The sequence below is a fragment of the Diceros bicornis genome, chromosome 25 (genome assembly GCF_020826845.1).
Source record: "Diceros bicornis minor isolate mBicDic1 chromosome 25, mDicBic1.mat.cur, whole genome shotgun sequence".
Lineage (NCBI taxonomy): Eukaryota > Metazoa > Chordata > Mammalia > Perissodactyla > Rhinocerotidae > Diceros > Diceros bicornis.
Window position 1 is genome coordinate 8214217 of NC_080764.1, and position 143800 is coordinate 8358016.

The following is a 143800-nucleotide window of genomic DNA, read 5'->3' on the forward strand; positions in this document are numbered from 1 at the left end:
CTAGCAGCTTACTGTTGGTGGTGGTGAAGCCACAGGCTGGACAGGGAGCTGGGTGAAGAGGAGGAGTCAGGTTTGAGAGGCCTCCTGGGGGAGGGCGTCTGTGCAGGGCCTGGGAGACAGCTTGAATTTTCCAATCAAAGGTCAGAGAGGGAAAAGGCCTGGAGGGGTTTGGACTTGGCAGTGGGTTTGGGATCCAGTGGGACAGAGCTTAAGTTGTGTGAGCCTGAGTTCCTTGTGAGAAAATTTGGAGGAATGGTCTTGAGATTGGGGGAGAGGAGTCTGGTCATGAGCCCCATTTATATCAGGAAATGGAGGTTGAGAGGGGACAGTGACCAGGTTCAAGTCTTTGCTGTTGTGACACCTTGGGCCTCACTGCTCACCTCTATGAACCTCAGTTTCTTCACCTATAAAATGGAATTGCAACTTAACCTACTGACAATGTTGGTGACTTCTGCAAAGTCATAGCTGTGTGCTCTGATCCACATGAGGTCCTCAACTATAGAGGATGTGACCCCCGGCGTCATGAGGCTAGACAGAGTCCTTGACCCCGTATTCCTGGGGGCCTGTGTGTCCCCTATGGTTAGCGCCATGAGACCTGTCAGCAGCCTGGCGGGGACTGGGCTTGACAATAGCACTCCACTCTGGGTGTGCAGCTGCGGTGCCACTTTAGGGACGTGTTCAGCATGCAGCTGCCCTGGACGCCTGTGGTCATACTCACTGGGCTGTCGGCCATGCGCGAGGCGCTGGTGTACTGCAGCGAGGACACCTCCGACCACCCACCTGCTCCCATCTTGGAGCACCTGGGCTTTGGGCCCTGCCCAGGGCAAGCAGAAGAGGGGCACACTGCATCCAGGCTGGGACTGGGGTGCACAGTGACCCTAACCTGGCCAAGCCTAACTTGCACAGGTCTCAAACATGGGGTAGAGGGAAAGGCTAGCGAATGGTGGGCCCAGGGCATGGAGGAAGGAGCCTGTACTAGGGCTGGGGCAGGAGGAGTGTGGGCCAGTCAGAGACCAGGTCCTGTAACAAAGGGGGCGGGACTCTGTAAGAAATCACAGGGAGCAGGGCTGGGACCTGTCCTCAGTTGGAAGAGTGGTCACAGTGGGTGCGATTGGGGTGGAGGAGGAAAAGGCATGGGGGAGTTGGCAGAGGTGGGCCTGACCCAAAGAGGCAGGACTGTCTGAGCAGGTGCAGAGGGTGGGAACTGTGTCAAAGGGGATGGCACTGCGTGAATGGGGGCCGGAGGTGGGGCCGGGACCCACATCCACACATCATCATCACCCAGAGTCCACAGTTTACATCAAGGTTCACTCTTGCTGTTGTACATTCTATGGGTTTGGACAAATTTATACTGACATATATGCACCATTTCAAGATCATACAGAGAAGTCACTGTCCTAAAAATCCTCTGTGCTCTACCTATTCCCTCCCAGACCCTGACAAAATTTTGCCTTTTCCAGAATGTCATATAGGTGGAATCATACAGTATGTACCCTTTTCAGATTGCCTTCTTTCACTAGGTGATAGGGATTTAAGGTTCATCCATGGCTTTTCATGGCTTAATGGCTCCTTTCTTTTGAGTGCTGAAGAAAACTGCATTGTCAGGATGTACCACAGTTTATCCATTCATCTACTGAAAGGCATCTTGGTTGTTTCCGAGGTTTGGCAATTATGAACAAAGCTGCTGTGAACATCCCTGTGCAGGCTATTGTGTGGACATAAGTTCTCAACTCCTTTGAGTCAATATCAAGGAGCGTGATTGCTGGATCACATGGTAAGAATGTTGAGTTTTGTAAGGAACCCCCAAACTGCCTTCCACAGTGGCTGTGCCATTGTGCATTCTCGCCAGCAATGTATGAGACCGCCTGTTGCTCCACGTCCTTCCAGCATTCCGTGTGCTCAATGTTCTGGATTTGACTACTCTAATAGGTGTGGCGTGGAGATGTATTATTTTTAGTAATTTTTAAATGGAGGTTAAAAAAATGCATTTGTAATCTCAACGAGTAAGGGTACAGTTCAGCAGTGTGAAGTATGTTCACACTGTTGTACAACAGGTCTCCAGAACTTCAAGCCCGAGCCCTGTACCCAGAAACCATCTCAGAGAGACGGGCCCTGCCCAGCTCCCCTCCTGCCCCTGTTACCTCCTTGGCCACGTCCTCTGATGCCCCCCAGGCACCCGCCTGCGGAACTGCAGCCGTGGCCGCCCTGCCGGGGCCTCCTCCTGGATCCCAGCGCTGTGCTGGGCGGGTCTGCACTGCGAGTCAGGTGAGGCGGCCAGGCCCGCGGCCCCACAAGCTACACGCAGCTTCCACTCTTCCTTTCTGTCCCCAGGGAGGAGCGGGAATTGGGGGCTTTCCTCCCCAGGTGCTCCATGCTGCAGGGGGAGGGGCAAGGGGAGCCAAATGCCACCAACTTTCCTAGCTCCCTGGCTGGGGCCGCAGCTCTCTATCTGCTTTCTAGGGCTCTCTCCCAGCGTTTGCTCCGCATCCAGTAGGGGACCCAGGGCTGCTTCTTGGTGCTTGGGGGACCAGGGCCGGGGCACTTCCTGCTCTGCCATCGTGCTGACGTCGCCCCTAGACTTTTAAGTCCCAGATCCCAGTGTTCAGAGGACCCTTCTTTGTGCGGGTGAACACCTGTACTGTAACATGCGTGGTCTCTGGAGGTGCTCACCCCTCCACCCCAGCAGCTTCACCAGAGCAGAAGAGCCGCTAGGGCGGGCTGAGTGTATTTCTAAAATAAGAAATCTCAGTAACTTACACGTAGAGCAGCAGCTCAGAGCATGCATTTTGAGATGGACTCAAATGCTGCTCTGTGAATTTGACCTCCTGACATGTCCCCTGAGACTCAGTCTCCGCCATGCCTTGGGGACCATGAAGCCACCTGCCTTACAGGGCTGTGCAGAGGACACGTGGAGTGAGCAGCAGAGCCTGGCACGGGATTCCCTGATCAATGGAAGCTGCAATTGCACAATGATAGCAAATGCCACCAGCCTCACGATTGTACTGTGTGCTCGTTGTACCCATGAGGTTTCCTCAAGGCTGCTCTGTCCTGGAAAACTGGCCCCTAGTATCAGGGGCTCTGCCTGAATTACAGGCGTGTCTGTCCCTGCCCTTCATAACTTCATTAGGGTGACTGATGGGAGGGCGTGACACATCCAAAACAAAGGGTTGATAAACACAGTTTATCCAGGGTCACTGTGCAACCAACACTTGGTCCATCCTGCCTCCCGCTGACACCACTTGATTCTCTGAGAGTCCTGGGTAGAAAGTTGCTGCCCACAGGACAGGACATTCAACTGAGGCCAATGAGAGAACACAGGCTGGATCTGGGAAATCTCCAGGTGCCTATGGGTCTTATTCTCTTGGTCTGTTGAGTGGCCTCAAAGCTGGTCTCCTAGTCTCCCTGAGGCAGAGGGATCCAGTTCCCCACAGTCCAGTCCTCGGCCAGATTGGTGAAGCTGCTTCCCTCCTGCTGCCCCTCACCCCGCTGCACAGGACTTTGCAGTGGCCCTTTGGTCCTGCTGACAGGTCACCTCGGCTTGCAGTGCCAGCCAGTCAAAGTCCTCCAGGAACTCTTCCCAGAAAGTCCTGCTCCAGCCTGGGACAGTGTTCCCACCCACCTCAAAGCTGTCCCCACACTGCTGGCCTGGGCTGTCAGCTCTCTGCCTTCACACTCCTCCTCTTGGTCATGAGCACTGAAGAACAAGGGCCCACCATCGTCTTCCCCCGAGACTGTGAGTGCCCAGCCCAGCACCCAGCACATGATGATCTGACCAATGGGGGTGGAACAGAATCCAAGGCCTGACCAAGGCAAGATGCATGGAAGGCCAGGTAAATTGAGGAAGGCCTAGCTGGACCCCAGCAAGATACACCCTCTGGTCCTAGGAGGAGAGAGGGGATGTGGGAATTCAGAACAGAAGGAGCAGATTTCACAAGCCAAGCAGGAATTGCAAATGTTGAAAGCCAATACCAAGAGGCCACAGCCCCGGGGAGTCATCTCTGGGTGGTCATCTCTGAGTGGGGGATGTCCAGAGGCACCCTGGGAAGAAGCTGGTCCTCTTACTGTTGGGGAGTGAGTGAGGGAGAGAACTGCGGGGACACGGGGTTGTGGAGTGCCTCCTGCAGGCCCTGCTTCAGCTGGGGGAGAGAATTCTCCAGCTGTTTCCAGAATGAGAGCTTGCCTCACATACCAGGTGAGGAGTCCCTGCCAGGAAATGCCCCTTCCCCACCCTCTGGGCTCCTGAGCCTTCCCATTTGAGTGGATTTTGGTCTCAGAGTTCCCATCAGCTTCACTGATTTAAAAACTTAGCCTCAAATCCCACCCCTTTTCTTCCTGAAGAAGGAGGGTGCTGAGGCCGGTGGGCAGTGGCCCTGCCCTGGCATGGTGTGGTGTCTCCCCTGCTTGGAGGGGGCAAGAGGCTGAGCAAGAGGGAGGGCCTGGGAGCCACAATTCCAGCCGGGAGGCACTACACTGGCACAGGATAGTGCTGAGGTTTGCATCTTTCCTTGAGGGACCACAGAGTCAGGGGTGGAAGGGATGGGGCTCCAGCAGGGGGGACCTGGACCAGGGAGAGGGAGGAGGCCGGCAAAGGGGGAGGCCCGAGAATCCATTCCTTGTGATCCTCAGCAGGCCTGTGAGGGTGTAAATACATCACATCGTCCCCACTTGCTTTCCTTCCCCTTGTCTTCCAGTAAGAGCTTGAGCAGCTGATGTTCAAGGACAAATGATAATGAGGAGGAGGAAGCAGGCCCCCTCCTCTGGGGACAGAGTCACATCCTATGCTAAGCCACTCTAGTACCCTGAGCTTCCTGGCAGCTCAGTCAACAAGGGCGAGTGCCCACCTCACAATTCTCTGAGTCAAGAAAGTGGACTCAGGCACAAGGAGATTCATCACCTGGGTGGCCTCCAGAGCTAGGAGGTCAAGGACCAACTTGCAACAAACTTAAGAGAATGTCTCCTGGCCTCCAAACTGGCTGGTTGGGTGACTGGGGAGCTCTGAAACAGCCCTGCTGCATCAACCGCATCCCTGCCCCCCTCTCGCCAACCGCCTTCCCCGATTCAAAGGTCAATGGCCATGACAAAGCACAAACAGAGGAAGCTGAGCCAGCAGCCAGCCTGGGAAGGGTCCTCAGCATCACTGCCAGCAGCCTCCAGGTCGCAAGAACAGGGGTTTCCGTCCTGGCAACCCATGAGAACTGGGTGCCCTGGTGCAGGGTCTGCTTGTGTGTGTGTAAGTGGTGCATGTATTAATGTGTGTCTATATGAGGTTTTGTGGGTGTGTAGATGTGTGTGTATGCATGTGCTGTGTGTCAGTCCATGAGCATGTGGGTAGTGTCTGAATGTGTGAGTCACTTGTGAGTGTGTGATCTGTGTCTGTGTGTGCTGAGTGTACTAGTGTGAAGTGAGGGACACGGAGAACTTCATCCCACCACCATCCCCCCTGTGGTGCCTCTGGTCGTTGTGACCTCCCTACAGCAAGTGCCCATAACAAACCTGGGAGGTGAAGGTCAGCAGGAGGAGGCAGGTGAGATATGGGAAGGCAAGAATGTGTTCCAAGGACAAGGCTGTGACATTAGGGAATGCGAGGCTAATGTGACAGCTGGGTGGCAGGATCAAGTCCAAAGACCCTGCTTCTTCCTCGGAGCCTGTACAATGCTGCAGAGTCAGGATGGGGGTGGGGACTTCCCTTTTCTCCCTCCCCCACCCAGGATATGCACCTGGAGAGGACGGCAGGGACAGGACTTCTGTGGCCACCCCTGCACTGACCTTCCCTGGCCCCTCCCTGCATTCTATGGCAATACAGCCATCCCAACAGGTAGGTTCAGTGTAAAGGGCAAAGACCAATCTCAGCTCCCTTTATAAAGAGGGCCCAGGTTGGTCGAGCCCGCAGGGTTGGTGAGAGTGACCTGCCTGGCCTGGTCCTAGGTCCTGGTGTGGTGAGGGGTGCCTGTGTGTCCAGAGGAGCCCAGTGCCCACTGAGGCAGCCATGGGGCTGCTGACCGGGGAGACATTGGGGCCCCTGGCCGTGGCCGTGGCTGTCTTCCTGCTCCTGGTGGACCTGTTGCACCGGCGACAACGCTGGGCCCCACGCTACCCACCAGGCCCCATGCCCCTGCCTGGGCTGGGCAACCTGCTGCAGGTGGACTCCCTGGACAGGCGTTGCTCCTTTACTCAGGTGAAGAAGGTGGGGGGTGGGCACAGAAGCCCTGGGGACCCACCTAGCAGCAGACAGTGGGTGGTGGTGAAGCCACAGGCTGAACAGGGAGCTGGGGGGAAAGGAGGAGGCAGGTTTGAGAGGCCTCCTGGGGGAGGGCATCTGTGCAGGGCCTGGAGGACAGTATGAATTTTCCAATCAAAGGTCAGAGAGGACAAAGGCCTGGAGGGGGTGGGACTTGGCAGAGGGTTTGGGATCCACTTGGACAGAGCTTAAGTTATGTGAGCCTGAGTCCCTTCTGAGGACATCAGGAGAAAAGGTCTTGAGATTGGGGGAGGAGAGTCTGGTCATGAGCCCCATTTAATCAGGAAATGGAGGTTGAGAGGTGGCAATGACCAGGTTCAAACTTTTGCTGCTGTGAGACCTTGGGCCTCACTGCTCACCTTTGTGAACCTCAGTTTCTTCACCTGTAAAATGGGATGCTAACTTGGCCTACTAATTTTGGTGACCTTTGCAAAGTCATAGCTGGGTGGTCTGATACAACACAGGGTCCTCGACCATACCAGTTGTGACCGCAGCATCATACGGCAGGATAGATTCTTTGCACCCACAGGTTACTGGTGGTCCAGGGGTCTCTTGGGTCTAGAGCCAGGAGACTGGGCCCTGTTACCTGGGGTGGGGCAGGACTTGTCGAATCCCCTTGACCCTCGGCCTGCAGCTTCGGCACCGCTTCGGGGATGTGTTCAGCCTGCAGCTGGCCTGGACGCCAGTGGTCGTGCTCAATGGGCTGGTGGCCATTCGAGAGGCGCTGGTGTACCGCAGCGAGGACACCTCCGACCGCCCACCTGTGCCCATGTTCCAGCACCTGGGCTTTGGACCGCAGGCGGAAGGCAAGCGGAGGAGGGGCAGAGCGCTGCCCCGCGGGGACTGGGCCCTCAGTGACGAGACCCCACAGGGCCTGGCGGAGGCAGGCTGGTGCACCTGCGGTGGAGGGAAGAGTCAGCGAATTTGTAAGGGGCCTCAGGTGGAGGAAAGAGCCTGTGCCAAGGGTGGGGAGGGGGATGCGGGCGGGCCCCAGGCCACTGCAAGCAGGAAGGGGACGTCTGGGTGGTGGGAATGAGGAAGACGGAGTCAGTGTGGACGGGGCAGGGGCGGGCCGAGACCTTCCCTGACTGGAAGATGAAGCGGGGGGCAGAGCTAAGAGTGGGGCCAAAACCTGCCCGCAGTGGGAGGAGGGGGTGAGCAATGTGGGCGGACGGACAGTGGGACCTGTCCCCAGCCAGAAGGAAGTCTAAATTGGGCGGGATTTGGTGGGCAGGAGAACGACATTAGAGTGGATGGAACAGCGCGGGACCTGTGTGAGTAGGGGCGGGGCCTTCACCGAAGAGGGCAGGACTCAGTGATCAAGGGCAGAGGGCGTGGCCTTTATCAATGGGGGCGTGACTCTGAGAGTACCGCGCTGGGCGAGGCCGGGACCTGTCCAGTAGGTGGGGGAGGGCAGGCGAGCTGGCGAGCAAGTTGTTCCCAGAGAGGAAGGGCCAGGGGACACCAGAGCCACTCCCACGTGCCCTCCCCGCCCCTAGGAGTGATCCTGGCCCGCTATGGGCGCGCGTGGCGGGATCAGCGACGCTTCTCCGTGTCCACCCTGCGCAACTTCGGCCTGGGCAAGAAGTCACTGGAGGAGTGGGTGACCGAGGAGGCCTCGTGCCTCTGCGCCGCCTTCGCAGACCAGGCCGGTGAGTGCTGGGCTGAGGGACAGGAGACAGGGATGGAGGCTGGGGAAGAGGACATGGAGGCGACCCCCTGACCTGCACCGTCCCCTCCCAGGACGCCCCTTTAGCCCCAACGCCCTCCTGAATAAAGCAGTGAGCAATGTGATCGCCTCCCTCACCTTCGGGCGCCGCTTCGAGTACAACGACCCGCGCTATCTCAAGATATTGGACGTAATGGAGGAAGTAGAGAAGGAAAACTCCGGCTTCTTGACCCAGGTGCGGGGTAGAGGATGATAAGGAGCCCGGCAGGCGAGCTTCATGGAGGAGGCCTGCGCCTTACAATGGGCCTCCGTGGAGGAGGATTTGTCTAGAGGGGTGTTGGGTCCCCAGACCCCAGGAGAGGGCTAAGGAACCTGTACCTGCTTCATTGGAAGCCACCAGAACTCAAGAGATGTAGATTTTAAGTTTATCCTTCTGGGGCCCAGGCCATGAGAGAGGGTCACGGTCAGAACTTAGGGAGGAACCAGATCCATGGAGTCCACCTGGAAGCAGCTGGGACCTGACTGGCCAAGGTGAACACCTGAGCACAGGGAGGACCCAGGACCCCACATTTGTGGCCCAAACAGGTGCTGAATGCGATCCCTGTGCTCCTGCACATCCCGGGGGTGGTCGCCAAAGTTTTTCCGGGGCATAGGGCCTTCATGGCCCTGTTGGATGAGCTGGTTGCTGAGCACAGGATGACCCGGGACCCAGCCCAGCCTCCTCGAGACCTGACTGACGCCTTCCTGGATGAGGTGGAGAAGGTGAGCTGCCAGGGACAAGGACAGAGGTTGTGGGTTGAGGGCCCTTGAGAGGAGCCTGGGCTAGGTGAGGCCAATGTATCACCCAGTGATCAGTCACCCAGGATGATGGGTGCAGTGGGACACCATTTGGGGCTTTCCTCCCTCTGCCCCTGAGCGCACCCTCTCTGCATGGCCCAGGCCAAGGGGAACCCCGAGAGCAGCTTCAATGATGAGAACCTGCGCCTGGTGGTGTCTGACCTGTTCACCGCTGGGATGGTGACCACCTCGACCACGCTGGCCTGGGCCCTCCTGCTCATGATCCTGCACCCGGATGTGCAGCGTGAGCCCAGCCTGGGGGCCTGGTGGGATGGGCCAGGGAGGAAGAGGGACAGGCTGGGGCCCTGAGCTTGCATTGGCCACCAGGAGCTCTGAGCAGAGGCTGGGCCCTGGCTCAGGGGTCAGAGTGACCTCCTCCTCCACATGGGCACAGCCCCTGCACAGGAGTCAGGAGGAGGTCGGGGTCCAGCCCCCTGGGTTCTGACCACTGTGGGGACGCTTGTCTGTCCAGGCCGTGTCCAACAGGAGATCGATGAGGTGATTGGCCAGGCGCGGCGACCAGAGATGGGGGACCAGGCCCACATGCCCTTCACCATGGCCGTGGTCCATGAGGTGCAGCGCTTTGGGGACATCATCCCATTGGGTGCACCCCACATGACATCCCGCGACACTGAAGTGCAGGGCTTCCTGATCCCCAAGGTAGGCCTGCACTCCTCCTCACCCCAGCTCAGCTCCATCTGCCCCCTGGTGGCCCCTGCATGGCCATTGCCAGGTGTGACCAGGACTGGAACCCAGGCCACCTAATCGTCATTTCCACAAGCACCCACTTTCTAGCCTGGTGGGTTGTAGGGATGAAGTAGAGGCAGGGCTGGCCCTGTCCTAGTCCGCGGGGCAGTAACAAAAACTAAATTGTGCCCCAGTGTGTTGGAGGAGCCCTGCATACAGGGACAGGTGTCAGTGAGGTTGCCCATGGGAGACACATCACTTGGCCCTGCCATGGGGACAAGGAACATGCCGAGAAGCTTCTTGGACTGAGATTGACTTGAAAGAGTCCAGGCGTGTGCCAGGCAGAGTGTGTGGCCCATGCATGTTTGGTGGCAGGGGTCTAGGCTACCCCTAGCCCAGACCCACCCATGCCAGGCATCTCCTGCCAGGGGACGACACTCATCACCAACTTGTCATCAGTGCTGAAGGATGAGACCGTCTGGAAAAACCCCTTCTGCTTCTACCCCGAGCACTTTCTGGACGCCCAGGGCCACTTTGTCAAGCAGGAGGCCTTCATGCCCTTCTCAGCAGGTGCCTGTGGGGAGCCTGGCTAGTTGTCCTCTTCTGAGGGAGCCTTGTAGGCATGGAGCCCAGGTCCCCAGGCTCACTGACCCCCCATACCCACCCACAGGCCGCCGCTCATGCCTCGGGGAGCCCCTGGCCCGCATGGAGCTCTTCCTCTTCTTCACCTGCCTCCTGCAGCGCTTCAGCTTCTCGGTGCCCGCTGGGCAGCCCCGCCCCAGCGACCATGGTGTCTTTGGACCCATAGTGAACCCATCCCCCTACCAGCTCTGTGCTACGCCACGCTAGAGGGGGACACTAACTGCCCAACCTGCTCCTCAACGGGGGCCCTGATGTCCAATAAACCAGTCTGATGGCTCCAACCTGGCTTGAGTCCCACCTGATTCCCCTGATCAGCTCCTGGCAGGGATGAAGCATTAGTTGCCTCCCCAGAGCCAGCTCCTACCCTTACCTGATCCAGCCTCATCTGACATTTGACCCCATTTGAGAGACAGGTATACTGAGGCTCAGAAGGTGACAGCTTACTCTCTAGTCCCCCAAGCAGACCCAACACTGGCTTCCCTGGTTGGTGACTAAGTCCATGTAGAAGTCTTGACTCCTGGGTGTCAGGGAGCAAGAGGAGTGTGAATGGGCTTCTGATAGGAATCAGCCCAATCCCTGGCCGGGTGAGCACCCTCAGCTTCAGGGATTCACTACAAGGACCCACAGGAATCAGAAAAGCTGTTACACTCATGGTTATGGTCTTTCCAGAGAAAGGATCCAGATAGAATCAGCAGTGGTCAAAGGCACATAGGTGGAGTTCAGGAAGAGCGGGCACAAGCTTCCAGCTGTCTCTCCAGAGGATTCGTGCAGACAGTGCTCAGTTCTCCCAGCAATGATGTGTGACACAGCAGAGAGTATTGCTCACCAGGGAAGCTCACCTGAGACTGAGTGTCCAGGGATTTGGTTGGGGTCAGTCACTTAGACTCAGAGAGCCACAAGGCTGACCTCAGTTACTCAGTCTCCTGCCCCTCTCAAGGTCAAACAGTGTGGCCCAAAGCCCCCACCATAAATCACATTGTTGGCATAAACTGTGTGATTAGACCCCAGGCTCAAGGTACAGAGACCCTGTTCAGGCAGGACATCCCAAGGGTGTGGGGGATGTTTCCCAGGAGCTTGTCAAGGGTCAAGCATGTTTTTTGGAATGTGCAGGTATGGAAAATCCCAGAGCTACTAAGTAAGCTTTTTTTTTTTTTTTTTGTGAGCAAGATCAGCCCTGAGCTAACATCCAGGCCAATCCTCCTCTTTTTGCTGAGGAAGACTGGCCCTGGGCTAACATCCATGCCCATCTTCCTCCACCTTACAGCGGATGCTGCCACAGCATGGGCTGACAAGGGGTGCATTGGTGCGCCCCAGGATCCGAACCCAGGTCGCCAGCAGCTGAGCACATGCACTTAACTGCTATGCCACAGGCCTGGCCCCTGGAGTAACCTTTTAATGCACAGGCCAACTCCTTGGTTTTTGGTTCCTACATATAATGATCATATTTGTTTGAGTGTGTACATTTTGTGTGTGTTGTGGGGGCAGAATATACACAACATGAAATTTGCCATCTTAATCATTTTTGAGTGTACAGTTCAATGCTATTAAGTTCTCATATTGTGGAATCATCACCACCATCCATCGCCAGAACTCTTTTCATCTTGCAAAACAGAAACCCTGTCCCCATTAGATAATAACTCCCCATGCCCCCTCCCTGTAGCCCCTGGCAACCACCGTTCTACTCTCTGCCTCTATGAATTTGACTGCTCTAGGGACCTCACATAAGTGGAATTATACAATATTTGTCTTTTTGTGACTGACTTAAATTCACTTGGCATGATGTCTTCAACGTTCATCTATGTTTTGACATGTGTCAGCATTTCCTCCATTTTTTAGGCTGAATAATATTCCATTGTATGTATAGACCACATTTTGCTTATCCCTTCATCTGTCGATGGACACTTGAGTTGCCTCTACCTCTCAGCTGTTGTGAACACTGCTGCTGTGAACATGGGGTACAAATATCTCTTTGAGACTCTGCTTTCAATTGTGGATATATAAGCACTGGACTGTTTTCCACAGCAGCTGCGCCATTTTACATTCCCACCAGCAGTGCACAAGGGTTCTGATTCTCCACATCTCTGCCAATACTTGTATTGTCTGTTTTGATGACAGGAGGCGTCCTATGTGTGTGAGGTGGGATCTCATTGTGCTCTTGATTTGCATTTCCCCACTGATGAGTGATGTGGAGCATCTTTTCATGTGCTTATTGTCCATTTGTAGATCTTCTTTGTAGAAGTGTCTATTCAAGTACTTTGCCCATTTTAAAATCGAGTTGTGTGTTTTGCTGTTGTTGTTTTTGAGTTTTAGGAGTTCTCTCTATATTCTAGATATTAATCCCTTATCAGATACAGTCATGTGCTGCATAACAACGTGTAGGTATGACGATCACATGTATGACAGTGGTCCCATAGTATTAGTACCACAGAGCCTATGTGTGTGGTAGGCTATTCCATATAGGTTTGTGTAAGTACACTCTATTTTTTTCAGACAATGAAGAAATCACCTAATGATGCATTTCTTATAACTTGTCCCCATCATTAAGCGATGCATGACTTTACATGATTTGAAAATATTTTCTCACATTCTGCAAGTTAGCTTTTTACTCTGATAATATCTATTTATTTGTTTATTTGTTTATTTGTTTATTTGTTTATTTATTTATTTAGTGAGGAAGATTGGCCATGAGCTAACATCTGTACCAGTCTTCCTCCCTCTTGCATATGGGATTCTGACACAGCATGGCTTGATGAGCAGGGTGTAGGTCTGCGCCCCAGATCCAAACTCATGAACCCCGGGCCGCCAAAGCGGAGCACGCAAACCCAACCACTACACCATGGGGCCGGCCCCTTCACAGTATCTTTTTTTTTTCCTGATATTTATTTATTTATTTATTTATTTATTTTTAATTTTTTGTTTATTGCAGTAACATTGGTTTATAACATTGTAAAAATTTCAGGTGTACATCATTGTACTTCTATTTCTGCATAGATTACATCATGTTCACCACCAAAATACTAATTACAACCCATCACCACATACATGTACCGAATTATCCCTTTCACCCTCCTCCCTCCCCCCTTCCCCTCTGGTAACCACCAATCCAATCTCTGTCCCTATGTGTTTGTCTATTGTTGTTATTATCTACTACTTAGTGAAGGAAATCATACGGTATTTGACCTTCTCCCTCTGACTTATTTCACTTTGCATTATACCCTCAATGTCCATCCATGTTGTCACAATACTACTCAGCCATAAGAAACGACAGTATCTTTTGATGTGCAATATTTTTTAATTTTTATGAAGTCCACCTTGTCTAATTTTTTGTTGTTGTTGCCTATGCCCTTGGTGTCATATCCAAGAAATTACTGCCAAATCCAATGTTGAGAACTTTTTGTCTTTCTTCTAAGAATTTTCTTCTAAGAATTTTCTAGTTTTAGCTCTTACATTTAGGTCTTTGATCCATTTTGAATTAATTTTTGTATATGGTGCTAGGTGAAAGTCCAACTTCATTCTTTTCCATTAAGATATCCAGATTTCCCAGCACCATTAGTTGAAAAGACTGTCCTTTCCCCATTGAACGGTCTTGGAACCAATGTCAAAATCATTTGACTATATATGTGGGTTGTTTCTGGGCCTTCTATTCTATTCCATTGGTCTGTATCTCCGTCTTTATGCCAGTACCACAGCATGTTGATTACTGTAGCTTTGTAGGAAGTTTTGAAATTAGAAGTATGAGTTTTATTCTTTTTCAAGATTGTTTTGGCTGTTTGGGGTCTCTTGAGATTCCATATGAATTTTAGGATGGATTTTTCTATTTCTGCAAAAATGTCATTGGGATTTAGATAGGGATTGCATTAAATCTGGAGATCACATTGAGTAGTCTTGTTGTCTTTACCATATTAAATATTTCAATCCATGAACATAGGATGTCTTTCCATTTACTTGTGTCTTGAATTTCTTTCAGCAATGTTTTGCAGTTTTCATGGTACAAGTCTTTCACTTCTTTAGTTACGTTAATTCCCAAGTATTTTATTCTTTTTGATGCTATTGTAAATCAAAATGTTTTCTTAATTTCATTTTTGGATTGTTCATTGTTAGTGTATAGAAAGACAGCTGATTTTTTTGGATTGATTTTGTAACCTGCTACTTCGCTGAATTTGTAAGTTCTAACGTGGTTCTTTTTTGAATCTTTAGTTTTTTCTACATACAATCTCATATCTTCTGCGAACAAAGATAGTTTTACTTCCTATTTTCCAATTTTTATGCCTTTTATTTCCTTTCCTTTTATAGTTGCCCTGGCTAGAACTGTCAGTGCTCTGAAATGGAAGTGGAAAAGTGATCATCCTTTCTTTATTCCTGATGTTAAAGGAAAAGTTTTTAGTTTTTTACAATTCAATATCATGTTTGCTGTGGATTTTTCATATATGGCTTTTGTTATGTTAAGGTAGTTTCCTTCTATTCCTTGTTTGTTGAGTGTTTTTAACGTGAAAGAGTGTTGAATTTTGTCAAATGCTTTTTCTGCATCAATTGAGATGATCATGTAGTTTTTGTCCTTCATTCTGTTAATGTGGTGTATAACACTGATCAGTTTCCATGTGTTGAATCATCCTTGAATTCCGTTAATAAACCCCACTCAGTTATAATCCTTTCCAACTTGTATAATCCTTTTAATATGCTGCTTCATTTGGTTTGCTGGTATTTTCTTGTGTATTTTTTCATCAATGTTCATAAGGGATATTGGTCTGTCATTTTCTTTTCTTGTAGTGTCTTTATCTGGCTTTGAAATCAGGGTAATCCTGGCCTCCTAGAATGAGTTAGGAAGTGTTCCCTCATCTTCCATTTTGTGGAAATAAGTAGGATTGGTGTTAGTTCTTTTTTAAATGTTTAGTAGGATTGAAGAGTGAAGCCATCAGGTCGAGAGCATTTCTTTGTCAGGAAATTTTTGGTTACTTATTCAATCTCCTTATTAATTAAAGGTCTATTCAGATTTTCTGTTTCTTTATGATTCAGTCTTGGTAGCTTTTGTGTTTCTAAGAATTTGTCCATTTCATCAATATGTTATTCAATTTGTTGACATACAGTTGTTCACAGTTCTCTCTTATAATGCTTTTTATTTCTGTAGAATCAGTACTAATGTCCCCACTTTCATTTCTGATAGTAATTTGAGTCGTCTCTCTTTTTCTCTTAGTCCATCTAGCTAAAGTTTTGTCAGCTTTGATCTTTTTCAAGAACCACTTTTGGTTTAATTGATTTTCTCTGTTATTTATCTAGTTTCCATTTCATTTATCTCTGCTGTATAATATTTCCTTCATTCTGCTAGCTTTGGGTTTAGTTTGCTCTTCTTTTTCTACTTCTTTCAGGTGTAGAGTTAGGAAATTGATTTTCTATCTGTATTAATGTAGGCATTTACAGTTATAGACTTCCCTCTGAACGTGACTTTTGCTGGATTCCATAACTTTTGGTATATGGTGCTGTCGTTTTCATTCATCTCAAGCTATTCTACTTTCTCTTATGATTTCTTCTTTGACCCATTGGTTGTTTATGAATGTGTTGTTTAATTTCCACATATTTGTGAATCTTCCAGTTTTTCTTCTGTTATTATTTCTAGGTTGTGGTGGACGAATATCTATATCTGTATCAAGCCAATCCAGCATGGCTTGCATGTACAGGCTATATATCAGCCACTTCATCTGGAAAGTTCCACATGGTATTTAAAGGAGGAGAGGAAACCCCTTCTCAGGTTAAAGGGAACTTTTCATTAGTTTCCTGATCTTGCCCTACCCCCACTTGGGCTATGTTCTTGGAGATCAGAGATCATAGAGGTGCTTTCTGTTGTCCCAGCATAATTTTTCCCTTTGGGAGCGTCCCTGACACAAGTAGCCATAACTCAGAGGAGATGAAGCAGGGTCAGCTTCTAGCCCCAGCCTCTCCTTTATTTTCATTTTAGCTAATTGCAGAGAGCAATAACCATGGGATTGTATATTAGCCTCTTTTAGGGGTTGCTTTTGTTTTGTTTTGTTTTGTTTTTTGCATTTTCTTACATATCTAGTGAGCCACTTCTTAGAGATTAGCTCTATCATTTCCCAATTCCATAGGTGACTTCTACCTCCAGTAACTGACCACAGTGCAGCTGCTGTGTCACACCATGAGCGATGCAGTAACCATTCGGCCGAAGGTTCATCAACCACCCCCACTCTTCTTTTCCCCAAACTATGCCTTCACCATTTTACATTGAATCAGGGTTATTCTAGTGAATGCCACTGTTGAAGCCAACTGCGTCAGGTGTTCCCAAGACGATCCTAGATTCAATCATTTGCTGAAGGACACACAGACTTCAGAAATGCTGTTATATTCAAGGTTATTGTCTTTGTCTGTTTGGAATGCTGGAACAAAATACCATAGAATGAGTGGCTTATAAAAAACAAACATTTAGGGGCCGGCCCAGTGGCGCAAGCGGTTAAGTGTGCGCACTCCGCTGCGGCAGCCCGGGGTTCGCTGGTTCGGATCCCAGGCGCGCACCGACGCACTGCTTGGTAAGCCATGCTGTGGCGGCGTCCCATATAAAGTGGAGGAAGATAGGCACCGATGTTAGCCCAGGGCCGTCTTCCTCAGCAAAAAAAGAGGAGGATTGGCGGATGTTAGCTCAGGGCTGATCTCCTCACAAAAAAAAAAAAAAAAACATTTGTTCCTCACAGTTCTGGAGTCTGGGGGGTCCAAAATCAAGACTCTGGCAGATTTGATGTCTGGTTATCGCCAAATTTCTGGTTCATACACAGTCACCTTTTCACTGTGTCCTTGCCTGGCAGAAGAATCAAGGAGTCTCTGTGGGTTCTCTTTTATAAGGGCAGCAATCCCATTCATGAGCACTCATGACCTAAGCAGCTTCTAAAGCCCCACTAACAAATACCATCACACTCTGAATTATGTTTCAACATATGAATGGAACACAAACATTCCATTTATAACAGATATGGTTTATTACAGTGAAAGGATACAGATTAAAATCAGCAAAGGTAAAAGACACATAGGACAGATAAACAGAGACACAGGAGACCACAGCACAGCTTTCCATTTGTCCTCTTCCAGGGGTTCATGGGGACAGTGCTTAATACCCCAGCAATGAAGTATGGACACACACAGATTATTGTCAGAGAAGCACAACTGAGCCTCGGTGTCCAGGGATTGTATTGGGGTTGGTGTCACAGGCATGGAGCACCTGTGTGGCTAATAGGAGTGACTAAGTCTCCAGCCCCTCCAGAGGCCAGACTGGTACAGGGAGATGCAGGGTCCCCATACATTGTTAGCATGAATGATCTGGCATGGCCTGAGGCTCCAGGAAAACAAAGACATGGTTATCTGGCAGAATATTCCCAGAGCATAAAGGTCATCTCCCAGGCCTCGTCAGGGGCCAGTCACTGCTTTACAAGGCTCAGGATTTGAACCCTCCAAACCCACTGACTTTACCCTTTACTGCAAGGGACTCAATCAGCCCGGATGCCCATACCCCAGGCCCAACTCCACTCACCTCAAAATTGACCAGGAGCTCAGCCAGCACCATGAAATCTGCTGCCCCACTTCATCTATGACACCCCAATAGGTGGGGATCTCAGGGATGGCCAGGAAGGGATGTGCCAGGTTAACACCAGGCTCAGTCCTTCAGGTGCCAGAGCACTCCCTGGGAAGCCTGATCACAGTGCAGGAGTGAGTAGCTCCCTGAGCCTCTAAGTTGCCCCAAGATCAGAGGGCCTCCCTTTTCCAGCCCCTCAGGGATGGTAATAGGTACTTGCCCAGTAGTAGTGGACACACTGGAGCTGGAGGAGGACACTGGTCTGGGCTACAACCCATAGCACTGTCCTCTGAGTGGTCCGTGAAGGCTGGGCTCTCAGCAGGCTTGGGCAGGGGCAGGAAATAAGCCCTGTGGGCCACAGGCATGCGCTAGGGACAGGGGTCAACCTTGGATCCATGTGACAGTGGGATGGCCAGAGGAGAAGGAGGCCATGTGGGGACCTTGGAGGATGACACGCTGGCTCTCATCCTTCCTCTGCCAGGACACTCTGTGACCCTGGGCTACTCACATCCTGCCCTGGGTTTCTGTTTTCCCTTCAGCCAATGAGACGGTTGTACCAGAGGGCCGCTGGGGCCTGTCTTCTGGATCCAACTCTGGGACCATGGCCTTGTTAGCCTGGAGACCCAGCTGAGGGCAGGAAGTGCAGTACTCCACTTGTCCTTGCTCCCAAAATTGACTGGTTTTGGACCGAGCACATAGGGAGTGCCCAAGGTTTTCTAATGACTGACGGCTTACCCCAGTCAGGGAAGACCTCCTGGTGCATTTAGGTAGCAGCTTCAGGTACCACAGACACTCAGGGCAGAAGCAGCCCATTGAGACATCTCTTGCCAGAGAAGCCCCACCCAACAGCATCACTGACTGGGCTCCACCACTGTCTTCCAGGTGCCCTCAAGACAGGGAGCTCCCCAGCTCTCAGCGCTCATGGAACTTGGTCTGTCCCTTGGGACTGAGTCAGAAAGCCAGCCAGGGCCCCCTTCAGCCTCTCCAGAGTATCCACTGTTGTATCAGGGCTTGGTGGCGGGAGGTGGGGTTCCTGCAGCTCTTCAGGATGGGGGTGTGGATGGGGCCACACTGGGTTTGTGAAAATGTGAGGCCCTTGAGAGGAAGCAGGTGGGCCTGCCTAAGCAGCAACTCTGTGGATTTATTGATACTTTTTCATTTGTGGTTCTGAGTCTAGGGATGTCGGAGGCTGGGAACAAGCCCTGCCAGAGCTTCCTCAGGAGGTGGGGACCCAGCCCCCAGGCCTTTCTTCCTTGCTCTCCACCTCAGAGATCTCTAAAAAGCACAAACAGGCATGCCCTGTGGGTCCCCTGCTGGGAGGACCGTTCCTAGGGCCAGGGGACCCCTCATGGCAGGGAATCAGGTCAGCATTGATAAAAGGCTAGGTTTTCTCCAGCCCAAAGGAGTAGCCTTGAGTTCCTGCCAACCAGGAAGGAAGCAGGAGGCAGGGGAGGCTAACTCAGGAAGGTCACGGCACCAGACTATCTGGGCTTCATCTCAACTCTGAGGAGTGTTTGATATTTGACTTCTGACAGATTTTAAGCATCACTTCGCTTTCTTCCCTTGTCCCCAAATCTGGACGAGCTGATAATAACTCCCTGGTGCTATCTCCTTTAGTCCCCATTAGAGTTTGAAACCACCAAGCTTCTACCCACACAAGTGAGTCCTCACCCCAGCCCATCACCAAACCACAGTAAATATCTAGCCAAGTCACCTTTCCTGGCTCTCTCAAGCCATTGTGGGCCTGCTTGAGAGGCCAGTCCTGCTCTGCTCAGAGACATCAATGATGCAAATAGTAAAGCCTTTCATACCTTCTTTGTGTCATGAATCCACATCCAAATAAAATTTTGTGTGACTAGTTACTCCTGGTTTTGTAGGATGACCATAAAAGAGATTAAAGACTTGCAGAGTTAGAAAGAAGGCTCAGTTTTAGAAATTCAAGTAGCATCAGACTCTGAACACCAACCCTCGAGGTAGAAGACAATGAGAAATGTCTTTACAATTCCACAGGAATGTTATTTCCAACTAGAATTCCATACCCAGCTGAACTATCATTCAAGTATGAATGAAGAATTTTAAGACATCTAAGGTCTCATAAACACCCTCAGAAGAGCACTGATATCAGCAAAAATGGCAGACCTCTGAAAATTGGCCACTCCAGAAGAGCAATGAAGAAACTGGCAAAACGATCAGATACTTTTTCAGAAGTCTTGGAATTAACCAAAATGTCATGGCTATTCAGGACCATTTTTGTCAAGACTCATGGCTGAATCTCAGAATGAACAGCAAACTCTGTGGCATTTCCAGTTGTCTGGTCCTCTCCTCCACTGTGTACCTCAACAGGTGCCTTGAAATAACCACCCGCACTCCCAGGGAAGCCTCTTGTGGGAGCACAGGACATGCAACATTTTCAAGGCCTCATTCCCAAAGAATTGTCATTGTTTCCCTGACTGGGGGTTCCCTGGAAGATCCCATGAGCAGGGCTGTCTGTGTGTGACCTGAGAGCCCCCTTAGTGCAAACAGCCTTTTCTCAGGAGAGTTCATTGAAGGTAATCAGAGACCACTGTTGAAAATCAAAGCTGCCTGAGGCAATGGATAACAGTTGGGGCAAATGACACACTAACCACACAGCTTACAAAGAGAAACTGAGGCATGAGGTGTCCACAGGTGCTTTGAAGAGCCCTGACATATTCTTTGGAATCTAAGAAGCAATGCACATGTATAGGGCTGTATGCAGCTGTGTGCATTCTCTGGAAAGACCTGGGGGGGAGGCCCTAAGTTCTCACCTCTGACTAACCCTGAGGTTCTGTGCAAACAGGAAGTGAAGGCAGAGGGAAAGTTGTAAACTCTAAATCCTGTACCTGGCTGAGTGTTGAAAGTATGTCCCAACACACAGAGTGCACCTCTGAGCAGCAAATGCAGGGAGAGTTATCGGTTCCAGACAGCTAAGGAAATCTCTAACAAATTATTAGCTGACCACCAAGCTAAGTGAGTAGAGACTTCAGTGACCACACACAACAAGGAATAGAGACTTTATAGAATTAGTTCAGAAAAGTGAGTACGCAAAGAAATAAATACAACAATGATCAACCACAACAAATCCGGGGGAGCACAGAGTTCTGATTCCCAGAGTTGCCGTATTATCTTATTCAAAACATCAAGTTTTAAACAAGAAATTAAAAGACATATAAAGGAACATGAAAGTATGACCAATACACAGCAAAAAAATGAATCAATGGAAACTGTCCTTGACGGTGGAGTTGCTAGAGAGAGACTGCCTATAAGCTGATTCAATATCTTCACAGAACAAAGAGATAACATGTCTAAAGAACTAAAGGAAAGTGGCAGAATGATGTGTAACCAACTTAAGAATATCTGTAATGAGATATAAATTATAAAAAGGAACCAAACGGAAATTCTGGAGTTGAACAGTATGATAACTGAAATGAAAGTTCAGTACAGAAACTCAAGTTCAGATTTGAACAAGCAGAAGAAAAATCAGTGAACATGAGGACAGTCAGCTGAGCTGATCCAGGCTGAGGAACAGAAACAAGAATGAAGAACATGAGCAGAGATTCAGGAACATGTGGGGCACCATGAGGCATACCACACACACGTAATGGGAGTCCTAACAGAAGAAGAGAGAGATAAAGGACTAGAAGGAATATTGAAGAAATGTTGAAAACTGAATATTCCCCTAATTTGATGAAAAACATTAATTTATACATCCAATAAGCTGAGTGAACTCCAAGTAGGATAAAATCAGAGACCTACACCTACACACATCGTAATCAAACCATCAAAAGACAAAGAGAGAATTTTGAAAGTAGCAAGAAAGATGCGAGATGCACCTGATTATGTACAAAGGATCCGTCCTCAATAACATTGCTGTCAGATTTGTAATCAGAAACCATAGAGGACAGAAAGCAGTGGGATGACAATATCCCTCAGGAAGTGACTAGAGGATGTCACAAGCTTGAGAAAGGGCCTCCAGGCTCCACCAATTGTCCAGTCAAGGTAAATGGGGAGCTGACAGAACAACCCTGTTGGCCCCGACAGCCAGATTGACTTTCCACGGCTACACCAGAGCCTAGGAATCTGGGCTGGGCTGTGCCGCAAGCCGGGTGAGGACCCTGAGCCAAGCAGGGAGCAGCCTCCCAGAAGGTATCCAGGGGCCTCGCTGAGAACCAGGGCACTTGGCGCTGGGTCTGCATGTGTGTGCGAATCTGTGCACATTGAGTGGAAGTGTGAGTTTGTGTGTTCACATGAGTGTTGTCATGTGTGGGTGGCCTTGTGGGTGTGTAGATATGTGTGTGGTGTTTCTTTGTGTGTGCGCATGTGTGAGGACGAAGGTAAGAGTCTGGGAATGGATGTGTGGTTTGTGTGTGATTAGGTGTGTCTGCGTCTGTGCATGTCAAGTGTGCAGTGTGAGGTGAAGGAGACAAATGGAGACCCTCAGCCCCTTCTGTCTTCCTGCCATCCCCTGCAGGTGTGGTTCCTCTCATCATTAGGCAAGTGCCAATCACCTCCTAGGTGAAGGGATCTCAGGAAGATGTAGGTGAGACACGGGAAGTCAAGCACATGTTCTGGGGACAAGATTGTGACTACATACAGAGTATGAGCTTATGTGATAGTTGGGTGGGAGGATCAAGTCTAAAGACCCCTGGTTCTTTCTCGGAGCCTGTACCGTGCTGGGGAGTTCATCTGAGGTGAAAACTTGTCTTTTCTCCCACCCCACCTGGGAACAGCAGCAGGAGATGTGGGAGGGACAGGGCTTCTGTGGCCACCCCTGCCCTGACCTTCCCTGGGTCCTCCTGCACCATCTGGCAGCACAGCCACCCAAAAATGTAGGCTCAGGACAGAGAGCCAAGGCCAGTCTCAGCTCCCTTCATAAAGAGGGCCCAGGCTGGTTGAGCCCTGAGGGTTGGTGAGAGATCCCTGCCTGGCCTGGTCCTAGGTGACTGGTGCGGTGAGGAGTGCCAATGTGTCCAGAGAAGCCCAGTGCCCACTGAGGCAGCAATGCAGCTGCTGACTGAGGAGACACTGGGGCCCCTGGCCATGGCTGTGGCCATCTTCCTGCTCCTGGTGGACCTGATGCACTAGCATCAACGCTGGGCCCCACGCTACCCACCAGGCCCCATGCCGCTGCCTTGCCTGGCACTCTGCTGCAGATGGACTTCCAGGACTTATGTTGCTGCTATATTTGGGTGAGGAAGGTGGGGGTGGGCACAAAGGTCTTGGGGACACCACTGAGCAGCAGACAGTGGGTGGTGGGTGAAGCAACAGGCTGGACAAGGAGCTGGGTGGAAAGGAGGAGGCAGGTTTGAGAGGCTTCCTGGGGGAGGGTGTCTGTGCAGGGCCTGGAGGACAGTTTGAATTTTCCAACCAAAGGTCGGAGAGGGCAAAGGCCTGGAGGGGGTGGGACTTGGCAGTGGGTTTGGGATGCAGAGGGACAGAGCTTAAGTTATTTGAGCCTGAGTGCCTTCTGAGGACATCAGGAGGAAAGGTCTTGAGATAGGGGAGGGGAGTCTGGTCATGAACCCCATTTACATCAGGAAATCGAGGTTGAGAAAGGACAGTGACCAGGTTCAGAGGGTTTGCTGCTGTGAGACTTTAGAACTTACTGCTCACCTCTGTTAACCTCTGCTTCTTCACCTGTAAAATGGGATGCTAACTTGGCCTTTTGAGAATTTTAGTGACTTCTGTAAAGTCACAGCTGTGTGGTCTGATCCAATGTGAGGTTCTTGACCATAGAGGGTGTGATTCCCAGCATCACGAGGCCAGATCAAGTCCTGCACCTGCACTGGTGGGCGCCCAGGTGTCCCCCAAGGCCAGTGCCAGGAGATGAGGGCTTGGTGCTGCCTTGAGGCCCATGATCATGCTCAACAGGCTGGCAGCTGTGCTCATGCACTGGTATACCATAGCAAGGGCTTGCCCACTGCGCTTTTGATCTCACACTTGGTCTGGGACGTCGCCCAAGGCAATCAGAGGAAGGGCTGACCTCATCCCGGCGGGGACTGGGCCCCCAGTGACCGGAGACAAGACAGGGCCTAACCCATGGGGGTCTCAAACAAGGGGCAGAGAGAATGGCTAGGGAATGCTGGGCCCAGGGCCCGGAGGAAGGAGCCTATATCAGGGCTGGAGCAGGAGGAGTGTGGGCCTGTCAAAGGACCCGGCTTATGGTAAAGGGAAAGGGGTGGGGGAGGGGGATTGTGTTAGCAAAGACAGGGAGCAGGGCCAGGACCTGGCACTGTTAGAAGGTGAGTCAAAGTGGGCAGGCTGGGGGCAGCAGAGGACGAGGTATGGGGAATGTGGGGGGTTGGCAGGGGGTGGGCCTGACCCAGAGATGTGGGACTGTCTGAGCAGGTGCAGAGGACCGGACTGCCAAAGGGGGCGGGTCTGTGAGACCAGAGTAGGAGGCAGGGCCGGGACCCATATTTACACATTATTATCACCCAGAGTCCACAGTTTACATTAAGGTTCACTCTTGGTGTTGTACATTCTATGGATTTGGACCAATGTATACTGACATATATCCACCATTATAGGATCATACAGAGAAGTCACTGCCCTAAAAATCTGTGCTCCACCTATTCCCTCCTGGCCCCTGGCAACCACTGATCTTTTTCTGTCTCCATAGTGTTGCCTTTTCCAGACTGTCATATAGGTGGAATCTTACAGTATGTAGCCTTTTCAGATTGGCTTCTTTAACTTGGTAATAGGCATTTACGGTTCATCTATGCCTTTTCGTGGCTTGATAGCACCTTTCTTTTGAGTGCTGAAGAATAGTCCATTGTCAGGATGTACTACAGTTTATCCATTTTCCTCTTGAAAAACATCTTGGTTGCTTATGAGGTTTGGCAATTATGAGCAAAGCTGCTGTGAACATCCCTGTGCAGGCTATTGTGTGGACATAAGTTCTCAACTCCTTTGAGTCAACATCAAGGAGCGTGATTGCTAGATCATATGGTAAGAATGTTGAGTTTTGTAAGGAACCCCCAAACTGCATTCCAAAGTGACTGTGCCATTTTGCATTCCTAACCAGCAATGTATGAGACCTCATGTTGCTCCACATCTTCTCAGCATTTGGTGTTCTCAGTGTTCTGGATTTGACCATTCTAATAGATGTGCAGTGGAGATGTACATTGTTTTAAGAATTTCTAAATCGTGGTTAAAATAAAACAACAAAATTTGCCATGTCAACCAGTGAGTATACAGTTCAGTAGTGTTAAGTACATTCACATTGTTTTTCAAAGGATCTCCAGAACTTTTTCACTTGCCAAGACCAAAGCCCTCTACCCATAAACCATCTCCGAAGAGCGGGCCCTGACAGGCTCCCCGTCCCACTTCGTGGCAGCGGCCTCCTGCGCCCCCCGGCGCCCGCCTGCGGAACTGCAGCCGCGGCCGCCCTGCCGGGACCTCCACCTGGATCCCAGCGCTGCGCTGGGCGGGTCGGCACTGCGAGTCAGGCGAGGCGGCCAGGCCCGCGGCCCCACAAGCTGCACGCAGCTTCCACTCTTCCTTTCTGTCCCCAGGGAGGAGCGGGAATTGGGGGGTTTCCTCCGCGGGCGCTCCATGCCGCGGGGGGAGGAGCAAGGCGAACCAAATGCCACCAACTTTCCCAGCGCCCTGGCTGGGGCTGCAGCTCCCTACCTGCTTTCTAGGGCGCTCTCCCAGGGTTCGCTCCGCATCGCGTCGGGTCCCAGGGCCTGGGGCTTCGTGCTCCGCCATCCTATTGACGTCACCCCTGGACTATAAGCCTCATGTCCCATTGTCCAGAGTGCCCTTCCCTGCGCAGGTGAACACCTGTGACATGCGTGGTCTCTGGGGGTGCTCACCCCTCTACCCCAGCAGCTTCACCAGAGGAGAAGCCCAGCGAGGGTGGGCTGAGTGTGTTTCTAAAACATTGAATCTCAGTAAGGTACATGTAAAGCAGTAGCTCAGAGCCTGCCTTTTTTCTTTTAGTATTTTTTTAAATTATTTTATTGAGGTCATATTGGCTTATAACATTGTGTGTCAGGTGTACATTATTCTATTTCAGTTTTTGTATAGACTACACGGTATTCACCACCAATAGCCTAGTTTTTATTCCTCACCATACATATGTGCCACCTTACCCCTTTCGCCCTCCCTCCTTCCCTCTGATAACCACCAATCTGTTCTCCTTATCTATGTGTTTATCTCCCACATATGAATGAAATCATAGGGTATTTGTCTTCTTCTGTCTGACATATTTTGCTCAGCATAATACCCTCAAAGTCCACCCATGTTGTCCCAAATGGCAAGATTTTGTCTTTTTTATGGCTGACTAGTATTCCATTGTGTATATATATACATGACACCTTCTTTATCCATCCAACCATTGATGGGCACTTTGGTTGCTTCCATGTCTTGGCTATTGTGAATAATGCTGCGATGAACATAGGGGTGCATAGATCTTGTTGACTTGTTGATTTCATGTTCTTTGGATAAATACCCAATAGTGGGATAGCTGGATCATATGCTATTTCATTTTTAATTTTTTGAGAAACCTCCATACTGTTTTCCATAGAGGCTGCACCAGTTTGCATTCCCACCAGCGGTGTATGAGGGTTTCCTTTTCTCCACATCATCTGCAGCACTTGTTATTTCTTGTCTTGTTAATTATACCCATTCTGATGGATGTGAGGTGATATCTCATTGTAGTTTTGATTAGCATTTCCCTAATAATTAGTGATGTTGAACATCTTTTCATGTTTCTGCGGCCATCTGTACATCTTCTTTGGAAAAATGTCAGTTCATATCCTCTGCCCATTTTTTGATGGGGTTGTTCATTTTTGGTTGTTGATTGTATGAGTTCTTTGTATATTTTCAAAATTAACCTCTTGTCGGATATGTGATTTGCAAACATTTTCTCTTAGTTGGTGGGTTGTCTTTTTGTTTTGTTGATGGTTTCCTTTGCCCTACAGAAGCTTTTTAGTCTGAGGTAGTCCCATTTGTTAGTTTTTGTGGGGTCGTTGTTTTTTGTTTTTTTGTGTTTTTTTGCTGAGGAAGATTCACCCTGAGCTAACATCTGTTGCCCATCTTCCTCCTTTTGCTTGAGGAAGATTCACCTTGAGCTAACATCTCTGCCAACCTTCCTCTATTTTGTATGTGGGTTGCCATCACAACATGGCCACAGACGAGTGGTGTAGGTCCAAGACTGGGAACTGAACCCGGGACACCAAAGCAGAGTGCACTGAACTTAACCATTAGACCACAGGGCCGGCCCTCTGTTAACTTTTTCTTTAGTTTCCCTTGCGTGAGTAGACATGGCATTCCAAAAGATACTGCTAAGACTGATGTCAAAGACCATACTCCTTATATTTTCTTCTAGGAGTTTTATGGTTTCAGGCCTTACCTTCAAGTCTTTAATCCATTTTGGATTTATTTTTATGTATGGTGTAAGGTAATGGTGTGCTTTCATTCTTCTGCATGTGGCTGTCCAGTTTTCCCAACACCATTTCTTGAGGAGACTTTCGTTTCTCCATTGTATGTTCTTGGATCTTTCGTTGAAGATTAGCTGTCCATAGATGTGTGGTTTTATTTCTGGGCTCTCAATTCTGTTCCATTCATCTGTGTGTCTGTTTTTGTGCCAGTACCATGCTGTTTTGATTACTATAGCTTTGTAGTATATTTTGAATTCAGGGAGTGTGATACCTCCAACTTTGTTCTTTCTTCTCAGGATTGCTTTGGCTATTCAGTGTCTCTTGTTGTTCCATATAAATTTTAACATTCTTTGTTCTCTTTCCATGAAGATTGTCAGTGGGATTCTTATTGAGATTGCACTGAAGCTGTAGAATGCTTCAGTTAATAAGGAGATTTCAAGTATGTTTATTCTTTCAATCCATGAGCATGGAATATCTTTCCATCTCTTCATGTCCTTCAATTTCTTTCAATAGTGTCTTCTAGTTTTCAGTGTATAGTTCTTTCACCTCCTTGCTTAAATTTGTTCTTAGGTATTTTATTCTTTTTGTTGCAATTATAAATGGGATTGTATTCTTGATTTCCGTTTCTGCTAGTTCATTATTAGTGTATAGAAATGCAACTCATTTTTGTATGTTGATTTTGTACTCTGGAACTTTACTGTATTCACTGATTATTTCCAATAGTTCTGGTGAATTTTTTAGGGTTTTCTTTATATAGAATCATGCCATCCACAAATAGTGACAGTTTTAGATCTTCCTTTCCAATTTTGATCCATTTTATTTCTTTTTCTTGTCTAATTGCTCTGGCTAAAACCTCCAGGACTATGTTGAATAAGAGTGGAGAGAGTGGGCCTCCTTGTCTTGTTCCCGTTTTCAAAGGACTAGCTTTCAGTTTTTCACTATTAAGTCTGCTATTGGCTGTGGATTTGACATATGTGGCCTTTTATGTTGAGGTGGAGCATGCATTTTGAGATGGACCTAAATGCTGCTCTGTGACTTTGACCTCCTGACCTGACCCCTGTGACTCAGTCTCCTCCATGCCTTGAGGACCATAAAGCCACCTGCCTTATAGGGCTGTGGGGCGGACACGTGGAGTGAGCAGCAGAGTCTGGTATGTGAATCTCTGATCAATGGAAGCTGCAATTGCACAATGATTGCAACAGGCCATCAGCCTCACGATGGTACTGCGTGCTCAATGTACTCACAAGGTTTCCTCAAGGCAGCCCCGTCCTGGACAACAGACCCCTAGTATAGGGGGGATCTGCCTGAACTACAGGCATGTCTGTCCCTGCCCTTCATATCCACATTAGGGTGACTGCTTTGGAGGGCGTTAACACATCCAAAACAACGAGTGGATAAAGACAGTTTATCCAGGGCCACTACGTGACCAACACTCAGATGACCGGCCTCCCGCAGCCCCTAATACCACCTGACTGTCTGACAGTCCTGGGAAGAAAGTTTCTGCCCACAGAACAGGACATTCAACTGAGGCCAATGAGAGGCCACAACTTGATCCGGAAGTCCCCAAGGTACCCATTGGACCTGCCCTCCTAGTCTGTTGAGTAGCCTAGAAACTGCTCTCTCAGCCTCCCGGAGGGCCAGGGACCCAGTTCTCCATAGTCCAGTCCTCAGCCAGACTTGCAGAGCTGCCTCCCTCCCTCTGCTCCTCACACCTGTGCATAGTTCTTTGAAGTGATACTTTGGTCCCACTGCCACATCACCTTGGCTTGCAGTGCCAAGCCAGCCATAGTCCTCCAGGAAGTCTTCCCAGAAAGTCCTCCTCCAGCCTGGGGCAGTGTCCCCCACAACCCTCAAAGCAATCCCCCTACTGGTAGCCCGCCATGTCAGCTCTCTGCCTTCCCACTCCCTTTATTGGTCATGAGCACCTTGGAGCAGGAGCCCACCACTGGCTTCCCGCCAGGCAGCAAGTGCCCAGCCCAGTACCCAGCCTGTGGTCCGTCCAGCAGAGGTGGAACAGAATCCAAGGTCTGCACAAGGCAAGATGCAGGGAAGGCCAGGTAAACTGAGGAAGACCCTTCTGGGCCCCTGCAAGTGAGACCCTCTGGCCGCAGGCCTGGCAGGAGAGTGGGGATGTGGGCATTCAGAGGGGAGGAGCAGCTTTCGCAAGTCACGCAGGAACTACAAACATTGGAAGCCAATACCAGGAGGCCACAGCCCCAGGTAGCAGTCTCTCTATGGCCATCTCTGAATTGGGGATGTCTAGAGGCACCCTGGGAAGAAGCTGGTCCTCTTACTGTTGGGGAGTGAGTGAGGGAGACAACTGGGGGGACACAGTGGGGAGTGCCTCCTGCAGGCCCTGCTCCAGCTGGGGGAAAGAATTCTCCAGCTGTTTCCAGAATGAGAGCTTGCCTCCCAACGCCTGGGATGGGTGAGGGGGCCTGACCCCTACCCAGGAAATGCCCCCTCCCCACCCTCTGGGCTCCTGCCTCTTCCCATTTGAGTGGGTTTTGGCCTCAGAGTTCCCATCAGCTTCAGTGATTTAAAAACTCAGCCTCAAATCCCACCCCTTTTCTTGTTGAAGAAGGAGGGTGCTGAGGCCGGCTGGCAGCGGCCCTGCCCTGGCATGGTGTGGTCACCCCCCTGCTTGGAGGGGGCCAGAGGCTGAGCAAGAGGAAGGGCCTGGGAGCCCCAATTCCAGCCAGGAAGTGGCACACACTGGCACAGGGTGATGCTGAGGTTTGCATCTTTCCTTGAGGGACCACAGAGTCAGGGTTGGAAGGGATGGGGCTGGAGCAGGAGGGACCTGGCCCAGGGAGAGCGAGGAGGCTGGCAAAGGCGGAGGCCAGAGAATCTATTCCTTGTGGTCCTCAGCAGGCCTGTGAGGGTGTAAAGAAACTACATCATCTCCATTTGCTTTCCATTCCCTTGTCTTCCAGAAAGAGTTTGAGCAGCTGATGTTCAAGGACAAATGATAATGAGGAGGAGGAAGCAGGCCCCCTCCTCTGGGGACAGAGTCACATCCTATGCTAAGCCACCCTAGTACCCTGAGCTTCCTGGCAGCTCAGTCAACAAAGGCAAGTGCCCACCCCACATTTCTCTGAGTCAGGAAAGTGGACACAGGCACGAGGACACTCATCACCTGGGTGGCCTCCAGAGCCAGGAGGTCCTAGAACCAGTTGGATTGAACTTAGGAAGGGTCTCCTGGCCTCCAAACTGGCTGTTGTGTGCATAGGGAGCTCTGAAAACAACCCTGCTACTTCCCCATCTGGAGATTCGATCTTGCCATGGCCAGGACCATGGAGAAATGGAGGAAGCTGAGCCAGCAGCCTCCAGGTGGGGAGAGGTGGGGGTCGGGTACACAGAACCAATGAGAACAGGTGCCCTCATGCTGGGTTTGTGTGTGTGTGTGGTTGGTGCATGTATTAATATGTGTGTCTGTATGTGGGTTTGTGGGTGTGTAAATGTGTGTGTGTTCTTGTGTGCCAGTTTGTGATCATGTGGGTAGTGTCTGAATGTGTGAGTGATTTGTGAGTGTGTGATCTGTGTCTGTGTGTATTGAGTGTACTAGTGTGAAGTGAGGGACACGGAGAACTTGAATAACCCCTCCTCCCACCCCACCAAAACCTGGGGTCCTTCTGATCATTGTCACCTCCCAACAGCAAGTACCATTACAAACCTGGGAGGTGAAGGTCACTCAGGAGGAGGTGGGTCACTCAGGGAAAGTAAGAATGTGTTCTTGGGATGAGGCTGTGAGGACATTAGGGAGTGTGAGCCTAATGTGACAGGTGGATGGCAGGATCAAGTCGAAAGACCCCTGGTTCTTTCTCGGAGCCTGTACAATGCTGGGGAATCTGGCTCAAGGCCTAGAATTCCCTTTCTCTACCCCCAACCAGGATAGGCATCTGGATAGGACAGCAGGGACAGGACCACTGTGCCAGCCCTACACTGACCTTCCCTGGCCACTCCCTGTACCCTCTGGCAGCTCAGTCATGCCAACCTGCTGACTCAGGGCAGAGGGCAAAGGCCAGTCTCAGCTCCCTTTATAGAGAGGGCCCAGGCTGGTCAAACCCTCAGGGTTGGTGAGAGTGCCCTGCCTGGCCTGGTCCTAGGTGCCTGGTGTGGTGAGGGGTGCCAGTGTGTCCAGAGAACCGAGTACCCACTGAGGAAGCCATGGGGCTGCTGACCGGGGAGACACTGGGGTCCCTGGCTGTGGCTGTGGCCATCTTCCTGCTCCTGGTGGACCTGATGCACCGGCGCCAACGCTGGGCCCCACGCTACCCACCAGGCCCCATGCCCCTGCCTGGGCTGGGCAACCTGCTGCAGGTAGACCTCCAGGACTCACTTTCCTGCTTTACTCGGGTGAGGAAGGTGCGGGGTGGTGGGCACAGAGGTCTTAGGAACACCACTGAGCAGCAGAAAGTGGGTGGTGGTAATCCGCAGGCTGGACAGGGAGCTGGGGGGAAAGGGGGAGGCAGGTTTGAGAGGCCTCCTGGGGGAGGGCATCTGTGCAGGGCCTAAGGACAGTTTGAATTTTCCAATCAAAGGTCACAGAGGGCAAAGTCCTGGAGCGGGGTGGCACTTGGCAGTGGGTTTGGGATCCAGTTGGACAGAGCATAAGTTCTGTGAGCTGAGTCCCTTCTGAGGTCATCAGGAGGAAAGGTCTTGAGATAGGGGAGGGAGTCTGGTCATGAGCCCCATTTACCTCAGGAAATGCAGATTGAGAGGGACAGTGACCAGGTTCAACCCTTTTGCTGCTGTGAGACTGTGGGCCTCACCCTCACTTCTCTGAATCTCGGTTTCTTCACCTGTAAAATGGGATGCTAACTTAGCCTACCTGACAATGTTGGTGACCTCTGTAGAGTTGTAGCTGGGTGGTCTGATACATCGTGTAGTCCTGGACCATAGAGGTTGTGACCCCTAGTGTCACAAGGCCTGATAGATTCCTCGCACCTCCTCGCTGCTGGCGGCCTAGGGATTCCCCAAGACTAGAGACATGAGACTGGGTAACACGACTTGGTGTGGGGCGGGACTTCTCCAACGCTCTTCATCCTCGGCCTACAGCTGCGGCGTCGCTTCGGGGACGTGTTCAGGCTGCAGCTGGCCTGGACGCCCGCTGCAGTCAATGGACTGGCGGCCATGCGCGAGGCGCTGGTGGACCGCAGCGAGGACAGCGCCGACCGCCCCCCTGTGCCCATCTTCCAGCACCTGGGCTTCGGGCCGGGCGCAGAAGGCAAGCGGAGGTGGGGAGGACCGCGGCCCGACGGGGACGGGGCCTGCAGTGACCCGAGACCCGGAAGGGTGAAGTGGACGCAGGGTCGTGGACCTGCAGTGCAGGGAAGAGTCTACGAATTTGTAGAGGAGGCAGGCGGAGGAAGGAGTCTCTGCCAATGGTGGGGAAGGGGCTGTAGGCGGGACGGAGGGCGGCGCCTTACAGGGACTGGGCGGGCCCCGGCAACTGGGAGTAGGAGGGGGATGTCCGGGTGGCGGGAATGAGGCGACGGAGTCAGTGTTGGCGGGGCAGGGGGCGGGCCAAGACGTTCCCTGAAAGGGAAGGCAGTTGCGGTGGGCAAAGCCAAGAGCAGGGCCAAGACATGCACCAGTGAGGAGAGCGGGCGAGCAATGTGGGCGGGCAGAGGGTGGGACCTGTCTCCAGCCAGAAGGGGATGTAAAGTGGGTGGGATTTGGTGGTAAGGAGAAGGAGGTTAGAGTGGGCGGAACAGGGAGCAGAGAGTATTTGTGGGACGCTCACCAAACGGGGCGGGAGAGTAGAGCAGGGGCCGGGGCCGAGATCTGTCCTGTAGCAGGGGGATGGCCGACCCCCGTGAGCAAGGTGTGCGTGCAGAGGCGGGGCCAGGGCACAGCTGAGCCACGCCCACGTCCGCCCCGCCCCCAGGAGTGGTCTTTGCCGGCAATGGACAGGGGTGGCGGGAGCAGCGGCGCTTCTCCGTGTCCACCCTGCGCAACTTCGGCCTGGGCAAGAAGTCCCTGGAGCAGTGGGTGACCGAGGAGGCCTCGTGCCTCTGCGCCGCCTTCGCAGACCAGGCCGGTGAGTGCGGGGCTGAGGGACAGGAGACAGGGATGGAGGCTGGGGAAGAGGAGATGGAGGCGACCCCCTGACCTGCACCGTCCCCTCCCAGCACGCCCCTTTAGCCCCAACGCCCTGCTGAATAAAGCGGTGACCAACGTGATCTCCTCCCTCACCTATGGGCACCGCTACGAGTACAACGACGTGCGTTTCCTCAGGATATTGGACCTAATGGAGGGCCTTCTGAAGGAGGAGTCTGGATTCTTACCCCAGGTGCGGGGTATAGGGGCACAAGGACTCCATGGAGGAGGCCTCTACCTGCAATGTGCCTCCGCGGAGGAGGATTTGGATAGAGGGGTGTTGGGTCAGCAGGCCCCAGGAGAGGGCTAAGGAGCCTGTACCCCCTTCATTGGAAGCCACCAGAACCCACGAGACATAGATTTTAGGTTTATCCTTCTGGGGCCGAGGCAGGAGAGAGGGTAGAGGTCCGAAGTTAAGGAGAAATAACGTCAATCGTGGGGACACCCTGGGAGCGACAGGGACCTGACTGGTGGAGGTGGACATCTGAGCGCCTGGAGGACTCAGGACCCCACATCTGTGGCCCTCACAGGTGCTGAACGCCATTCCCGTGCTCCTACACATCCCAGGGCTGGTCGCCAAGGTTTTTCCACAGCAGAAGGCCTTCATGGCCCTGCTGGATGAGCTGGTTGCTGAGCACAGGATTACTCGAGACCCAGCCCAGCACCCTGGAGACATGACAGACGCCTTCCTGGACGAGGTGGAGAAAGTGAGCCACCAGGGACAGTGGTCGTTGGTTGAGGGCACATGAGATGATCCCAGGCAAGGGGGGTCCTAATTATCACCAAGTGATCAGGTACCTGGGCTGATGGGTGTAGAGTGGGAGGCCACTTCCTTCCTCTGCCGTTGAGCCCACCCTCTCTGCATCGCCCAGGCCAAGGGGAACCCCCAGAGCAGCTTCAATAATGAGAACCTGCGCATGGTGGTGTCTGACCTGTTCTCTGCTGGGATGGTGACCACCTCGACCACGCTGACCTGGGCCCTCCTGCTCATGATCCTGCACCCGGACGTGCAGCGTGAGCCCAGGCTGTCGGCCTGAAGGGATGGACCAAGGAGGAGATGGACAGGCTGGGGACCTTGAGCTTATGTTGGCCACCAGGAGCTCTGAGCAGAGGCTGGGCCCTGGCTCAGAGGTCAGAGTGACCTCCTCCCCAACGTGGGCACAGCCCCTGCACAGGAGTCAGGAGGAGGTTGGTGTCCAGCCCCCTGGGTTCTGACCACTGTGGGGACGCTTGTCTGTCCAGGCCGTGTCCAACAGGAGATCTATGAGGTGATAGGGCAGGCGCGGCAACCAGAGATGGGGGACCAGGCCCACATGCCCTTCACCATGGCCGTGGTCCATGAGGTGCAGCGCTTTGGGGACATTGTCCCACTGGGCTTGCCCCACATGACATTTCGTGACATTGAAGTGCAGGGCTTCCTCATCCCCAAGGTAGGCCTGCGGCCCTGCTCACCCTAGCTCAGCTCCACCTGCCCCAGGTGGCCCCAGCATGGCCACTGCCAGGTGTGACCAGGACTGGAACCCAAGCCACTAATCCTCATTTCCACAGGCACCAACTCTCCAGCCTGGGTGGGTATGGGGATCAAGCAGAGGCAGGGCCGGCCCTGTCCATTTAGAGCCCAAGTTCTGGGGTGGAGACAAACTAAAACGAACCCCAGTGTGCTGGAGGAGCCTGTGCATGCAGGGACAGGTTGCAGTGAGGGCGCCCATGGACGGGAGGTCACTTGGCCCTGCCATGGGGACAGGGAGGGTACCATGATCTTCTTGGTTTCCTATTGACTTGAAAGACAGGTGCGTACCAGCCAGAGAGTGTGGCCTCTGAGTCTTTGGTGGCAGGGGTCAGGGAGTCCCCCAGCCCAGACCCCGCTCATGCCAGGCATCTCCTGCCAGGGGACAATGCTCATCACCAACCTGTCATCGGTGCTGAAGGATGAGACCATCTGGAAGAAGCCCTTCCGCTTCCACCCCGAGCACTTCCTGGACACCCAGGGCCGCTTCGTCAAGCAGGAGGCCTTCATGCCCTTCTCAGCAGGTGCCTGTAGGGAGCCTGGCTCGCTGCCCCCTGCTGAGGGAGTCTTGGTGCCCACGCCCCCAGCCTCACTGACCCCCCATACCCACCCACAGGCCGCCGCTCGTGCCTCGGGGAGCCCCTGGCCCGCATGGAGCTCTTCCTCTTCTTCACCTGCCTCCTGCAGCGCTTCAGCTTCTCGGTGCCCACTGGGCAGCCCCGCCCCAGTGACCACGGTGTCTTTGGCTCTCTGGTGACCCCGACACCCTAACAGCTCTGTGCTGTGCCCTGCTAGAGGGGGCACCAAGCCCCCAAGCTGCTCCTTCACGGGGTCCCTGCTGTCCAATAAACCTGTGTGATGGCTTCTACCTGGCTTGAGTCCCACCCGGACTACCTGGTCAACCCTTGGCAATGATTTGGCCTCAGCAGCCTCCCCAAGGCCAGCTCCTACCCCTGCCTGATCCATTGTCACCTGACATCTGACCCCATTTGAGATACAGGTATACTGAGGCTCAGAAGGTGACAGTTTACCCTGTAGTCACCCATGGAGACCCAGCACTGGCTGCCCTGGTTGGTGACTAAATACATGCAAAAGTCTTGACTCCTGGGTGTCAGGGAGCAGGAAGAGTGTGAATGGGCTTCTGAGAGGAATCAGCCCGATCCCTGGCTGGGTGAGCACCCTCAGGTTCAGGGATTCACTACAAGGCCTCACAGGAGTCAGAAAAGCTGTTACACTCACGGTTATGGTCTTTCCAGAGAAAGATCCAGATAGAATCAGCAGTGGTCAAAGGCACATAGGTAGAATTCAGGAAGAGCGGGCCCAAGCTTCCAACTGTCTCTCCCAGAGGATTCATGCAGACAGTGCTCAGTTCTCCCAGCAATGATGTGCGACACAGCAGAGAGTATTGCTCACCAGGGAAGCTCACCTGAGTCTGGGTGTCCAGGGATTTGTTAGGCGTCAGCTACTTAGACTGGGAGAGGCACATGTTTGACCTCAGTTACTCAGTCACCTGCGACTACCAAGGTCAAACATTGTGGCCCAAGGCCTCTGCCATCAATCACACTGTTGGCGTAAACCATCTGGTGTGACCCCAGGCCCCAGGTAAAGAGACACTCTCATCAGGCAGGTCATCCCAAGAGCGTTGGGGATGTTTCCCAGGAGCTTGTCAAAAATCAGTCATTTTTTTTTGGAATATGCAAGGATCGAAAACACTAGACCTACTGAGTAAACTTTTTACTGCATAGGCCACCCCCCTGGTTTTTGACTCCTACAGCAAAATGGTCATATTTGTTTGAGTAGCTACATTTTCTGTGTGTTTGTGTGGTAAAATACATACAACATAAAATGTACCATCTCAATCATTTTGAGTCTACAGTTCAGTGCTATTAAGTTCTCATCTTGTTGTGCAACCCTCACACCATCCATCTCCAGAACTCTTTCATCTTGCAAAACTGAAACTCTGTCCCCGTTAGACAATATCTCCCCATAGCCCCTGGCAACCACCATTCTGCTCTGTCTCTATGAATTTAACTGCTCTAGGGATCTCACATAAGTAGAATCATACAGTATTTGTCTTTTGTGACCGACTTATTTCACTTAGCTTGATGTCCCCAAAGTTCATCGATGTTATAGCATGTGTTAGAATTTCCTTCCATTTTTAGGCTGAGTAATATTCCATTGTATATATAGACCACATTTTGCTTATCCCTTCATCCATCAGTGGACACTTGGGTTGCTTCTACCTTGCAGTTATTGTGAACAATGCTGCTGTGAGCATGGGGTACAAATATCTGTGAGACTCTGCTTTCAATTTGTGGATACATAAGCAGCAGACTGTATTCCACAGCAGCTACACCATATTACATTCCTAACAGAAGTGCACAAGGGTTCCAATTCTCCACAAACTCACCAACACTATTTTCTATTTTGATAATAGTAGCCATTCTAATGGATGTGAGGTGGTATCTCATTTTGGTTCTGATTTACATTTTCTGAAAGGTGAGTGATGTGGAGCATCTTTTAATGTACTTGTCCATTTGTATATCTTCTTTGTAGAAATGTCTATTCAAGTCCTTTGCCCATTTTAATATCGGACTGTGTGTTTTTTTTGTTTGTTTGTTATTGTTGTTGTTTTGAGTTTTAGGAGTTCTCTGTATATTCTAGATATTAGTCCCTCATCAGATACAGTCATGCGCCCCATAACGATGTTTTGGTCAAGGACACACTGCATGTATGACGGTGGTCCCATAAGATTAGTACAACAGAGCCTAGGTGTGTAGTAAATTACACCATCTAGGTTTGTATAAGTGCACTCTGTGATGTTCTCACAATGGCAAAATCGCCTACTGACATATTTCTCAGAATGTGTCCCCATCCTTTAGCAAAGCATGATTACACATGACTTATACATCTTTTCTCCCATTCGGTAGCTTGCCTGTGTACTCTAATGATTATATCTTTTTTGTGTGTGTATATGAGGAAGATCAGCCCTGAGCTAACATCCATGCCAATCCTCCTCTTTTTTTTTTTTTGCTGAGGAAGACTGGCCCTGAGCTAATATCCGTGCCCATCTTCCTCCACTTTATTTGGGATGCCACCACAACATGGCCTGACAAGCAGTGCGTCAGTGCACACCTGGGATCCGAACCCCGGGCTGCCAGCAACGGAACGTGCACACTTAACCGCTATGCCACGGGGCCGGCCCCTGATTATATCTTTTGATGCATAACATTTTTTAATCTTCATGAAGTCCACTTTGTCTATTTTTCTTTTGTTTCCTATGCATTTGGTGTCATATCCAAGAAATCACTACCAAATCCAATGTTGAGAACCCTTTCTCCTGTGTTTTCTTGTAAGAATTTTCTAGTTTTAGCTCTTACATTTAGGTCTTTGATCCATTTTGAATTAATTTTTGTATATGGTACTAGGTGAAGGTCTAACTTCATTCTTTTGCATTAAAATATCCAGATTTCCCAACACCATTTGTTGAAAACACTGTCCTGTCTCACTTGAATGATCTTGGCACACATGTCAAAATAATTTGACTATATATGAGGGTTTGTTTATGGGCCTTCTATTCTCTTTGTTGGTCTATATCTCTGTCTTTATGCTGCTACCACACTGTGTTGATTACTGTAGATTTGTAGTAAGTTTGAAATCAAGAAGTATGAGTTTTATTCTTCTTTTTTCAAGATTGGTTTTGGCTATTTGCGGTCGCTTGAGATTCCATATGAATTTTGGGATTGATTTTTCTGTCTCTGCAAAAGTCATTCAGATTTTGATAGGGATTGCATTAAATATGTAGATCACTTTGAGTAGTCTTGACCTCTTTACCATATTGTCTTCCAATCCATGAGCCTAGGATGTCTTTCCATTTACCTGTGTCTTCTTTAATTTCCTTCAGCAATTTTTTGTACTTTTTCTGGACAAGTCTTTCACCTCTTTGGTTAAGTTAATTCCTATGTATTTTATTCTTTTTGATGCTATTATAAATCAAATTGTTTTCTTAATTTCACTCTCGGGGTGTTCATTGTTAATATATAGAAATACAGCTGATTTTTGTGCATTGATTTTGAATCCTAACACTTTGCTGAATTTATTCATAAGTTCTAATGTAGTGTTTTGTGGCATCTTTAGGTTTTTCTACAGACAGATCATATCAATTGCAATTAGCGATTTCCAATTTGGATGCCTTTTATTTCTTTTTCTTTCCCAATTCCTCAGGTGAGAGCTTCCAATACTATGACGAGTGCAAGTGGCAAAAGTAAGCATCCTTTCTATACTCCTGATGTTAAAAGAAAAGCTTTCAGTTTTTCATCATTGAGTAGTATGCTTGCAGTGGGTTTTTCACATATGGCTTTTGTTATGTTGAGGTAGTTTCCCTCTAATCCTAGTTTGTTAAGTGTTTGTAACATTAAAGAGTGTTAAATTTTGTGAAATGCTTTTTCTGCATCAATTGAGATGATGACGGAGTTTTTCCCTTCATTCTGTTAATGTGATGTATAACATTGACCAATTTTTTCTCTTTTTTTTTTTAATTTTTTGTTTATTGCAGTTTTCATGTGTGGAATGATTCTTGAAATCCATTAATCAACCCCACCTGGTCATAATCCTTTCCTACTTGTATAAGCCTTTTAATACATTGCTCAATTTGGTTTGCTAGTATTTTCTTGAGGACTTTTGCATTAATGTTCATAAGGGATATTGGTCTGTAGTTTTCTTTTCTTCTAATGTCTTTCCTGGCTTTAACATCAGGGTAATGCTGGTCTCGTAGAATGAGTTAGGAAGTGTTTCTTTGTCTTCAATTTTGTGAAAGTTTGAGTAGGATTGGTGTTAGTTCTTCTTTAAATGTTTGGTAGAATTCAAGCAAGAAGCCGTCAGATCCAGAGCATTGCTTTCCCTGCAGTTTTTTGATTACTTATTCAATCCCCTTATTAATTAAAGATCTATCTAGATTTTCTATTTCTTTATGATTCAGTCTTGTTAGCTTTTCTGTTTCTAGAAATTTGTCCATTTCATCAATAGGATTACTCAATTTGTTGGCATGCAATTGTTCACAGTACTCTCTTATAACCCTTTTTATATCTGTAGAATCAGTGGTAATGTCCCCACTTTCATTTCTGATGTTAGTAATTTGAGTCTTCTCTCTTTTTTTCTTAGTCCCTCGAGCTAAAGGTCTGTCAGCTTTTTTGATACTTTTGAAAAACCAACTTTTGGTTTAATTGATTTTCTCTATTATTTATCTGATCTGCATTTCATTTATCTCTCCTGTATATTATTTCTTTCTAACTTTGGGTTTCATTGGCTCTTCTTTTTCTACTTCTTTAAGGTGTAGAGTTAGGTAATTGGTTTGAGATCTGTTTTAATGGAGGCATTTACAGTTACAGCCTTCCCTCTGAACACGACGTTTGCTGGATTCCCTTAGTTTTGTTATATTCTACTGTTATTTTCATTCATCTCAACCTATTTTCCACCTTCTATTCTGATTTATTCTTTGACCCATTGCTTGCATATGTGTGTTGTTTAATTTCCACATACTTGTAGATTTTCTAGTTTTTGTTCTGTTATTGATTTCTAGGTTGTAGTGGCCAAATATCCTGATCACTATCAAGCCAATCCAGCATGGCTTGCATGCACAGGCAGTATATCAGCCACTTCATCTGGGAAGTTCCCCATGGCATTTAAGGATGAGAAGAAAATCCCCCTTCTCAGGATAAAGGAAACTTTTCAGGAGTTTCTTCATTTTGCCTTACCCCAACTAGGACTATGTTCTTGGTGATCAGACGTCATTTCTGATCAGACGTGCTTTCTGTTGTCTCAGCATAATTATTCCCTTTGGGAGCATCCCTGACACAAGTGGCCATAACTCAGACCATGCGAAATCCCAGCTTGGTGCAGTTTCAGCATCTCTCCCCACCCTCTCCTTTATTTTCATCGTAGCTGATTATGTATAGCAATAACCACTGGATTGTATATTAGCCTGGTTCTTGTTTTTCTTTTTTTTTAATTTCCTAACATTTCAAGTGAGCCAACCCCTCAGACGTTAGCTCTACCATTTCCCAGTTCCGTAGATAACTTCTACCTCCCGTAACTGAGAACAGTGCAGCTGATGCGTCACAGCACGAGCAATACAATAACCATTCAGGAATGAAGGTTCGTCGACCACCATCCCCCATTCTGCCTTTTCTCAAACTATGTCTTTACCACATTCCAGTGAGTCAGGGTTCTTCTAGTGAATACCACAGTTGAAGCCAACTGTTTTGGGGGTCCCCAAGACCATCCTAGCTTCAGTGGCTTGCTGGAGGACTCACAGACTTCAGAAATGCTGTTATATTCATGGTTACTTTCTTAGCCTATTTGGAATGCTAGAACAAAATATTGAATGAGTGGCTTATCAACGGCAAATATTTATTTCTCACAGTTCTGGAGTCTGGGAAGTCCAAGATCAAGGCTCTGGCAGACTTGATATCTGGTGAGGGCCTGCTTTCTGATTCATAGACAGTCACCTTTTCACTGTGTCTTCACCTAGTGGAAGGGTCAAGGGATCTCTCTGGGTTCTCTTTTATAAGGTCATAAATCCCATTCATGAGGACTCCATCCTCATGACCTAATCACCTCCCAAAGGCCCCACTAACAAATACCATCACACTGGGGATTAGGTTTCAACATATGAATTCGGGGGGACACAGACATTCCATCTATAGCAGCTATGGTTTATTAGAGTCCAAGGATACAGATTAAAATCAGCAAAGGTAAAAGACAAATAAGACAGACAGACAGACAGACAGACATAGGAGATCACAGCACAGTTTTCCATTTGTCCTCTTCCAAGGGAGTCATAGAATAGTGCTTAATACCCCAGCAAAGATAAGTGACACGCCCTCAGAATATCACCAGTCAGGGAAGCACAACCAAACATTGGTGTCCAGGGGTTTTATTGGGGTTGTTATTGTAGACACGGAGCACCTGTGTGGCTGACAGGAGTGACTAAGTCTCCAGCCCCTCCAGAGGCCAGACTGATACAGGGAGATCCGAGGGTTCTGCCACATGTTGCATTGGTAGCATGAATGCTCTGGCATGGCCTGAGGCTCCAGGAAAACAAAGACATTGTTATCCAGCAGAATATTCCCAGAACCTAAAGGTCATCTCTCAGGAGCTGGTCGGGGGCCAGTGACTGCTTTACAAGGTGTTGGGTTTGAACCCTCCAAGACTGCTGATTCTCCCTTTACTGCACAGGACGCACTCAGCCTGGATGCCCACGTCCCAGGCCTGACTCCAACCACCCCACCATGTGCCAGCAGCCCAGCCAGCACCATCAAGTCTGCTGCCACACTTCATGTATAACACTCTGATAGGTGGGGAAGTCAGGGACAGCCAGGAAGGGATGTGCCAGGCTAACACCAGTCTCAGTCCTCAGGTGTCAGCACCCTCCGTGGGAAGCCTGATGGCAGTCCAGGGTTGAGCACCTCCCTGAGCCTCTCAGTCACCCCAAGATAGGATGGTCCCACTTTCCCAGCCCCTCAAGGATGGTCCTGTCCCGGTGACTGCCCAGGAGGAGTTGCTCACAGCCAGGCTGGAGCTGGAGGAGGACACTTGTCTGGGCTTCAGCCCAGGGCACTGTCCTTTGAGTGGCCAGGTGAGGCCAGGCTCTCAGGAGGCTTGGCCAGGGGTAGGGAATGAGCCCTGTGGCTGTAGGGATGCCCTAGGGGCAGGGGTCAACCTTGGACTCCTGTAACAGTGGGATGGCCAGAGGAGAAGGATGATACGTGTGGACCTTGTAGGAGGACATTTTGACTCCCATCCTTGCTCTGCCACAAGATTCTGTGAACCTGGGCCAGTCCCTCCCTGCCTTGGGCTTCTGTTTCCCCTTCATCCAATGAGATGATATAGCAGTAGGCTGCTGTGTCATGTCTTCCCACTCTGACTCTGGGGCCATGACTTTGTTAACCTGGCACTCCAGCTGAGGACAGGGATTGCTATCCACCACCTGTCCACACCACCACAATCGACTGCCTCTGGACTGAGCATATAGGCAGCGCCCAAGGATTTCTAATGACTGTTGCTTACCAGAGTCTTGGGCAGACTCCCAGCTGCATTTAGGTAACAGCTTGGGGACCACAGACACTCAGGGCAGAAGTAGCCCCTCTAGGCCTCTCTTGGCAGAAGACCCCCACCCAACAGCATCCCTGACAGGGGTTCCACCACCATATTCCAGGTGCCTTCATGACAGGGACCTCCCAGTTCTCAGCACTCAGGGAAATTGGTCTGTCCCTGGGCACTGAGTAGGAAAGCCAGCCAGGGCCCCCTTTAGCCTGTCCAGAGTATCCACTGCCATGTCAGGGCTTGTTGGCAGGAGGGGGTGTTCCTGTCACTTGTCGGGATGGGGAGTGTGGACGGGCCAGACGGGGTTTCTGAAGACGTGAGGCCTCTGAGAGGAGGCAGGTGGGCCTGCAGAAGCAGCAACTCTGTGGATTTATTGATACTTTGTCATTTGTGGTTCTGAGTCTGGGGATGTCAGAGGCTGGTAACCAGCCCAGCCACAGCTTCCTCAGGAGGTGGGGACCCATCCCTGAGGCCTTTCCTCCTTTCTCTTCAACACTGAGGCCTCTGAAAAGTGCAAGGAGGCATGTCGCTGGGTCCCTTGTGGAACAGAACTTTCCACAGGTCCAGGGTTCCCCCTGATGCCAGGGGAGCAGGTCAGCATTGATAAAAGGCTGGGTATGCCTCCAGCCCAAAGGGAGTGGTCTCGAGGTCCTGCCAAGCAGGCAGGAAGCAGGAGGCAAAGGACACTCATTCAGGAAGGTCAGGACATCTGGCCATCTGGCCTTCAACCTCGCTCTGAGGGGGTGACTCCATTTTTTGATGTTTGACTTCTGACAGCTTTTAAGCATCACCTCTTCCTCTTCCTTCGTCCCTCACATCTGGACCAGCTGACAATAAATACCTAGTGCTCTCCCTTTTAGTCCCTGCTAGAGTTTCAAACCACCAAGCCAGTCCCTTGCAAGTGACACGTCTCCCCAGCCCATCACGAAACCATGATAAATATCCAGGCCAGTCTCCTTTCCTGTCTCTCAAGCCGTTTTGGACCTGCTTGAGGTGCCAGGCCTGCTCTGTCCAGAGACCTCAATGATGCAAATAGTAAAGCCTTTCATAATTTCTTGGTGAGGGAATGGTGTCATCAGTCCACATCCAAATCAAATTATGAGTGAGGGTGTCTCTCCTGGTTTTTCATGGTGACCATAACAAGAAATTAAAGACTTGCAGACTTATAAAGAAGAAATAGGTCTCAGTTTTAGGACTTCAAGTAGTATCAGACTTGTCAACACCAACCCTTGAGGTAGAAGATAATGAGAAAGGTCTTTAAAATTCTGCGGGAAAGTTATTTCCAATCTACACTTCCATACCCAGCTGAACTATTAGTCAAGTGTGAGTGAAGATATTTTAAAACATCTAAGGTCTCATAAACACCCCTCAGGAGAGCACTGATATCAGCAAAAATGGCAGGGCTCTGAAAACTGCCCACTCCAGGAGCGCAATGAAAAAAAAGTGATAAAATGATCAGACAACTTTTTCAGAAGTCTGGGAATTAACCAAAGGTCACAGCTACTCAGGAGAATTTTTAAAGATAAATGGCTGAATCTCAGCATGAACAGCAAGGTCTGTAGCATTTCCACTTCCCTGGTCCTATCCTCCACTCTCCAGCTCAGCTGGAGCCTTGAAAAGAACTGCCAGAACTCCCAGGGAAGCCTCCTGAGGGAGCACAGGACATGTAGATTTTCAAAGCCTCATTCCCAAAGAATTGTCACGATTTCCCTGGCTAGCGGTTCCTGGAAGACCCCATGTGCAGGGCCTGAGAGGTCCCCTCGTGCAAACAGTCTTTTCTCAGGAGAGTTTGTTGAAGGTAATCGGAGGCCACTGTTGAAGATCAAAGCTGCCTGAGTAGTGGATAACAGTTGGGGGAAATGATTCACTAACCACACATCTTAAAAGTAGAAGCTGGGGCATGAGGTGTCCACAGGTGCTTTGAAAACCTCTGACACATTCCTTGGAATTTAAGAGGCCATGTACGTGTGTAGGGCTGTGTGCCCCTGTGTACATCCTCAGGAAAGACCTTGGGGGGCCCTAAGCTCTCCCCTCTGGCTGACCTTGTTTTTCTGTGCAAACAGGAAGTGAAAGCTGAGAGAAAGTTGTAAACTCTAAAGCCAGTGCCTGGCTGAGTATTCTAAGTATGTCCCAACACACACAGGGAGCACGCCTGTGCAGCAAAGACTGGGCGAGGTATTGGATCCAGGCATTTAAGGAAATCGCTAACTAATCATTAGCTGACCACCAAGCTAACTGAGTAGAGACTTCAGTGGCCACACACAACAAGGAATAGAGACTTTATGGAATTAGTTTAGAAATATCACTAAGCAAAGAAACAACTACAATGATAAACAACCACAAGAGCAAACCGTGGGGAACAAGGAGAATCTGCTTTCCAGAGTTGCCACATTATCTTATTTGAAATGTCCAGTTTTCAACCAAAAATTGCAAGACATGCAAAGGAAAAGGAAAGGATGTCCCATTGTTATGAGAGGTTTGGGGGATTCAATCGGAGACGTAAAAGAAACTTTCCACTCCAAACAAATGGACTGAAGGTATATTTTATTATATAGAGGAGAGTAAAGGCGATAGTCTGCAAACAGATCCGAATAGGTCAAATAATAAGAGGGAAAAACATCAGCTCGACTGGAAAGGGAAAACATCCACATTGACTGAGATAGCAGCAGATTCGAATAGATCATATAATGAGAGGGAAAAACATCAGATCGACTGGAAAGGGAAAACATCCACATCGACTGAAGGGAAATGACACAAATCAACCAGAAAAAGAAACACCAGGTTGACTGAAAAAACAACACATCAGATCGGTTACTCACAACATCCACGCCCCACTGCCAGGAGAGTCCCTTCAATTGACACGGCTGGGGAGGAATCACATGTCCTGGGCAAGGCCTCCCTTCCACAGGTGAGACTCTCGCCAGGCCTTGGTTTCCAGCAGTTTATATAAGCAATTACAGAGTTTACAGAGCAAGCATTCAGTGTTCCCATGCACATTGTTATCAGTGGCATACATGCACTGAACTTTCTGGCTATCGTCCCAGCCAGGCAGTTGTGTACATGTATTGTTTTCCCTAGTTATCATCCCAGCCCAGCACAGATGGCCACTCTGCCCCAGGCCGTGATGCCCAAAGGACCTTGAAATTCTTACAAATTGCAACTACCTCCATGGGAGAAAGGCCAGTTCCCTGGAAAAAGGCCAGTTCCCACCACACAGAAAGCAGCTTTATATTTCTTTGTGTGCTGGTGGCTGTAGGTTAATGGAACGGCCAAACATGGCTGCACTCATGTCAAGACACCCATACACGGGAAAAAGGAAATCATGCAAACCGTCCCTGATGGTGGAGTTGCTGGACACAGACTGCAAATCAGCTAATTCAATATGTTCACAGGACTAAAAGAAACCATGTCTAATGAACTCAAGGAAAGTGGCAGAATGATGTCTCATCAATTAAAGAATATAAATAATGAGACAGAACTATAAAAAAGACCCACATAGAAATTCTGGAGTTGAAAAACGATAACTGATATGAATGCTCACTACAGGAACTCAAGAGCAGAATTGAACAGGCCGATAAAAAATCAGTGAACATGAGGCCAGTCAGCTGAGCTGATCCAGGCTGAGGAACAGAAACAAGAATGAGGAACAAGGAGCAGAGATTCAGAAACCTGTGGGGCGCCATCAAGTATACCACACACACATAATGGGAGTCCTAGCAGAAGAAGAGAGAGATAAAGGACTAGAAAGAATATTGAAGAAATATTGAAAACTGAATACTCCCCAAATTTGACAAAAAACATTAATCTGCACATCCAAGAAGCTCACTGAACTCCAAATAGGATAAAATCAGAGATCTACACCTACACACATCACAAAAAAAAAACCATCAAAAGACACAGAGAGAGAATTTTGAAAGCATGAAGAAAGATGTGAGATGTGTCTCATCATGAACAAAGGTTTCGTCCTCAATAAGATTGGCGTCAGATTTCTAACCAGAAAGCAGTCGGATGACAAAATCCCTCAGGAAGTCACGTGAGGATGCAACAAGCTTAGGAATGGGCCTCCAGGTTCCACCAATTGTCCAGTCAGGGCAAAAGGGGAGCCCAGAGAAGAACCCTGTGGGCTCCGACACCCAGATTTAGACTTACCACAACTACACCCAGGATCTACACTGGGGATCCTGGCTGTGCCGTAAGCAGAGTGAGGACCCTAAACCTTGCAGGGAGCAGCCTCCACCAGAAGAGGTCCTGTCTAAGCATTCATGGCCCTCGCTGAGAACCAGGGCACTTGGTGCTGGGTCTGTGTGTGTATGTGTGTTTGTGTGAAAATCTGTGCACCTGAATGCAAGTGTGAGCTTGTGTGTTAACGCGAGTGTTGTTGAGTGTGGGTGGCTTTGTGGGTGTATAGATTTCTGTGTGGTGTTTCTGTGTGTGGGTGTGTGCATGTGTGAGCATTTGGGTAATAGTCTGGGAATGGATGAGTGGTTTGTGTGTGATTAAGTGTGTCTGGGTCTGTGCGTGTCAAGTGTGCAATGTGAGGTGAAGGAGACATATGGAGACTCTCAGCCCCCTCTGTCTCCCTGCCACCCCCTACAGGCGTGGTCTCTCTCATCATCAGGCAAGTGCCAATGATCTCCCAGGTGAAGGTCTCTCAGGAGGAGGCAGGTGAGAAATGGGAAGGCAAGGATGTCTTATGGAGATGAGGTTGTGACCACACTAGGGTGTGTGAGTCTAATGTGACCAGTGGGTGGCAGGATCAAGTCCAAAGACCCCTGATTTTTCCTCGGAGCCTGTACCACGCTGGGGGTAGGAACTTCCTTTTTATGCCCCCCCCCACACACACAAGATAAGCACAAGGAGAAGGGGAAGGGACAGGACTTCTGTGGCCAATGCTGCACTGACCTTCCCTGGCCCCTCCCTGCACCCTCTGGTGGAACACTCATGCCAGCAGGCTCAGGGCAAAGGGACAGGGCCAGTCTTAGCTCCCGTTATAAGGAGGTCCAAGGCTGGTCGAGCCCTCAGTGTTGGTGAGAGTGCCCTGCCTGGCCTGGTCCCAGGTCCTGGTGTGGTGAGGGGTGCCAGTGTTTCCAGAGGAGCCCAGTGCCCACGGAGGCAGCCACGGGGCTTCTGACCAGGGAAACACTGGGGCCCCTGGCCGTGGCCACAGCCATCTTCCTGCTCCTGGTGGACATGATTCACAGTCACCAATTCTGGGCCCCACACTACCCACCAGGCCCCATGCAACTGCCTAGGCTGGGCAGCCTCCTGCAGGTAGACTTCCTAGACACACTTTGCAGCTTTACTCGAGTGAGGAAGGTGGGGGGGTGGATACAGAGGTCCTGGGGACCCCACCTAGTGGCAGAGTGTGGGTGGTGGGGAAGCCACAGGCTGGACAGGGAGCTGTGGGAAAAGGAGGAGGCAGGTTTGAGAGGCCTCCTGGGGGAGGGCATCTGTGCAGGGCCTGGGAGACAGTTTGAATTTTCCAATCAAAGGTCAAAGAGGGCAAAGGCCTGGAGGGGGTGGGACTTGGCAATGGGTTTGGGATCCAGTGGGACAGAGCTTAAGTTATGTGAGCTGAGTCTCTTCGGAGGATATCAGGAGGAATGGTCTTGAGATTGGGGGAGAGGAATCTGGTCATGATCCCCATTTATATCAGGAAATTGAGGTTTAGACGGCACAGTGGGAAGGGTTCAAATCTTTTCCCATTGTAAGACCTTGGGCCTCACTGCTCACCTCTTGAACCTCAGTTTCTTCTCCTGTAAAGTGGGATGCTAACTTGACCTACTGGCGATTTTGGTGACCTTTGCAAAGCCATAGCTGGGTGGTTTGATCCAACATGAGATCCTCGACCATAGAGGATGTGTTCCCCAGCACCACTGGAACCAGATAAAGTCCTTGCACCTGCACTTCCGGGGGCCCAGGGGTTCCCCCCGGGCTAGCGCCATGAGATTGGGGCCTTCAGCCTGACGGGGATCAGGATTCATGAACGCACTCAACTTTTGGTCTTCAGCTGGGGCCATGCTTCAGGGTCAAGTTCAGCCTGCAGCTGGCCTGGATGCCCATGGTCATGCTCAACAGGCTGGTGACCCTGGGCAAGCCGCCAGTGTACTGTGGTGAGGACTTGCCCACTGCTCTTTGATTCCCACTCTTGTGCTGGGGGCTGTGCCCAAGGCACGCAGACGAGGGGCAGACCAAGTCCCAGCAGGGACTGGGCCCACAGTGACCTGAGACAAGGCCAAGCCTAACCCACGTGGGTCTCAAATGTGGGGCAGAGAAAATGGCTAGCTAATGGTGTGCCCAGGACGTGGAGGAAGGAGCCTGTATCAGAGTTGGGGCAGGAGGAGTGTGGGCCCATCAGAGGACCAGGCATACAGGGAAAGGGGGCGGGTCTGTGTGAGCAATTACTGGCGGTGGGGCTGGACCAGTTGGGAGCTGGAAGGGGGTCAAAGTGGGGGTGGGATTGGGGGCAGGTGAGATCAAGGCATTCGGGGATGGTAGGGGATGGGGCCTGTACCCAAAGAGGTAGGACTGTGTGAGGAGGCAGGCGGCAGGCTGGGACGTACAGGACACATCATTAGCACCCGCAGTCCGTAATTCACAGCAGGGTCACTCTTGGTGTTGTACATTCTATGGGTTTGGACAAATGTATACTGACATGTATCCACCATTATAGGATCACACAGAGACATTTCACTGCCCTAAAAATTCTCTGTGCTCTGCATATTCATCCCTCCCTCTCCCCAGCCCCTGGCAACCACTGATCTTTTTTCTGTCTCTATAGTTTTGCCTTTTCCAGAATGTCATGTAGGTGGAATCATACAGTTTGTAGCCTTTTCAGATTGCCTTCTTTCACTTGGTAATAGGCACTTAAGGTTCACCCACGGCTTTTCATGGCTTGATAGCTCATTTCTTTTGAGTCTTGAAGAATATTCCTTTGTCGGGATGTACCACAGTTTATCCATCCACCTGCTGAAAGACATCTTGGTTGCTTCCGAGTTTGGGCCATTATGAATAAAGCTGCTGTAAACATCCCTGTGCAGGTTTTCTGTGGACATAAGTTCTCATCTCTTTTAAGTCAGTATCGAGGAGCATACTTGCTGGATCATATCATAAGAATGCTGAGTTTTAAGGAACCACCATACTGACTTCCAAAGTGGCTGTGCCATTTTGCATTCTCACCAGCAATGTATGAGACTTCCTGTTGCTCCACATCCTCACCAGCATCGGTGTTCTCAGTGTTCTGGATTTGGACCATTCTAATAAGTGTGTAGTGGAAATATATATTTCTAAAATAATTTTTAAGTTGTGGGGAAAAAAAACACAACAAATTTGCCATCTCAACCAGTAAGTATACAGTTCAGTAGTGTTAAGTGTATTCACATTGCTGTGCAGCAGATCTCCAGGTCTTTTTCCTCTTGCCAAGCCAAAGCCCTGTACCCATAAACCATCTCCGGGAGGCAGGCCCTCCTGCCGGTGATGGCTCCTCAGCTGCTGCCTCCGTCGCCCCCTGGTACCCGCCTACGGAACGGCAGACACGACCGCCCTGCCACGGCCTCCATCTGGATCCTAACACTGCACTGGGCGGGTCCACACTGCGAGTCAGGTGAGGCGACCAGGCCAGTGGCCCTACAAGCTGCATGCAGCTTCCACTCTTCCTTTCTGTCCCCAGGGAGGAGCAGGAATTGGGGAGTTCGTTTTCTCTTCAGATGCTCCATGCTGTGGGGGAAGAGGCAAGGCAAGCACAATGCCATTAACTGAACTCAGTGTATTTGTCTTTTGGCGAATGGGAAGCCGAAAAGCACAACCAAGGCAGAAGTAGGTGAAGAAAGGTTTATTGCTTGCAGGAGCAATAGAGAACACTGGGGGATATCTCCCAAAAGCAGTGTCTACTCGAGCTCAGTGCTGGTAGAAACTTTATACACAAGAGAGCAGAGGATAACAGGTTTATTTGTAATAACTGTGTAACATCTGTGCTCACTCAGGATCCAAGTGTCGTAGGTAAACATGCTACTACACACATGTATAATCCGAAAATAGCTGCTTGGACCCTCCAAGAGGTGGAGAATTTAAGATGCTAATGAGTTTGAGGTAACCTAGTGCTCTCGGAACTGGAACTTTTTGCAGGGGTCTTGCTGCAAATGTGTGAGTTTCTCTGCAAGAGAGCAACATCTGAAAATGGGGACATCAATTTCTTTCTTTTTTTATTTTTTTCTGAGGAAGATCAGCCCTGAGCTAACATCCATGCTAACCCTCCTCATTTTTTGCTGAGGAAGACCAGCTCTAAGCTAACATCTATTGCCAATCCTCCTCCTTTTTTCCCCCCCAAAACCCCAGTAGATAGTTGTACGTCATAGTTGCACATCCTTCTAGTTGCTGTATGTGGGACACGGCCTCAGCATGGCCAGAGAAGCGGTGCATTGGTGCGCACCCGGGATCTGAACCCGGGCCGCCAGTAGCGGAGCACATGCACTTAACCGCTAAACCACGGGACCGGCCCTGGGACATCAATTTCTGAAAGACAGAACACATAGTTTCCTCTTATCTGAAAAACATTTGACAGACTAAGTTAGTCATTGATCAGATCCTCACTAACCCTTTCTTTGCCTGGTTCTCTGGCCACATCACCAACTTTCCCAGTGCCCTGGCTGGGGCTGCAGCTCCCTACCTGCCTTCTAGTGCTCTCACCCAAGGGTTTCCTCCTCATCGTGTTGAGGGCCCAGGTCCACATCTTGGTGCTTGAGGGACCAGGGCCAGGCACTTCCTGCTCCCCCAACATGCTTATGTCACCCCTGGATTCTAAGTGTCGCAGTTGTCCACTGGACCCTTCCCTGCACGGGTGATCACTTGTGACATGCGTGATCCCTGGCGGGGGGGAGGCACTCACCCCTCTACCCCAGCAGCTTCACCAGAGCAGAGGCCCAGTGAGGGCAGGCTGAGTTTGTTCCTCAAATAAGAAATCTCAGTGACTTACATGTGGAGCGGTAGCTCAGAGCCTGCGTTTTGAGATGGAGCTGAATGCTGCTCTGTGACTTTGACCTCCTGAAGTGACCCCTGAGACTCAGTCTGCTCCATGCCTTGGGGACCACAAATCCACCTTCCTTAACAGGGCTGTGGGGAGGACACGTGGAGTGAGCAGCAGTGCCTGGCACGTGAGTGCCTGATCACTGGAAGCTGCAATTGCACAATGGTTGCAAATTCCATCAGCCTCACGATTGTACTGCGTGCTCATTGTACTCACGAGGTTTCCTCAAGGCCGTCCCATCCTGGACAACACACTCCTACTATCGGAGGCTGCCTGAATTACAGACATGTCTGTCTCTGCCCTTCATATCCAGGTTAGGGTGACTGCTTGGGAGGGCATGACACATCCAAAACAAAGGGTGGATAAAGACAGTTTATCCAGGGCCACTATGTGACCAAAACTCAGACCAACCTGCCCGCCCGCTAACACCACCTGCTTCTCTGACTGTCCCGAGGAGAAAGTTGCTGCTCACAGGACAGGACATTCAACTGAGGCCAGTGAGAGGCCACAGGCTGGATCCAGGAAGTCCCCAGGGTGCCTGTGGGTTTTACCCTCCTGGTCTGTTGAGTGACCTCAAAACTGGTCTCCCTGTCTCTTGAAGTGAGTTCATTCACCTGTTGCACAGCACACAAATATCTGACCACAATCGGTCATTTTAGCTTCTCAATGTGCCTGCGCAATGTTTAGTCAGGCGGGGAGTGGGGGGAGCAAGCTGCTCTCTTATCAGCAGTCTTCCTGTTGTTCTACAAAACAAGCTCAGAAATTTTAGTTACTTTGTCCTAATCCAGGGAAATTTTAACTCTTTCATCCTTGGTTTCAATCCCCACTGTCTTATGATCATACCTCAAACTTGGGGAATTGAGGAAAGACCTCTATAGGTACTTCCTGCTGTGAAGGGTGATGATCTTGGTCAGAGGGATGAAACTGTTCTACCTTTATTTTAAAATATTTTTGGGTACCAGGTGTGGAGAGTGAAGTATGCTTTTCAAGACTAATATTTTAGTACTCTGATCAATGCGTTTGAAATAACACTTAAGTCCACATTTTATAATTACATAAATGACCACATATATTAGCAAAATAGCCCAAATTTTAGTACCCACTCTATAATGGACCTCAGTCCTTGGGGAATCCAGGAGAAGAGGCTTGTAAACCAATCAAGGAAACTCAAGTGAAATCTGATGTAGACAAGTAGCCTGCTGTCTAAAAGTCTAATAAGTAAGGTACAAACTTGGGAGTCATTTATTACTTATCTTCAGGAGACTGTCTTCTGAACAGCAGCTTGCAGTCTGTCAGGGGTTCACTTGTCCATTCAGAGAAGTCAGTGCCTAGAGTATGAAGCCAGCCAAGGTTTCAGTGATTCTGGTTGTGATGTTCTCCTATTGCACAGTCCCCATTTCCTGTGGCATTTCTCGTATGGCCCCTCCAGTGGGGATGAAGTTTATTTTCTGGGTGCTTGTGTTTCCAGGATTTTAATAGGACCCAGTTTCCATGACAAAGATGGTGTAGAGGGATATCTGACAGTGTCTAGTTCCTTAATTCAAGTTCCTTCTGGGTCTTTTGGATCATCTTTAGAACACAGCAAGGGTCTTCCAAAGTTACGCCTATGTTGTGTAAGCAAGTAACTAGGTATTTAATGAGAAGTATTTATAGAGAAACAAGCAAACAAACAAACAAAAAAAACACAACGTTAATGGTTGGAGCAAATTATAAACCAATTTATGAGCCCAGGGGATGGCCCAGGAAAGCCAAGCCAAGGACTTGTCACCAGACTCCATCTGAAATACTTACAGATTTGGATGAATTCCTCTTTTCAAGGTCCCAAAATATCCTGAGGTTCCTTGCACCTGCCAGGGAAGTGACCTTCTTTACTTATGTGCTAAGATTGCTGGGAACCCTGTAAGCCAGCAACCAGGCCAATATTTCCAAGTGGCTTTATTTGTTCCATAAGGTCAATCCTTGTTCCTCAAAACTGTTTGGTTGTATCTGAGTCTATGAATGTTTCTCTCAAATATGACATTCCAGTCAAAGCCTTGGCAATATAACCAGTGTTTCCAATTGTTTCCTGCTTTAAGGAGAACAGATCCTTATTGAACTTATGCAAACAACTATGTTGCCATGACAATAAGAACACTCATTTATCAAGAGTTTCCAAATTCTGAAGGGATCAGGTAGGAAGAAAAAGACAAATGCTTCATTTCTGCTTACAAATTGCTATAAGTCATTGTTAGCTTAAGAGAAAAGAGAAAAAGGTTTCTTGAAATCTGGAAAAACAACACATCAAAATGTCAGTAATATTGTGAATGAAAAGTCATAAAAATTATAATCATCTCATCATTTCACTTAGTCCCATGTAATCTATTCTTCATCTTGGTCTTCTGTTAGCAGTTTTATGAGGCCATCGGTTTCTCTGTTAGAGTTCTGTCATTTCTTACTCAGTTCAGTTTCATAATCTGAAAGTTTATCAGAAACCTGCATTTTAGAACAAGTGTCAGAGTCCTTTCCATGAATCTCTCTGAAGATGAAACATATTTGCAAAAACATCAGAGTAAAACAACTATCTGCCAAAAAAAACTCAAAAATGGCAATTGACAAAGACATTTGGCTATTTCTGTGATATATAACATTTTAAGATAATAACCAGAATTATGATTGATAACCAGGGCAGATCAGAACTTTAGGAATGTTATATAATTTTTTAAAAACTTATATTAATAACTTTTATCCACACAATATAACCTAAGAAGCTTTATCATCATTTATTTGACAATGCTTCCCACGTAATTTAACATACCAAATAAGTCTAATTATTTTAATATCTCCCTCTTTATAGAAAGAAAGAAAAAATTCTTTGAGAAGTCCTAGGACCCATTGGAAATTCTCAAAGTTCCTTTCTAAGTCAAAAGAAAGACTTTACCCAGGATTCAAACCTTGGGGGAAGTTTGTCAAAAATATCAAAAGAGTTTAAAACAATTCATCAATTAGGAAGCAATGCTTAGTATCCCTTCAATCAAGGTGACAACAGAAGATGTCAAAGGCAAACAGAGTGAGTTAAATGGTTTTTAAAAAGCCCCAGTAGAGGGGCTGGCCTGGTGGCATAATGGTTAAGTTCACGTACTCCACTTTGGCAGCCCAGGGTTTGTGGGTTTGTATCCTGGGCACGGACCCATGTACCGCTTATCAAGCCATGCTTTGGTAGGCGTCCCACATATAAAGTAGAGGAAGATGGGCACAGATGTTAGCCCAGCACCAATATTCCTTAGCAAAAAGAGGAGTATTGGCAGCAGATGTTAGCTCAGAGCTAGTCTTCCTCAGCAAAAAAAGAAAAAAAAAACAATAGAGAGACCTCAGCTTCTTTGAACTTTGGAAATTATTTTAACAAATCATAGAATTTCTGTCCCCTAGCTAGACTTATTCAAAGGCAAAGAAAAACCCTCTATAACCTCTTTATCAAGAGCAGACCATAAGCTGGCCCAGTGGCATAGTGGTTAGGTTTGTGCACTCTACTTTGGCTGCCCAGGGTTCGCAGGTTCGAATCCTGGTCATGGACCTACCCACCGCTCATCAAGCCATGCTGTGGTGGCATCCCACGTACAAAATAGAGGAAGATGGGGCAGAGATGTTAGCTCAGAGCCAATCTTCCTCACAAAAAAAAAAAAAAAAGAACAGACCAAAAGTTCAAGAAGATCATCCTTTCAAGAGAGAGGAAGCCAAATTCTAATTTTGCACCAACTTACCTTTGATATTGTAACTCATTTATTTAATTGAATTCATTTTAATCTTAGCCAACTTGACCATGCACAAAACTCTTTCCTCAGGGTTTTACTTCCACAAACCTTCCATCACTTCCTTTTTACATTCAGAATTTGTCCCATGCCTCCTTTCCTTTTTACTTTCCTAGTACTTTAGAACAAATTTATCTTTCTTAACAAAACAAACAAAAATATTTCCATTCTTTATACCTTCTTTACTGAAAACATACACCTTACCCTTTTTTTAATATACAGACTGTACAGAAACATGTACTTTCTCATAGAAAGTTCCCCAGTGTGGCACAGCAGATGTTCATCAATAAACCCAAGCATCTTCCACTTTCTATGAAATAAGAAGCCAAAGGCAGACAAATCTATGCCTAGTAATTAATTTTTAACATTTCATCTTATGTAAAAATGACCTAGATATTCAATAAATTTTTTAATTTAACTTAATTTAGCAAAACTGTAAGGTTTCACGTTACCAAAATGTTTTGAAGGTATTTTGAATACATACACCATAACACATAATTATTGTTAAAATGTTCACCCCAAAATCTTTTATCCTTTTCACATCTACTTAGTTTACTTGTTCTCAATAATTGTATTTATATTGCCTACAAAAAACCCATGAGACATTAGACAAAATCAGCTATTATTTTAAGTTGTCATTATTTTTTACTGACAAATTTTGTAACAGAGATAACATGTCTATATCATATCCAATGCTGATAACTCTGAAAACATGTTTATTTCAATCAAACCAACAAACTTAAACAAGCTCTCATTTATCAAAGATCATTTTATATCATGTTAACTTGAAGGACATCTGGGCTAGTTTCTATTATATTTAGAAATAATTTATATGTGTTACTTTAAGCCAATTAAATGGAGCTCATTTGGAAATTCTGCCATCTGGAGGCAGACAAATATAGAGAGAGACTTACATACACAAATATACAGATAAACATAAACAGGGATCTTCAAAATTTTAGCCATATCTGAGGTACAAAACTGAAAAGAATAGCTGGATCCAAATTGTCTTTTTGGCAGATGGACCTGCTCATGGCCAAATATTTTTACTGAAGAATCTTTACTTTTTGCTAGGGATCCTTTTTAGAGGATTAATACATGTTATATTAATATTAATCATATAATTAATATTAATATTAATATATTTATATATAATATATTTCTATATTATAACAATTAATATATATTAATATATATTATATATTAATCAAAGAATGCATTCCATTGTCTATGAAAGATTTTGAATCCTCTCCTTTAAGGCCAACTGTAAAGTGGACTTATCTGAAACAGAGGTTTCCCAGATTGGCCACTATAATTCCAAATTATCTCAAAGCCTTACCCATTTCCACTTGCTTAGTTTTAGATCAGGCATTTTGGGCAAGTTGAAGTAGGGGAGCTCAGTGAGAGAGGAGCAGCAGATTTTGTTTTGTTTCACTAGTATGGTCGCTGGTGTAGCTATCATTCTCCAATCTGGCATGTCTCTTATTTAATTATTTTCTTTTAAAGAGGTAGTAAGGGATTTCTGATTTTGTTTAGAAGCCTCAAAAAAAATTAAAATAGGCTTCCCCTTGGTTGTTTAATTTTATAGCCAGCTTTTTCCAATTGCATCTGCAAATACACTAGTTTGGGTAAACTGAAATTTCCGCATTTTGGCCATTTTAAAGTAAATCTCCTTTAACATGTTTAACTAACATTGCCTGAAGGTGGATTTATATGCTCTTACAATATCAGGAAGGGGAAACGTTCTGCAGTGAGGCACAATGTTTATCCCCACAATATAATCTATAACACAATCAGGCAAAAGAGATGCAATCATTTCACATACAGCCCATTTAAATATACAATTTTCTTAGAAAATTTTATCAACTCTTATACCTCTAATCATAGCTTCCATTAGGATTCCATTAACAAGTCTTGGTCTTATAATGCTGTGTAAGGGACGCATTCCCAGCTAGCCATAACATACGTTAAAAAAAAAAAAACACTCAGGCAAAGTTGACATAATATCTTCATATAATACTACTTCAAATATTTTGATCTCTATAATTTTATCAAACCTAGGGACCTAATTGCTGCCCCAGGTGATTTAGTCAAGTTTCTCATTGTGATTTCTGCCTTCTGGCTTTTAAAATTTTTCCAAACTGGGGTGAATAGAACAGGCTTGTCTGAGGTCCTTTAATGTTGGGGGGCCAGTAGGTGAGTCCCTTTGGCCCACCCAACCTTAGACAGTGTTCTAACCCCATTAGTGTCAACTCTAGTCATCCCCCCTTTCAATATTTGTCTTATTTACCCCACTGTCTTATTTACCTTATTTTCTCAAAACCTCTTTAAAATTTTTCCACCTTGTTGAGAAGAGTCTCTTTATTTTTCCTCAGCTTCTTTTTATTCTTTTGTTAATGTTTTCATTAGCATCTGCAAGACCATGAGAGGAAGCTGAGATGCCAAATTTGATGAAGTTCTTGAGACTAGCTATTGTATTTCCATTTTAATTTGGTCTTTTCATAGGTACCAATAAAACAGCTGTTTATGATCAGAGCTCTCTAAAGATTTTTCCAATTTACAAGTTTTTCAAATTTAAAGATCCAGTGTCTGGCAATTTTCTCTCTCTGTAGTCTAAAGAATATTGTGACCATGTGTTATTACAAAAGATTATCATCTTTTTCTTTTTCATAGGTTTATAACTGAAAATATTCCATTTTTGTGATATACAACCTAGAGGGCTACCACTGGGAATTGAATGGGAATTGAGTTTCCCATTATGCCACCATCCAAACACACACACTGTATACATTCACACATACACACACACAAGTATCAAAACAAATGGGGTCGAAGAGCTCCTCTGTGACTGAAAAGTCCCTAGTCCTTTTTAAAAAATTGCCCCCCCCAAGAAACTCCAGGAACCTGGAACAACACCCCTGAAACAGAGGCAAACAAATGAAAGGAAAAATAAGACTTTAGTCAATTATAATGAGGAAACTCACCAAAAAGATGTCCATTGCAAACAAAAAAAAAATGGAGCCCAGAGGGCTAAAAGGTGGAATAGAGCTCTTATTACCCATTATTTCCGCCAGTCCCATTGGAAAAGGTTAGCGCAAAGACAAAAACAAAAACTACCCGCTACTTACTGGAGATGTCTTCCAAGTCCCAAGCCTAGTTTCTTCCACCACCGAAAGCAAAAATGCCATGGGCCAATGACGTCTGGTTGGCAGCCAATCACTTGGGGCTGTCCCTGAGACAAAGGGCTCAGATGGCTGCAGGACACCTTCCAAGAGAGACTCTAGGCCAGAAGCCAGTGTGCCAAGGGCGAGAGGTCCACTTGGGACTGGGACCCTTCACGGTCGTGGAAATTCACTATTGAACTTGAAGTGGGTTCACTCACCTGTTGCGCAGCAAGCCAATCTCTGACACCAGGTATAGTGGAAGAAAGTAGGAATTTTATTGAAAAGCACTGAGCAAGGAGAACAGGCAGCTAACACTGTAATCCTGAACTCCCTGAAAAGCTACCATCAAGAGTTTTTATTTGGGGTTTTAGGCAGGGGAGGGGGGATCATGTGGCCTTAGGGGGCTGAAGTTTTAAGAGTCCTCTGCCCAGGTACAGCTATCTTTCTTATTTCTTGATGGGTTGCGTGTGCAAAGTCGAGCAGGTTCTATGTGTTGTACTGGGTGGGTTTTTAGTCTGTGATGTCTAAAGTTTACAATCAGTCATTTTAGCCTCTCAATGCACCTGCTCAATGTTTACTCAGGCTGTGGGTGGGGCTGTCAGCAAGCTACTCCTAACAGCAGTCTTCTGTTGTTTGGCAAAACAACCTAGAAACTTTGGTTACTTTGCTTCCCACATCAACCTTGTGTGTACAGGCACAGTTTCACCCTAATCCAGGGAAATTTTAACTCCTTTGTCAGGAGGTTCAAGTAATTTACAAGTAGAACAGTAGCTCAGAGAACCCACTTTGAGATGGCCCCTAATGACTCTGTGACTTTGACCTCCTGACATGACCCCTGAGACTCAGTCTCCTCCATGCCCTGGGGACCATAAAGCCACCTGCCTTACAGGGCTGTGGGGAGGACACACAGAGTGAGCAGCAGTGACCGGCATGTGAGTGCCTGATCAATGGAAGCTGCAATTGCACAATGATCACAAAAGGCCATTGGCCTCAGGATTATAATGTGTGCTCATTGTACCCATGAGGTTTCCTCAAGGTCCCCCGTCCTGGACAACAGACCCCTAGTATCAGGGGCTCTGCCTGAATTACAGGCATGTCTGTCCCTGCCCTTCATATCCACGTTAGGTTGACTGCTTGGGTGGGCGTGACACATCCAAAACAAAGGGTAGATAAAGACAGTTTAGGCTTTTCTACATACAACACCATATCATCTGCAAACAGCGATAATGTTACTTCTTATTTTCAAATTTTGGTGCCTTTAATTTCTTTTACTTTTCTAACTGTTCTGGCTAGAACTTCCAGTACTCTGCCAAAAGGAAGTGACAAAAGTGGGCATCCTTTCTATGTTAAAAGAAAAGCTTTCCGTTTTTCACCACTGAGTATCGTGTTTGCAGTCAGTTTTTCATACATGGCTTTTCTTATGTTGAGATGGTTTCCTTCTATTCCTAGTTTGTTGAGTGTTTTTAACATGAAAGAGTGTTCAATTTTGTCAAATTTTGTCAAATGCTTTTTCTGCATCCATTGAGAAGATCATGTAGTTTTTGTCTTCATTCTGTTAACATGGTGTATTACATTGACCAATTTTCATACGTTGAATCATTCTTCAATTCCATTAATCAATCCCACCTGGTCATAATCCTTTCCCACTTGTAGAATCCTTTTAATATGCTGCTCAATTTAGCCTTCTAGTATTTTCTTGAGGATTTTTTCATTAATGTTCATAAGGGCATTGGTCTGTAGTTTTCTTTTCTCATTGTGTCTTTGCCTGGCTTTGATATCAGGGTCATCTCAGCCTCCTAGAATGAGTTAGGAAGTGTTCCCTCCTCTTCAATTTTGTGGAAAAGTTTGAGTACAGTTGGTGTTACTTCTTCTGTAAATGTTTGGTAGAATTCAACAGTGAACCATCAAGTCCAGAGCAATTCTTTGTTAGGAAATTTTTGATTATTTATTCAATCTCCTCATTAATTAAAGGTCTATTCAGATTTTCTATCTTGATGATGCATTCTTGGTAGCTTTTGTGTTTCCAGGACTTTGTCCATTTCATCAACAGGTTATTCAATTTGTTGGCATATGGTTGTTCACAATACTCCCTTATAATGCTTTTTATTTCTCTAGAATCAGTAGTAATGTCTCCACTTGCATTTCTGATGTTAGTAATTTGAGTCTTCTCTCTTTTTCTCTTAGTCTATCTATCTAAAAGTTTGTCAGCTTTGTTGATCTTTTTGAAGAACCAACTTTTGGTTTAATTGATTTTCTCTATCATTAATATATTGTCTCTATTTCATTTATCCCTGATCTATATTATTTCCATCTTTCTACTAGCTTTGGGTTTAGTTTCTCTTCTTTTTCTAATTCTTTAAGGTGTAGCCTTAGATAATGCATTTGCCGTCTGCTTTAATGTAGGCATTTATGGTTATAGACTGCCCCCTGAACATGACTTTGGCTGGAATCCATAAGTTTTGGTATATTGTTCTGGTGTTTTCATTCATCTCAAGGTATTTCCTACTTTCTCTTATGCTTTCTTCCTCAACCCACTGGTTGTTTAAGTGTGTTGTTTAATTTCCACATATTTGTGAATTTTCCAGTTTTCCTTCTGTTAATGATTTCTAGGACGTGGTGGACAGATATCCTGATCTCTATCAAGCCAATCCAGCATGGCTTGCATGCACAGGTAGCATATCAGTCACTTCATCTGGAAAGTTCCACATGGCATTTAAAGGAGAGGTAGAATAATCCCCCTTCTCAGGTTAAAAGAAACTTTTCAGTAGTTTCCAGATTTGCCCTACACCAAGTTGGACTACATCCATAGTGGCTAGAGGTCATAGAGGTGCTTTCTGTTGTCCCAGCATAATTTTTCCCTTTGGGAGCATCCTTGATTCAAGTGGCTGTATCTCGGGCCAGATGAAATCTGAGCTCGCTGCAGTGTTAGCACCTAGCCCCACACTCTCCTCTATTTTCATTTTAACTAATTACATATATAAATTACCTCCAGATTGCACATTAGTCTGCTTCTTAGAGTTGGGGTTTATTTATGCATTTCTTTACATACCCAGTGAACCAACCCCTCAGAGGTTAGCTCTATCATTTCTAAATTCCATAGGTGACTTTTACCTCCAGTAAGTGACTGCAGTGCACCTGCTGCGTCACTTCATGAGCGATGTGGAAACCATTCAGGAAAGAATGTTGGTCAACCACCACCCCTCATTCTTCCTTTTCCAAAACTGTGCCTTCACCACGTTCCAGGGAGTCAGGGTTCTTCTAGTGAATGCCACTTTTGAAGCCAACTCTGTCAGGGGTCCCCAAGACCATCCTAGAATCAATGATTTGGTGGAGGACTCACAAACTTCATTAATGCTGTTATATTCATGGTTACTGTCTTTGTCTGTTTGGGATGCTGGAACAAAATACTGTAGAATGAGTGGGTTATAAACAACAAACGTTTATTTCTCACAGTTCTGGAGTCTGAGAAGTCCAAAATCAAGGATCTGGCAGATTTGATGTCTGGTGAGGGCCTGCTTTCTGGTTCACAGAAGGTCACCTTTTCACTGTGTCCTCACCTGTTGGAAGGAACAAGGGGTCTCTCTGGGTTGTCTTTTATAAGGGCTCCAATCTCACTCATGAGGATGGTCCATCGTTATGACCCAGTCAGCTCCCCAAAACCCCACTAACAAATATTATCACACTGGGGCTTAGCTTTCAACATATGAATTTTGGGGGACACAAACATTCTATCAATGGCAGCTGTAGTTTATTACAGTGAAAGGATATAGATCAAATCAGCAAACGTAAAAGGTACATAATACAGACAGACAAACACATAACAAAGCACAGTTCAGGTTTCTATTTGTTCTCTTCCAAGGCAGTCATACAGACAGTGCCTAACTCCCCAGCAACAAGGAGTGACACACACACAGAATAATGCCAGTCAGGGAAGAACAATCAAGCATTGGCATCCAGGGATTTTATTGGGATTGGTGGTGTAGGCACAGAGCACCTGTGTGGATGACAGGAGTGACTAAGTCTCCAGCTCCTCTAGAGGCAAGACTGATACAGGGAGATGCAAGGTCCCTACCACATGTCACATTGTTAGCATGAAGGATCCAGTATTGCCTGAGGCTCCAGGAAAACAAAGATATGGTTATCTGGCAGAATATTCCCAGGGCATAAAGGTCATCTCCCAGGAGCTGGCCAGAGGCCAGTCATTGCTTTACAACTTGCTGGAGTTGAACCCTCCAAACCTGCAGGCTTTCGCTTTACTGCAAAGGACTCACTCAGCCTGGATGACCACACCACAAGCATAATTCTACCCCCTGTACCATGGGCCAGAGCTCAGTCAGCACCATCAAGTCTGCTGCTCCACTTCACAGATGACACCCCAACTGGTGGGGATCTCAGGGATGGCCTGGAAGTTATGTGCCACGTTCAGTCCTCAGGCGCCAGAGCCCTCCCTGGGAAGCCTGATGGCAGTCTAGGAGTGAGCACCTCCCTGAGCATCTCAGTCACCCCAGGATAGGGTGGTATCCCTTTCCCAGCCCCTCAGGGACATTCATATCCAGGAGCCTCCCCAGGAGGAGTTGCTCATGGCCAGGCTGAAGCAGAAGGAGGACAATTGTCTGGGCTCCAACCCACATCACTGTCTTCAGAGTGGCTGGGTCAGGCTGGGCTCTCAGGTGGCTTGGCCAGGGGCAGGGACTGAGCCCTGTGGGTGGGAGGCATGCCATGGGGACGGCTGTCAACCTTGTACCCATGTGACAGTGGGATGGTCAGAGGAGAAAGAGGCCACATCGCAACGTTGGAGGAGGACACCCTAGCTCTCATCTTTGCTCTGCCAGGACAGTCCATGACCCCTGCCTGTCCCTCCCTGCCCTGGGCTTCTGTTTCCCATTCAGCCAATGAGATCATATGCCAGATGGCCGCTAGGTCCTGTCTTCCTGCTCTGACTATGAGGCTGTAACCTCATTAGCCTAGAGCTCCAGTCCAGGGCAGCGACTGCCATTGTCTCCATCTGTCTCCACCCCCACAATACGCTGCCTCTGGACTGAGCACACAGGCAGTGCCCAAGGTTTCTAATGACTGTCTGCTTACCCGAGTTTTGGGTAGACCCCCTGGTGCTCATAGGTAACAGCTTGGGGGCCACAGACACTCAGGGTAGAAACAGCCTCTCCAGGCCTGTTTTTCCAGAGGACACCCACCCAACAGAATCCCTGAGAAGGGATGCACCAGCACCTTCCAGGCGCCCTCATGACAGGGAACTCCCAGCTCTCAGCACTCAGGGAATTTGGTCTGCTCCTTAGCACTGAATCAGAAAGCCAGCCAGGGACCCCTTCAGCCTCTCCAGGGTATCCACTGTCGTGTCAGGGCTTGGTGGCAGGAGGGGGGTGTTCCTGTGGCTTGTCGGGACAGGGAGTGTGGACAGGACCACACTCGGTTTGTGAAGATGTGAGGCCCCTGAGAAGAGAAGGTAGGCCTATAGAAGCAGGAACTCTGTGGATTTATTGATACTCTGGCTATCTGGGCTTTTTCCCCATTCTGAGTGGTGTGACTCCATTTTTTGATGTTTTACTTCTGATAGTCGTTAAGCATGTCCTCTGTCTCTTCCTTTGACCCCCACATCTGGACAAGCTGATAATAAATCCTGGTGCTCTCTCTTTTGGTCATACTAGAGTTTCAAACCATCAGGCCTCCATCCTTACACATGAGTCCTCATGCCAGCCCATCACCTAACCACAGTAAATGTCCAGGCAAGTCTCCTTTCCTGGCTCTCTCAAGCCATTTTGGTCCTGTTTGAGAGGCCTGTCCTGCTCTGCCAAGAGACCTCAATGATGCAAGTAATAAAGCTTTTCATACCCACTTGTTGTGGGAATGGTGTCATCAGTCAACATCCAAATCAAATTTTGTGTTGGGGCATCTCTCATGCTTTTGCAGAGTGACCATAACAAGAAGCTAAAGACTTGCAGAGTTACATAGAAGAAAGACGTCTCAGTTTTAGGAACTGAACTATCATCAAACTTCTGAACACCAATACTTGAGGCAGAAGACAATGAGAAAGGTCTTTAAAATGCTACAAGAAAGTTATTTCCGATCTAGAATTCTATACACAGCTGAACTATTAGTCAAGTGTGAATGAAAACATTTTGAGACATCTATGGTCTCATAAACACCCCTCAGGAGAGCAGTGATATGAGCAAATGTGGCAGATCTCTGAAAATTGGCCATTCCAGAAAAGCAATAAGAAAATTGATGTAATGATAGACAACTTTTTCAGAAGTCTGAGAATTAACCAAAATCTCATGGCTACTCAGGAGTGTTTTTCAAGGAAAATGGCTGAATCTCAGTATGAAGAACTAGCTTCACGGGGGCATTGCCACTTCCCTGGTCCTATCCTCTGATCTCCAACTGAGAGGTAGCCTTGAAAAGAATCACCCACATTCCCAGGGAAGCCTCCTGAAGGAGTACACGGTACTGCAGCAATTTTCAAAATCTCATTCCCAAGGACTTGTCACTATTTTTCCTGGCTGGGCCTTCACTAGAAGACCCCGTGTGAAGGGCTGTCTGTGTGTGACCTGAGAGCTCCCCTAGTGCAAACAGCCTTTTCCTCAAGAGAGTTTGTTGAAAGTAATCAGAGACCACTGTTGAAAATCAAATCTGCATGAGACAATGGATAACAGTTGGGGCAAACTATACACTAACCCCAAAACTTAAAAGGAGATGCTGGAGCATGAGATGTCCACAGGGGCTTTGAGAAGCTCTGACACATTCCTGGGAATCTAAGAGGCCATGCACTTGTGTTTGGCTGTGTGCAGCTGTGTGCATGCTCAGGAAAGATCTCAGGGGACCCTAAGCTCTCCCCTCTTACGGCATGGCAGCCAACATTCAACTCTGAGAGGAGAAGGGGGGAAAAGTAGCCCTCCACAGGAGTGCTTTCACTCTCAGAGCTGCCTCCCAGGCCATGGGAATGCTCCACACCGAGGTGGCTAAGAAACCGCAGGGACGCCCTCACTAAGCCAAGCATCCCAGGTGGACAGCCAGTGAGTGCAGAGTGGGAGCACAGGTGGGAAAGAGGCTGCCCCCCAATCTGGCCTGGTGCATCAACTTGGCCAGTCATCCAGGGCAGGGGATCCCCACCAGTGCTCCTGCACATACACGTGTAAAGCAACAGGGGCCATACACAGACAGCCTTCTTACCATGGATGGGCACAACTGCCGGGGGTTGCAGCAGGCTCAGAAAACACAGCTCTTGCCCCCTCTCAGTGGTGGCAAGTGGAATATGTGACCAGATACTACCACTATGCAGTGGCAAAAGTCCACCCCATCAAACAGCATGAATACATACATTAACACTCCAGACCAGAAGGAAAATAACAGATACCCAGAAACCAATCCTGAAGACACAGAAATGTAAAATCTAAATGACAGAGAATTCAAAATAGTTATCATAAAGAAACTCAACGAGTTACAAGAAAACTCAGAAAGATAGTTCAATGAACTCAGGAATAAAATTAATGAGCGGAGAGAATTCTTCACAAAAGAGACTAAAACTCTAAAAATAAATCAGAAATTTTTGACATGAGGAACACAATGAATGAGATTTTTAAAAATCTGGAATCCATAAAAAACGGAGCTGATATTATGGAGGACACAATTAGTAATTTAGAGGACAGAAATATAGAAATGCTTCAGGTGGAGAAGGAGACAGAACTAAGGCTAAAAAGAAATGAAGAAATTCTCCAAGAAATATCTGACTCAATTAGGAAATGCAACATAAGGATTATAGATATTGAGGGAGAAGAGAGAAAGAAAGGAGCAGAGAGCTTGTTCAAAGAAATAATAGCTGAGAACTTCCCAAACCTGGGGAAGGAACTGGAATTACATGTAAATAAAGCTAATAGAAATCCTAATTACATCAATGTAAAAAGACCTTCTCCAAGTCATATATTAGTAAAACTGGCAAAAGTCTAACAACAAAGAAAAAATATGAAGAGCAGCAAGGCAAAAGAAAATAACCTTGAAAGGAACCCCTATCAGGCTTTCAGCATATTTATCAGCAGAAACCTTATAGGCTAGGAGAGAGTGGAATGATCTATTCAAAATACCAAAAGACAAAAACTTTCAGCCAAGAATACTCTATCCAGTGAAACTATCCTTCAGACACAATGGAGAAATAAAAACTTTCCTGGATAAATAAAAGCTGAGGGAGTTTATTACCAAAGACTCCCTCTACAAGAAATGATCAAGAAGGCCCTCATGTCTGAAAAAAAAAAGAAAGGGTTTACAAAGCCTTGAGCAAGAAGATAAATAGACAGACAAAATCAGAAAATTGCAGCTGCCTATCAGAACAGGTGAGCAAACACTTAAGTATAACAGTAAAGATAAAGGGAAGGAAAGCATAAAAAATAACTATAATCACTTCATTTTAATCACAAACTCACAACACAAAATGGAATAAGTTGTGACAACAATACCTTAGGAAGAGGAAAGGGATGGAATCTGCTTAGACTAAGGAGATACGAGGCTATCAGAAAATGGACTATCTCACCTATGAGATCTTTTATACAAACCTCACGGTAACACCAAAGAAAGAATCAGAACAGAGAAACAAATGATAAATAAAGAGAAAACTGAGAAAAATCATCATAGAGAGTCACCAAACTGAATTGGCTGTTGGAAATACACGGGACAAGAAACAAGGGAAATACAGAACAACTGGAAAACCATGATAAAATGGCAGTATTAAGCCCTCATATATCAATAATCACTCTAAATGTAAATTAATTGAATTCTCCAATCAAAAGACACAGAGTGGCTGGGTGGATTAAAAAACAAAACCCAACAATATGCTGCCTCCAGGAAACACATCTCAGCTCTAAAGACAAACACAGGCTCAGAGTGAGGGGATGGAAGATGACACTCCAAGCTAGTGGCAAACAAAAGAAAGCAGAGGATGCCATGATTACATCAGACAAAGTAGAGTTCAAGATAAAATAGGCAATGAGAGACAAAGAGGGGCAATGTATAATGATAAAAGGGATTCTCCACCCAGAGGACATAACACTTATAAATACATATGCACCTAACACAGGAGCACCAAAGTGCGTGAAGGAACTATTAACAGACCTAAAAGGAGAAATTAACAGCAACACAGTAATAGTAGGAGACTTCAATACCCCACTTACATCAATGGATAGACCATCCAGACAGAAAGTCAACAAGGAAATAGTAGAATTAAATGAAAAACTAGACTAGATGGACTTAATAGATATATGTAGAACACTCCAACCAAAAACAGAAGAATACACATTCTTCTCAAATGCACATGGAACATTCTCAAAGATAGGCCATATGTTGGGAAACAAGGCAAGACTCAATAAATTTAAGAAGATTGAAATCATATCAAACATCTTTTCCTACTATAATGTTATGAAACTAGAAATCAACTACAAAAAGAAAGCTGGGAATGTGACAAACATGTGGAGACTAAACAACATGCTACTGAACAACAAATGGCTCAATTAACAAATTAAAGATTTTATTTATTTTTCCCCCCAAAGCCCCAGTAGATAGTTGTATGTCATAGCTGCACATCCTTTTAGTTGCTGTATGTGGGACTCGGCCTCAGGATGGACGGAGAAGTGGTGCCTCGGTGCGCGCCCAGGATCCGAACCCGGGCTGCCAGCATCGGAGCGCGCGCACTTAACCACCAAGCCACGGGGCTGGCCCTCAATTAACAAATTAAAGGAGAAATCAAAAAATATCTGGAGACAAATGAAAATACATCATACCAACTCATATAGAATGCAGCAAAAGCAGTTCTAAGAGGGAAATTCATAGCCATACAGGGCCACCTTAACAAACAAGAAAAATCTCAAATAGTAATCTTAAACTACAACTAATAGAACTAGAAAAAGAAGAACAAACAAAGCCCAAAGTCAGCAGAAAGAGGGAAATAATAAAAAATTACAGCAGAAACAAATGAAATTGAAACCAAAAAAAAAATAGAAAGGAAATTAAGAGCTGGTTCAATGAAATTAAGAGCTGGTTCTTTGAGAAGATAAACAAAATTGACAAACTCTTAGTCAGACTCACTAAGGAAAAAAAGAGAGAAGTCTCAAATAAAATAAAAATGAAAGAGGAGAAATTACAATGAACACCACAGAAATACAAAGAGTATAAGAGAATACTATGAAAAACTGTATAGAAAAAATTGGACAATCTAGAAGAAATGGATAAACTCTCATACTCATACAACCTCCCAAAACTGAATCAAGAAGAAATAGAGACTCTGAATAGACCAACCATAAGCAAAGAGACTGAAACAGGAATCAAAAACCTCCCAAAAAATAAAAGTCCAGGACCAGATGGCTTCTCTGGAGAATTTTACCAAACATTCAAAGAAGATTTAATACCTGTCCTTCTCAAACTATACCAAAAAATTGAAGAAGATGGAACACTTCCTAACTCATTCTATGAGGTCAACATTACCTTGATACCAAAACCAGACAAGGACAACACAAAGAGTGAAAATTACAGGCCAATATCGCTGATGAACATAGATGTAAAAGTCCTCAACAAAATGTTGGCAAACCAAATACAGCAATACATTAAAAGGATCATACATCATGATCAAGTGGGATTTATACCAGGGATGCAGGGATGGTTTAACATCCACAAATCAATGAATGTGATACACCACATTAACAAAATGAGGAATAAAAACCACATGATCATCTCAATAGATGCAGAGAAAGCATTTGACAAGATCCAACATCCATGTGTGATACAAATTCTCAATACAATGGGTATAGAAGGAAAGTACCTCAACAAAATAAAGGCCATATATGACAAACCTGCAGCCAATATCACTCTCAACAGGGAAAAACTGAAAGCCATCCCTCTGAGAAAAGGAACAAGACAAAGGTGCCCACTCTCACCACTCTTATTTAACATAGTACTCGAGGTTTTGGCCAGAGCAATTAGGCAAGAAAAAGAAATGAAAGGTATCCAAATAGGCAATGAGGAAGTGAAACTCTCACTTTTTTCAAATGACATGATCCTATGTATAGAAAATACTAAAGAATCCATTGGAAAACTATTAGAAATAATCAACAACGACAGCAAAGTTGCAGGGTACAAAATCAACTTACAAAAATCAGTTGCATTGCTATACTCTAATAACAAACTAACAGAAAGAGAACTCAAGAATAAAATCCCATTTACAGTCACAACAAAAAGAATAAAATATCTAGGAATAAACTTAACCAAGGAGGTGAAAGACCTATACAATGAAAACTATAAGACGTTATTGAATGAAATCGATGATGACACGAAGAAATGGAAAGATATTCCATGCACATGGATTGGAAGAATAAACATAATTAAAATGTCCATATTACCTAAAGCAATCTACAGATTCAATGCAGTCACATTCAGAATCCCAATGACATTCTTCACAGAACAAAGAATCCTAAAATTCATATGGGGTAACAAAAGACTCTGAATAGCTAAAGCAATCCTGAGAGATAAGAACAAAGCTGGAGGTCTCACAATCCCTGACTTTGATATATACTACAAAGCGATAGTAATCAAAACAGCATGGTACTGGTACAAAAACAGACACACCGATCAATGGAACAGAATTGAAAACCCAGAAATAAAACCACACGTCTACAGACAGCTAATCTTCAACAAAGGAGCCAAGAACATACAATGGAGAAAGGAAAGACTCTTCAATCAATGGTGTTAGGAAAACTGGACAGCCACATGCAAAAGAATGAAAGTAGACCCATTATCTTACGCCATACACAAAAATTAACTCAAAATGGATTAAAGACTTGAAGGTAAGAAGTGAAACCATAAAACTCCTAGAAGAAAATATAGGCAGTACACTCTGACATCAGTCTTAGAAGCATCTCTTCGAATACCATGTCTACTTAGGCAAGGGGAACAAAAGAAAAAATAAACAAATGGGACTACATCAGACTAAAAAGCTTCTGCAAGGCAAAGAAAACCAGGAAAAAACAAAAAGGCAACCCAGCAACTGAGAGAAAATATTTGCAAATCATATATCTGACAAGGGGTTAATCTCCAAAATACATAAAGAACTCATACAACTCAACAACAACAAAACAAAAAAATTGATCAAAAAATGGGCAGAGGATATGAAAAGACATTTTTCCAAAGCAGATATACAGATGGCCAACAGGCACACGAAAAGATGTTCAACATCACTAATCATTAGGGAAATGCAAATCAAAACCACAATGAGATACTACCTTATACCTGTTAAAAACGCTATAATTACCAAGACACAAAATAACAAATGTTGGAAAGAATGTGGAGAAAAGGGAACGCTCATACACTGCTGGTAGGAATGCAAACTGGTGCAGCCACTGTGGAAAACAGTATGGAGGTTTCTCAAAAAATTAAAAATAGAAATACCATACAACCCAGCTATCCCACCACTGGGTATTTATTTGAAGAACTTTAAATCAACAATTCGAAGAGACTTATGTACCCTTATGTTCATTGCAGCATTATTCACAATAGCCAATATGTGGAAGCAACCCAAGTGCCCATCAACTGATAAATGGATAAAGAAGATATGGTATATACATATAATGGAATACTACTCTGCCATTAAGAAAAAGGCAAAATCGTCCTATTTACAACAACATGGATGGACCTTGAGGATATTATGTTAAGGGAAATAAGCCAGACAGAGAAAGACAAACATTGTGTGATTTCATTCGTATGTGGAAGATAGACACATGAATAAAGAGAACAGATTAGTGGTTACCAGAGGAGAAAGGGGTTGGGAGATGGGCATAAGGGGTAAAGGGGCACATGTGTATGGTGACTGACAAGTAATAACGTACAAGTGAAATTTCACAATGTTATAAACTATTATGACCTCAATAAAGTAATAAAAAATTAATCAATACAACCAAGAAGCTGAGTGAACTCCAAGTAGGATAAAATCGGAGATCTACATCTACACACATCATAATCAGTCTAAAGACAAAGAGAGAATTTTGAATGCAAATTCAAAGATGTGAGATGTGCCTCATCATGAACAAAGGATCTGTCCTCAATAACATTGATGTCAGATTTCTAATCAGAAACTATAGAGGCCAGAATGCAGTGGGATGACAATATCTCTCAGGAAGTGACTGGAAGATGTCACAAGCTTGGAAAGGGGGCTCCGGGCTCCACCAATTGTCCAGTCAGGGTAAATGGGGAGCTCAGATAACAACCCTTTTGCTCCTCGACACCCAGATTTAAACTTGCCATGGCCACACCAGAGCCTAGGAATCCGGGCTGTGCTGCAAGCCGGGTGAGGACCCTGAGCCCCACAGGGAGCAGCCTCCAGCAGAAGAGGTCCCACCCACGCATCCACCGGCCTTGCTGAGAACCAGGGCACTTGGTGCTGGGTCTGTGTGTGTGTGTGAGAATCTGGTCACCTTGTGTGCAAGCATCAGTTCGAGTGTTCATGTGAGTGTTGTCTGAGTGTGGCTGGTTTTGTGGGTGAGTAGATTTCTGTTTGGTGTTTCTGTGGGTGTGTGTGCATGTGTGTGCATTTGGGTAATTGTCTGGGAATGGATGAGTGGTTTGTGTGTGATTAGGTGTGTCTGTGTGTGTGTGTGTCAAGTATACAGTGTGAGGTGAAGGAGACAAATGGAGACCCTCAGCCCCCTCTGTCTCCCTGCCACCCCCTGCACGCATGGTCCCTGTCATCATCAGCCAAGTGCCAATGACCTCCCAGGTGAAGGCGCCTCAGAAGGAGTTAAGTGAGGTAGAGGAACTCAAGGGCATGTTCTGGAGATGAGACTGTCACCACATTAGGGTATGAGAGGCCTAATGTGACAGGTGGGTGGCAGGATCAAGCCCAAAGACCCCTGGTTCCTCCTCACAGCCTATACGATGCTGAGGGGTCAGGCGGGTAGTGGGGACATATCGTCTCTCCCCCATCTCCAGCCGATGTAAGCACCTGGAGAGCCTCCTGTAGTGCTTTAGCTTCTCAGTGCCTGCTGGGCAGCCCCGCCCCAGCAACCACGGTGTCTTTGGCTTCGTAGTGACCCTGTCCCCCTACTAGCTCTGTGCTGTGACTCGCTAGAGGCGGGGCGCCAAGTCCCCAACCCACTCCTCAGTGGGGGCCATGATGTACAATAAACCAGTCTGATGTCTCCAGCCTAAGTCCCACCCGGGTCCCTGAGGAGCTCCTGGCAGTGATGTGACCTCAACAGCCTCCCCAGAGCCAGCCCCTACCCCTCCCTGATCCAGCCTTACCTGGCATTTGACCCCATTTGAGAGACAGGCATACTGAGGCTCAGAAGGTGACAGCTTAACCCCTAGTCACACATGGAGACCCAACACTGGCTACTCAAATTAGTGACAAAATCTATACATAGTTCCTGGTTCCTGCCAGAGGAGCTAGAATAGGCTTCTCAGAGACATCAGAGAGGCCCTGGTGGGGATGAGGAGGGCCCCACTAAGGCTGGATACCCACGTTTCAGGCCCAATGATACCCAACACACAGCACGTGCCAGCAGCTCAGCCAGCACCATCACGTCTTCTGCTCCACTTCATCTGTGACACCCCGATAGGTGGGGAACTCAGGGACAGCCAGGAAGTGATGTGCCTGGTTAACACCCAGGCTCAGTCTTTAGGGCCAGTGCCCTCCCTGGGAAGCCTAATGACAGTCCAGGAGTGAGCACCTCCCTGAGCCTCTCAGTCACAGTAATATAGGATCATCCCCCTTTCCCAGCCCCTCAGGGATGCTTGTGTCGAGGTGCCTCCCCAGGAGGAGTTGCTCATGGCCAGGCTGGAGGTGGAGGAGAGCACTTGTCTGGGCTCCAACCCAGGGCACTGTCCTCAGAATGGCTGGGTCAGGCCAGGCTCTCAGGAGGCTTGGCCATGGGTAGGGAATGAGTCCTCTGGGCTGCAGGCATGCCCTAGGGACAGGGGTCAGACTTGGAGCCACGTGACAGTGGGATGGAGGGAAGGAGGCCACTTAGAGACCTTGGAGGACACCCTGTGTCTCTTCCTTGCTCTTCCAGGACACTCTGTGACCCTGGGCCAGTCCCTCCCTGTCCTGGGCTTCTGTTTCCCCTTCAGCCACTGAGATGGTTATACCAGATGGCCGCTGGGTCCTGTCTTCCTGCTCTGACTCTGCAGTTGTGATCTTGTTAGCCTGGAGCCACGGCTGAGGACAGGGACTGCCATCCTCCGCCTGTCCCCACCCCTACAACTGACTGGCTCTGGACTGAGCAAATGGGCAATTCCTAAAGTTTTCTAATGACTGTCTGCTTTCCCAAGTCTTGGGCAGACCCCCTCGTGCATTTAGGTAAGAGCTTAGGGACCACAGACACTCAGAGCAGAAGCATCCCCTACAGGCCTGTTTATCCAGAGGACCCACACCCAACAGCATCCCTGACAGGAATTCCACCAGCGTCTTCCACGTGCCCTCATGACAGGGACCTCCCAGCTTTCAGGGCTCAGGGAACTTAGTCTGTCACTTGACATTGAGTCAGAAAGCCAGCCACGGCCCCCTTTAGCCTCTCCAGAGTATCCACTGTCGTGTCAGGGCTTGGTGGCAGGAGGGGGTATTCCTGTAGCTTGTCGGGAGAGGGAGTGTGGACAGGGCCACACTGGGCTTATGAAGATGTGAGGACCCTGAAAGGAGGCAGGTGGGCCCCCAGAAGCAGCAATTCTGTGGATTTATTGTGGAGAAATTACTTTCTCATTTGTGGTTCTGAGTCTCGGGAATGTCAGAGGCTTACAACCAGCCCAGACACAGCTTCCTCAGGAGCTGGGGCACCCAGAACCTTGGCCTATCCTCCTTGCTCTACATGTTAGAGGCCTCTGAAAAGCATAAGCAGGCATGCCCTGGGGGTCCCTTGCTGGGAGGATCTTTCCCCAGGGCCAAGAGATCCCTGATGCCAGGGGAGCAGGTCAGCATTGATAAAGGGCTAGGTATTCCTCCAACCCAAGGGGAGTGGTCTCAAGTTCCTCACAACCTGGAAGGAAGCAGGAGGCACAGGAGTCTCATTCAGGAAGGTCAGGGCATCTGGCCACCTGGAGTCTTCCCTTCCCTCTCTGAGGCCGGAGGGTCTGAGAGGAGCTGATCTATCCGTGACCTCTTCAGGTTCACTGAGATTAGGGAAGGAGTCAGTCCTGCTACAGCAGGATGGGGTCCACTGTCTTACCAGAAAGATGTACAGCAATCTCCTTTCAGACCTTTTTACTTTCCTGGGATGGAAGAAGGAGAATGGTGGTGGGGGGAGACGGGTTCTACTTTGTGCAGATGGGGAAACTGAGACCTCAGTTCACAAGAAATCAGAGGAGGCTAGGACTCAGACCCACTTTCTGTTCACACCTCTCAGCTCCACACAGAGCTCCTTGCTCCAATGAGATGGCAGTTTGGGCCAGTGGTCTTGGGGGTGCCCCCCCAACCTCCTTCCCCACGGCCCCACTACCCTGCACTGCTCTGGGGCTTCTCACTAGGACCCATGCTGGGGATGTTCCAGTTGAGGTGCCAAGCTACCTCACCTCCCAGCTGGGGTCCCTGCTACCTCTTCCTCCTCAGCCACCTCCTTCCCAGCAGGAATGGGGCTGGCTGCTTCCTCCCCTGGGGACCTCACCTCCCCCTCATCCTGAGACAAGATGTCAGTCTCCTCCTTGGGGGCAGCATCATTCAGTCTTCCCATTGCCTTGGGGAGTCATGGTCTGCAGGGAGGAACAAGAGGGCAGAATATAGACAGAAAGGCCCTCAGAATGCCTCTCCTTCCCCCTCTTCTCCACACTTAGACTGTGTATACTTCTTTGCTTTTCCAGGGATGTCCTTCCCTTCTCAGCTCCAGCTGTAGAACAGTTGCGAGTTTCCTGGATGGGGCTCTGCCACTATCCCTGGGACTCCGTGCCATGAGCTGAGGCATCCCTGGGTCTCATGGAGCTCTGACAGGAGACAGCCCCAGCCCTGGGCCCTTACAGGGGAGGCCTCACTTACCTCAGAGGCTTGCTTCTTCTCGCTCTTAACTCTGCGTCTCTACAGAGGAAAACAGGAGAGGTGACACATGGCTACAAGTGGGTTGGAGTCTTTCCGTGCCTGGCCTGTCCTCTCACTGTGCCTTCCAAGGGTGCCCAGGACAGCCCACCCCACTCCAGGGGAAGAGGGGACCCCAGCCCGTACCCACCTGAGTGGTCACAGGGTAGCACTTATCCATCAGCCCCCACACAGGCCTTAAGGTCTCTCCTATGGGCTGCATGACAAGGAGAGAGAGGAGGAGGGAGGGGAGGCTGAGGTGACAGCTAAGGGCTCAGCTACGCACTAGCCCACCATCAATGCCTGCATCTGCAGACACGTAAAACTACCAGAGATTTAAGGAAAACTTCAAACAAACAGTAATTGATATCTTTAGAAAGATAAAACTTTGCAGTCATAAAATAAGAATAGGCTCTAACATAGAAATATTCAAACAACCACCACTAATTTGTGGAAAACAAAAATATGATATGATAATGGGAATGAAAAATCTCAGCAAAGTGTAGAAGATAAAAGTTGAAAAAAATATTTCCCTGAAAGAACAGAGAGAGATCAAGAGCCCCAGCAGCTAAATCACAGATCTTTCTGAAAGAAGGAACAGATACTGGAGTGGCAGAGAGAGACACCAAATAAAAACATTGCTTTTTTATCAAGACAATCTCCCAAAGATGAGGGCAAATGAGTTTCCAGATGAGAAGGAATCACTAAGCATCCAGGACAATGGATGAAGGAGACCCATCCCAGACTATGTCATAAATAATTTCAGAACACTGAGGACAAAGAAGAACCTAAAAACTTCCAAAGATGCAAAGAAAAACATCTGTTTCAGGAATTCAACTTTCACCAGACTTTTCAACACCAACCTTCGAAGCCAGAAGACAATGAAGATCTTCAAAATCTGTGAGAAAATTATTTCTAGTCTAGAATTCTATACCTAGCCAAACTCTTAGTTGAGTATGAATTAAGACCTTTTCAGACAAGTAATATCTCAAGATTAGCCCTCAGGAAGCAACTGGAGGTTATGCTCTACAAAAATGAAAGAGTAACATGGGCTCCCACACATGAGAGAAGTGAAGTGGTCCCCAGAACAACGGTGAAGGGAGATCCCAGGACAGCTGAGCATCCCATCCAGATGGAAACAGGAGGTTGGAGGGCTCCATGAGCTATGTCTCCATGAAAATCATCATACTGATAAATCATCTAATCTTCTAAGTGTATGGCAAGGAGATTTATATTTTTGGCAGAGGGCTTGGATGAATTAATTATAGATATAGAGGAAACTAAAATTTAAACAAAGAGGCAAAACCAAAATTATACACAAAGAAGAGTAATCATCGTACACTACATGACTCAGCTAGGAATACTATTACATTGTTTTAAAATGTAAACCTTCAATATTGGTCTAGTAAAAATTATAACATACACCTACAGTCATGCATCACTTAATGACAGGGATACCTTCTGAGAAATGCGTCGTTAAGCGATTTCGTCATTGTGAGAATATCATAGAGTGTACTTACACAAACCTAGATGGTATAGCCTGCTACTCACCTAGGCTATATGGTATTATTCTTATAGGACCACCATTGTGTATGCAGTCGCTCATTGATTGAAATGTCATGATGTGACGCATGACTATATTAGAATGGCATAACAAAAAATAAGCAAGTGCTAGAGTGGATGTGGAACAATTGGAACCTCTCTTTCATTGCTGGTGGGAATGCAAAATGGGTACCAGCCACTTTGGAAAAGTTTGACGATTTTTTACAAAACTAAACATATACTTACCACATGACCCAAAAATCCCACTGCTAGATATTTACCTAAGTGAAAGGAAAACCGATGTTCATACAAAACTTATACAGGAATATTTAGAGTGGTTTTATTTGTAATTGCTAAAAACTAGAAACAATCCAAATGTCTCCTAACTGGTGAATGGAAAAACTATTGTACATCCATACAATGGATAACTATGCAGCAATAAGAAGAAACAAATTACTGCTACACTCAACAACTGGATGGATCTCAGATGCATCGTGCTAAGTGAAAGAAATCAGACTCAAAAGTCTACATAGTGGATGTTTCCGTTTATATGACAATCCTGCAAAGGTAAAACTATAGGAACAGAAAACTGTTCACTGGATGCCAGGGGCTGTGAGTGTGGGAAGGGTTGACTACAGTGAATATGAGGAAATTTTTTGAAGTGATGGAATTGTTCTGTGTCTTGCTTGTGGTGGCGGTTACACAACTGTATACATTTCTCAAAACTCACAGTACTGTACACTGAAAAAGATGAATTTTACTCTATATAAATAATACTTTAATTTTAAAACATGAATAAAAAGAGCCCACTGTGGGGGAGAGAGACTTAAAAGCTGAAATTATAAAAATCAGCAAAAAAGTAAAAATGATACTTAAAAAAGTTTAACAGTTGAAGATGTCACTACTCAGATTTAAAAATTTACATGCCAAAAACTAGGATATAACTGTGCTGGAAGGCTGGAGAGAGGTGAAATATGTATTGGAGGTGGCCGTAAGTGTACAGTTGTTACAAGAGGTAAATCCTCATGTTCCGTTGTGGGAATTCACTGGATAATGTTTAAATCTGAAAAATCAAGACAAAGCAGGATAGGCTTTCTATTTACAAACACAGAGGCAAAATCAAAGGCTACAGCTGGAAAGGTTGGAAGCTGGAAAGATTCCCCCATGGGTTGCAGGAATCATGGGTGAGGAGGGGTGGGGCAAAAGGCAGCTAGTTTTTTGTTTCAAGTCTTAAAACTTTGACTCATCAATTTATGTACATGCAGGGAAGAAGTCAAGATGGCGGCATAGGTGGACTCTGAACTCACTTCCTCCCATGGACACAACAGACCTACACTACTCTTGGAACAATTATCCCTGACAGAGAACCTAAAGCTGGGTAAGAGGAACCCCTGCAGCAAACGACAGTCCTGACTGAGGTTGAAGAGGCAGAACTTCTCTTCTGGAGAGAGAAAAATCCACCTTCACAAGCCGCTACACATCATTGCCCCCCCGGGAGCAATCCAAAGGTACGCACCCTTCCCTGGAACAGTCAGGGACCTGATCCAGGGAGCGTTGCCACTATAAGCATTTTTTGGACAACTGAGACGAGTGTCATAATATCAGGCTTTGCCGGCTACTAACAACAATAGGGAATATCCCCAGAAAAGCTGGGACATAAGGAAATTAAAGCCGGCTCTTAAAGGGCCACATGCACAAATTCACCCATTTTGGAAAGCAACCTAAATTCACCAGAAAGAATGGTGCACAGTCCTTTTGTGAAAAGAGACGCACCTGATAGGCTCTGGGTGCATCTTGATGAGAGGTGAGACCTCTTCAGGGACTGAGACATTGGTGGCAGCCATTGTTATGACCTGGTGCAGGTGTGCTGACAAAGATGCTGGCAGACGCCATTGGAGTTCTCCCACTGGCCTGGTAGCCCAGGGTCTGCTGAAATAGAGCACTGATTTTATCCAGCTCAGCCAAGGCAAGCAGCCCACCCTAGGGACTGGCCCCACCTAACAACAAGCCCTCAGGCAACTTGTGGGCCTGCACAGGCTAGGCGCCTGGATTTCTGTGGCCAGGTGAGTGGGCCCACCCCTGTGGGGCAGGGCGTGTGTGAGGAGCGGGTGGAGTGTGTGGGGCATTGGTGGAGTGCGTGGTGCCCCTGCTGTGGGGCGACTGGGTCCACTCCATGGGGTTGGGGTGCTCGCACAGGGCAGGACTGTGTTTATGGAGTGTGTGGCCCTGGGGGTGGTGGGGCTTGTCAGCTGCAGAAGATTTGTGCTTCTCAAACAGCCACATAGGGGATTGGCCCCACCTTCCAAAACCTAAAACAATTGGCTGCTCCTGTGCCTGGGGCCAGCCCCACCTAGCTGCTATCCTCAGAGAGCTGACAAGATTCTTATAGGCTAGAGGTCTATAGCAATTGTAAGCCCCTGAGTCTAACAACCAGCCATGCTGGGGGCCCACTCACTTAACAGAAAAACTGCAACAGGAATGTGCTGTTACATCTTGCAGCCAACTATGCTGGGGCTCCCCAACACACAATAGAGACTGAAGGGTCCACAACAACCACACACAGTGGAGCATTACAACCAGCTGGCCGGGGGGACAGCTCAGCCTCCCTGGGCACCTACAGTAAGAGCAATCCTGCCACAACAGGAGGATACACATAGCCCACATGGGTGTCACTCCTGGAAAATTTGGAACTGGTGACGAGAGGGAAGCACACTATCGGGCCTCATAAGGCATCACTTACATAAGTTTACCTCTCCAAGATCAAGAGCCACTTCTGACCTACCTAATACATCGATATGAGCACAGAGAAAGAGGCAAAATGAGGCAGCAAAGGAATACGTTCCAAGTAAGGTAACAGAACAAAACCGCAGAAAATGAACTAAATGAAACAGAGCAATATACCTGACAAAGAGTTCAAACAAAGAGTCATAAGGATGCTCACTGATCTTGGGAGAAGAATGGATGAACTCAGTGAGAACATCAACAAAGAAATGGAAGATATAAAAAAGAACCAATAGGAAATGAAGAACACAGTAGTGGAAATGAAAAATTCACTAGAGGTACTCAAAAGCGGGGTAGATAATACAGAAGAACAGATCAGCAAGCTGGATGAAAGGCTAGAGGAAATCACCCAAGCTGAACAGATAAAAGAAAAAGGAATTAAAAAGAGTGAGGACAGTCTAAGGGACCTCTAGGACAACATCAAGCACACTAACATCCATGTTATGGATGTCCCAGAAGGAGAAGAGCGAGACAAAGGGGCAGAGAATCTATTTGAAGAAATAATAGCTGAAAACTTTCCTAACCTAAGGAAATAAACAGACATCCAGGTACAGGAAGCACAGAGAGCACCAAAAAATATAAACCCAAAGAGGCCCACACCAAGACATATCATAATTAAAATCTCCAGAATTAAAGATAAAGAGAGAATCCTAAGGGCCACAAGAGAAAGGCAACAAGTTACATATAAAGGAAACCACACAAGGCTATCAACTGACTTCTCAGCAGAAACCTTACAAGCTAGAAGAGAGTGGCACGATATATTTAAAGTGCTATAAGGAAAAGACCTACAGCCAAGAATACTCTACCTGGCAAGGTTATCATTCAGAATGGAAGGCGAGATAAAAAGTTTCCCAGATGAGCAAAAACTAAAGGAGTTTATCAACAAGAAATCAGTCCTACAGGAAATGCTACAGGGACTTATTTAAGGGAGAAAGAGAAGACCACGAATAGGAAAAAATTATCTATTTCCATGATAAGAGGGTAACGGATACAAACTCACAAAAACGACATTAGATATGATATCAAAAACATAAAATGTGGTAGGAAAGTAGTAAAAGAGCAGAGCTTTTAGAAAGAGGGCAAACTAAAGAGACCATCAACTTAATACAGATTGCTATATACATACGTTATTAGATATGAACCTCATAGTAATCACAAACCAGAAACCTATAATAAATACATGAAAAACTATGAGAAAGGAATCCAAACATAATACTAAAGAAAGCCATCAAACCACAAGGGAAGACAGCAAGAGAAGAAGAAAGGAACAGAGAAGAACTACTAAAACACCCAGAAAAATAGTTGAAAAATGGCAATAAGTACATACTTATCAATAGTTACTTTAAATGTCAATGGACTGAATGCTCCAATCAAAATGCACAGAGTGGCTGATTGGATAAAAAAACAAGACCCATATGCATGCTGCATACAAGAGACACACTTCAGACTTACAGACACTCACAAACTGAAAGTGAAGGGATGGAAAAAGACACTCCATGCAAATGGCAATAAAGAGAAAGCTGAGGTAGCAATACTTGTATCAGACAAAATAGAGTTTAAAACAAAAACTGTAACAAGAGACAAAGAAGGGCACTACATAATGATCAAGTGAACAATCCAACAAGAGGATATGACACTTATAAATATCTATGCACCCAACATAGGAGCACCTGAACGTGTAAAGCAATTATTAACAGACATAAAAGGAGAAATAGTAACACAATAATAGTAGGGGACTTTAATACTCCACTTACACCAATGGATAGATCATCCAAACAGAAGATCAATAAGGAAACATTGGCCTTAAACGACACCCGAGACTAGATGGATTTAGCAGATATATACAGAATATTCCATTCAAAGACCGAAGAATACACATTCTTTTCAAATGCATATGGAACATTCTCCAGGACTGATCATATATTAGGCCACAAAACAAGTCTCCATAAATTTAAGACGATTGAAATAATACCAAGCATCTTTTCTGACTACAACGGTATGAAACTAGAAATCAACTATAGGAAGAAAATCAGAAAAGCCACAAATATGTGGAGAATCAACAAAATGCTACTGAACAACGATTGGGTCAACGAAGAAATCAAAGAAGAAATCAAAAATTACCTGAAGACAAATGAAAATGAAAATATGACATGCCACAATTTATGAGATACAGCAAAAGCAGTTCTAAGAGGGAAGTGTATAGCAATACAGGCCTACCTCAACAAACAAGAAAAATCTCAAATAAACAATCTAACAGTGCACTGAAAGGAACTGAAAAAAGAAGAACAAACAAAGCCCCAAATCAGTATAAGGAGGGAAATAATAAAATTCAGAGCAGAAATAAGTGAACTAGAGACTAAAAAACAATAGAAAAAATCAATGAAACCAAGAGCTGGTTCTTTGAAAAGATAAACAAATTGACAAACCTTTAGCTAGACTCACAAAGAAAAAAAGAGAGAAGGCTCAAATAAATGAAATCAGAAATGAAAGAGGAGAAATGACCATGGACACCTCAGAAATAGAAAAGATTATAAACGAATACCATAAAAAGCTATATGTCAACAAATTGGATAATCTAGAAGAAATGGATAAATTCTTAGAATCACACAACCGTCCAAAACAGAATCAAGAAGAAACAGAGAATTTGATTAGACCAATTACCAGTAAGGAGATCGAAACAGAAATCAAAAACCTCCCAAAAAATAAAAGTCCAGGATCAGACGGCTGCCCTGGTGAATTCTACCAAACATTCACAGAAGATTTAATACCTATTCTTCTCAAACTCTTCCAAAAAATTGAAGAGGAGGGGAAGCTTCCTAACTCATTCTACAAAGCCAACATTACCCTGATACCAAAACCAGACAAGGGCAACACAAAAAAAGAAAAATACAGGCCAATATCATTGATGAACATCAATACAAAAATCCTCAACAAAATACAAGCAAATCGAATACAACAATACATTAAAAAGATCATACATCATGATCAAGATTTATTCCAGGGATGCAGGAATAGTTCAACATCCGCAAATCAATCGTGATACATCACCTTAACAAAATGAGAATAAAAATCACATGATCATCTTAATAGATGCAGAGAAAGCATTTGACAAGATACAGAATCCATTTATGATTTTAAAAACTCTGAATAAAATGGGTATAGAAGGAAAGTACCTCAACATAATAAACGCCATATATGACAAACTCACAGCTAATATCACTCTCAATGGTAAAAAACTGAAAGCTATCCCTGTAAGAACAAAAGCCAGACAAGGATGCCCACTTTCACCACTCCTATTTAACATAGTATTGGAAGTCCTAGCCAGAGCAATCAGGCAAGAAAAAGAAATAAAAGGGATCCAGATTGGAAAGGAAGAAGTGAAACTGTCACTATTTGCAGATGACATGATTTCATATATAGAAAACTCTACTAATCCACCAAAAAACGTTGAGGAATAATAAATGAATATGGCAAAGTTGCAGGATACAAAATCAATATACGAAAATCAGTTGTGTTTCTATACACTAACAATGAAGTAGCAGAAAGAGAAATTAAGAACACAATCCCATTTACAATTGCAACAAAAAGAATAAAATACCTAGGAATAAACTTAACCAAAGAGGTGAAAGATCTGTACACTGAAAACTATAAAACATTGTTGAAAGAAATTGAAGAAGATACAAAGAAATGGAAAGATATTTTGTGCTCTTGGATTGGAAGAATTAACATAGTTAAAATGTCCATACTTCCTAAAGCAATCTATAGATTCAATGAAATCCCTACCAAAGTTCCAACAACATTTTTCACATAAATAGAAAAAAGAATGCTGAAATTTATATGGAACAACAAAAGACCCTGAATAGCCAAAGGAATCCTGAGAAAAAAGATCAAAGCTGGAGGTATCACACTTCCCTTCCCCTTCCCTGGCAAGGGAAACAGTAGAAAAAATAAACAAATGGAACTACATCAAACTAACAATCTTCTGCACAGCAAAGGAAACCATCAACAAAACAAAAAGACAACCTAACAACTGGGAGAAGATATTTGCAAACCATGTATCTGATAAGGGGCCCAAAACATATAAGGAACTCATACATCTGAACAACAAAAAAACTAACAACCCAATTAAAAAATGGGCAAAAGACCTGAACAGACCTTTCTCCAGAGAAGATATACAGATGGCCAATAGGCACATGAAAAGATGTTCAACTTCACTATTTATTAGGGAAATGCAAATCAAAACCACAGTGAGATATCACCTCACTCCCGTCAGAATGGCTATAATTAACAGGACAGGAAACAACTGTTGGAGAGGATGTGGAGAGAAGGGAACACTCATACACTGTTGGTGGGAGTGCAAACTTGTGCAGCCACTATGGAAAACAGTATGGAGAGTCCTTGAAAAATTAAGAATAGAACTACCATATGATCCAGCTGTTCCACCGCTGGCTGTTTATCCAAAGAACATGAAAACACACATGTGTAAAGATATATGCACCCCTATGTTTATTGCAGCGTTATTCACAATAGCCAAGACTTGGAAACAACCTAAGTGCCCATCAAGGGACGAATGGATAAAGAAGATGTGGTATATATACACAATGGAATACTACTCAGCCATAAGAAACGATGAAATCCAGCCATTTGTGACAACATGGATGGACATTGAGGGTATTATGCTTAGCGAAATAAGTCAGATACAATATGAACTCACTCATAAGGAGAAGATAAAAACAACACAAAATAAACACATAGAGACAGAGATTGGATTGGTGGTTACCAGAGGGGAAGGGGGGAGGGAGGAGGGTGAAAGAGATGATTAGGCTCATGTGTGTGGTGATGGAGTGTAATTAGTCTTTGGGTGGTGAACGTGAATGTAATCTATGCAGAAATAGAAGTAATGATGTATACCTGAAATTTATATAATGTTATAAAACAATGTTACCACAATAAAATAAATAAATGTTTAAAAGAACAGAAGTAATCAAAGGCTGATTATAATAACGTATTGTTATCCCCACTTTTCTAAAGCATGTGCCTATTAGCAGAAACATGAACTGTTTCTAATAAATGCTCAATAAATATTTGTTCAATGAATGGAAAAAAATTATGTACATGCATATCTTTGACAACAGTATAACTTTTCAAAATGGAAATTTAACTAGTTAATATAAAAAAGAAAAGGAAGCAAAGTGGGACTCAGTGATCTTCAAGGCACCTGCCAACACAGGCCGTCTTAGTGGCTCCCCAGCCTCCGAATACTCACTCCCACAGGTGCAGCCCACACTTCTCAGTGTTGCTGGGTCACAGATAACCTTGTCCCCATAGGAGTCTCCTCTTCCCAATAGCACTGGATGGAGAGTAGGAGGCCTCCAGAGACCAGGTATATTGTTGTGTCCTGTCACTTTGGGAAGCCTGGGTCTAGTCATTGTCCCTCTGCGAGCCTGTTTCCTCATTTAAAAAATGGGAGCTGCTGGTTGCCATGAGGTTTAAATGACATAACAGATGGGCAGCATCTAATACAGCACATGGCCCTCAGTTGGCATCCAGTGGGCATCCATTCTGTTCTCATGACCAAGGGCTGGGAGTAGGGGCTTCTGCCGTAGGTTCTTGCACCTGAGACATCAAAGAGGGTATGCAACACCAGGCAGGTGTCCTGTTCATCACCACCCCATTCACACAGGAGTGTAGAACTACATTCCAAGGCTACTCACATGCATTAGGGATCATCTGTTCCTTCAGGTTTAGTCTAGGCCACTGCCATGCTGCTCTGAGGTGACCACATAGTCAGCCCATGAGGGGTGGTCCTCTGTTTTGACACTTTGCCAGAAATACAAATTTCCCAGATTCCTCAGGGAATTTCCTCAGAACCCTCACATTCATAGACACACACACACACACACACACACACACACACACAGACACACACACACACACACAGTTGTTTGACCATCTGAGATCAAGGAGCATGACCCCTATTCAGGCTACAGTGAGACTGTCCCAGCCTCTAGGCCCTGACAGAGGTCCCTACTTGTGATGATTCCCCAGCAATCTCGTGGTCGGGGCTGTTTTTCCCCACAGACCCGTGAAAATAGTAGTATACCACTCCTGCAGGAAGGTGAAGAAAGACTTGTTAAACCATTGAAAAGAGGGATGTAATTATTTTTAAATACCAATATTTATAATATTCCAGAAATCATATACTTTTAAACTATTTAAACTTGTGGTGAAAAATGTTAGGTATTAACTTAAAATGTGTGAGGGGATATATTGTTTTTCCAAATGTATGCAAGCAAATATTTGAAGATCACTACTGTAGGACGTTATTATGTTGTGTGGGTTTTTTAGTTTATTTGCCGGGGGGGCTGGCGGGAGGAAGTATGGGGTTTAGAGTTAGACATGGGTTCAAATCCCAGGTTCACTATGAAGGTGCAGAGGGAAGGAAGGGAGAAAGAAGGCCAGCTTTGGCTCCGAGCAGAGTAGAGCCCCTGGCGAGCCAGGTACCTGGCAACCTCAGGAGGGGGTCTCTGAGAGCCCTGGTGGCACCTGGAGACTGAGGTAGCTCTGAGGGGAGAACCAGTTTCATCCCCAACTCACCCCAGCACTGAGGCCCTTACCTGTAAGAAGGAAGATCTGTGCTACATACAGGGTCCTGTAGAGCCTGGAAGGAAAGCAGAGCTGAGTGGGAGGCTGGGGTCTCCCGTGCCCTCATCAGTGGTCCTGGCTTTCCTCCCCAATCTGAGCCCCAGGACCTACTCCACCAGGGCGTGTCCAATCAACACTTCTGGATGAATCAATCCATCAGCCGTAACAGGGCTCAGCCTGGGCTCTCTGATGACTGCCTGCCATGACTCTGTGTGTCAGCCTACTTCAAAAGTCAAACTTGGTGCCTGGGGCACACAAGGACCCCCTGATCCTCTCCTGTCTCCTATCCTCCTTTACTTGTTTACATGGGTCCATCTTGGTTGCTCATTCAGCACCGGATTAACTCTTCTCCCAGCAGCCCTCCAAAGCCCTCTCTACTCTGGACTGACAGATGCCACAACCAGATTAGAAATAATATCCCATGACTGAACCTCCTCTTCTGGGACCCCCTCCCTTGGCACAAGCAGAGCGTCTTGGCACTACCAGGATGGTGGCTACCTGCCTACACACACACACAGGCATGTCCCCCCTGCAAGGACCAGGCCCTCCATCCTGACCCTGAGACCCAGGGACACTGTAACAATCAGGGACAAGGGAATAGAAAACCCTATTTTCCCTGCCTCTTGGGCCCAAGTAGGGGTCCCCCTTTCTGATCGTTCCAGGCATGGTAACAGGGCCCAACCACACTTTGCCTCTCTCTCTGGCAGCATAGACCAAACACCATTTTCAGTCCAAGAAGAGAAGATGGGCCACAGTCAGTGCATCACACAGGCCCAGGAGCCCAATGTTCCTCTACACCATGGCTTGGAGGGATCCCAATAGGCCAGAGGCAGTTGGGGGAATGGCAAGGACCTCACCGGCAGGGCTCAGCCAGGGGTTGGCCTGCTGGAGGTCAGACTCAGGATGGAGTGGGCTAGAACTAGGAGCTTGGAAAACGCTCAGGAATTTCTCCCAAGACCTCTGCCCCAAACAAAAGATGGTTTCAGTACCCTCAGAGCTAGAGAGGTAGATTCCAGGGAATAAGGATGGGAAGAGAGGGTTGGGATAGGATTAAGGAAAAAGATATAGCTCTATTGAACATTTGGTGTAAAATGTCCCCAGGTGTAGGTGGCTAACTACAATAGTAAATAATCAGGATTAAAAACTGCTAACATTTTAAAGTATTTTCTGTGTTATGCAGCATTTTTGGAATAATTTTGGGAGTATTGGGGGAGATTCCCTATCCTCCTCAAAATAACCTCTGTGTCTGGAATTCCCCCATCAGTGTCAGAATTCCATACAAACTGACACCGTTGTTAAGTCAAGGTCTCCAATGTGAGCTGGACCCTCAGTGTGGCCCACCAAGCCTCCATTTCCCAAGTCATCTTCCCATCCTCCACAGGGACTATTTCAGAATCTCTCTTTAAACATCCAACCCCATCTCTGCCTTCCTCACTTTCGGCAAAGAACACAGGCACCATCAGAGGGGAGTTCCCTTGACTTTCTGCCACCAAACCAATCCATTTTCTGCTTTCACATTTCCTCTTCAGGGAGGAGGCTGTCCTCCCCGCTCTGAGGCTAGCCCCACTCCTGCACTCCATTCCATCTGGTCTTCTCACAACCTGGGTGTTTGAGGGACCCCTCTCCCACTTGTGTATTCAGCCTTTCCTTCTCTTCTCAGTCCTTCATATCAGCATTTAAACACATTGCTTGTCTCTTCCATTAAAAAAAAAATTCTCCCTTGAACCCAAATCCCTTCTCCAGCTACTGTCTTAATTGTCCCTTACCCTAGACAAGTATCCTTGAAGGAGCTGTCTACATGGATGTTTTCACTCCTCTCCACCTCTCCCTCACTCCACAACACACTTCAATCTGTCTCTGTCCCTCTCAACCTCTGAAACCTCTCTCACCAAGGTCACTCATATGCTCCTAGGTCATCAAATCCATCTAGTGAGTCCTTTTCAGGCCTCGGCTCACTTCACCTCTCTGAGGAACACTACATCATCTCCCTTCTGAATCACCTCATCTGGTAACACTGCCAGCAATGTATTCAACAGTAAGCTTTGTTAGTCTTTTATAACTTGGTATGAGTGATGTTATTAGGCTTCTTCTGAGATGAGGTCTAGTTGCGGAAAGGAGAGAAAATGAGTTCTGAGAGAGAGGAGAAGAGGAGAGAAGGGGATGCCAAGTAGGAAAGGATACAGAAAAGGTAGGCTAGGAGTCATAAACACAATTTTCACCTGCTTGGGGGTGGTTTACTGAGAGCAGCCTTTCGAGCTTGCTTAGCAAATATGCCCACCTTGATGACGTTAATGATTTGTAGAATATCCTTTGACCATATCAGTGTCAAGGCAGCCTGCTCACCTCCCCTCAGGCTCCAGGACCAAGCCTAAGAAGGGCACTGGAGCCCAGCTGAGTCTGGTAGTCCAGTTCACAGCCCCTCCCTTTCACAAGGAGAGTGGTGTCTATGTGTCACGTCATGTCTTAGGGGGCTTTATGACAGGACAGCCTCTCAAACCTTCACCAGAGCAATTTCTCACTTGCCTCAGGGTGGGTTTAAATCCCCACCAGTCAGAGGCAGCCCGTCTGTAGGTATCTCTTCAGTTCCATTCAATGCCATCAACAATGTCGGAGCACCTATAATGTGCCAAACTCTATGCAAGGTCCTGTAGGGACACAAAAACACAAAGGTGTAAGATTCAGTCTTGTCACATAACACAATAAGCACATTTTCTGAATTCAAAACAAGAACACAGCCTGACAACTTCTAAGTGTCATCCATTCATCCATTCATTCAACCAGTGTCTGCTGAGCTTCCATTTGGGGCCAGGAACAATGCCGAGGGGACCGAAAGCTAAACAGGACACAGAGCCTGCCCTTGAGAAGCTTGAAGACATCAAATAGACATCTTTTGACTCAAAATAATAATTTCTACCATCCTCAAATTACTATAAATATAACTAAATAATAATTACAAAACTATGGATGGCTAAAACTGAGGAATGCCTTAGTTTCACAAACACACGAAACATTTACCAAGACAGACCTTATTATAGCCATAAAACAAGCCTGAAGAATTTTTAAAGAGTCAAGTCAGTTCACGTGTGTTCCTTAACTACAATTGAATTAAATTAGAAGTCAGTAACAGAAAGATCCCTGGAAAATACCCAAATATTTGGAAACTAAACAAAACACCTTTAAATAACATATGGGTGAAACAAAAAATCAAAAGGAAAGTTAGAAACTATTTTGAACTGAATAAAAATGAGAAAAATATCAAAATTTTTGGGATGCAGCTAAAGCAGTACCAAGAGGGAAATTCATAGTACTAAAATACCTATATTAGAAAATAAGAAATGTCTCAAATCAGTGACCTCAGTTTATACCTTAAGAAACTAGCAATGCAAAAACAAATGAACCCAAAGCAAGAACAAGAAAGAAAATAAAAAAGATCAGAGTAGAAATAAGTGAAACAGAAAACAGAAAAGCAATACAAAAAACCAATAAAACTAAAAGCTGGCTTTGTGAGATCAATAAAATGTATAATCCTCTAGACAGAAAAGATCAGGAAAAAAAGAAATAAGACATAAATGATCAATATCAAGAATAATAAAGGCAACAATTCATACAGTTTCTACAGACACTCAAATGATAATAAGGAAATATTATGAACAATGCTATGCCATAGTGTTGTCAAACTTATGCCAGTAAGTTTGACGACACAGATGAAATCAAAAAATCTTTAAAGGACACAAAATACCAAAGCTCATTCAAGAAGAAATATATAACCTGAATAACGCTATATCTATTAAAAACATGGAATTTATTTGCCTTTCTACAAAGAAAACTTCAGGCCCATATGGCTTCGCTAGTGAATTATACCAAACTTTTAAGGAAGAAATAATATAAATTCTACACAAACTCTTCCAGAAAAAGAGAAGGGAATATTTCCTAATTCATTCTATGAGGGCAACATTATCTGATACCAAAACCAGACAAAGATGACACAAGAAAACTACATAACATCCTTCATAAACATAGTGCAAATATTATTAATGAAATCTCATCAAAGTGAAACCAACAACATATAAAAAGGATAATACACATAGATACAGAGACTAGATTGGTGGTTACCAGAGGGAAAGGGGGAAGGGAGGAGGGTGAAAGGGGGTATCAGGGCACATGTTTATGGTGATGGATGGTGATTAGGCTTTGGGTGGTGAACATGATGTAGTGTACACAGAAATAGAAATATAGTGATGTACACCTGAAACTTATATAATGTTATAAACCAATGTTACCTCATTAAAAAAATGGGTTGGGGGGGAAAGAAGGCATAACTAACGAAATTCAGGAATTAAAAAGTGGGGGATAATTACTTTATATCCTAATTCACCATTTGGCAACCTATAGTAATATTAACAGTGTTGTGTATTGTGGCTTAACTTTTTATTGTCTAAATAATATATGATGCTCATGTATATAACTTAGAAAAACAGATACCAAAATAAAGTATAGTTCCACCATTCAAAAAAAAAAAAAAAGCATAATACATCATTACCAGAGGAGTTATCCTCAGGAATGCAAGGTTGGTTCAACCTTCAAAAACCAAACAATATAATTTCACCTTATTTACAGACTAAAAAAGAAAAACTATACACTTACCTCAATAAATGCATTAAAAACACTAGACAAAACCCACACCCGTTTCTGAAAAAAACTCTAAGCAAACTAGGTCTAGCTGGGAACATCCTCAACCTAATGAAGGGCATCTATGAAAAACCTAGAGCTAACAATATACTCAATGGTAAAATACTGAATGCTTTCCCCCTAAGTTGAGGAATAAGGCAAAGATGTTTGCCCTCATCACTTCTACACAACATTGCACTCCAAGTTTTAGACAGTGAAAGAGAAGTAAAGAGACAAGAAAGAGAAGTAAAAGAAAACCAATTGAAAAGGGAGAAGTAAAATTGTCTTTATTTGCAGACAACATGATTGTGTATAAAATCCTACGAGATCATCCAAAAAGCTAGCAGAGTATAGTAAGGTTGAAGGATAACAAGATGAATACATAAAAATCAATTATATTTCTGTGTACCTAAAACCACTCTAAAAAATAAAGTCTATTAAAAAATCAATTATATTTCTATATAAAAGCAATGAAAAATTGGGAATTGAAATTTTAAAAAATACCACTTGTGATAGCATCAAAAATATGAAATACTTAGGGGAAAATCCGACAAAAGATGTGTACAAGATTGTACACTAAAAACTACAAAACATTTCTGATAGAAATTAAAGATTAATGAGATTTAAATAAATGAAGAGATATACCATGGTCATTTATCAGAAGATTTAACATTGTAAGATGTCAATTCCACCCTCAAATCGATCTATATATTCAGTGTAATTGCAACAAAAATTCCAGTAAATATTGTTGTTGTTGAAATCAATATGCTATTTCTAAAGTTCATATGGAAACACCAAGACCTAGAATAGCCAAACAATTTTGAAAAAAGCAATGTTGGACAGTAATCAAGACAGTATGAGATTGCTGATATCAAGACAGATGGAACAGAATAGAATCTAGATATAGACCCATATATTGTTAATTGATTTTAGACAAAAGTGCAAATACAATTCAGTGGATGAAATATAGTCTTTCTAATAAGTGGTCCTCAAATAATTGGATATTCATATAGAAAAAAATTGACTTCAATTCATATGTCACACCATATACAAAAATTAACTCAAAATTAATCATAGACCTAAATGTAAAACCTAAAACTGTACAACTTCTAGAAGAAAACATAGGAGAAAATCTTTGTGACCATGGATTAACCAAAGATACCTCGAATATAACACCCAAACCATGACCCATAAGAGAAAAAAATTGATGAATTGGACTTCATCAAAATTAAATTTTTCTGTTCTTCTAAAGACACTGCTAAAAGAATAGAAAGATAAGCCACAGACTAGAAGAAAATATTTGCAAATTATGTATCTAATAAAGAACTTGCCTAGAATATATAAAGAACTCTCAAACTCAATAATAAGAAAATAACAACCTAATTTTTTAAATGGGCAAAAGATTTGTACAGATGCTTCACCAAAGAAGATAAACAGATAGCAAATAAGCACATGAAAAGAGACTCCACATCATTGGTCATTAGGGAAATGCAAATTAAAACCATAATAAGATATTACTACACACTTATTAGACTCCCGCAAATTAAAAAGACTGACCATACTAAACATTGATGAGAAGGGATATAACTGAAACTCTCAACCACTGCTGATGGGAATTTAAAATGATAAAACTAATTCTTGAAGTTGGGAAATTTCTTTAAAAATAAAAATATATATATACACTATTACCTAGCCATTCCACTCTAGGTATTTACTCAAGAAAGAAAGCATATTCCATACAAAGACTTGTGCACAAGTATTCATAACAACTTTATTTGTAATAGCCAAAAACTGGAAACAACCCAAATGTCCATGAACAGGTGAATAAAGAAACAAATTGTGGTATATCCATATAATGGAATATACTCAGCAACAGAAGGAAAGAACTATTGATATCTGTAACAATAAGAATGAATCTCAAAATAATCTTGCTGAAAGAAGCCGAACAAAGAAGAATACACACTGTATAATTCCATTTACATAAAATTTTACAAAATGCAAGTAAAGTTTAGTGACAGAAAGCAGATCAGTGGTTGCCTGGGGATGGGGGTGCAGTAGGGAGAGATGGGATGGAGGGATTACAAAGGTGCGTGAGGAAGCTTTTACAGGTGATAGATATGTGCATTCTCTTAATTGTGGTGGTGACTTCACAGGTGAATAATATGTTAAGACTCACCAAATTGTACACATTAAACACGTGCAGTCTGTGGTATGTCAATTATACATCAATAAAGCTGTTTTTTAAGAAAGAGTAAAGTTATATGAACCATTCTATTATCTCCTTCTCCAGACTTCAAACATTTTAAACATTCTTTAAACAGTTAAACAGGTATTCACATAATCTCTAAAAGAACCCACCTCAACTCCCAATATAGAACAAACATGGATATTCTTTGTAAGGATAAGAAACAGAGTAAAGGCCTGTGAAAAGCAACGGCAGTCCAAAAGGAGGAATTCAGCATGATGATTCAGAGCAATGGTCTCCTATGTAACAGTTACAAAAAAAAAAAAGAAGAAGAAAACTAGAAATGTTCTATTTTATATTCTCAAAAATATTCAAGAAGACATTCTATTTATGAAACTGCAGCAGGCAGTAATAAAAATATAGCCTGATATAGGACAATAACTAAATTTTAAAATATAATGGAAACAGTGAACAGCAGGTTGGATACTACAAAAAACCAATTAGTGAATTAAAAGAGAAGACCAAGAAATTCTCCTGGAATGCAGAGACAAAAGATAAAGCATAGAAATGTTGAAAGAAAAGATAGGAGATATGGAGGACAAACATAGAAGACTGAATAGACATATAAAAGAATATCAGGAGGAAGACAGTTGTGGGAGAAGCAATAAAAGAAAGAAACGAAAAACGTTCCTGGAAACAAAGAAAACCCTGACTCTTAAATCACATGCTTTTAAGTTAACATAATGAGGCAAAAATAACACAAAGCGTTCCATATGTATACATACCCTGGTGAGATTTTTTAATTTTAAGAATAAAGGAAGCCTTAAGGCAGAAAAAAAAGAATAAAGAATCAAAATGGCATCAGATTACCACATGAAATATTAAATGTCAGAGGACAATGGAATTTTGTTCTACAGAGTTTTGAGGGAAAATGATTGTGACTCAAGAATTCTATGCCGAGCCAAGCCAGCTTTCTGTGTCAGGACAACAGAACGGTTCTCAGGAGCCACTGAGTTCAGATATCAGACTTCCACCTGGGTACACTGATTCTCTCCAACCTCAAACCATGAGATAAAACAAAGTAGATCTTAAATCCATAATAGTACTTTAAAACAACAAGTGGTGTCCTATTGAAGCAGAATAAAAGGAATCCCTCTAAAACGGAAGGCAGACAGGATGAGGTGGAGAGGGGAAACAAAAACACAAAATGCAGGCAGGAGAGCACCACTGTGAGAGGAGGAGGGTCTCTGAGGGTCTCTGACTGTCTCTGAGTGATCATCAAAGTGATAGATCTGGGGAGCAGGAGAGAACCCTCTCAGGATGATTGGTTGGGGGATTCACATGAAGCAAAAAGATGATTGAATTCCCCTTTCCCCACCTGTGCCAGCAGACAAAAACAGATGCATCAACCACCAGATGAGAGCAGTGAAGGTGAGACTCCTTGGCCAGAGAAGTGCTAGATGACTGGTAACACACAGCAGGAATGGGGAGCCACAGTGCCCAGAGTCTAACCACAAGTAGCCCTTGCCTAGCAATGTCTTATCATGACCCCACATAGACTAACGGCACTCCACAGTAAATAAAAGTAAATAAAAAGAGTCTCTCTCATTCAAGCAGAGTCCAGCAGAGAATCTCAAATACAGACCTGAGCATTTAGCCAGAACTCACCAAACTTTTGAAGAAAACCAACACTCAGAAAGAGAGGCACCAAACTGTACAACAAACAAAACAACTAATGACTAAGGAAAAGAGTTAATAGAGAAAACCAAAGGAGACTTTTAAGTAAATATAATTAAAATCTTCAAGAAGATAAGAGAGAACATGGTACACATCAAATGTGAATTGTCTGTTAGGGAAAAGAAACAATTAGCTATTGTGGAAATGAAAATATAGCTGGTGAAATGTTGGCTTCCCATTACATTTAGGCCCTTTGAGGACTTCAAGTTTCAGCCATGAGGGAGTAGCTGGTATTGGATTTACACTCCCGCAATAAACAAACGTAAAAGAACAAAATAAGTACAACCACAACTATTTATAGGCATGGAGAGGAACCAACGCAGGCCTGTGATTCTTGAGAGGTGAGCCCTACATTCACCCAGGTTTTCTGCTGAGGATATTTTCCTAAGTGTGGCCTGGAGAGGTGAAGCCAGGACAGAGAGCAGCACTCTTATTGGGTACAGGAGGCAGTGATTAGAGTTCAGGGGCTACTAGTGCGACTGGGATTTGAGAGGCAGGGAATCAAAGTGAAGGCAATCACAGGCAGGGAGCCTGAAAGATCTGCATAAAGATGCTCCTCAAGTCCCCGGCCAACCACTAGGTTGAGCAGATGAGACAGCCCAGCAGACAATAGCTTCTGGGAGCTGAGAGCTGAGAGCTGAGAGGGAAATTCCAACTTCCCCAGTGCTAGAATGACACTGGAGATTGGGCCTGGCCAGAGTAAAGAGATCTTGGTGCACAATCCCTGCATTCAGTTGAGATTCCAGAAAAGCACCACCCTAGGAGTAAGGACTACACCTAGAAGTCTGGGCAAAACTAAAAGAGTTCCAACCAATTCAAGCCTAAATTCGAGCCTCAAAGCCTGCCAAAACAAAACTTACTATTCCTTTAGAGAAAATTAATATAATGCACAACATATCCATGTTGTATAGCTTATGACAAAAAGTTACTAAACTTGTAAAGAAGCAGGAAAAATTATCTGATATTAAAGAGATAAAATAGTCAAAGCTGACCCAGGGATAATCTAAATATTGGCGTTAGCAGCCCTAATATTCCCCACTTCCTAGTATTCAGTCCTGTGGAATGCCCTCCTTTTGAGTGTGGTCTGCATTTACTGACTCACTTCTAAAGAATAAATTTGATAGACGTGAGATGTCACTTCCAAAATATTACAAAATAGATAGTGGCTTCCATCTTGGATGCTCACTCACTCTCTGAACACTTGCCATGGGGGAGAACAGGTGCTATATAACGAGACAACCCTGTGGGGCAACCCGCTTGAAGAGGGATCAAGGCCTGCCAGCAATCATGTGAGTGAGCTTGAACATGGATACCATGTGACACCACCATCACCCCTGCATTGCACTCTCCTCCCCTACCCCAGTTCGCCCTTCAGTGAGATCACAGCACCAGCTGACTGTTTGACTGCCACCTCATGGGGGACCTCGAGCCAGGGGCACTCAAATAATCAAACCACCTGGACTCCTGGCCCACAGAAACTGTGAGATAATAAATGTTTGCTGTTTTAAGCTGCTAAGTTTTGAGGTAATTCGTTCATAGCAATAGATAAAATGAACAATCTAGGATACAAAATACAATATCTAACATTAAGAACTCACTGGGTGGGTTTAATAGCAGACTGGACACAGCAGAAAATAGAATTCATGTGGGGAACAGGTACAAGATGCTCTGTGAGTAATAAATGCTCTGTTCCTGATCCAGAGGTCTTGTGTTTCTGTTACGGTCTGAATATACACGCACACGCTATGTGTAAAACACGCTATGTTCCCTGTTTGGAAGACTCAACAGTAGAAAGATATCATTTCTATATTCAACATAATCTGAATCAAAATCTCAATGAGATTATTTCTTTTTATAGTGACTAGCTGATTTTAAAAATAATTCAGTTTTAAAAATGTACAAAATTGCCAAAAATATTGGAAAAATAAGACTTCTTCTAGGAATGTCAAAACATACCTAAACCATTAGCAATTAAAATTGTGTGGTACTGAGAAAAATAGACAACTCAGTGAAACAGAAATTGACTCATGTGTTTTTAGGTCCTTAGAATACGATAAAGACATATTTTGATTGTGTGAGAAAAGGTATGAGGATAACTGATTTCCATTTAGAAAAAAAAAAGTTTACTACTTACAACATTCAAATGCACAAAAAAACAATCTATATGGATTAATGTAAAATGATAAATACTTTAAAACATTAAAATATTTTTTAAAAGAATATATTTCTAATCTTAATATGGGAGAGACCTTCTTGAATCTGACACAAATACTTATATATTCAAATTTCTGTATGACAAAGTCATAAACACAGTTGAAGACAACAAGAAATGGGGTAAGTATTTGCAGTACACATAGCAAAGGATTAATATAGAGACTATAAAAAAGCAGTCCTACAAATAAAAAAGACAATGAAACAGAAAAATGGGCAAAGAATATGAAGAAATATATGTGGCCACATAAAAAGAAGCTCACTTCCACTGGTAATCATGAAAATTAAGTCAACAAAGAGGTATTATTTTTCTCCCTTTAAATTGGCAAAAAATTGAAACTGATAATATTAAATGTTGAAGTGTGACAAACCTGTACTTTCTATCACCAATGAGAGGCTTCCTGCCATGCTTTCTGCTGTCCCTGCCCTTATAATTCACTGTCTCTGGACTGAGTACAAGGGCAGTGCCCAAGGGTTTCTAATGACTGTTGCTTACCTGAGTCTTAGATAAACCCCCCAGTGCATTGAGGTAAGAGCTTGAGGACCACAGACACTCAGGGCAGAAGCAGCCACTCCAGGCCACCGTTGCCAGAGGAACACCAGCCAACAGGATCCCTGACAGGCCTTTCACTAGCATGTTCCAGGTACCCTCATGACAGGGAGCTCCCAACTCCAGCATTCAGTGAACCTGGTCTATCCCTTAGCACTGAGTAGGCAAGCCAGCCAGGGCCCCCTCAGCCTCTCCAGCGTATCCAATGTCATGTCAAGGCTTGGTGGTAGGATGGAGTGTTTGCAGCTTGTCATAAATCCACACTGGGTTTATGAAGATGTGAGGCCCCTGAGAAGAGGCAGGTGGGCCCAGAGAAGCAGCAATGCTATGGATTACTGGACACTTTGTCATTCGTGGTTCTGAGTCTTGGGGACGTCAGGGGCTGGCAACCACACAATCCAGAGCTTCTGCAGGAGCTGGAGGACCCAGCCATTGGGCCTGTCCTCCAGCCTCGGAGGCCTCTAAAAGGCAAAGGCAGGTAGGCACTGTGGGTCCCTTGCTGGGAGGACATTTCCCCATGGCCAGGGGACCCCCTGATGCCAGCGAAGCAGGTCAGCATTGATAAAAGGCTGCGTATTCCTGCAGCCCAAGAGGAGTGGCCTCAAGTTCCTGCCAACCAGGAAGGCAGCAGGGCAGGAGGCAGAGGAGGCTCATTAAGGAAGGTTGGAGCATCTGGCTATCTTGGCTTGTTCCCCACTCCAAGGTGTGTGACTCTATTTTGTGATGTTTAACTTCTGACAGCCATTAAGCATGTTCTCTGTCTGTTCCTTTGACCCGCACATCTGGACAAGCTGATAATAAATCCTGGTGCTCTCTCTTTTGGTCCTACTAGAGTTTCAAACCACCAGGCCTACATCCTTACACATGAGCCTTCACTCCAACACATCACCTAACCACAGTAAATGTCCAAGCCAGTCTCCTTTCCTGGCTCTCTCAAGCCATTTTGGTGCTGCTTGAGAGGCCAGTCCTGCTGTGCCCAGAGACCTCAATGATGCAAATAGTAAAGCTTTTCATACCCTCTTGTTGCGGGAATGGTGTCATAAGTCCACATCCAAATCAAATTTTGAGTGGGTGGTCTCTCTTGCTTTTCCAGTGTGAACATAACAAGAACCTGAAGACTTGCAGAGTCATAAAGAAGAAAAAATTCTCAGTTTTAGGAATTCAGCTGTCATCAGGCTTCTGAACATCAACTCTTGAGGTAGAAGACAGTGAGGAAGCTCTTTAAAATTCTGCAGGATAGTTATTTCCAATCTAGAATTCTATACCCAGCTGAACCATTATGCAAGTACAAATGGAGACATTTTGAGACATCTAAGGTCTCATAAACACTCCTCAGGAGATAGTGACATCAGCAAAAATGATAGACCTCTGAAAATTGGCCACTCTAGAAGAGAAATGAAAAAAGGGGTAAAATGATAGACAACTTTTTCAGAAGTCTGAGAATTAACCAAAATCTCATTGCTATTCGGGAGCATTTTTTCAAGACACATGGCTGAATCTCAGAATAAACAGCAAGCCCTGTGGCATTCACATCCCTGGTCCTATCCTCCACTCTCCAGCTCAGCAATAGCCTTGAAAATAACCGCCTGAGCTCTCAGAGAAGCCTCCTGAGGGAGCACAGGACATGCAGCATTTTCAAAGTCTCATTCCCATAGAATTGTCACTATTCCCATCCCTGCACCTGACCCCAGGTGCAGGGCTGTCTGTGTGTGACCTGAGAGCTCCCCTCATGCAAACAGCCTTTGCTCAGGGGAGTTTCTTTCTTGTGTGTGTGTGTGAGGAAGATCAGGCCTGAGCTAACAACCGTGCTAATCCTCCTCTTTTTTTTGCTGAGGAAGACCGGCTCTGAGTTAACATCTATTGCCAATCCTCGTTCTTTTTTTTCCCCCTAAGCCCTAGTAGATAGTTGTATGGCACAGTTGCACATCCTTCTAGTTGCTGTAGGGGAGTGTCTTGAAAGTAATCAGAGGCCACTGTGGAAAAGAAAAGCTGCCTGAGACAATGGATAACAGTTGGGGCAAATGATACACTAACCACACAGTTTAAAAGGGGAAGCTGGGGCATGAGGTGTCCACAGGGGCTTTCAAACGCTCTAGCACATTCCTAGGAATCTGGGGGCCATGCACATGTGTAGGACTGTGTGCAGCTGTGTGCAGGCTCAGGAAAGACCTGGTGAGGGGGTGGCCCTTAGCTCTCCCCTCTGACTGACCTTGCAGTTCTGTGCAAACAGGAAGTGAAGGTTGACGTAAAGTTCTAAACTCTAAAGCCAGTGCCTGGCTGACACTTGAAAGTATGTCCCAACACACACAGAGAGCATCTCTGTGTAGCAAAGACTGGGAGAGTTATAGCTTCCAGGCATTTAAGGGAATTTCTAACTAATCTCTAGCTGATCACCAAGCTAGTAGAGACTTCAGCGGCCACACAGAACAAGGAATAGAGACTTTATAGAATTAGTTCAGAAAAGTCACTAAACAAAGAAACAACTACAATGACAACAAAAACCAAAACACAAACCCTGGGTATAATGAGAATCTGATTTCTGGAGTTGCCACATTATCTGATTTGAAATGTCCAGTTTTCAACCAAAAATTACAAGACTTCAGAGGAACCAGAACATATGGCCCATTCACGGGAAAAAGCAATCAATGGAAACTGTCCCTGATCTTGGGGTTTCTGGAAACAGAATGCATATCAGCTAATTCAATATGATCACAGAACTGAGAGAAACCATGTCTAAAGAACTAAAGGAAACTGGGACTATTATGTGTAACCAATTAAAGAACAGCTGTAATGAGACAGAAATTATAAACGGACCCAAGCAGAAATTCTGGAGTTGAAAAGTAGAGTAACTGAAATGAAAGTTCACTACAGGAACTCAAGAGCAGAGTTGAACAAGCAGGTGAACATGAGGACAGTCAGCTGAGATGATCCAGGCTGGAAAAGAAACAAGGATGAAGAACAATGAGCAGAGATTCAGAAACCTGTGGGGCTCCATCAAGCATACCGCACACACGTAATGAGAGTCCTAGCAGAAGAAGAGAGAGACAAAGGACTAGAAGGAATATTGAAAAAATATTGAAAACAGAACACTCCCCAAATTTGATGAAAAAAATTAATCTGCACATCCAAGAAGCTCAGTGAACTCCAAGTAGGACAAAATCAGAGACCTACACCTACACGCATCAAAATCAAAACACAAAGAGAGCTGCTTCTTGCTTTGAAAGTAGCAAGAAAGATGGGAGATGCTCCTCACCGTGAACAAAGGCTCCATCCTCAATAACACTGACGTCAGATTCTAACCAGAAACCACAGAGGTCAGAAAGCAGTGGGATGTCAGTATCCCTCAGGAAGTGACTGGAGTATGTCACAGGCTTGGGAAAGGGTCTCTGGGCTCCACCAATTGTTCAGTCAGGGTATATGAGGAGCCCACCGAACAACCCTGTTGGCCCCGACACCCAGATTTAAACCTGCCATGGCCACACCACAGCCTGGGAATCTGGGCTGTGCTGCAAGCCGGGTGAGGACCCTGAGCCCCGTAGGGAGTAGCCTCCACCAGAAGAGGCCCCGCCCAGTCATCCCCGGGCCTCCATGAGAAGCAGGTGCTGGGTGTGAGTGTGTGTGTGTGTGTGTGTGAGAGAGAGAGAGAGAGAGAATATGTGTGCCTGAGTTTACTGTGAGTTTGTGTGTTCATGTGAGTGTTGCCTGAGTGGGAGTGGCTTTGTGCATGCAGATTTCTGTGTGTGTGGGTCTGCGCGTGTGTGTGTGTGAGCATGAGGGTAAGAATCTGCGAATGGATCAGTGGTTTGTGTGTGATTAGGTGTGTCTGTATCTGTGCATGTCAATTGTGCAGTGTGAGGTGAATGGGATAAATGGAGACCCTCAGCCCCCTCTGTCTCCCTGCCACTCCCTGCAGGCCTGGTTCCTCTCATCATCAAGCAAGTGTCAATGACCTCCCAAGGGAAGGTGTCTCAGGAGGAGGCAGGTGAGGTAGAAGAGCTCAAGGACATGTTCTGGAGATGAGGCTGTCACCATATGAGGAGGTGAGAGGCCTAATGTGACAGATGGGTGAGTGGGTCAAGTCCAAAGACCCCTGGTTCTTCCTCAGAACCTCTATAATGCTGAGGACACAGGCTGGGGCTCCGGACATCTCTATTACCCCCACGCCCACCCAGGCTAAGCAACTGGAAAGGGGGGAGGGACAGTACTTCTATGGCCACACCTGCGCTGATTTTCCCTAGCCCGTCCCTACACCCTCTGGCAGGACAGTCTTCCCGTCAGGTTGGCTCAGGGCAGAGGGCAAGGGCCAGTCTCAGTTCTCTTTATGAAAAGGACCCAGGCTGGTCCAACCCTCAGAGTTGGTGAGAGTGCCCTGCCTGGCCTGCTTCTATGTGCTTGGTGTGATGAGCGGTGCCAGTGTGTCCAGAGGAGCCCAGTACCCACTGAGGAAGCCATGAGCTGCTGACCAGGGACACACTGGGGCCTCTGGCCATGGCCGTGGCCATCTTCCTGCTCCTCATAGATCTGATGTACCCGCACCAACGCTGGGACCCATGCTACCCACCAGGCCCCATGCCCCTGCCTGGGCTGGGCAACCTGCTGTAGGTGGACTTCCAAGACACAGTTTCCTGCTTTACTTGGGTGAGGAAGGTAGGGGGCAGTGGGCACAGAGGTCCTGGGGACCCCATCTAGCAGCAGACAGAGGGTGGTGGGTGAAGCCACAGGCTGGACAGGGAGCTGCGGGGAAAGGAAGAGGCATGTTTGAGAGGCCTCCTGGGGGAGGGCATCTGTGCAGGGCCTGAGGACAGTTTGAATTTTCCAATCAAAGGTCAGAGAGGGCAAAGTCCTGGAGGGGGGTGGGACTTGGCAGTGGGTTCGGGATGCAGTGGGACAGTTATGTGAGCCTGAGTCCCTTCTGAGGACATTAGGAGGAAAGGTCTTGAGATTGCGGGAAGGTCTTCAGATTGGGGGTGGGGGTGGGGGGAGGAGTCTGGTCATCAGCCCCACTGAAATCAGGAAATTGAGGGTGAGAAGGGACAGTGACCAGGTTAAAATCTTTTGTTGCTGTGATACCTTGGGCCTCACTTCTCACCTTGGTGAACCTCAGTTTCTTCATCTGTAAAATGGGATGCTAACTTGGCCTATTGACAATGTTGGTGTCCTCTGCAAAGTGATAGCTCAGTGGTCTGATACAACATGAGGTCCTCAACCATAGAGGAGGTGACCCCCAGGGTCACTGAGGCCAGATAAAGTCCTTGCACCTGCTCACTGCTGGAGGCCCAGGGGTTCCCCAAGACTAGCGCCAGGAGACTAGGGCCGGCAGTCTGGAAGGGGCCAGGCTTGACCAGTGCCCTGGACCCCAAGCCTGCAGCTGAGGTGCCGCTTACAGAGGTGTTCAGCCTGCAGCTGGCCTGGACACCGGTGGTCGTGCTCAACATGCTGGTGGCCATGGGCAAGCCGCTGGTGTACCACAGCAAGGACTTGCCCACTGCTCTTAGGTTCTCACACTTGGCCTGGGGGCAGCACCCAAGGCAAGCGGAGCAGGAGCAGACCACAGCCAGGCAGGAACTGGGCCCACAGCGACCCAAGACGAGGCGAGGCCTAACCCTCCCGGGTCTCATAGGTGGGGCAGAGAATGGCTAGGGAATGGTGGGCCCAGGGCATGAGGAAGGAGCCTATACCAGGGCTGAGGCAGGAGGAGTCTGAGCATGGCAGAGGACCTGACCTGTATGGAAAGGGAGCAGGACTGTGTGAGAAATGACAAGGGGCTGGGCTGGGACCTGTCTGCACTTAGAAGGGAGGTTAAAGTAGGCGGGACTCGGGATAGGGGAGAACAAGTCATGGGAATTGACAAGGTGTGGGCCTGACCCAAGGGGGACAGGGCAGTATGAGCAGGTGCAAAAGGTGGGGCCTGTGTCAGAGTGGGCAGGACTGGGAGAGCAGGGCAGGGGAGGGCCGGGACCCACATTCACACATCATTATCACACAGAGTCAATTGTATACATTAGGGTTCACTCTTGGTGTTGTACATTCTATGAGTTTGGACAAATGTATACTGACATGTATCCACCATTATAGGATCGTACAGAGAAGTTTCACTGCCCTGAAAATCCTGTGTCTGTCTATTCATCCCTCCCTCCCCTCAGCCCCTGGCAAACACTGATCTCTTTTGCTGTCTCCACAGTTTTGCCTTTTCCAGAATGTCATATAGGTGGAATCATACAGCATGTAGCTTTTCCAGATTGCCTTCTTTCACTAGGTATTAGGGACTTGAGGTTCATTCGTGCCTTTTCATGGATTGATAGCCCTTTTCTTTTTAGTGCTGAAGAATATTCCATTGTCACCTATTCACCCACTGAAAGACATCTTGGTTGCTTCTCAGTTTGGGCAATTAAACATCATTGTGCAAGTTTTTGCCTGGACATCAGTTCTCAACCCCTTTGAGTCAATATCAAGGAGTGTGATTATTGGATCACATGGTAAGAATGTTTATTTCAGTTATGAACCCCCAAACTGACTTCCAAAGTGGCTGTGCCATTGTCCATTCTCACCAGCAATGTATGAGACTTCCTGCTGCTCCACACCCTCACCAGCATTCGGTGTTCTCAGTCTTCTGTATTTGACCAATCTAATAGGTGTATAGGGGAGAGGTATTTTTTTAATAATTTTTAAATCGTGGTAAAACAAACACAAAACTTGCCATCTCAACCAGTAAGTACACAGTTCAGTAGTGTTGAGTACATTCACGTTGTTGTGCAAGGGGCCTCCAGACTTTTTCCTCTCGCCAAGCCCAAGCCCTGTACCCAGAAACCAACTCCGGGAGGCGGGCCTTGCCCAGCTCCCCCTCTCCTTTCGCTGCTCGGCCGCGGCCTCCTGCGCCCCCGGCGCCCCCCTGCGGAACTGCAGCCGCGGCCGCCCAGCCGGGGCCTCCACCTGGATCCTAGCGCTGCGCTGGGCGCGTCCGCACTGCGAGTCAGGTGAGGCGGCCTGGCCCGCGACACCACAAGTGGACGCAGTTTCCACTCTTCCTTTCTGTCCCCAGGGAGGAGCGGGAATTGGGCGGTTTCCTCCGCGGGCGCTCCATGCCGCGGGGGGGGGGGGGGGGGGGGAGGAGCAAGGCGAGCAAAATGCCACCAAGTTTCCCAGCGCCCTGGCTGGGGCTCAGCTTCCTACCTGCTTTCTAGGGCTTTCTCTCAGGGGTTGCTCTGCATCGCCTCGGGGATCCGGGGACACGTCTCGGTGTTTGGGGGACCAGGGCCATAGGCTTCCTTCTCCGCCATCATGCTCACGTCATCCCTGAACTTTAAGTCTCAGGTCGCAGTGTCCAGAGGAGGCTTCCCTTCTGGGTGAACACTTGTGACATGTGTGGTCCCTGGGGGCGCTCACCCCTCCACCCCAGCAGCTTCACCAGAGCAGAAGCACAGCTAGGGCAGGCTGAGTGTGTTTCTAAAATAAGAAATCTCAGTAATTTACATGTAGAGCAGTAGCTCAGAGCATGTGTTTTGAGATGGACCTGAATGCTGCTCTGTGACTTTGACCTCCTGACCTGACCCCTGAGATTCAGTGTCCTCCATGCCCTGGGGACCATAGGGCCACCTGCCCTACAGGGCTGTGGGGAGGACACGTGGAGTGAGCAGCAGAGCCTGGCACATGAGTGCCTGATCAATGGAAGCTGCAATTGCACAATGATAGCAAAGGCAATGGGCCTCACGGTTGTACTGTGTGCTCGTTGTACTCACGAGGTTTCCTCAAGGCCGCACCACCCTGGAAACAGGCCCATAGTATCAGGGGGCTCTGCCTGAATTATAGGTGTGTCCGTGCCCTTCAAATCCATGGGAGGGTGTGATACATCCAAAACAAAGGATGGATAAAGACAGTCTATCCAGGGCCACTGTGTGACCAACACTCCACCGATCCTGGCCCCCCACCCCCCACCCCCTGCTGACACCACCTGATTCTCTGACAGTCCTGGGTAGAGAGTTGCTGCCCACAGGACAGGACATTCAACTGAGGCCAATGAGAGGCCGCAGGTTAGATCCAGGAAGTCTTCAGGGTGCCCGTGGGTCTTGGTCTCCTGGTCTGTTGAGTGGCCTCAATACTGGTCTCCCTGCCTCCTGGGGTCCTAGGGACTCAGTTCCCCACAGCCAGGTCCTCAGCCAGACTTGCAAAGCCGCCTCCCTCCCACTCCCCTCACCCCGCTGCACAGGAATTTGCAGCAGCCCTTTGGTCCTGGTGCCGGGTCACCGTGGCTTGCAGTGCCAAGCCAGCGAAAGTCCTCCAGAAAGTGTTCCCAGAAAGTCCTGCTCCAGCCTGGGGCAGTATCCCCACGACCCTCAAAGCCATCGCCTCACTGCTGGCCTGGTATGTCAGCTCTCTGCCTTCCAACTCCTCCTCTTGGTCATGAGCACGTTGGAGCAGGGGCCCACAATCGTCTTCCCGCCAGGCTGTGAGTGCCCAGCCCAGCACCCAGCACATGGTCTGGCCAGCAGGGCTGGAACAGCATCCAAGGCCTGACCAAGACAAAATGCAAGGAAGGCTGGGTAAACTGAGGAAGGCCCCACTGGGCCCCAGCAAGCTACACCCTCTGGCGCTGGGCCTGGCAGGAGAGTGGGGATGTGGGTATTCAGAAGGGGAGAACAGTTTTCAGAAGCCAACCAGGAATTGCAAAGGTTGAAAGCCAATACCAAGAGGCCACAGTCCTGGGGAGCCATCTCTGGGTGGCCATCTCTGAGTGGGGGATGTCCAGAGGCACCCTGGGAAGAAGTTGGTCCTCTTACTGTTGGGGGGTGAGTGAGGGAGAGAACTGGGGGGACATGGTGGAGAGTGCCTCCTGCAGGTCCTGCTTCAGCTGGGGAGAGAATACTCTAGCTGTTTCCAGAATGAGAGCTTGCCTCACGCACCCCTGGGATGGGTGAGGGGGCCTGACCCCTACTCAGGAAATGCCCCTTCCCCACCCTCTGGGCGCCTGCCCCTTCCCATTTGAGTGGGTTTTAGCCTCAGAGTTCCCATCAGCTTCACTGATTTAAAAACTCAGCCTTGAATCCCACCCCTTTTCTTGTTGAAGAAGGAGGGTGCTGAGGCTGGTGGGAGCAGCCCTGAGGGGGTGAGAGGCAGAGCAAGAGGGAGGGCCTGGGAGCCACAATTCCAGCTGGGAGGTGGCACACACTGGCACAGGGTGGTTCCAAGGTTTGCATCTTTCCTTGAGGGACCAGAGAGTCAGGGTTGGAAGGGATGGCACTGGAGCAGGGGGGACCTGGCCCAGGGAGAGGGAGAGGGCCAGTTAAGGGGGAGACCTGAGAATCCATCCTTGTGGTCCTCAGCAGGCCTGTGAGGGTGTAAAGAAATTACATCATCCCCACTTGCTTTCCATCCTCCTGTCTTCTAGAAAGAGTTTGAGCAGCTGATGTTCAAGGACAAATGATAATGAGGAGGAGGAAGCAGGCTCCCTCCTCTGGGGACGGACTCACATCCTATGCTAAGCCACCCTAGTACCCTGAGCTTCCTGGCAGCTCAGTCAACAAGGGCGAGTGGGGCCCACCCCACATTTCTCTGAGTCAGGAAAGTGGACACAGGCACGAGGAGACTCATCACCCGGGTGGCCTCAAGGGCTAGGAGGTCAAAGGCCAATTTGTAGCAAACTTAAGAAGGGGTTTTGCGATCATTGAACTACCTGGTTGGGTGACTAGGGGGCTCTGAAAACAACCTTGCTGCCTCCCCATCCCCAGATTCAAACATGCATTGGTCGCGACTAGATGGAAACCAAGGAAGCTGAGACAGCAGCCAGCCAGGTGACGTGGGGAGAGGAGTGGTGGGCTCCAGGCAAGCACAGAGAACTAGGTGCCTGGTTAGGGGTCTGCGTGTGCACGCGTGTGTGTGTGTGTGTGTGTGTGAGCGCGCACGCAAGTGGTACATGAATTTGTGTGTGTGTGGTTTTGTGGGTGTGTCAATGTGTGTGTGCATGTGCTGTGTGTCAGTCTGCGATCATGTGGGTAGCGTCTGAATGTGTGAGTGGTTTGTGAGTGTGTGATCTGTGTCTGTGTGTGTTGACTGTACTAGTGTGAAGTGACTGTACTAGTGTGAAGTGAGGGACACAGAGAAAGTTAATCATCCCTCCTCCCAAACCCCCACCATTTGTGGTCCCTCTGATTGTTGTGACCTCCATACAGCAACTGTCAGTACAAACCTGGGAGGTGAAGGTCCCTCAGGAGGAGGCATGTGGGAAGGCAAGAATGTGTTCTGGGGATGAGGCTGTGACCACATTAGGGAATGTGAGGCTAATGTGACAGGTAGGGGGAGGATCAAGTCCAAAGACCCCTGGTCATTCCTTGGAGCCGGTACAATGCTGGGGAGTCAGGGTGAGGGTGGGGACTTCCCTTTTCTCTACCCCTGACCCTGGGTAATCACGTGGAGAGGGCAGCAGGGACAGGACTTCTGTGGCCACCCCTGCCCTGAGGTTCCCTGGCCCCTCCCTGCACCCTCTGGCAGCACAGTCATCCCCACAGGCAGGATCAGGGCAGAGGGCAAAGGCCAGTCTCATCTCCCTTTACAAAGACGGTCCAGGCTGGTCAAACCCTCAGAGTTGGTGAGAGTGCCCTGCTTGGCCTGGTCCTAGGTGCCTGGTGTGGTGAGGGGTGCCTGTGTGTCCAGAGGAGCCCAGTGCCCACTGAGTCAGCCATGGAGCTGCTTACCAGGGAGACACTGGGATCCCTGGCCGTGGCCATGGCCATCTTCCTGCTCCTGGTGGACCTGATGCACCGGCGCCAACGCTGGGCCCCACGCTACCCACCAGGCCCCATGCCCCTGCCTGGGCTGGGCAACCTGCTGCAGGTGGACTCCCAGGACACCCTTTGCTTCTTTACTCGGGTGAGGAAGGTGGGGGGGTCAGCAAAGAGGTCCTGGGGACCCCACCTAGCAGCAGACAGTGGGTGGTGGTGAAGCCACAGGCTGGACAGGGAGCTGGGGGGAAAGGAGGAGGCAGGTTTGAGAGGCCTCCTAGGGGAGGGCATCTGTGCTGGGCCTGGAGGACAGTCTGAATTTTCCAATCAAAGGTCAGAGAGGGCAAAGGCCTGGAGGGGATGGGACTTGGCAGCAGGTTTGGGATGCAGTGGGACAGGGCTTAAGTTATGTGAGCCTGAGTCCTTTCTGAGGACATCAGGAAGAAAGGTCTTGAATTTGGGGGAGGGGAGTGTGGTCATGAGCCCCTTTTAAACCAGGAGATCAAGGTTGAGAAGCGATGGTGACCAGGGTCAAATCTTTTGCTGCTGTGAGACCTTGGGCCTCACTGCTCACCTCTGTGAACCTCAGTTTCTTCACCTGTAAAACGGGATGCTAACCTGACCTTCTGACAAGTTTGGTGACCTCTGCCAAGTCATAGCTAGGTGATCTGATACAATGTGAGGTCCTGGACCATAAAAGACATGACCCTCAGGGTCACGAGGCCAGACCAAGTCCTTGCACTTACTGCTGGCAGCCCAGGGCTCAACCAAGGGTAGCACCAGGAGACTGGGGCCTGCAACCTGGCAGGAGCCAGACTTCACCAACACCCTTGACCCTCGGTCTGCAGTTGCAACGCCGCTTCGGGGACGTGTTCAGCCTGCAGCTGGCCTGGACCCCCGTGGTCGTGCTCAACGGGCTGGTGGCCATGCGCCAAGCACTGGTCCACCACAGCGAGGACACCTCCGACCGCCCCCCTGAGCCCATCTTGGAGCACCTGGGTTTCGCGCCCCAAGCAGAAGGTAAGCGGAAGAGGGCAGACCGCGGTTCAGCGGCTAATGGGCCCGCGATGACCCGAGACCTGCAGGGCCAAGCGGAGGCAGGGTAGTGGACCTGCGGTGCAGGGAAGAGTCACCGAATTTGAAGGGGCAGCAGGTGGGGGAAGGAGCCTGTGCCAAGGCTGGGGAGGTGGATGTGGACGGGGCCTTACTGGGAGTGGGCGGGCCCCGGGCCACTGTGAGCAGGAAAAGGGTGCCTGGGTGGCGGGAAGGAGGAGGACCAAAACAGTGTGGGCGAGGCAGGGGGCGGGGCAGGAGGCGGGCCGGGACCTTCCCTGAACCCGGGAAGGGGGTCACAGGGGGCAGAGCGAAGGATGGGCCAAGACTTACCCCCCGTAGGGAGAGCAGGAGAGAGCTGTGGGCCAGCAGAGGGTGGAACTTGTCCCCAGCCGGATCGGGGTGTAAAGTGGCCTAGCCTTGGCGGGAAGGAGAACGAGGTTAGACTGGGCGGAACAGGCTAGAGGCTATGGGAACAGGGGCGGGGGGCGGGGCATGTCTCTGGCGTAGACTGAAGGGCAGGGGAGCCCTTGAGCTAAGTGTGCACGCAGAAGCGGGGCCCAGGCACACCCGAGCCATACCCACGTCCGCCTCGCCCCTAGGGGTGGTCTTTGCCCGCTATGGACCCAGGTGGCGGGAGCAGCGGCGCTTCTCCGTGTCCACCCTGCGCAACTTCGGCCTGGGCAAGAAGTCACTGGAGCAGTGGGTGACCGAGGAGGCCTCGTGCCTCTGCGCCGCCTTCGCAGACCAGGCCGGTGAGTGCTGGGCTGAGGGACGGGAGACAGGGATGGAGGCTGGGGAAGAGGAGATGGAGGCGACCTCCTGACCTGCACCGTCCCCTCCCAGGACGCCCCTTTAGCCCCAACGCCCTCCTGAATAACGCGGTGACCAACGTGATCGCCTCCCTGACCTTCGGGCGCCGCTTCGAGTACAACGACCCGCGTTTCCTCAAGATATTGGACCGAACACTGGACTTACAGAAGGAGAGTTCCCGCTTCCTGCGCCAGGTGCGGGGTCGAGGGGTCCAAGGAGCTCTGCAGGGGAGCTCCATGGAGGAGACCTCCGCCCTGCAATGGGCCTCTGCAGAGGTGGATTTGTCTAGAGGAGTGTTGGGTCAGCCAGCGACAGGAGAGGGCTAAGGAACCTGTACCTGCTTCACTGGAAGCCACCAGAGCCCATGAGATGTAGATTTTAGGTTTATTCTTTTGACGCCCAGGCCAGGAGAGAAGGTCAAGGTCTAAATTAGTGGAGGAACTGAGTCAGTGATGGGGACCCACTGGAGGGTGCTGGGAACTGACTGGTTGAGGTGAACACCTGAGCACAGGGAGGACCCAGGGCCCCACATCTGTGGCCCACACAGGTGCTGAACGCCGTTCCCGTGCTCCTGCACATCCCGGGGCTGGTCGACAAGGCCTTTCCGGGGCAGAAGGCCTTCATGGCCCTGCTGGATGAGCTGGTTGCAGAGCACAGGATGACCCGGGACCCGGCCCAGCCTCCCCGAGACCTGACTGATGCCTTCCTGGACGAGGTGGAGAAGGTGAACTTTCAGGGATGAGGACAGAGGGGGTGAGTTGAGGGCCTATGAGGTGACCCCGGGCAAAATGGGGCCTGTGTATCACCCAGTGTTCAGCACTCGGGCTGATGGGTGCAGAGTGGGAGGCCATTTGGGTGCCTCCTCCTTCTGCCCCAGAGCCCAACCTCTCTGCATGGCCCAGGCGAAGGGGAACCCCGAGAGCAGCTTCAATGATGAGAACCTGCACAGGGTGGTGTCTGACCTGTTCTCTGCCGGGATGGTGACCACCTCGACCACGTTGGCCTGGGCCCTCCTGCTCATGATCCTGCATCCGGACGTGCAGCGTGAGCCCAGCCTGGGCACCTGGTGGGATGGGCCAGGGAGGAAAGGGACAGGCTGGGGGACCCTGAGCATGATTTTGCCACCAGGAGCTCTGAGCTGAGGTTGAGCTCTGGCTCAGAGGTCAGAGTGACCTCCTCCCCAACGTGGGCACAGACCCTGCACAGGAGTCAGGAGGAGGTCAGGGTCCAGCCCCCTGGGGTCTGACCACTGTGGGGACGCTTGTCTGTGCAGGCCGTGTCCAACAGGAGATCGATGAGGTGATAGGGCAGGCGCAGCGACCAGAGATGGGGGACCAGGCCCACATGCCCTTCACCATGGCCGTGGTCCATGAGGTGCAGCGCTTTGGGGACATTATCCCGCTGGGCGTGCCCCACATGACATCTCGCGACATTGAAGTGCAGGGCTTCCTCATCCCCAAGGTAGGCCTGCGACCCTCCTCACCCCAGCTCAGCTCCACCTACCACCTGGTAGCCCCAGCATGGCCATTGCCAGGTGTGACCAGGACTGGAACCCAAGCCACCTGATCCTCATTTCCACAGGCAGCAACTGTCCAGCCTGGGTGGTTGTGGGGGTGAAGTAGAGGCAGGGCTGGCCCTGTCCATTCAGAGCCCCCAGTGGGGGAGGGCCATAGGACAAACTCAAATGTGCTGCAGTGTGTTAGAGGTGCCCTGCATGCAGGGACAGGTGGCGGTCAGGGCACATATGGGAGGCCATTCACCTGGGCTGAACATGGGGACAGGGAGGGTGCCGGGAAGCTTCTTTGGCTGAGATTAACTTGAAAGAGTCCAGTTGTGCACCAGGCAGAGAGTGTGGCCCATGCATGTTTGGTGGCGTGGTTCCAGGCACCCTGCCAGCCCAGACCCCACCCATGTCAGGCATCTCGTACCAGGGGACGAAACTCATCACTAACCTGTCATCGGTGCTGAAGGACAAGACCGTCTGGAAGAAGCCCTTCCGCTTCCACCCCGAGCACTTCCTGGATGCCCAGGGCCGCTTCGTCAAGCAGGAGGCCTTCATGCCCTTCTCAGCAGGTGCCTGTGGGGAGCCTGGCTCGCTGCCCCCTCCTGAGGGAGTCTTGGAGGTGTGGACCCCACTCCCCCAGGCTCACTGACCCCCCATACCCACCCACAGGCCGCCGCTCGTGCCTCGGGGAGCCCCTGGCCCGCATGGAGCTCTTCCTCTTCTTCACCTGCCTCCTGCAGCGCTTCAGCTTCTCGGTGCCCGCTGGGCAGCCCCGCCCCAGTGACCACGGTGTCTTTGGCATACTAGTTAGTCCTTTCCCCTACCAGCTCTGTGCTGTGCCCCGCTAGAGGAGGACACCAAGCCCCCAACCTACTCCTCACAGAGGCCTTGATTTACAGTAAACCAGCGTGATGGCTCCAACCTGGCTTGAGTCTCACCTGGCTCCTCTTACCAGCCTCTGGCAGTGATTTGGCCTCAGCAGCCTCCCCAGAGCCAGCTCCTACTCCTCCCTGATCTAGGCTTACCTGGCATTTGACCCCATTTCAGAGACAGGTATACTGAGGCTTAGAAGGTGACAGTTTACCCCCCACCCGTCACCCATGTAGACCCAACACTGGCTGCCCTGGTGTTGTAAGAGGTTCGGTGGTTTTGACCAGAGATCTAAAAAGGAACTTTCTAACCCAAACGAATGGACTGAGTGCACACTTTATTATATAGGGAAGGGTAAAGGCGAATAGATATGGAGAGTACAGAAAGTAGCTATATACAAAGAAACATCAGACTGGGTACTTATAACATCCAAATAAGTCAATAAAAAGAGGAAACAACATCAGATCGATCGAGAGAGAAACATCAGATCTGGTACTTACAACATCCACGCCCTTACACACTGGGGAGAGTCCCTTTAATCGACATGGCTAGGCGGGAGTGCCGATCGAAAGACGTCCTGGGCAAGGAGTCCCCCCCACAGGCAAGACTCTCATTAGGCCTCGGTTTCCAGCAGCTTACATAGCATAAGTAATTTCCAGAGTAAGCATTTTGGTGTTCTCATGCCCAAATGGTTATCAGTTGTGTACGTGCATTGAGCTCCTTGGTTATCACCCTAGCCCAGCACAGATGGCCAGCCTGTCCCGTGCTACGACGCCAAAAGAGTCTTGTAATCTTACAAATTGCAACTATATCTGTGGGAGAAGGGCCAGTTCCCACCACACAGAAAGCCGCTTTATATTTCTTTGTGTGCTGGTGGCTATAGGATCACGGAACAGCCAAACATGGCTGTACTCATGTCAAGACACCTGGTTGGTGACTAAGTCCATGTAGAAGCCTTGACTCCTGGGTGTCAGGGAGCAGGAGGCGTGTGAATGGGCTTCTGATAGGAATCAGCCCGATCCCTGGCTGGATGAGCACCCTCAGGTTCAGGGATTCACTACAAGGACTCACAGGAGTCAGAAAAGCTGTTACACTCACAGTTATGGTCTTTCCAGAGAAAGAGTCCAGATAGAATCAGCAGTGGTCAAAGGCACATAGGTGGAGTTCAGGAAGAGAGGGCACAAGCTTCCAGCAGTCTTTCCGGTGGATTCGTGCCGACAGTGCTCAGTTCTCCCAGCAATGATGTGTGACACAGCAGAGAGTACTGCTCACCAGGGAAGCTCACCCAAGTCTGGGTGTCCAGGGATTCTGTTGGGGGTCAGTCACTCAGACTCAGAGAGCCACATGGCTGACCTCAGTTACTCAGTCTCCAGCGCCTCTCAAGGTCAAATAGTGTGGCCCAAGGCCCCTGCCATCAATCACATTGTTGGCAGAAACTGTGTGTTGTGACCCCAGGCCCCAGGTACAGAGACACTCTTGTCAGGCAGGTGATCCCAAGGGTTTAGGGGATGTTTCCCCAGAGCTTGTCGAGGCCCACGCTTTTTTTTTTTTGGAATGTGCAGGGATTGAAAACCCCAAACCTACTAAGTAAACTTTTTACTGCACAGGCCACCCCCCTGGCTTGGGCTCGTACAGCAAAATGGTCTTATTTGTTTGAGTATCTACATTTTGTATATTTTTGTGTGTGAGTAAACACACACAACATAAAATTTGCCATCTCCATCATTTTTGAGTCTACAGTTCAATGCTATTAAGTTCTCACGTTGTGTGCAACCATCACACTATCCATCTCCAGAACTCTTTCATCTTGCAAAACTGAAACCCTTTCCCCATTAGACAATAACTCCCCATCCCCCCTTCCCGTAGCCCTTGGCAACCACCGTTCTACTCTCTGTCTCTATGAATTTGAATACTCTAGGGATCTCATATGAGGGGAATCACACAGTATTTGTTGTTTTGTGACTGACTTATTTCACTTAGCATGATGTCTTCGGGATTCATCGATGTTGTAGCATGTGTCAGAATTTCCTTGCTTTTTTAAGCTGAGTAATATTCCACTGTATGTATAGACCACATTTTGCTTATCTCTTCATCTGTCGATGGACACTTGGGTTGCTTCTATCTCTCAGCTATTGTGAATAATGCTATTATGAACATAGGGTACAAATATCTCTTTGAGGCTCTGCATTCAAGTTGTGGATCTATAAACACCAGACTGTTTTCCACAGCAGTTACACTACTTTATTATCCCACCAGCAGTGCACAAGGGTTCTGATTCTCCACATCCTCGCCAACACTTACTATTTTCTGTTATTATGATGGTAGCCATCCTATGGGTGTGAGGTGGTATCTCATTGTGGTTTGGATTTGCATCTCCCAAAACGTAAGTGAGGTTGAACTTCTTTTCATGTGCTTATTTTCCATTTGTTTATCTTCTTTATAGAAATGTCTATTCAAGTCCTTTGCCCATTCTAAAATTGGGTTGTGTGTTCGGTTGTTATTGTTGTTGTTTTGAGTTTTAGGAGTTCTCTATATATTCTAGATATGAATCCCTTATCAGTTGGAATCATGCGCCACATAAGGACCTGTCAGTCAACAACAGACCACATGTAGGACAGTGGTCCCATAAGTTTAGTACCATATGGCCTACGTGTGTAGTAGACTATACCATCTAAGTTTGTGTAAATATGCTCTATGATCTTCAGACAATGACAAAATCGCCTAAGGACACATTTCTCAGAATGTGTTACTGTCCTTAAGCAACATGGGACTGCATATGATTTACAAATCTTTTTTCCCATCCTGTAGGTTCTATCAACAGGTTTTTACTTTGTTGATAGTATATTTTGGTGCACAAAATTTTTTTAATTTTCATGAAGTCCAATTTGTCTATTTGTTCTTTTGTTGCCAGGGCCTTTGGTTTCGTTTCTAAGAAATCACTGCCAAATCCAATGTTGAGAACCTTTGCTCCTATGTTTTCTTCTAAGAATTTTCTAGTTTTAGCTCTTACATTTAGAGCTTTGATCCATTTTGAATTAATTTTTGTATATGGTGCTAGGCGAAGATCCAACTTCATTCTTTTGCATTAAGATATCCAGATTTCCCAGCACCATTTGTTGAAAAGACTGTCCTTTCCCCATTGAATGGTCTTGGATCCATGTCAAAATCATTTGACTACATACAAGGGTTTGTTTCTGGGCCTTCTTTTCTCTTCCATTGGTCTATATCTCTGTCTTCATGCCACTACCACAGTGTGTTGATTACTGTAGCTTTGTAGTAAGTTTTGAAATCAGGAAGTATGAGTTTTATTCTTCTTTTTCAAGATTGTTTTGGTTATTTGGGGTCCCTTGAGATTCCATATGAATTTTAGGATTGATTTTTTTAGTTCTTTAAAGAAGCCATTGGGATTTTGATAGGGCTTGCATTAAATCTGTTGGTCACTTTAAATAGTCTTGACATCCTTATAACATTAAGTCTTCCAATCCATGAACATAGGATGTCTTTCCATTTACTTGTGTTCTCTTTAATTTCTCTCAGCAATGTTTTGTAATTTTCATGGTACAAGTATTTCACCTCTTTGGGTAAGTTAATTCCTACATATTTTATTCTTTTTGATGCTATTGTAAATCAAACTGTTTTCTTAATTTCATTATCACAATGTTCATCAAGAGCGTATAGAAATGCGCTGATTTTTGTGCCTTGATTTTGTATTTTGCTACTTTGCTGAATTTTTTTTATGAGGTCTAAAATGGTTTTTTGTGGAATCTTTAGGTTTTTCTACATACAGGATCATATCGTCTGTCAACAGAGATAGGGTTACTTCTTCCTTTCCATTTGGGTGCCTTTTATTTCTTTTTCTTTCCTAATTTCTCGGGCTAAAACTTCCAGCACTATGTTGAGTGGAAGTGGCAAAAAAGGGCATCCTTTCTTTGTTCCTGATGTTAAAGGAAAACCTTTGAATTTTTCATCATTCAGTATCGTCTTTGTTGTGGGTTGTCATGTATGGCTTTTCTTATGTTGAGGTAGTTTCCTTCTAGTCCTAGTTTGTTGGGTGTTTTTAACATGAAAGAGTGTTGAATTTTCTCAGATGCTTTTTATGCATCAATTGAGATGATCATGTAGCTTTTCTTCTTCATTCTGTTAATTTGGTGTATAACATTGATCAATTTTCATATGTTGAATCATTCTTGGTTCCTATTAATAAACCGCACCTGCTCATAATCCTTTCCCACTTGTATAATCCTTTTAATATGCTGCTCATTTTGGTTTGCTGGTATTTTCTTGAGGACTTTTGCATCACTGTTCATAAGGGATATTGGTCTGTAGTTTTCTTTTCTTGTAGGGTCTTCTCTGGCTTTGATAACAGGGTAATGCTGGCCTCCTAGAATGAGTTAGGAAGAGTTCCCTCCTCTTCAATTTCTTGGAAAAGTTTGAATAGGATTGGTGTTAGTTCTTCTTTAAATGTTGGGTGGAATTCAACAGTGAAGTTGTCAGGTCCAGGACATTTTTTTGTCAGAAGATTTTTGATTACTTATTCAATCTCCTTATTAATTAAAGGTCTATTCAAATTTTCTATTTATTTATGATTTAGTCTTGGTAGCTTTTGTGTTTCAGGAATTTGTCCATTTCATCAACAGGTTGTTCAATTTGTTGGCTTATAATTGTTCACAGTACAGTCTTATAGTGCTTTTCTTTTTTCTGTAGAATCAATAGTAATGTCCCCACATCCATTTCTGACGTTAGTAATTTGAGTCTTCTCTCTTTTTTCTTTGTCCAATTGGCTAAAGGTTTCCCAGCTTTGTTGATCTTTTTGAAGAACCAACTGTTCATTTAATTGATATTCTCTGTTATTTATCTAGTCTCCATTTCATTTATCTCTGCTCCATAATATTTCCTACTAGCTTTGGATTTAGTTTCCTCTTCTTTTTCTAGTTCTTTAAGATGCAGAGTTAGGTCATTGATTTGCGATCTGTTTTAATGTAGGCATTGACAGTTCTGGACTTCCCTGTGAACAGGACTATTGCTAGATTCCATAAGTTTGGGTATATTGTGCTGTCATTTTCATTCATCTAAAGCTATTTTCTATTTTCTTTTATGATTTCTTCTTTGACCCATCGGTTATTCGAGTTATTTAACTCACACTTAAATATTTGTGAGTTTTCCAGTTTTCCCTTTGCTATTGATTTCTAGGTTCTGGTGGATGAATATCCTGATCGTTCTCAAGCCAATTCAGCATGACTTGCATGCGCAGGCAGTATATCAGCTGCTTAATCTGGAAAGTTCCACATGGCATTTAGAGGAGGGGAAGAATAATCCCCCTTCTCAGGTTGAAGGAAACTTTTCAGTAGTTTTCTGATTTTGCCCTTACCCTACTTGGACTATGTTTTTGGTGACCAGATCATAGAGGTGCCTTCTGTTGTCCCAGCATAATCCTCCCCTTGGAGCATCCCTGACACAACTTGCCATAACTTGGACCGGATGAAATCAAGCTTGGTGCAGTGTCAGCATCAAGCCCCACACTCTCCTCTATTTTCATTTTAGCTAATTACATACATCAATAGCCTTGGGATTGTGTATTAGCCTGTTTCATGGAGGTTTTTTGACATTTCCTTACATATTCAGTGAGCCAAACTCTCAGAGGTTAGCTTTATCATTTCCCAATTCCATAGGTAACTTTCACCTACAGTAACTGACCACAGTGCAGCTGCTGTGTCACACCACAAGTGATGCAGAAACCATTCAGGAAAGAATATTCGTCAGCCACCACCCCCCATTCTTCCTTTTCCTGAACTGTGCCTTCACCATATTCCCATGAGTCAGGGTTATTCTAGTGAATGCCACTGTTGAAGCCAACTGTGTCAGGGGTCCCCAAGACCATCCTAGGTTCAATGATTTGCTGGAGGACTCACAGACTTCAGAAATGCTGTTCTATTCATGGTTATCATCCTAGTCTGTTTGGGATGCTAGAACAAAGTACCATAGAATGAGTGGACTCTAAATAACAAACATTTATTTCTCACAGTTCTGGAGTCTGGGAAGTCCAAGATCAAGGCTCTGACAGACTTGCTGTCTGGTGAGGACCAGCTTTCTGGTTCGTAGAGGGTCACCTTTTCATTGTGTCTTGACCTAGTGGAAGGGTCAAGGGATCTCTCTGGGTTCTCTTTTATAAGGGCACCAATCCCATTCATGAGGACTCCATCCTTATGACCTAATCAGCTCCCAACAGCCTCCACTAACAAATACTATCACACTGGCAGTTAGGTATTGTTATGAGAGGTTCGGGGATTCGATCGGAGACGTAAAAGACACTTTCCACTCCAAACAAATGGACCGAAGGTATATTTTATTATATAGAGGATAGTAAAGGTGACAGTCTGCAAACAGATCCAAATAGGTCAAATATTAAGAGGGAAAAAACATCAGCCCAACTGGAAAGACTGGAAAGGGAAAACATCCACATCGGCTGAAGAGAAATGACACAAATCAACCAGAAAGAGAAACACCAGGTTGACCGAAAAGAGAACACATCAAATCAATTACTTCATATCAAATCAATTACTTCACATCAAATCAGTTACTCACAACATCCACGCCCCACTGCCGGGAGAGCCCTGTCAATCGACGCGGCTGGGCAAGGATCACACGTCCTGGGCAAGGTGTCCCTTCCACAGGTGGAACTCTCACTAGGGCTCAGTTTCCAGCAGTTTTTATACCATCAGTAATTTTCAGAGTAAGCAGTTACAGAGTTTGCAGAGCAAGCATTTAGTGTCCCCATGCACAAAATGGTTATCAGTGGCATACGTGCACTGAGCCCCCTGGCTAACATTCCAGCCCAGTAGTTGTGTACGTGCATTGTTCTCTTTGGTTATCGTCCCAGCCCGGCACAGATGGTCAGTCCATCCCATGCTATGACGCTCCAAGAGCCTTGAAATGTTACAACTTGCAACTCCCTCCGTGAGAGAAAGGCCGGTTCCCGGGAAAAGGCCAGTTCCCACCACACAGAAAGCAGCTTTGTATTTCTTTTTGTGTTGGTGGCTGTAGGTCAATGGAGCGGCCAAACATGGCTGTACTCATGTCAAGACATATTCGGCCGTGGCCGTCTCCATTAACCATAAGACACCATATGCACAGACAATGAACTTCGTACACAAGTACGTAAGGCACATCCAAGAATCCAAAATCCAATGACTACAATAATTATAAAACTGTCTCGCAATAAAGGCCCAAACCCCAAGGTAACCAATCAAATAACCCCTTAGAATATGAAACGTTATTAATTTGATCTTGCAAATCATGTACAGCATCAAAGATAACATTAGATAAGGTAACATTTAGGCCTAACAAACTAGCTTGTAGAAGTCCAGATCAGCCCCCATCACGGAGGGTAGCAGAAGGCAGGGTAATAGAGAAATTATCTTATATTGAGAAGTTGCTTGCTGTTTCTGAGGCCAAATTTCTCGGCCATTCATAGTCCAGGTTATAGGTCCCCCTGGTGTAGAGCAGTTGGTCCAGCAGTGCAGGGTCAAAGGTTGTCCTACGGAGACATTAGTTGGTGTGTAGGTCTGTAGCAGACATGGAGGTGCAGCACAGGATAATGAACACAGCAGGAATATCTATTCACGCAAAGAAACAGAATTTTTAGGAACATGATATAATTGTTCATTTCCTGGATACATAACTATGAGTGTTGCAGGGGGCCCTTGGACCATTATTTTTGTCGCATGGGGAGCCGCATTGGGCGGATGTGTCACCCATACTTTTGCTCCAGGTTTCCATCCATCTGTAGACCCAAATCCTTGCATTCCTCTTTTAGTTAATTCACTTGGAGGTTGTCCTTGTGACACATTTGGAGTCAGGAGGGGAAGCACCAATAATTGTCCCACTCGTTCCCCAGACTCTACAGTTAGTACTGTGTCACTACCATTATATAATATAAATTTTATTTCTCCTTGGTAATCTGGATCAATGACTCCTCCCAGTACATTAATACCTTTTGCTGCCAGTCCAGAGCGTCCTTTTAACAAACCAAAGGTATTTTTGGGAAACTGTACCCCTATCCCAGTAGGGACTATAGACTGCTTCTTAGGGGGCAATTGAATAGAATGAACAGTAGATAAATCCAATCCAGCCGCTTCGGCCGTGGCACAAAAAGGCGGTTTAGCAGACTGAGTCAGGGGCCAATAGGTTAAGGTCATAAGCTCATGGGTGGCGGCTGCCACTTCTGTAATCTTTGCTGGTAACAACCTTGACAGAGGAGTCTCATTAGGGCCTAGTGGCCTGTTATTTAACACATTTAGAGCAGTACTTAGATGGTTGTGCCACCCCTTTAATGAGCCATGACCAAGTTTCCTCAATTGTTGTTTAAGCAATCTGTTCATTCGTTCTATGAGGCCTGCAGCTTGGGGGTAATAAGGTATATGATAAATCCATTCTATATAATTTTCCTTGCTATAGGTTTGAATCAACTTATCTGTAAAGTCGGAACCGCTGTCACTCTGAATTTGCCTTGGTGTTCCATAATATAACTTAATTATATCTAATAATTTTATGGCACTCTGTTGAGTGGCCACTTTAGCTGGTATAGCCAATAAATAACCAGAATATGTATCAACAGCAGTGCAGGCATAAGTATAGCCACAAGAATTTGGCAATGGTCCAATAAAATCTATTTGCCAGGTATGGGCGGGAAATAATCCCTTTTGGATATGACCTTGGTAGGGGTGTGGAACTCCCCGTTTATTTAACTGTTGGCATAACTGACATTGTTGTACTGCAGTGGCAATATCATCGTGAGTGACAAGGATTCCCCTTTGTTGTGCCCACCTGTATGACGCTTGTTCTCCCAAGTGTCCACTCTTTCCGTGGACCCATTGTGCTAAGCCTGGGTTGTGCGTTGCACGAATCTGCACCAGCTGATTAGCATGAGAATTATGCTTTCGTTCTGCAGAAATTAAAGAACTGTGAGCATCAACATGAAATACAGTAACAATTGTGTTTTGACACCATAACCATATGTCTTCCCATAATTTCTTTCCCCATATTTCTTTATCATTAATTTTCCAATCATGTTTTTTCCATTGTGGCATCCACGTTGCCAAATCTTGTGCCACTGCCCATGAATCAGTATATATATGACATTGTTGCCCCTGTTCTTGTTGAAGTGCCTGATACACCGCATAAAGTTCAGCATATTGGCTACTCATATTATCTCCAGTGGTGACAATTGTTTGTTGGGTGGATGGGTTATAGGCAACTGCTTTCCATTTCCGTGAGCTCGATATCATTTTGGCAGAACCATCCGTAAACCAGGTATGTTTTTGTTGTTCTTCAGTCAATTGATCATATGAGACACCCCATTTAACAGGAGATTCTGTTATGTCAGTCTTGGGTGACACAGTTGGCGCACTGCTATATTGAGACACTTGTTCATGCAATAGAGACAACCCCTTTGGGCTAGGTTTGGCCCAGTCTTGAATATACCATTTCCATTTGATGATATTAAATTCTTGTGCATGTCCAATTTTATGAGTAACAGGCGTGCTATGAATCCATTGCATGATGGGTATTTGAGGTCGCATAATTACCTCATGTCCCAGGGTAAGGCTTTCTGAGTCTATTAGAGCCCAATAGCAGGCTAACAACTGTTTTTCAAAAGGACTATATCTTTCACTGGAACAGGGAAGCTTGCGACTCCAAAATCCCAGAGGATAACGTCGGGCACCTTGTTTTTGCCATAAACTCCAGCTGGCATACTGATCAATGACATCTACCTGTAACTCAATGGGTCCCGGTTTAATTGGCCATAGATCTAAAGCAGTCTGAATAACATGCTTGGCTGCTTCAAAAGCTTCTTTTTGTTCCATTCCCCATTCAAATTCATATTTTTTTCTGGTAACTTTATATAAAGGTGCAAGGAGCCGACTTAAATGTGGAATATGTGCCCTCCAAAATCCAAATAATCCAATAAATTTTTGTGCTTCCTTTTTGTTATGGGGTGCTGCAAAATCTAATATCTTTTGTCTAGCTTTAGGTAAAATTTCTTGTTTTCCATTATTCCAAAGTACTCCCAAAAATTTAACATTTGAACTCGGGCCCTGAATTTTAGCTGGATTAGTTTTCCATCCATCCTCCTCAAGTATGTCCATTACTTTTTCTAACTGTTGTTGTACTTTTTCTTCTTCATTTCCTTGGATCATAATATCATCTATATAATGTACTATTTGGACATCATCAGAAGCAGGTACCTTTGCCAAGGTTTCAGCAACCTGTCGATGGCAGATAGTGGGACTATGCACATATCCCTGAGGAAGTCTAGTAAAGGTATATTGTTGTCCCAGCCACATGAAAGCAAACTGTTCTTGGACACTTTTAGGTATAGGTATGGTGAAAAAGGCATTAGCCAAGTCTATGACTGCATACCAAGTGCCTGGATAACATTGCACTTTTTCTATAAGAGTAATCAAATCAGGGACGGCCGCTTGAATAGCCGGAGTCACTTTGTTTAGCTCTCTGTAATCTACAGTCATTCTCCATGTCCCATCACCTTTTTTAACAGGCCAGATAGGATTATTCCAGGCTGTAGTTACTCTGCGAAGGACTTTTACAGCCAAATAATCTTCTATGGTCTCAGATATTTCTTGTTGTCCTCCAGGGATGCGATACTGTCTTTGATTGATCACTTGTGTGGCAGGTGGAATTTCTACTTCATGATGCAAACATCCCACAATTACAGCATTAATATGAAAAGACAAAGCTCTAATAGCAAATTGGTATTGTCTATCAGCCAAATTTAATGTCAATCCTTTTAGAATATCAATCCCAATTATATATTCTGGTATTGGCACAATCATAACTAGATATGTGCGCCGGGGTAGTTGCCCAATTTGCATAGAAAGATTAGTGGTAACTGCCTGGATTTCTTTTCCTCCCAATCCAGTTATCAAAATTGATGTACCTTGAAACTTAGTTGGATTCCCATAGATAAGGGTGGCCTCCGCCCCGGTATCTACAAGTGCCTTCACACTAGTTGTAGATCCATTCTTCCAAAATATTTTAATTGGTACATGTGGTCTAATATCTTTTCTTATAGTGGCACTAATCGATACAGAGGTTTGGCCTTCCCCTCAATCACATAAGTCAGCAAGAAGAGGATCCAAGGGAGGAGGTGGTGCACTAGGTGCAGTAGGCACTGGGTTGGAAGCATCCTCTATACTGTCCCTTCTATTCACTTGTTTTACATTCAGCCCTTTTTCTTTATATAGTTTCCATAATTCTCTAGTGTCAACTCCATCAATCTGGTCTTTAGGTACTCCTGCCTGGAGTAGGGCCAAAAACATATCACCTCGAGTCATTTTATCCTTTTTAAAGAATGTTTCTCTTTTTTCCCTTCTTGGAGAGTTTTCAGTTGTCTGCCAGTCTCCCAAGTCTGCTAGCTGCATAATCTTATCTGCAAGTGTTGATATAGGGCTTTCAGTTTCATTCATGAGAAGGGTTGTAATTATTTGTTTGTATGCCGGAGGTGCAGTTTTTATCAACTTGTTTCGCACCTGGACACTTAAAGTCATTTCATTTAAAGCTTCACCACACCCCAGAAACACAGCCCGTTTCATGGTTTCTTCTCTCATCTTTTGAACACGATCTTTTAAAGTATACCATGGTCTATTAGTGTCTGGCCACATATCATCCATGGGGTATTTATCTTGAGCTCCTTTTACTGCAAGAGCCAATAAAGTTGTACCATCAGTGTCTTGTCCACGATCATTTGGGGGGTGAGCATTCATGCTCCAGTCTCTGAAAGCTCCCCGTATTACTGGATCATTGGACAAAATTACAAATTTAAAAGCATCTCCTGCATCCAGATTAATTCCCGTAGCGCCCATATCATATAGGCGAACAAGCCAGGTTATAATGGCTTCTCCAGGCTTTTGTGTAGCCCGGGCTAAAATATCAGAAATTTCTTGTTGGTTAAAATCCTCAATCACATCTTTCCTTACAGGATGATTACCATCCATTTCCATCCGCTGACGGCGAAGAGGACGTGCCTCTGTGCGTTTGGGCGGTTTTTCCTCTTCCTCATAATCAGTTTCAGAATCATCATCCCAGATATCACCATCCCATGTGTCCGGGTCCCACTTAGGACCGGCCAATGCTATGGCCATATGAACTTTTTGTTCATTTACCTTTCCTCTCCTCTTTCTATATTTATATTTGGCAACTCTTACAGCAGCCTTTTCTGCTATAGCTTGGTAGTTACGAGCCTGATCTCCCAGTGCAAGATATTGACATTGAATCATAGCCAAGCGAGACTGCAAATCTAAATTTTCTTTTTCCGAGAGTGCCTTCTCTGTCTGTATCTTATCCCTATCTTCTATAGCCCGGCGATAAGCAGTCAACAAACACCAACCTCGCCGTGCCAAAAAAGAAACATCATCTTTCTCTTTCCTTTCCACCGTCTGCAAAGCTTTGGTCACATCCAACGGTTCAAATCATCGCAGACGAGCATCCCAAGCTTCACATAGCCCTGACCTACGAGCCCACTCCCCAGCTAGAGTGCAAAAGGGAGGGTCCTCCCATCCTGGAATCCCTTCCACCTTGGCTTCAGTTACCTTTCGTTTGAATAGGGAAGGCATCTCCTTAATCGAATCCTGCTCACAGCGCCAATTATGTTATGAGAGGTTCGGGGATTCGATCGGAGACGTAAAAGACACTTTCCACTCCAAACAAATGGACCGAAGGTATATTTTATTATATAGAGGATAGTAAAGGCGACAGTCTGCAAACAGATCCAAATAGGTCAAATATTAAGAGGGAAAAAAAACATCAGCCCGACTGGAAAGGGAAAACACCCACATCGGCTGAAGAGAAATGACACAAATCAACCAGAAAGAGAAACACCAGGTTGACTGAAAAGAGAACACATCAAATCAATTACTTCATATCAAATCAATTGCTTCACATCAAATCAGTTACTCACAACATCCACGCCCCACTGCCGGGAGAGCCCTGTCAATCGACACGGCTGGGCAAGGATCACACGTCCTGGGCAAGGTGTCCCTTCCACAGGTGGAACTCTCACCGGGTCTCAGTCTCCAGCAGTTTATATAAGCAGTTACAGAGTTTGCAGAGCAAGCATCTAGTGTTCCCATGCACAAAATGGTTATCAGTGGCGTACGTGCACTGAGCCCCTTGGCTAATGTCCCAGCCCAGTAGTTGTGTACGTGCATTGTTCTCTTTGGTTATCATCTTAGCCCGGCATAGATGTCCAGTCCATCCCGTGCTACGACACTCCAAGAGCCTTGAAATGTTACAACTTGTTGTAACATTGTTACAACTTGTTGTAACATAAATGTTACAACTCTCTCCGTGGGAGAAAGGCCAGTTCCCACCACGCAGAAAGCAGCTTTTATATTTCTTTTTGTGCTGGTGGCTGTAGGTCAACGGAGCGGCCAAACATGGCTGTACTCATGTCAAGACAGGTATCAACATATGAATTTAGGGGGAACACAGACATTCCATCTATAGCAGCTATGGTTTATTACAGTGAAAGGATACAAATTAAATCAGCAAAGGTAAAAGACACATAGGACAGACAGAGAGACACAAGAAGAGCACAGTAGAAGTTTCCATTTGTCCTCTTCCACGGGAGTCATAGAGACAGTGCTTAATTCACCACCAACGATGAGTGACACATGCACAGACTATTGCTAGTCATGGAAGCACAACAGAGCCTCAGTGTCCAGGGATTTTACTGGGGTTGGTGTCGTAGGCATGGAGCACCTGTGTGGCTGCCAAGACTAAGTCTCCAGCCCCTCCAGAGGCCAGACTGATACAGGGAGATGCAAGATCCTCACCACATGTCACATTGTTAGCATGAATGATCTGGCATGGCCTGAGGCCCCAAGAAAACAAAAACATGGTTATCAGGCAGAATATTCCCAGAGCATAAAGGTCATCTCCTAGGAGCTGGTCAGGGACCAGTCACTGCTTTACAAGGCTCAGGTTGTGAACCCTCCAAAACTGCTGACTTTCCCTTTACTGCACAGGGATGCACTCGGCCTGGATGCCCCCATCCCAGGCCTGACTCCACCCACCCCACCAGAGGCCAGCATCTCAGCCAGCACCATCAAGTCTCCTGCCCCACTTCATCTACAACACCCCAATAGGTGGGGAACTCAGGGCACTGGGAAGCGATGTGCCAGGTTAACACCTAGCCTCAGTCCTCAGCTGCCAGAGCCCTCACTGGGAAGCCTGATGGCAGTCCAGTGGTGAGCCACCTCCATGAACCTCTCAGTCACCCCAAGATACAATGGTCCCCCTTTCCCGGTCTCTTAGGGATGTTCTGTCCAGGTGCCTCCCCAGTATGGGTTGCCTCATGGCCAGGCTGGAGCTGGAGGTGGACACTTGTCTGAGCTCCATCCCAGGCCAGTGTCCTCTTAGGGCTGCATCAGGCTGGACTATGTGGAGGCTTGGCCAGGGGCAAGGAATGCTCCCTGTGGGCTGCAGGTATGCCTTGGACCCATGTGACAGTGGGATGGCCGTAGGAGGAGACACCACATGGGGACCTTGGAGGAGGAAACTCTGGCTCTCCTCCTTGCTCTGCCACTACACTCTGTGACCCTGGGCCAGGTCCTCCCTGCCCTGGGCTTTGGTTTCCCCATCAGCCAATGAGATGGTATACCAGATGACCGCGAGGCCCTGTCTTCCTCTTCTGATTCTGGGGCTGTCATCTTGTTAGCCTGGAGCCACAGTCAAAGACAGGGACTGCCATCCTCCACCTGTCCCCACCCCCACAACTGACTGGCTCTGGAACAAGCATACAGGCAGTGCCCAAGGGTTTCTAATGACTGACTGCTTACTCGAGTCTTGGGCAGACCCCCTGGTGCATTTAGGTAACAGCTTGAGGACCACAGACACTGAGGGTGGAAGCACCCTTCCATCTAGGCCTAATTTTCCAGAGGAGCCCCAGCTAACAGCATCTGTGACAGGGGTTCCACCAGCTTCTTCCAAGTGCCCTCATGACAGGGAACTCCCACCTTTCAGCACTCAGAGCACTTGGTCTGTCCCTGGGCACTGAGTCAGAAAGCCAACCAATACTCAGCCTCTCCACAGTATCCACTGTCTTGTGGCAGGAGGGGGTGTTCCTGCAGCTTGTCGAGACAAGGAGTGTGGACGGGGCCACACTGGGTTTGTGAAGATGTGAGGCCCCTGAGTGGAGGCAAGTGGGCCTGCAGAAGCAGCAACTCTGTGGATTTATTGATACTTTGTCATTCGTGGTTCTGAGACTTGAGGATGTCAGAGGCTAGGAACCAGACCAGCCACAAGCTTCCTCAGGAGATGGGGGACCCAGTCCTGGGGGCTTTCCTCCTTTCTCTTCATCTCAGAGGCCTCTGAAAAGCACAAGCAGGCATGCCCTGTGGGTCCCTTGTGGGGATGACCTTTCCCCAGGGCCAGGGGCCCACTGATGCCCGGGGGGCAGGTCAGCATTGATAAAAGGCTGGACATTCCTGCAGCCCAAATGGAGTGGCCTTGAGTTCCTGCCAACCAGGAAAGAAGCAGGAGGCAGGGGTGGCTCATTCAGGATGGTCGGGGCATCTGGCTATCTGGGCTTCTTCCCCACTCGGAGGGTATGACTCCATTTTTTGATGTTTTATTTCTGACAGCTTTTAAGCAACACCTCTGTCTGCTCCTTTGTCCGTGAAACTGACCCAGTGATAATAAATCCTGCTGCTCTATCCTTTGGTCCCTACTAGAGTTTCAAATCACCAAGACTCTATCCCACACAACAGAGCCCTCATCCCAGCCCATCACCAAACCACAGTAAATATACAGGCCAGTCTCCTTTCCTGGCTCTCTCAAGCCACTCTGGACCTGCCTGAGAGGCCAGTCCTGCTCTGCTCAGAGATCTGACTGATGCAAGTAGTAAAGCTTTACATACCCTCTTAGTGTGGCAAGGGTGTAATCAGTCCACATCCAAATCAAAATTTGAGTGTGAGGGGTCTCTCCTGCTTTGCCGGGTGACCATAAAAGAAGGTAAAGACTTGCAGAGTTATAAAGAAGAAAGACGTCTCAGTTTTAGGAATTCAAGTAGCATTAGACTTCTCAACTCCAACCCTTGAGGTAGAAAACAGTGAGACTGGTCTTTAAAATTCTGCAGGAAAGTTATTTCCAATCTAGAATTCTACACCCAGCTGAACAATTAGTCAAGTACGAATGAAGAATTTTAAGACATCTACAGTCTTATAAACACCCCTCAGGAGAGCGGTAATATCAGCAAAAATGGCAGACCGCTGAAAATCAGCCACTCCAGAAGACCAATGAAAAAACTGGCAAAATGATCAGATACTTTATCCAAATCTCAGAATTAACCAAAAACTGACAGCTACTCAGGAGCATTTTTTCATGACAGATGGCTAAATCTGAGATTGAACAGCAAGCTCTGTGGCATTTCCACTTCCCTGGTCCTATCCTCCACTCTGCAGCTCAGCAGGAGCCTTGAAAATAACCACCCACACCCAGGGAAGCCTCTTGAGGGAGCACAAGACATGGTGCATTTTCAAAATATCATTCCCAAAGAATTGTCACTATTTTCCCTCGCTGGGGGTTCCCTGGAAGACCCCACATGCAGGGCTGTCTGTGTGACCTGAGAGCTCCCCTCGTACAAACAGCCTTTTCTCAGGAGAGTTTGTTGAAGGTAATCAGAGGCCACTGTGGAAAATCAAAGCCGCCTGAAGCAATGGATAAGAGTTGGGCAAATGATACACTAACCGCACAGCTTAAAAGGAGAAGCTGGAGCATGAGGTGTCCACATGTGCTTTGAAAAGCTCTGACACATTCCTGGGAATCTAAGAGGCCATGCACGTGTGTAGGGCTGTGTGCAGCTGTCTGCATGCTCAGGAAAGTCCTAGAGGGGCACTGAGCTCTCCCCTCTGACTGACCTTGGGCATCTGTGCAAACAGGAATTGAAGGCTGAGGGAAAGTTGTAAACTTTAAAGCCAGTGCCTGGCTCAGGGGGGAAAGTTTGTCCCAAAACACAGAGAGCACCTCTGTGCAGCAAAGACTGGGACAGTTACTGGTTCCAGACATTTAAGGAAATCTCAAATCATTAGCTGACCACCAAGATAACTGAGTAGAGACTTCAGTGACCACACACAACAAGGAAGAGAGACTGTATAGATTTAGTTCCATAATGTCACTAAGCAAAGAAACAACTACAACAACAACAAAAAAACCACAACACAAAGACTTGGGAGCAAAGAGAATCTAATTTCGACAGTTGCCATATTATCTTATTTGAAACGTCCAGTCTTCAACCAAAAATTACAAGACATGTAAAGGAACAAGAAAGGATGGCCCAGGTACAGGAAAATTGCAACCATGAAAACTGTCTCTGAAGGTGCAGTTGCTGGACAAAGCCTGCATATCAAATAATTCAATATGTTCACAGGACTAAAAGAAACCATGTCTAAAGAATGAAAGGAGGGCCGGCCCCCTGGCTTAGCGGTTAAGTGCGCACGCTCCGCTACTGGCAGCCGGGTTCGGATCCCGGGCGCACACCGACGCACCACTTCTCCGGCCATGCTGAGGCCGTGTCCCCCATACAGCAACTAGAAGTATGTGCAACTATGACATACAACTATCTATGGGGACTTTGGGGAAAAAAGGAGGAGGATTGGCAATAGATGTTAGCTCAGAGCCGGTCTTACTCAGCAAAAAGAGGAGGATTAGCATGGATGTTAGCTCAGGGCTGATCTTCCCCACACACAAAAAAAAAAAGAACTAAAGGAAAGTGGGAGTATGATGTCTCACCAAAAAAGAATATCCATGATGAGACAGAAATTATAAAAAGGACCCAAGTAGAGATTCTGGAGTTTAAATATAAATTAACTGAAACGAAATGTCACTGCAGGAACTCAAGAGCCAATTTGAACAGGCAGAAAAAAAAAACAGCGAACATGAGGACAGCTCAGCTGAGCTGATCCAGGCTGAGGAACAGAAACAAGAATGAAGAACAATGAGAGGAGATTCAGAAGCTTGTGAGGTACCAGCAAGTATATAAGCATACATGTATTGGGAGTCCTAGCAGAAAAGGAGAGAGATAAGGACTAGAAGGAATATTGAAGAAATATTTAAAACTGAATACTCCCCAAATTTGATTTAAAAATATAATCTAGGTAGTCATGGCAGCCGTGGAGCAGGATAGGCTGGGAGTAGGAGACTAGGTGCAGGAGCTGGAGCCAAAGCCAAAGCCCAAGCCCTAGGGGGAGGAGGAGGAGGAGTGCTGAGTGGCAGCAACAAGAAGTGGCTGTGCTTGTCAGAGGTACCAGGGCCATATCCCACCACTCTTCTGGAGAGGAGAAGTGATGTCAGCATCATTGTGGAGTGAGCTCTTCCCTTAGTTTCTCCCCTCTAAGATACAATGAAAAGGACATTCATAAACCAGCAGAGAGATCCACACAACACAATAGACGTCTGAGAGATCCACACAGCCATATGGTCTGAAGGTGGGTGTGCTGGACCCCCCAGAAGGCAGTGGAAGGTGGTAAGTGGATCTCCTTTCCCTCCCCAGCAGCAGCGATCTAGGGTGTGGGACCTCACACGACTCTGAGAGGAGTATGGGGAAAAGGCAGCCCTCCCCAGGAGGGCTTTCCCTCTCAGAGTTGCCTCCCAGCCCGCAGGAACACTCCACACCAAATCAGCTAAGCAACCATGGGGGTGTCCCTGCCAAGCCATGCATCCCAGGTGGGCAGCCAGTGAGCGCAGAGCAGGAGCACAGGTGGGAAAGAAGGCAGCCCCTCTCCCCATTGTGCCTGGCACATCAATTCAACTGGTCAGCCAGGGCAGGGGATCCCCACAGAGCACCTGCACCTACATGTGTAAAGCAGTGGTGGCCAGACACACAAAGCCCTATTGGCACAGCTTCAAATTGATGGCCACAACTGCCAGGGGTCATGGTTGGCTCAGAAAACACAGCTTCTGCCCACCCGCCGTGGTGGCAGGTAGAATCTATGACCAGATACTACCACTATGCAATGGCAAAAGTCCACCCCATCAAACAGCGTGAAGAAATGTATTAACACTCCAGACCAGAAGGAAAATGACAAGTACTCAGAAACTGATCCTGAAGACACAGAAATTTGTAACCTAAATGACAGAGAATTCAAAATAGTTATCATAAAGAAACTCAACAAGTTACAAGAAAACTCAGAAAGACAGTTCAATGAACTCAGGAATAAAAGTAATGAGCAGAGGGAATTCTTCACAACAGAGATTGAAACTATTAAAAAAAACACTCAGAAATGTTGGAGATGAAGAACACAATGAATGAGAATTTTTAAAAATCTGGAATCCTTAAAAAACAGAGCTGATATTATGTAGGACAGAATTAGGAATTAAAAGGACAGAAATATAGAAATGCTTCAGGTGGAGGAGGACAGAGAACCAAGACTAAAAAGAAATGAAAAAATTCTCTGAGAAATATCCAACTCAATTAGGAAATGCAGCATAAGAATTATAGATATTCCAGAGGGAGAAGAGAGGGAGAAAGAAGCAGAAAGCTTTATCAAAGAAATAATAGCTGAGAACTTCCCAAACCTGCAAAAGGAGCTGGAATTACAAGTAAATGAAGCTAATACAACTCCTAATTACATCATTGTAAAAAGACTTTCTCCAAGGCATATATTAGTAAAACTGGCAAAAGACAATGACAAAGAAAAAAATATTAAGGGCAGCAAGGCAGAAGAAAACAAAGGAAATTCCTAGAAAGGAATTCCTATCAGGCTTTCAGCAGAAACCTTACAGGCTAGGAGAGAGTGGAATGATATATTCAAAATACCAAAAGACAAAAGCTTTCAGCCAAGAATACTTGATGCAGCAAAACTATCCTTCAGATACAAAGGAGAAATAAAAAGTTTCCCAGATAAACAAAAGCTGAGGGAATTCATCGCCACAAGACCCCACACACACACACACAAGAAATGATCAAGAAGGCCCTCATACCTGAGAAAAAAATAAAGGGTTTACAAAGCCTTTAGCAAGGAGATAAATAGACAGACAAAATCAGAAAACTGCAGGTCTCCATCAGAACAGGTTAGCAAACACTTAATTATAACTTTAAAGATAAAGGGAAGGAAAGCATCAAAAATAACTATAATCACTTCATTTTAATCACAAACTCACAGCACAAAACGGAATAAGTTGTGACAACAACAACTTAGATGGGGAAGAGGAAAGGGATGGCCCCTGCTTAGACTAAGGAGATAAGAGGCTATCAGAAAACAGACTATCTCATCTATGAGATCTTTTATACAAACCTCATGGAAACCACTAAACAAAAAATCAGAACACAGACACAAATGATAAATAAAGAGAGAACTGAAAAAACCATCACAGAGAATCACCAAACTGAATTGGGAGTTGGAAATACACAGGATAAGAAACAAGGGAAATACAGAACAACCAGAAAACAAGTCATAAAATGGTAGTATTAAGCCCTCATATATCAATAATCACTCTAAATGTCAATGGATTGAATTCTCCAACCAAAATACAGAGTGGCTGGATGGATTAAAAAACAAGACCCAACAACATGCTGCCTCCAGGAAACATGTCTCAGCATTAACAACAAACACAGGCTCAGAGTGAAGGGATGGAGACAATACTCCAAGCTAAAGGTAAACCAAAGAAAGCATGTGTTGCCATACGTATATCAGACAAAGCAGACTTCAAGATAAAAAAGACAATGAGAGACAAAGAAGAGCATTATATAATGATAAAAGGGACATTCCAACAAGAGGACATAACACTTATGAATATATCTGCACCTTACACAGGAGCACCACAGTATATAAAGCAACTATTAACAGACCTAAAGGGAGAAATTGACAGCAACACAATAATAGTAGGAGACCTCAACATCCCATTTACATCAATGGATAGATCATCCAGACAGAACGTCAACAAGGAAACAGTGGCCTTCAGCGAAATACACCTGTGCTCCCTGGGAAACTCTCCCCTATACCCCAGCAACTCCACCAGAGCAGAAGCCCAGCCAGGGCCGCTGAGTGTGTTTGTAAAATTATAAATCTCAGTAATTTCCGCATAGAGCAGCAGCTCAGAGCATGCATTTTGAGATGGCCTCAATGCTGCTCGGTGACTTTGACCTCCTGACGTGACCCCTGAGCCTCAATCTCCTCCATGCCTTGGGGACCATGAAGCCACCTGCCTTACAGGGCTGTGGGGAGGACATGTGGAGTGAGCAGCAGTGCCTGGCACACAAGTCCCAGATCAATGGAAGCTGCAATTGCACAATGATGGCAAAGGCCATCAGCCTCATGATTGTACTGTGTGCTCATTGTACTCACAAGGTTTCCTCAAGGCCGTCGGATCCTGGACAACAGACCCCTAGTATAAGGGAGCTCTGCTTGAATTACAGGTATGTCTGTCCCTGCCCTTCATATCTTCATTAGAGTGACTGCATGGGAGAGCACGACACATCCAAAACAAAGGGTGGATGAAGACAGTTTATCCAGGGCCACTGTGTGACCAACACTCTGACCATCCTGCCCGCCTGCTAACACCACTTGATTCTCTGACAGTGCTGGGTGGAAAGTTGCTGCCCACAGGACAGGACATTCAACTGAGGCCAATGAGAGGCCACAGGCTGGATCCGGGAGCTCCACAAGGAGCCTGTGGTTCTTGTCCTCCCAGTCTATTGAGTGGCCTCAAAACTGGTCTCCCTGCCTCCCTGCCTCCCAGTGACTAGAGTTCCCACCAGTCCATTCCTTGGCCATACTTGCAAAGCTGCCTCCCTGCCACTGCCCCTCACCCCCTGCACAGGACTTCGAGGTGGCCCATTGGTCCCGGTGCCAGCTCACCTGGGTTTGCAATGCCAAGCCAGCCAAAGGAAGTCTTCCCAGAAAGTCCTGCTCCAGCCTGGGACAGTGTCCCCAGGGCCCTCAAAGCCATCCCCGCACTGCTGGCCTGGCCTGTCAGCTCTCTGTCTTCCCACTCCTCCTCTTGGTTGTGAGTACCTTGGAGCAGGGACCCACCATCACCTTCTCCCCAGGCTGCAAGTGCCCAGTCCAGCACCCGGCACATGGTCTGATAGTGGGGGTGGAACAGAATCCAACGCCTGACCAAGGCAGGATGCAGGGAAGGCCAGGTAAACTGAGGAAGGTGCACTGGGCCCCAGCAAGCTAAACTGTCTGGCCCCAGGCCTGGCAGGAGAGTGGGGTTGTGAGAATTCAGAAAGGGAGGAGCAGCTTTCACAAGCCAAGCAGGAACTGCAAACATTGAAAGCCAATACCAAGAGGCTACAGCTCTGGGGAGCCATCTCTAGGTGGCCATCTCTGAGTCGGAGATGTCCAGAGGCACCCTGGGAAGAAGCTGATCCTCTTACTGTTGGGATTAAGTGAGGGAGAGAACTGGCAGGACACGGAGATGGGGAGTGCATCCTGCACGCCCTGCTTCAGTTGGGGGAGAGAATACTGTTTCCAGAATGAGACCTTGCTTCACATACCGCTGGCATGGGTTGAGGGGCCTGACACCTACCCAGGAAATGTCCCTTCTCCACCCTCTGGGGACCTGAGCCTTCCCATTTGAGTGGGTTTTGGCCTGCAAGTTCTTATCAGCTTCACCGATGAAACAACAGCCTCAAATCCCATTCCTTTTCTTGTTGAAGAAGGAAGGTGCCGAGGCCGGCGGCAGTGGCCCAGCCACGGCATGGTGTGGTCACGCCCCTGCTTGGAGACTGATCCAGAGGCTGAGCAAAAGGGAGGGCAAGGTAGCCACAATTCCAGCCAGACAGTGGCAGGCCATGGCACAGGGTGATGCTGAGGTTTGCATCTTTCCTTGAGGGACCACAGAGTTAGGGGTGGAAGGGATGGGGCTGGAGCAGGGGGGACCTGGCACAGGGAGAGGGAGGAGGGTGGCAAAGGGGGAGGCCTGAGAATCCATTCCTTGTCGTCCTCAGCAGGCCTGTTGGGGTGTGAAGAAATTACATCATCCCACTTGCTTTCCATCCCCTTGTCTTCTAGAAAGAGTTGGAGCAGCTGATGTTCAAGGACAAAAGATAATGAGGAGGAGGAAGCAGGCCCCCTCCTCTGGGGACAGAGTCACATCCTCTACTAAGCCACCCTAGTACCCTGAGCTTCCTGGCGGCTCAGTCAACAAGGGCGAGTGCCCACGCCACATTTCTCCAAGACAGGAAAGTGGACAGAGGCACGAGGAGATTCATCACCGGGGTGGCGTCAAGAGCTAGGAGGCCCAAGGACCAGTTTGAAATCGACTTAGGAAGGGTCTCCTGGTCTTTGAACTGGCTGGTCGGGTGACTAGGGAGCTCTGAAAACAGCGCTGCTTCCTCTCCACCCCCAGATCCAAAAGTGCAATGGCCATGACCCGGTGGAAACCATGGAAGCTGAGCCAGCAGCCAGCCAGGTGAGGGTCCTCAGCATCACTGCCAGCAGCCTCCCAGCTGGGAGAAGAGGGGTCGAGTAGAGGCAGCCACTGAGAACAGTTGCCCTGGTGCTGGGTCTGTGTGTGTGTGTGTGTAAGTGGTGCATGTATTAATGTGTGTGTATACAGTTTTGTGGGTGTGTAAATCTGTGTGTGCATGTGCTGTGTGTCAGTATGTTAGCATGTGAGTAGCATCTGAATGTGTGAGTGGTTTGTGAGTGTGTGATCTGTGTCTGTGTGTATTGAGTGTACTAGTGTGAAGTGAGGGATACAGAGAACCCTATGCCCCCACCCCCCACCTGTGATCCCTCTGATCATTGTGACCTCCCTGAGAGTGCCAGTACAAACCTGGGAGGTGAAGGTCACTCAGGAGGAGGCAGATGAGATATGGGAAGGCGAGAATGTGTTCTGGGGATGAGGCTGTGACTGCGTTAGGAAATGCGAGGCTAATGTGGCAGCTGGGTGGCAGGATCAAGTCCAAAGACCCCTGGTTCTTCCTCGGAGCCTGTGCAATGCTGGGGAGCCAGGCTGGGGGTAGGGCCTTCCCTTTTCTCCCCCTACCCTTGTTAAGTACCTGGAGAGGCCAGCCCTGCACTGACCTTCCCTTGCCCTTCCCTGCACCCTCTAGCAGCTAAGTCATGCCAACATGTAGGCTCAGGGCAGAGAGGAAAGGCCAGTCTCAGCTCCCTTTATAAAGAGGGTCCAGGCTGGTCTAGCCCTCAGGGTTGGTGAGTGTGCCCTGCCTGGCCTGGTCCTAGGTGCCTGGTGTGGTGGGGGGTGTCAGTGCACCTAGAGGAGCCCAGTGCCCACGAAGCAGCCATGGGGCTGCTGACCGGGGAGACACTGGGATCCCTGGCCGTGGCCATGGCCATCTTCCTGCTCCTGGTGGACCTGATGCACCGGCGCCAGCACTGGGCCCCACGCTACCCACCAGGCCCCATGCCCCTGCCTGGGCTGGGCAACCCACTGCAGGTGGACTTCCAGGACACAGTTTGCTGCTTTACTCAGGTGAGGAACGTGGGGGTGGGCACAGAGGTCCCGGGGACACCACTGAGCAGCAGATAGTGGGTGCTGGGTGAAGCCACAGGCTGGACAAGGAGCTGGGAGGAAAGGAGGAGGCAGGTTTGTGAGGCCTCCTGGGGGAGGGCATATGTGCAGGGTCTGGAGGACAGTTTGAATTTTCCAATCAAAGGTCAGAGAGGGAAAAGGCCTGGAGGGAGGTGAAACTTGGCAGCGGGTTTGGGACCCAGTGGGACAGAGCTTAAGTTATGTGAGCCTGAGTCCCTTCTGATGACACCAGGAGGAAAGGTCTTGAGATTGGGGCAGAGGAGTCTGGACATGAGACCCATTTACATCAGGAAATTGAGGTTGAGAGGGACAGTGACCAGGTTCAAACTTTTGCTGCTGTGAGACCTTGGGCCTCACTGCTCACGTCTATGAACCTCTGTATCCTTACCTGTAAAACAGGATGCTAACCTGGTCTTCTGACAATGTTGATGACTTCTGCAAAGTAATAGCTGGGATGGTCTGATCCAACGTGAGGTCGTCAACCAAAGATGTTGTGACCCCCGGTGTAACGAAGCCAGATAAAGTCCTTGCACCTGCTCGCTGCCGGCGGCTCAGGGGTCCCACAAGGCTAGTGCCAGGAGGCAGGGGCCAGCAACGTGGCCGGGGGTCAGACTTAACCATCGCCCTTGACCGTCGGTCTGCAGCTGCGGCACCACTTCGGCGACGTGTTCGGCCTGCAGCTGGCCTGGAAGCCGGTGGTAGTGCTGAACGGGCTGGCGGCCATACGCGAGGCTCTGGCGTACCTCAGCGAGGACACCTCCGACCGCGCACCTGCACCCATCTTCAATCACCTGGGATTCAGGCCGCGCTCCGAGGGTAAGCGGAGGAGGAAGGGACCACACCCCGGCGGGGTCTCGGCCCTCAGGGACCCGAGATCCGGCAGGGTCAAGCGGAGGCAGAGTGGTGGTCTTCTGGCCCAAGAAAGAGTCAGCAAATGTGAAAGGGCAGCAGGTGGAGGAAGGAGCCTTTGCCAAGGGTGGCGAGGTTGGCATGGGCGGGGCGAAGGGCGGGGCCTTACAGGGGGTGGGCGGGGCCTTACTGGCGTGGGCGGGGCCTTACTGGGGTGGGCGGGGCCTTACAGGGGGTGGGCGGGCCCCGGGCGGCTGAGAGTAAAATGGGGATGTCGGAGAGGCAGGAACAAAGAGGACGGAGTGAGTGTGGGCGGGGCAGGAGGTGGGCCGAGACCTTCCCTGAACTGGAAGGGAGTCACGATGGGGAGAGCCAAGACTGGGGCCAAGAGATGCCGGCTGTGAGTAGACCCCTCGAGCCGTGTGGGCGGAAAAAGGGTTGTACCTGACCCCAGCCGGAAGCGGGTGTAAAGTGGGCGGGATTGGGGGGGTGGGAGCGATGTGGTTTGTGCAGTGGGAGCGGGTGCGGCGCCGTCATCAGAGGGGGCGGGACTGCGAGAGTATAGGGCAGGGGGCGAGCACTTCCTGGACGCCCGGGGCCGCTTCGTCAAAGCAGGAGGCCTTCATGCCCTTCTCAGCAGGTGCCTGTGGGAGCCTGGCTCGCTGCCCCCTCCTGAGGAAGTCTTGGTGCCCAGGCCCCCAGCCTCACTGGCCCCCCATACCCACCCACAGGCCGCCGCTCGTGCCTCGCGGAGCCCCTGGCACGCATGGAGTTCTTCCTCTTCTTCACCTGCCTCCTGCAGCGCTTCAGCTTCTCGGTGCCCACTGGGCAGCCCCGCCCCAGCGACCACGGTGTATATGGTGTACTGGTGACCCCCTCCCCCTACCAGCTCTGTGCTGTGCCCCGCTAGAGGGGGGCACCAAGCCCCAACCCCCTCCTCGGCCAGGGCCCTGATGTCCAATAAACCAGTATGATGGCTCCAACCTGGCTTCAGTCCCACCCAGGCCCCCTGACATGCTCCTGGCAGGGATGTGGCTTCAATAGACTCCCCAAGGCCAGCTCTTACCCCTCCCCGATCCAACCTTACCTGGCATTTGAACTCATTTGAGAGATGGGCATATTGAGGCTCACAAGGTGACAGCTTACCGCTAGTCACCAATGGACACTCAACACTAGCTACTCAAATTAGTGACAAAATCTATACATAGGTCCTGGCTCCTGCTGGGAGGAGCTAGAATAGGCTTCTGAGACACATCATTGAGGCCCTGGTGGGCATGGGAAGCGCCCCCACTCAGTCTGGATACCCACAGTTCAGGCCCAATCATACCCAATGCACACCATGTGCCAGCAGCTCAGTCAGCACCATCTAGTCTGCTGCCTCACTTCATCTACGACACCCCAATAGGTGGGGAACTCAGGCCACTGGGAAGGGATGTGCCAGGTGAACACCCAGGCTTACTCCTTAGGTGCCAGCGCCCTCCCAGGGAAGCCTGATGGCAGTCCATGAGTGAGCACCTCCCTGAACCTCTCAGTCACTCCAAGTCCCAGCCCCTCAGGGACGCTCATGTCCAGGCCCCTGCCCAGTAGGAGTTGCTCACAGCCAGGCTGGAGGTGGAGGAGGACACTTCTCTGGGCTCTGACCCAGGGCACGGTCCTCAGAGTGGCTGGGTCAGGCCTGGCTCTCAGGAGGCTGGGCCATGGGCAGGAAATGAGCCTTGTGGGCTGTTGGCATGCCCCAGGGACAGGGGTGAGCCTTGGACCCCTGTGACAGTGGGATGGCCAGAGGAGAAGGAGGTCACGTGGGGACCTTGGAGGAGCACACTATGGCTCTTGTCCTTGCTCTGCCATTCCAGTCCATGACCCTGTGCCAGTCTCTCCCTGCCCTGGGCCTCTGTTTCCCCTTCAGCCAATGAGATGGTATACCAGATGGCCACTGGGTCCTGTCTTCCTGCTCTGACTCTGTGGCTGTGACCTTGTTAGCCTGGAGCCCGGGCTGAGGGCAGGGACTGCCATCCTCCGCCTGTCCCCACCCCCACAATTGACTAGCTCTGGACTGAGCACACAGGCAGTGCCCAAGGGTTTTTAATGACTGTTGCTTACCCGAGCCATGGGCAGAACCCCTGGTGCATTTAGGTAACAGCTTAGGGACCACCTACGCTCAGGGTGGAAGCAGCTTCTCCAGGCCTATTTTTCAAGAGGAGCTGCACCCAACATCATCCCTGACAGGGGTTCCATCAGTGTCTTCCAGGTGCCCTCATGACAGGGAGCTCCCAGCTCTCAGAACTCAGAGAACTTGGTCTGTTCCTGGGCACTGAGTCAGAAAGCCAGCCAGGGCTCCCTTCAGCCTCTTCGAAGTATCCACTGTCAAGTCAGGGCTCGGTGGCAGGTGGGGGGTGATCCTCTAGCTTGTCAAGACAGAGAGTGTGGATGGGGCCACACTGTGTTTGTGAAGATGTGAGGGCCCTGAGAGGAGGCAGGTGGAGCTACAGAAGCAGCAACTCTGTGGATTTATTGATACTTTGTCATTTGTGGTTCAGAGTCTTGGAGATGTCAGAGGCTTGGAACCAGCCCAGCTACAGCTTCCTCAGGAGCTGGGGGACCCGGCCCCTGGGTCTTTCCTCCTTGCTCTTCACCTCAGAGGCCTCTGCAAAGCACAAGCAGGCATGGCCTGTGGGTCCCCTGCTGGGAGGACCTTTCCCCAGGTCCAGGGGACCCCTGATGCCAGGGGAGCAGGTCAGCATTGATAAAAGACTAGGTATTCCTCCAGTCCAAGGGGAGTGGTCTCAAGTTCCTGCCAACCAGGAAGGAAGCAGGAGGCAGGGGATGCTCATTCAGGAGGGTCAGGGCATTTGGCCACCAGGGGTCTTCCCTTCCCACCCTTAGGCAGGAGCATCTGAGAGGAGCTAGGCTATCTGTGACCTCTGCAGGGTCACTGAGATTAGCGAGGGGGCACTCCTGCGACAGCAGGATGGGGTCCACTGTCTCACCAGAAAGATGTACAGCAATCTCCTTTCGGACATTTTTACCTTCCTGGGAAGGAAGAAGGAGCACAATGGTGGGACGAGACGGGTTCTACATTGTGCTCATGGGGAAACTGAGACCTCACTTCATGAGAAATCAGAGGAGGCTAGGATTCAGACCCACTTTCTGCTCACTCCATGTTTACTGCCTCTCAGCTCCACACAGAGCTCCTTGCTCCACTGAGATGGCAATTTGGGCCAGTGGTCTTGGGGGTGCCCCCCCAACCTCCTTCCCCACGGCCTCCCTGCCCTGCACTGCTCCCGGGCTTCTCACTAGGACCCATGCTGGGGATGTTCCAGTTGAGGCGCCAAGCTGCCTCACCTCCCAGCTTGGGGTCCCTGCCACCTCTTCGTCCTCAGCCACCTCCTTCCCAGCAGGAATGGGGCTGGCTGCTTCCTCCCCTGGGGACCTCACCTCCCCGTCATCCTGAGACAAGATGTCAGTCTCCTCCTTGGGGGCAGCATCATTCAGTCTTCCCATTGCTTTGGGGGTCATGGCCTGCAGGGAGGAACAAGAGGGCAGAATATAGGCAGAAAGGCCCTCAGAATGCCTCCTCCCTCCCCTTGTTCTCCGCACTTGGACTGTGTATAGTTCTTTGCTTTTCCAGGGATGTACTTCCCTTCTCAGCTCAAGCTGTGGTGCAGTTGCGAGTTTCCTGGAGGGGGCGCTGCCACTATCTCTGGGACTCGCTGCCATGAGCTGAGGTGTCCCTGGGTCTCATGGAGCTCTGACAGGAGACAGCCCCAGCCCTGGGCCCTTACAGGGGAGGCCTCACTTACCTCAGAGGCTTGCTTCTTCCCGCTCTTAACTCTGCGTCTCTACAGAGGGAAACAGGAGAGGTGACACACAGCTATGAGTGGCTGGAAGTCTTTCCCTGGCTGGCCCGTTCTCTCACTGTGCCTTCCAAGGGTGCCCAGGACAGCCACCCCACTCCAGGGGAAGAGGGGACCCCAGCCCTTACCCACCTGAGTGGTCACAGGGTAGCACTTATCCATCAGCCCCCACACTAGCCTTAAGGTCTCTCCTATGGGCTGCATGACAAGGAGAGAGAGGAGGAGGAGGGGAGGCTGAGGTGACATCTAAGGGCTCAGCTACGCACTAGCCCACCATCAATGCCTGCATCTGCAGACACGTAAAACTACCAGAGATTTAAGGAAAACTTCAAACAAACAGTAATTGATGTCTTTAGAAAGATAAAACTTTGCAGTCATAAAACAAGAATAGGCTCTAATATAGAAATATTCAAACAACCACCACTAATTTGTGGAAAACAAAAATATGATATGATAATGGGAATGAAAAATCTCAGCAAAGTGTAGAAGATAAAAGTTGAAAATATATTTCCCAGAAAGAACAGAGAGAGATCAAGAGCCCCAGCAGCTAAATCACAGATCTTTCTGAAAGAAGGAACAGATACTGGAGTGGCAGAGAGAGACACCAAATAAAAACATTGCTTTTTTATCAAGACAATCTCCCAAAGATGAGGGCAAATGAGTTTCCAGATGAGAAGGAATCACCAAGCGTCCAGGAAATGGATGAAGGAGACCCATCCCAGATTATGGCATAAATAGTTTCAGAACACTGAGGACAAAGAAGAACCTAAAAACTTCCAGAGATGCAAAGAAAAACGTCTGTTTCAGGAATTCAACTTTCACCAGACTTTTCAACACCAACCTTTGAAGCCAGAAGACAATGAAGATCTTCAAAATCTGTGAGAAAATTATTTCTAGTCTAGAATTCTATACCTAGCCAAACTCTTAGTTGAGTATGAATTAAGACCTTTTCAGACATGTAATATCTCAAGATTAGCCCTCAGGAAGCACCTGGAGGTTATACTCTACCAAAATGAAAGAGTAACATGGGCTCCCACACATGAGAGAAGTGAAGTGGTCCCCAGAACAACGGTGAAGAGAGATCCCACAACAGCTGAGCATCCCATCCAGATGGAAACAGGAGGATGGAGGGCTCCATGAGCTATGTCTCCATGAAAACGATCATACTGATAAATCAGCTAATTTGCCTAAATGTATTGCAAGGAGATTTATATTTTTGGCAGAGAGCTTGGATGAATTAATTATGGATAGAGAAAACTAAAATTTAAACAAAGAGGCAAAACCAAAATTATACACAAAGAAGGGTAATCATAGTATACTACGTGACTCAGCTAGGAATACTGTTTACATTGTTTTAAAATGTAAACCTTCAATATTGGTCTAATAAAAATTATGACATACTTATAGTCATGTGTCACTTAATGACGGGGATACGTTCTGAGAAATGCATCATTAGGCCATTTTGTCTTTGTGCAAACATCATAGAGTGTACTTACACAAACCTAGATGGTATAGCCTACTACACACATAGGC

At 47.2% G+C, this 143800-nt stretch overlaps 3 protein-coding genes, 1 long non-coding RNA gene and 1 pseudogene across 5 annotated transcripts in view; 4 read left to right on the forward strand and 1 right to left on the reverse strand.

Moving 5' to 3' along the window:
* LOC131421416 (cytochrome P450 2D14-like) overlaps positions 1–3804 on the forward strand; it is a 4035-nt gene extending 231 nt beyond the window's left edge. The window contains exons 2-4 of the mRNA XM_058567988.1: positions 654–823; positions 2173–2265; positions 3693–3804. Coding sequence (XP_058423971.1) covers positions 654–823; positions 2173–2265; positions 3693–3804 — 375 coding nt within the window. The remainder of the gene's footprint in view (positions 1–653; positions 824–2172; positions 2266–3692) is intronic.
* Positions 3805–5911: 2107 nt separating this feature from the next.
* Positions 5912–10477, forward strand: LOC131421534 (cytochrome P450 2D14-like). Of its 2 annotated transcripts, none has more exons than XM_058568225.1 (9): positions 5912–6175; positions 6873–7044; positions 7738–7890; positions 7982–8142; positions 8493–8669; positions 8847–8988; positions 9160–9404; positions 9860–10001; positions 10102–10477. In XM_058568225.1, exons 1-9 carry the CDS (start codon positions 5987–5989, stop codon positions 10278–10280), a joined length of 1560 nt encoding a protein of 519 aa, XP_058424208.1. In that variant the 5' UTR covers positions 5912–5986; the 3' UTR covers positions 10281–10477. The 2 variants fall into 2 exon arrangements, with proteins under 2 accessions (XP_058424208.1, XP_058424209.1); XM_058568226.1 differs by having other exon boundaries at positions 5913–6175; positions 9217–9404; positions 10102–10472.
* Positions 10478–28967: 18490 nt separating this feature from the next.
* Positions 28968–35457, forward strand: LOC131421417 (cytochrome P450 2D14-like; annotated as a pseudogene).
* A 14784-nt stretch (positions 35458–50241) lies between these two features.
* On the forward strand, positions 50242–113719 carry LOC131421418 (cytochrome P450 2D14-like). Its single transcript, XM_058567989.1, has 13 exons — positions 50242–50368; positions 102007–102075; positions 103462–103621; positions 104898–105067; positions 108703–108953; positions 109654–109825; positions 110461–110613; positions 110705–110865; positions 111219–111395; positions 111574–111715; positions 111945–112132; positions 112603–112744; positions 112845–113719. The coding sequence occupies exons 1-13, from the start codon at positions 50242–50244 to the stop codon at positions 113021–113023; spliced, it is 2091 nt and encodes a 696-aa protein (XP_058423972.1). The 3' UTR covers positions 113024–113719.
* Positions 113720–142054: 28335 nt separating this feature from the next.
* LOC131421553 (uncharacterized) overlaps positions 142055–143800 on the reverse strand; it is a 4781-nt gene continuing 3035 nt past the window's right edge. The window contains exons 3-4 of the long non-coding RNA XR_009223899.1: positions 142400–142465; positions 142055–142252 (exon numbers count right to left, since the gene is read on the reverse strand). This is a non-coding gene — a long non-coding RNA (uncharacterized LOC131421553). The remainder of the gene's footprint in view (positions 142253–142399; positions 142466–143800) is intronic.

Bases quoted from the DNA above. Each gene is read 5' to 3' on its own strand.
- LOC131421534 (XM_058568225.1), top strand. From the start codon at position 5,987: ATGGGGCTGCTGACCGGGGAGACATTGGGGCCCCTGGCCGTGGCCGTG. The intron at 7,891-7,981 runs GTGAGTGCTGGG...GTCCCCTCCCAG, and splicing joins CGCCTTCGCAGACCAGGCCG to GACGCCCCTTTAGCCCCAAC. The intron at 10,002-10,101 runs GTGCCTGTGGGG...ACCCACCCACAG, and splicing joins CTTCATGCCCTTCTCAGCAG to GCCGCCGCTCATGCCTCGGG.
- LOC131421418 (XM_058567989.1), top strand. From the start codon at position 50,242: ATGGCTCCTCAGCTGCTGCCTCCGTCGCCCCCTGGTACCCGCCTACGG. The intron at 110,614-110,704 runs GTGAGTGCTGGG...GTCCCCTCCCAG, and splicing joins CGCCTTCGCAGACCAGGCCG to GACGCCCCTTTAGCCCCAAC. The intron at 110,866-111,218 runs GTGCGGGGTCGA...TGGCCCACACAG, and splicing joins GTTCCCGCTTCCTGCGCCAG to GTGCTGAACGCCGTTCCCGT.